The following is a 121,953-nucleotide window of genomic DNA, read 5'->3' as shown; positions in this document are numbered from 1 at the left end:
AGAAGGCATCCGGCATGCTTGCCTTCATTGGTCGGGGCATAGAGTATAAAAATTGGCAAGTCATGCTGCAGCTATACAGAACTTTCGTTAGGCCACACTTAGAATATTGCGTGCAATTCTGGTCGCCACACTACCAGAAGGACGTGGAGGCTTTGGAGAGGGTACAGAGGAGGTTTACCAGGATGTTGCCTGGTCTGGAGGGCATTAGCTATGAGGAGAGGTTGGGTAAACTCGGATTGTTTTCACTGGAACGACGGAGGTGGAGGGGTGACATGATAGAGGTTTACAAAGTTATGAGCGGCATGGACAGAGTGGATAGTCAGAAGCTTTTTCTCAGGGTGTAAGAGTCAGTTACTAGGGGACATAGGTTTAAGGTGCAAGGGGCAAAGTTTAGAGGGGTTGTGCGGGGTAAGTATTTTACACAGAGGAAGGTGAGTGCCTGGAACTTGCTGCTGGGGGAGGTGGTGGAAGCAGGTACGATAATGACGTTTAAGAGGCGTCTTGACAAATACATGAATAGGATGGGAATAGAGGGATACGGTCCCCGGAAGTGCAGAAGGTTTTAGTTTAGGCAGGCATTGAGATCGGCGCAGGCTTGGAGGGCCGAATGGCCTGTTCCTGTGCTGTACTGTTCTTTGTTCTTTGTTCTTGTACATTAGTAAGGGAGGATCTCAGGCTGGAAGAACAAAATTTGGAATCTGTTTGGGTGGAGCTACGAAACAGCAAGGGGCAGCAAACATTGGTAGGAGTTGTTTATAGGCCACCAAACAGTCGTGGTAGTGTGGGGCATGGTATTAATCAGGAGATTAAAGAAGCATGTAGCATGGGCAATGCAGTAATCATAGGTGAATTCAATCTGCATATAGACTGGGTAAACCTAATGAGCACTAATGCTGTGAAGGATGAGTTTCTGTAGTGTGTTAGGGATGGTTTTCTAGAGCAGCATGTTGAGGAACTGACTAGAAAACAGGCTATTTTAGATCTAGTTTTATGTAATGAGAAAGGGATAATTAATAATATTGTTGTAAAAGAACCTTTAGGGATGAGTGACCATAATATGATAGAATTTTACATTATGTTTGAAAGTGAGGTAGTTCAATCTGAAGCCAGGGTGTTAAATGTGAACAAAGGAAATTATGAAGGTATGAGGGGCAAATTGGCTGAGGTCAATTGGGAAAATGCATTAAAAGGTATGATAGCAATAGACAATGGATCGTCTTTAAAGAAATGTTTCATGGTTTACAGCAACTATACATTCCTTCAAGGCACAAAAACCTCAAAAGTAAAGTCTCTCAACAGGGGACAACAAAGGAAATTAAGGATTGTATAAGATTAAAAGAAAAAGTGAATGAAGTTGCCAGAAATTGTAGTGAAACCTGAGGATTGGAAGGATTTTAGAATACAGCAAAGGAGGACGAAGAAACTGATAAAGAAAGGGAGAATAGAATATGAATGTAAGCTAGCAAAAAATATAAAAACAGACTGTAAAAGCTTCTATAGGTATATAAAAAGGAAATGTTTGGCTAAGACAAATGTGAGTCCATTACAGGCAGAGTCAGAAGAATTTATAATGGGAAATAGAGAAATGGCAGAGAAGCTAATTGATTATTTTGTGTCTGTCTTCATTGAGGAAGGTACAAGAAATCTCCCAGAATTAGATATCCAAGGGATTGGGGGAATGAGGAATTGAAGGAAATTCATATTGGTAAGAAGGTTGTGTTGGAGAAATTAATGGGGCTGAAGGTTGATAAGTCCCCAGGACCTGATATTCTACTTCCCAGAGTGTTGAAAGAGGTAGCTATGGAGATAATGGATGCATTGGTGATCATCTTCCAAAATTCTATAGATTCTGTAGCGGTTCCTGAAGATTGGAAGGTAGCAAATGTTACCCCACTATTTAAGAAGGGAGGGAGAGAGAAAACAGGGAATTACAGACCTGTTAGCCTTACATCAGTCATTGGGAAAATGCTGGAATCGTTTCTAAAGGATGTGATAAATGGACACATGGATAATAATGATCTGATTGGGCATAGTCAACAGGGATTTATGAATGGGAAATCATGTTTGACAAACCTGTTGGAGTTTTTTGAGGATGTTACTAACAGAATTGATAAAGGGGAGTTGGTGGACGCGGTATACTTGGATTTTCAAAGGCCTTTGATAAAGTTCCCCACAGGAGGTTGGTTAGCAAAATTAAAGCACATGGGATAGGAGGTAATATACTGACATGCATTAAGGATTGGAGAATAGGAATAAACAGGTCATTCATTGACAGGCTGTGACTAGTGGGGTACCGCAGGGATCAGTGCTTGGGCCCCAGCTGTTCACAATATATATATCAATGATTTGGATTTGGGGATCAAATGTAATATTTCCAAGTTCGCAGATGACACAAAACTAGGTGGGAATGTGTGTTGTGAGGAAAATGCAAAGTGGCTTCAAGGGGCTTTGGAAAGACTTAGTGGGCTGAATTTTATTTGGGTGCCCTGCTCAGCGGCGGCGATCTTTAAACTCAACGTGGCGCCCACGTTCGGCAGCCGCCGAGGATTCCCCGCGATATTATGCATGGGGGCTCATTTAAATAATGGGGGCGGAATGGCCACGCCTGATGATGTAAAACTCAAGGTAATCGGGAATAGCACGGTTTTATGAAAGGGAAATCATGTTTAACCAATTTATTGGAGTTCTTTGAAGGAGTAACATGTGCTGTGGATAAAGGGGAGCCCATTGACGTACCGTACTTGGATTTCCAGAAGGCATTTGACAATGTGCCACATAAAAGGTCATTGTGCAAAGTAGGAGCTCATGCTGTAGGGGGTAACATATTAGCATGGATAGAGGATTGACTGGTTGGCAGTAAATAGAGAGAATGCTTAAATGGGTCCTTTTCTGAGTGGCAGGATGTGACGAGTGGAGTCCTGCAGGGGTCTGTGCTGGGGCCTCAACTTTTTGCAATTTATATCAATGACTTAGATGAGGGGAGCAATGGCATGGTAGCTAAATTTGCAGATGACACAAAGATAGGTAGGAAAGTACATGGTGAAGAGGACATAAGGAGACCGATATGGATAGGGTGAGTGAGTGAGCAAAAACCTGGCAGATAGGATATAATGTAGGAAAATGTGAAGTTGTTCATGTTGTCAGGAAGAATAAAAAAGCAGAGTATTACTTCAACGGAGAACGACTGCAGAATTCTGGGGTGCAGAGGGATCTAGGTGTTCTAGTGCATGAGTCACAAAAAGTTAGTATGCAGGTACAGCAAGTAATAAAGAAGGCTAATGGAATGCTATCCTTTCTTACGAGAGGAGTAGAAAATTGAAGTAAGAATGTTATGCTTCAGTTATACAGGGCACTGGTGAGACCACATCTCGAATACTGTGTGCTGTTTTGGTCTCCTTATTTAAGGAAGGATGTAAATGCATTGGAGGCGGTTCAGAGGAGGTTTACTAGATTGATACCTGGAATGAGTGGGTTGTCTTATGTGGAAAGGTTGGACAGACTGGGCTTGTTTTCACTGGAATTTAGAAGAGTGAGGGGAGACTTGATTGAAGTTTATAAGATCCTGAACGGTCTTGACAAGGTGGATGTGGAAAGGATGTTTCCTCTTGTGGGTGAATCCAATTAGGAGTCGCCCTTTTAGGACAGAGATGAGGAGAATTTTTTTTCTCTGAGGGTTGTGCAACTTTGGAAGTGAAGGATAGACCGAATAATTACAGACCAGTCAGTCTAACCTCAGTAGTGGACAAATTATTGGAATCTATTTTGGGAGACAGGATAAACTGTCACTTAGAAAGGCATAGATGAATATTTTTAAGGTGGAGGTAGATAGATTCTTGTTAGGCAAGGGAATCAAAGATTATCGGGGCTAGATGGGAGTGTGGAAGTCAAAACACAAATAGATCAGCCATGATCTTAGTGAATGATGGAGCAGGCTCGAGGGGCCGAATGGCCTATTTCTGCTCCTAATTTGTATGTTCGTATGCAACATTGCAGGTCCAGAGCTGCAATATAAATGAGGCAGAAGAGCATTATTTCCTTAAACTGCCTTGGTGGACCAGGAAGGTGGCAGTGGGCTAAGCGTGAGTATTTCCTAAGACTGAAGAATCTATGGGGGACTGACAATTCACTGTGCTTGGCCCTGCCAGGGGGTAGACCTGTGCCAAAAGTGCAAATGGGCCAGGTTACCCTGGACTGAGCAGTGATTTAGCGCAAGTGGACTGGAAACAGCTACTCGAAGGTAAATCAGTGTCAGAACAGTAGGAGGCATTCAAAGGGGAGATTCAAGGGGTTCAGGGTAAACATGTTCCCACTAAGAAAAAGGGTGAGGCAGCCAAATCTAGAGCCCCATGGATGTCAAGGAGATAACAGGGTAAGATAAGGCAGAAAAGGAAAGCTTATGTCCGAAACCAAGAACTCAATACTACAGGGCGGCACAGTGGCGCAGTGTTTAGCACCGCAGCCTCACAGCTCCAGCGACCCGGGTTCAATTCCGGGTACTGCCTGTGTGGAGTTTGCAAGTTCTCCCTATGTCTGCGTGGGTTTCCTCCGGGTGCTCCGGTTTCCTCCCACATGCCAAAAGACTTGCAGGTTGATAGGTAAATTTGCCATTAGAAATTGCTCCTAGTATAGGTAGGTGGTAGGGAAATATAGGGATAGGTGGGGATGTGGTAGGAATATGGGATTAGTGTAGGATTAGTATAAATGGGTGGTTGATGGTCGGCACAGACACGGTGGGCCGAAGGGCCTGTTTCAGTGCTGTATCTCTAAAACTAAAACTAAAGAAAGCAGAGAGGAGTACAGAAAGTGGAGGGGTGACATCAAAAAGGAAATTTGGAAAACAAAGAGAGGGCATGAAACAATATTGGCAAGCAAAATCAAGGTGAACCGAAAGATGTTTTATCAATACATTAAGAGTAAGAGGATAACTAAGGAGAGAGTAGGGCCCATAAAAGACCAAAAAGGTAACCTATGTGTAGGAGCGGAGTATATTGGTATGGTTCAGAATGAACATTTTGTGCCTGTCTTCACAAAAGAAGGGGGGGGTGGGTGCGATGCAGATATTACAGTTAAGGAGGAAGAGTGTGAAGTATTGGATGTGATAAACATAGGAAGGGAGTATTAATGGGATTAGCATCCTTGAAAGTTGATAAATCAACAGGGCCGGAGGAAATATATCCTAGGCTGTTAAAAGAAGCAAGAGAGGAAATAGCAGAGGGCCTGACCATAATTTTCCAGTCCTCACTGGATACAGGTGTGGTGCAGGAGGATTGGAGAATTGCTAATGTTGTACCTCTGTTTAAAAAGGGAGTGAAGGATAGACTGAATAATTACAAGCCAGTCAGTCTAACCTCAGTAGTGTGCAAATTATTGGAATCTATTCTGAGAGACAGGATAAACTGTCACTTAGAAAGGCACAGGTTAATCAAGGATAGTCAGCATGGATTTGTTAAGGGAAGATCTTGTTTGACCAACTTGATCAAATTTTTTGAAGAAGTAACAGAAAGATAGATGAGGGTAGTGCAGTTGATGTTGTCTACATGGATTTTAGCAAGGCTTTTGACAAGGTCCCACATGGCAGACTGGTTAAAAAAATAAAATCCCATGGGATCCAGGGAAATGCAGTGAGGTGGCTACAAAATTGGCTCAATGACAGGAAACAAAGGGTAATTGTTGATGGATGTTTTAGCGACTGGAGGGCCGTTTCCAGTGGCATTCCACAGAGCTCAGTACTGGGTCCCCTGCTTTTTGTGGTGTATATTAACGATTTAGATGTAAATGTAGGGGGCATGATCAAGAAGTTTGCAGACGACACAAAGATTGGCTGGTACATAGCGAGGAGGATAGCTGTAGGCTGCAGGAAGTTATTGATGGTCTGGTCAAATGGGCAGAAAAGTGGCAAATGGAATTCAACTTGGAGAAATGTGAGGTGATGCATTTGGGGAGGTCAAACAAGGCAAAGGAATAAACGATTAATGGGAAAATACAGAGAAGTGTAGAAGAAGTAGGGGACCTTGGAGTGAATGTCCACAGATCTCTGAAGGTAGCAGGACAGGTCGATAAGGTGGTTAAGAAAGCAGATGGAATCCTTTCCTTTATTAGCCGAGGTATAGAATACAAGAGCAGGGAGGTTATGCTGGAGCTGTATAACTCATTGGTTAGGCCACAACTTGTGTATTGTGTGCAGTTCTGGTCACCTCATTACAGAAAGGATGTAATTGCACTAGAGAGGGTACAGAGGAGATTTACAAGGATGTTGCCAGGACTGGAAAAATGCAGCTATGAGAAAAGATTGGATAGGCTGGGGTTGTTCTCCTTGGAACAGAGAAGGCTGAGGGGAGATCTGATTGAAATGTACAAAATTTTGAGGGGCCTGGATAGATTAGAGGGGAAGGGTCTATTCACCTTTGCAGAGAGGTCAGTGATGAGGGGGCATAGATTTAAAGTGATTGGTAGAAAGATTAGAGGAGAGGGGAGATGAGGAAAAACTTTCTCACCCAGAGGGTGGTGATGGTCTGGAACTCACTGCCTGAAAGGGTAGTTGAGGCAGAGACCCTCAATTCATTCAAAAGGAGTCTGGACATGCACCTCAAATGCCGTAATCTGCAGGGCTACAGACCAAATGCTGGAAGGTGGGATTAGAACAGGTGGATCGTTTTTCGGCCGGCACAGACACAATGGGCCAAGTGGCTTCTTTCAGTACCTTAGACTTTCTATGATTCTATGGACAGGTGGAGCAATCTTTCAATGCTGTCTGCTGTGCTGTGCCGTGCCCATCTAATGAGTAAGGGGAATGACTAGGACACAATCTTTTTTGCCAGGAAAACATTTTCATGATCACGAGATGTGTGAAGGATTGATCTTCATCTGTAGCTGTAATATTTCTGCCTCTATATTCTGACATTGTCCTAAAGTCTCTAACCTTGCACATACTTATTGGGCCAGTAGTTCGTTCTGTATGCTGCCACCGTATTGGGTCTAGCTAGAGAGGTTCTTAAACTGTGGTATTTAAACATTAATCTTTATTCCATAACATTCCACACTAGCCTATGTGACCCCTTCAAAAGCTATGCTGTATCTGTTCTCGAGTCTTTCCTATATGATCTCTTACATCATCATGATGGGCGGTATTCTTTACACTTTCTCAACATTAACCCTTTCAGAGCCTTATACTACAGTGGGTGTGGTGGCATAAATTGGACTTTTATGCTCACCATTGACATTGCATTATATTTGAGCTGAGAATTGCTGGAACATTGATCAGATAATGGTGCAGTGATATCAACCTCAGTCGCAGCTGGGACCCTGGATGAATGCCCTGCTTAACTCCTTGGAAATTTGTATTTGAATTAGTGACCCTCTTCTGAGTGTTGAAATGGCTTTGTGTTTGAAAATGATTGCCTTCTGACACTAACAGGAGTCTGGATGGGAAGACTGGGACTAAAAGACCGCCAAGATTGACAAATTATTTTTTAAAAGCCTGAGGAACAACTCACTAATTGCTGGAGAGAAACTTCACAGCTTTGCTGTTTCCTTTCTAGGCCTCCAATTTCAGTGTCATGTGAGGATCATAAATCACATAATTAACAGGATCCTCTGTGACATTAATTAGCAGGCCAAAATGGCTGCAACAGGAATAATTTGCAATAACACAGTCCATCCAGCAATTTCATGATCAATATTAACTTCAATGGGGAGCCTCAGGCAGAAAGGAACTTGCATCAGCTTTGGCTAGGCTATCAGTAGAACAGCACAAGTCGTCCAGCAATTTGCGAAGAACTAATGGCATCTCTCTTTTGCTCTGCACATTCCTGAATATTTCATGAATTTATATGTCATTATAATGGCATAACTTTCCAGCAATTTCTAGCCAATTGTTTTCTTTTGGAATATGATTAAATTCCAATTTATGTCTATTCTCTAGATTTAAGTCCCATTCCAGGCCTTGAGTACAAATATCAAAGCTGACACTCCAGTGCAGTACTGAGGGTGTGCTGTACTGTCTGAGCTGCTGTCTTTTGGATGAGATGTTAAATGGAGGCCCCATCTGCCTGCTTTGATGGGTGTAAAAGATTCCATGGCACTATTTCAAAGAAGGGCAGGGGAGTTATTCCCAGTATCCTGGCCAATATTTGTCTCTCAAAACAGATTATCTGATCATTGTCACATTGCTGTGTGCAAAATTGGCTGCCGCATTTCCTGCTTTACAACAGTGACTACAGTTCGGATGTACTTCATTGGCTGCAAAGTGCTTGGAGATGTCTAGTGATTGTTGAAAGTGCTATATAAATGTAAGTCTTTCTTTTCTTTTAAAAGTTTATAAATATGCTGGGTAGTAGCTCAAAATAGGCAATAGCAAAGCAGCAGCCTGTTTTGCATGCTGGCTAATTTTCTTTTCCATTAACTTCAACCAGTAGTTCCCCTGCAAATGGTCTAAATGGATGTCTTCAGCAATTTCCTCTGGTTCCATAGGGATTCTGTCAGAGTTACAGGTGGGAAGATTAGTAGAATTGAGTCCATATTTGTATGTCTTTTGTGTTCTATTTGTTTGGAAAATAGCCTGTCTTATTCTACAAGTTCTCCAACATTTAGTGATCTCTGTTGAGCCTTTTTTATATTAGAAGAGGTGCTTCTGTGTACTGACTACTATCAATCAGTGCACAGCCACTGTTAGTGTTTATATAACAAGAATATTGTACACAGTTATGAAATAGTCTTGGTTTAAATGTCACAATAGGATTAGTTTTAATTTATGTTGTGCTTTACTGAGTCAAATACAGGAACAGTATCATAAAGTATTCTAATTTTTGTCTAAATTACTGTGTTCAGAAAATATACTTTCATTTAAAGTTAGTAATTGTTTGAAATGTTCTGTGTACACCTAAAGATTACTGAGGGAAAATGTTTCAATACTTTTACTGTAGCTGAAACTTCATATAAATAAGCTACAATTCGTTGTGCACTGCGCTTGCAGATAAGAGATTATCACTTGCTGTACATAATTCTGGTTAATATTTTTATATCTAATATGTATTAAAACTAAATATATACTTTTCTATTTTTGAAAAATTATGAAATCAATTGATTTTTGAGTGAATAGAATAACCCTGTGAGTAACAACAGACTATTTTTTAAAGTTGAACAAAATCTGCAGTTCACCAAACAGCAGGTTCCAGGTTTTATTAGATAGATCAGTTACCCTGAACTGTTTCTTTTCATCACAACCTGGTGACCAATTACAGACAACCTAAGTACAGGAACAGGAATAGCTTCCCACCTCACTACTGGGAAAAGCTGTATTATGCACAGGAAACCATGGAAAGATAGGGAAAAGTAAGTTTAATATATTGAAAAGGTTTAGATAAAATGCACTGGAATACCACTTAATATATAGAGTGAAACATGTCTAACAGACACTTTTGATACTGCCTGATTTAATGATATATATATTTTGGTCTAAATCATTAAGCTTGGGACTATTTAGACAGTAATTCTTATGGCCACACAGTGTCTTGTTAATAAAATCGATCCATATCAGTAAACATTTGAGTTGAAATAAATAAGTACCCATAACAGATGTGGTAACAGGCCCAAAATAACAATCAGAGCTCAGCAATGCTTTCAGAGCTTTTGCATGAGCAAAAGTGGTTTCAAAGCAAATCACATTGAGATATAAAGTGTTTTAATTAGATTTATGTATTTTCACTGAGTTGCAGCATCAAGAACACCAACTCAGCTATTGCATTGGCTAGATTCAGAGTAAAGATCCTTCTGCTGTGCTCTAAAAAAAAATGTCTTAACCCTCAAGCTCAGATGAGTGCCCATTACTGCACAATTTCCCACAAGTATATTTATGGCCTCTATGGATGAGTGCCAATCTGTGATGAATTATCATAAAGCTTTGGGCCAGATTTTGCTCTATGGTGAGCCATTCATTATACTTGTGCATGCCCATAGACATTAATGGAGGTTTGCACTGGAATTGGAGAGCCATTTTGGCATTTACAAGCATCTGTGACCTACATCAACAAGACCAGCAACAGTGTGTCTCTTTAACCAGATTGAAGAATCATTAATAAGCAGCATAGAATATGAACCAGGAAGTTCCAGTTAGAATATTGAATACAATGCCAAATCAGTACGGAAAGTGAAATAAAGAGAGGGAAAGTATGGGTTAAGAAAATGAGTCAAAGAAAAAGTACACAAATATTAAATTTAAGTTCTTTAACAATCTCCAACAATAATTATAATCTGATGAAACAAGATCCCATCCTTGTAAAAGTTGATTTTCAGTGACAGAGGCTGTTTGGCATAATTACCATGCCATTTAAATAGTACTTGCACTAAAATGAACAAGCCCTAACTTTTTCTTCTGAGTTTCGTCCATATCTATGAGTTAAGTACAGCAACTTCACTGCTCAGTGCATTTAAGTCGGGATCTAGACAGCAATATGCCATTTTCAGGAAGTTTTTGAAAGGACGCTGCATTTCTAACAGCAATTTCCGGATTTCCACATTCAACTGTGAATATACAGTTGCCAGAAGTTGCTGTTCGATAAATAACCTCATTGTTATTTCAGCTGTCAAATCCGATAAACAGTTATGGAAATGTGTTCAGGAAGCAGTGAATTGAGACCAAAGATAAGACACATATTGTGAGGAACAAAAGTAAACATTTTATCCTCATTTTCTACAAAACCTGGTTGGACACCCCACAGATGTAAGTGTTGTGTAGATACATTCCAACATACAAATTAGGAGCAGGAGTAGGCCACTCGACCCCTCTAGCCTGCTCCGCCATTCAATAAGTTCATGGCTGAACTGATTACTCCACATTTCCACCTACCTCCGATAACCTTCCAACCCCTTGCTTATCTACCTCTGCCTTAAAAATATTCGAAGACTCTGCTTCCACTGCTTTTTGAGGAAGAAAATTTCAAAGACTCACAACCCTCTGAGAAAATATTTCTCCTCATCTCTGTCTTAAATGGGTGACCCCTTATTTTTAAACAGTGACCCCTAGTTCGAGATTCTCACACAAGGGGAAACATCCTTTCTACATTTAAAATAAAAGCAAAATACTGCGGATACTGGAAATCTGAAACAAAAACAAGAAATGCTGGAAATACTCAGCAGGTCTGGCAGCATCTGTGGAGAGAGAGAAGCAGAGTTAAGTTTCAGGTCAGTGACCCTTCTTCAGACCTTTCTACATCTATCCTGCCAAGACCCCTCAGGATCTTATATGTTTCAATCAAGTTGCCTCTTACTCTTCTAAATTCCAGCGGATACATGCCTACTTCACATCCTTCAGTTGACCAAAGGATCCTGCTCCCAGTAGGAGTGAACCCATTGTCTATTCCATTCCTTGCAGCTATGAATAAGTTTATATTGACGAGACTGGTTATCATCTGCAGATGTGACTTGCTGAACATTGAAATGATATAAGGCTGTCAACCAGTCAGCTTCATGGCCTACATATTTGAGGAGAGTAATAAGCAAATTTTCAGTCCAACTAAAGTGATAATTCCTGCTCAATATGAACTGGTGTTTAAAGTATTAAAAACCATTGACATTTGGTCTAGAAGCAACTTAATTATTAGCCCCAAAGACAGACTAATTGTTAGTCATACCAGGCTGATTATAATTATATGTACCTGACAATGACTGAAAGCTTTATTAACTTGTAATTCACTACACCTGTTACCGTAACAGCCGAGCACTTGACAGCCAAAACATTCGGAAATGTTTGATGATATATATTTTTTTTATTCTTTAGGATAAATTTTGAGAGGCCCATGTCACAGGTGGGGCCATGGCTGCAGTTAGCACATACTGGATAATTGCATAGGTGTTGCACACAATTACCCGATATACTCTATTGTCTTTCTTTTTGCCCTTTATTCCCGTTTTTAAAAAAAAAATCAGTGGTGGAATATAACCTAGTTTTAGTATTTCCTTGTACTAACCTACACTTGCTCTGTCTTTACTGTTCACATCCTGAAATACTGAACACATGATAAAGGAGTATTTGTAATCCGCGGTAAAGTCGTTTTCCATATCATAGCCCAGTAAGAATTGCAATTAAAGTCCTCTAGATTAAGTTGCATACATTGGGGTCACTACCAAAACATAGTATCCAGCATATTTAATATAAAACTACAAAATCTACAGTTCACTTCCATAGTGGCTCACAACATATAACTATACATTTTTATAATAAACATATCACATGTGGGGAACTCATTCCCATCAACTGGAACTATTCAAATACTCCTCCACTCATGTATCCTGTGGTCACTTCGCTCTCTCATCTCTCCACGCACGAGTTCGTACACCAAGGTGTTGTTCCAATGATCCAATCATCAGACGTTTTAAGACAATTGGGGTGAAATTGCTCTTCTGCAAAGCAAGAAAGGCAATGCGGACAAACAGTCTGCGCGGTGTAAAGCTGGCTGTCGACTTGCTGTTGTTTATTTCGCACCACTGGCAAAGTCCAGTGATTGTGTTGTGATGTGTTGTGTTGATATAATTGCATTTCACATTCTCAGTTGTGACTTGGAGAGAAGCGTGATTTTAATTAAGTGGGAAAAAAACGCAGAATAAGCTCTGCGGATATAAATTTAATTAGAACTCGTCCTTTCCTACTTGTGAAAGGGAAATGTATAATCAAGTGAATTACCCCCAAATGCTAACTGTTGTGGAGCAAGATATATATGCACTGTTGCAGGTTTCTCAGGTGTTGTGCTTTAGAACAGCATGTGAGATTGAGAGGTAACCTTTTAGGAGACAGTTGATTAAAAAAAAAACAGCACTGAATGTTCATATTAAGTTAAAAATGAATCAAAAGTGACATTGAAACATAAGATTGTTTCCATTATTACAGTTTGGGCTTTTTCAAACATCATTTTTGTACAAACAATTTGATATCGGTTCTGTAAACTGACCTGCGCCCTACAATCTAAGATCTGATTCTTTTACTTTTCAACCCTTGCAGAGATAATGTAGCATTAGGCCTGACAATTAACGCTGATCATGGTAGCTGATACACTGGAATTACTGTAGGGTTTTCCACTATGGCTTTAGTATTTCACGGCATAAAATCATAATCATAGAATTTTACAGCACAGAAGGACAACATTCGGTTTATCACACCTATACCAGCTGACTGAAAGAGCTATCCATTTACTATAGTACCCTTATTCATCCTTCTTAAATATTTTTCAAATATTTATCCACTTCCGTTTAAAAAGCGATTATGCTTTATTATTTCTGGCAGGTATTCCATGTCCTTAAAATTTTTTTGGCCAAAAGAAATGTTCCTAACTTCTTTTAGTGTTAATCTTAAAGTTATGCTTCTGGCTACTGATTCACCAGTCAATGGAAATAGTTTTCCATGGTGGCCTAACCAATGACTTGCTTTTGCGCTTTAAGACTCTAAAATTGGGATTTGCATATTTGAACCTTTGGCCTCTCTACTTGCCCTACACTTTTAAAATTTTATCTGATTTACTTTTATCAAAATCTTTCTTTCATAATTATGAATATTTGTATCAAGTCTCCTCTTAACCATCTAATGAAAACAGGCCTGGTTTGTTTTTCTTTATAAGCCTCTCATCTGCAGGATAATAATGAATCTCTTCTGCAACCTCTGCATAGTATTAACTTCTTTCCAAGAGTAAGATACCCAAAATTGGGCGCAGGTATATTCCCGTGTATTCTAAATGTTACCTAACTAAAGACTTTCACTGGGTTAGTATTTCCTCTTTGCTTTTGTACTCCGCACCCCATCAATAAAATTTGGAATTCCATATGCTTTACTTTTTAAAAAATAACAACTTATCAACTCATTATCTGACCGTCGAAGTTTTATACATTTGAACCCCGATGTCTCTCTGTTCTGCTACACATTAAAATTTTACCACTTAGTGTATATTACTTCTCCTTATTCTCCATCCGATATCTATTTGTCCAATCTGTATTCTCCTGTCTTCTTGAAGTCACAGATCTCTTCTCTCAAGTATCCAAGCTCCCTATTTTTTGTATTGTCTGCAACTTTTGATATAGTCACGTCATTTCAAATAAGAACATTGGTTCCACCACTGACCCCTAGGGACACAACTGATTACATCTCTCCAGTTCGGAAAACAACGCTTAGCCGCTACTTTTTTTCCTGGGAGTTTTAATAAAGTCGACATTCAATGTAGAAAATAAGTGTTTAAATGAGGTCAAGGAACAGAGGGATCTGAGGTACTAAAAGTAGTGACACGGGTTAATAAAACCATAAAAAGTAGCAAGCAAAACATTGCAGTTCATTTCTAGAGGGATATAATTGGAAATCAGAGACATGGGTCTTGATTGTCCTTCTGGAGTCAGGAAATGGACAACAGGACTGTATCCGGGTCCCAATCCTGCCTGGGAGGAAGAAGTCACAGGACCCCATTTTCAGGGGCAGGGGGCGGCCTGTTAATTGGCTGGAGGGCTGGTTCAGTGGCCAATTAGAGGCCGGGGGTGGAAGAGACAGAGGTGGGTCTGAAAGAGTGCAGGCCTGATTTGAACAGACCATAGTAGCCATTACTGTGGCTGCCATTTCATTGCGTCAATAGAGGTATTACTGCAGGAACCTGGGGCAGGCTTACCTTGCAGGGGAGAGACCATGATCAGTGGCCTTTGATCCTGTCCTGGGAATGCTTTGAGTAAAATGGCTATAACCAATCTTCGAGCTCCAGGCTAGGGAGTGCGTAACACCGTTCGGGTGGTGGTGAAGGACAAGGAAGGAGATGCACTTGTTGATCGTATCTTCTTCATCAAGAAAATTCTCATCGATTGCTGTGGATTCCAAGCTACGGACATCTTCTGCCTGCAGGACTTCCCCAGCAATGGATATTTCAACGTGACGTTCAAGAATGTGGAGGGATGCATCAACTTCCTGAAGGTGTTCAAGGAGAAGGGAAACCTGGGGCCGCTGTCGATCCTCACAGTGGAGCCGCTCTTCACGCTTCCGTCACAACGTGACCGGGTGGTGACTATTCACCCCCATGTTCCTGTCGTGGATGTACTCATGTTTCTCGCCAGGTACGTCGAGGTGGCCCATAGCAACACTGATGTCAAGTACCCATTTGGGATTTGGACCATCAAGCAGCAGGTCAAAGTGACCTTGAAGGTCGATGCCAATGGAGCCATCATCCACCCTCCCTCCAACTTCGTTATCATGGGGAAGTCGAGGCTTCTTGGTCTACGCTGGACAGCCCAGAGTTTGTCGCATCTGTGACAAATCTGGTTACATGGCAGCTAACTACAGCACAGTCGTCTGCAAGAACTGCAAGAAGGAAGGCCATCAGAGTAAGTGTTGCAACCTGTGGGATGAGGCAGGCCACCTCTACAAAACCTGCCCCAAACGCTGCCTCAGTTATGCTCAGGCGGCAAGGTCGAAGGAAAGGCTGGGAGAGGGAACGATGAATGTGTCTGTTGCTGGGAAGGAGCCAAGCAATCCTCTCCGCAGCGAGGAAAGTCTACCTGAGAAGGAGAAGAAAGGGGAGGCAGCTGAAACTAGCGACCCAGCACCTATCCTGTTCCTGGAAACAACTCCTCCACAAACAGAATCAATGGGGGACGAGGCAGCAGATGGACAAACAGGTCAGTGGCAAGTGGTAAAAAGGAAAACCACAAAGAAAAAACCTCCAAAAGCGGAACAGGCCACCACCCAAACCAGTGGCAAGAGGAGACTGCCGTCAGAGACTGTCTACAGCAGCTTCTCCTCACTGGATGAGGAAGTGCCAGAACGATGGCACCTGCAAAAGCAGCAGAACTCAAAGGAGCTGGAAGATAAAGCCCCCCAGCACCCGTGCACTGGAAGCTGTGATGGGCCCAGCGCGCCCCAAACCCAAAGCGCCGAACCTAGTGATATGCCTAGCGCATCCCAGCTCTGGGACGCCGAGAGCAACGACACGTCTGGCGCACTCCAGCTCTGGGAAGCCGGGAGCAGTGATGTTTTCGAGGAGGAACAGAGGGGAACAGCAAAGGGCAGCCCAATCTTTGCTGCCTACAAGACCCCCCCTCCCCCCCGATATCACCCCAGCAGAGCAAACCCTGCATGAGAAACCAGGAGGGGTTTCTAAGACCAACAAACGTGAAACAGCTTGTGTACCCTATGGGTATGCAGGAACATACCAAAGGACTGGGACTAGCAAGAACAAATGGTGTGGAAAGCAACAACTAACTTAAAAATGGGTATAAAGATTGCTTCAATAAACGTGCATAGCATTAAATCCACTACGCGGTGTTTCAACCTTGCTAAGGTCAAAGCTGACCTACTGTTTCTGCAGGAGTGTGGAATACCACACCTTAGCGCCTACAGGCAATGGTTGCGATGGTGGTCCCACAGGCCAACGATCTGGTCAGGGGGTAATGATTCCTGTCCCTCCGGCCTGGGTATTCTGCTGCAGGGAAGTAACTTCACCATCTCCGAAGCTAAGGTGGTGGTGGGCGGTCGCCTCCTCATAGCAAAAGTTATGCACAACAATGCTCCGCTCTGGTTGATCAATGTGTACAGCCCGGTTCGGTGCAGCGAGCGGCTGAACATCTTCCGGCAGCTCCCACTGCTGTTGGCGACATCCAGGCCGGTCATTCTAGGCGGTGACCTCAACTGCATCATTGATGCAGCTGGAGGATCCGACAGTGACGACAGCAAACTGGACGCTACGTCCAGATTCCTAATAGAAACAGTTAAAGATGCCAAGCCGAACGACGTCTTCAGCAAACCTGCAGACGGAGCGCAGCGTAGATACACCTGGTCAAGAACAGACGGGTCTGCCCGTTCCACAATTGACTTCCTCTTTGTGTCCTGCGCTGTCACGGTCAGATCCACTGACGTCAAGCCGGTGTTCTTCTCCAATCGTTGCCTCTTACTGGCCGACTGTCACTCACAGGATGACCAGCGGGTTGGCAGGGGGACATGGAAGCTCAATGCTACACTGCTAACCCCAGAGAACGTTGAGGAACTCAAAAGGGATTACAAAGGTTGGAGAACTGTGAAACCCCTCTTTGAGTCTCCAGTTCACTGGTGGGAGGCGATCAAGGAGAACATCAAGAGTTTCTTTATCTTCAAAGGTGTTCAGAGGGCGAGACAGAGAGAAATGTCCCGACTCCAGAGAAGTATGCAAAATCTGCTCCGGCTGCAGTTGATGGGGGTCGAGGTCAAGGAGGGCCTCCATGAGGTGAAGAGCCAGCAGGCCTCGCTCTTTGCCATGGAGGCCTCCAAGATCATGTTCCGGTCCAGAGCCCGCTCCATTGAGCAGGATGAGACGTGCTCATGTTACTTCTTCCAAAAGGTACACACCGAGAGCTCTGTGAGCAGCAGCTTGAAGGAAGAGGATGGCTCGGTAATGTCTTCACAGTCCGACATACTAAGGATCAGCAAATCCTTTTATGCTGGGCTGTACGACGTGAAGCCCACAGACAGCAGAGCATTCCAGTCTTTCCTGTCATCTATCACAGATGTCTTAGATGACAGCAGGAGGGAGAGACTGGACAAGCTGACAAAGGCCGTCAAATCCTTTGAGACGAGTAAAACTCCCAGAAGCCATGGCTTACCTGTTGAGTTGTATTCGGCCCTGTGGGACTGGGTCGGCCCAGTCCTGCTGGAAGTATACGAGAGTATATTCCTGGCCGGCAGTATGTCAGAATCCATGAGGAAAGGCATCATCACCCTCCATCTACAAGTGGAAGGGGGAAAGGGTAGAAATCAGAAATTGGCGGCCCATCTCCCTGCTTAATGTTGACTACAAGATTCTGTCCAAAGTCATCGCCAGTTGAGTCAAGTCTGCTCCGGAGTTGATGATTCACCCTGAACAGACCTGCACTGTACCCGGCAGGAAGATCTCTGATAGGCAATCGTATCCCTGAGTAGCACGAGACTATGTACAGGACAGGTGGGTGGACACCTGCCTCATCAGCCTAGACCAGGAGAAGGCTTTTGACAGGATATCGCACACCTCCATGATGGACGTGCTTTCCAAAATGGGGTTTGGGGAGGGAATCTGCAATTGGATCAAACTGCTCTGCACAAACATCAGTAGCGCAGTCTCAATCAATGGGTGGGAATCAGAAAGTTTCCCAATCCAATTTGGAGTCAGACAGGGCTGTCCTCTCTCCTCTGAATTGTTTGTTTGTTGTATTGAACCCTTTGCTGAGTCGATTAGGAAGGATGCGAGCATAAGAGTGGTGGCAATCCCAGGCAGTGGAGGCACTCAGGTTAAAACCTCCCTGTACATGGATGACGTCGACGTCTTCTACTCGGATCCGCTGTCTGTTCGTAGACTGATGAGCATCTGCGACCAGTTCGAACTGGCCTCGGGAGCCAAAGCAAACTATGGCAAGAGCGAGGCCATGTTTTTTGGGAACTGGGCTGACCGATCCTTTGTCCCCTTCACCGTGAGGTCAGATTACCTGAAGGTCCTGGCGATATGGTTTGGAAGGGCCGGGGCGTGCACAAAAACCTGGAATGAGCGAGTAGCCAGGGTAAACCATAAACTGAGCATGTGGGAGCAGCGATCTCTTTCCATTGTGGGTAAGAACCTAGTCATCAGGTGCGAGGAGCTCACGTTGTTGCTGCATGTGGCGCAGGTCTGGCCCATACCCCACTGCTGTGCCATGACGGTCACCCGAGCCATTTTCCGCTTCATCTGGAGATCCAAAATGGACCGGGCCCGGAAGCACATGATGTTCAAACCTCTAGATATGGGCAGGAAAAATGTACCCAACGTCGCCCTCATCCTGATGACCACCTTATTGTGCGGCTGCATCAAGCTGTGCATAGATCCCCAGTACGCAAACACCAAGTGTCACTACATGCTGAGGTTCTATCTGTCCACGATGTTACGAAGGATGGGCCTGGTTACATTGCCGCGGAATGCTCCATCCAGTTGGACCGAGCCGTACCACCTATCCTTCATGGGAAAGTTTCTGCGGAAAAACATCTTTGACCACCAATCCATCTGGCAGTGGTCTGCACGGAATGTCCCCAAGGCCTTATGGGAAAAGGAGATGGTGGATCCTGTTGAATGGTTCCCCAAGCAGACTGCCAAAGTGATTTGGCAGAATGCCTCGTCACAAGGACTTGCAAACAAGCACCAAGACGTAGCTTGGCTGGTGGTAGGAGCCTTCCCCGTCAGATGCTTCCTGCATGCCCGGAGTCTCACCCCTTCCACACAATGCCCTCGAGGTAGCTGTGGTGGGGAAGAGACAGTTGCCCACCTCCTTCTGGAATGTGTCTTTGCAAAGCAGGTGTGGAAAGAGATACAGTGGTTTTTGTCGAGGTTCATCCCAAGCAGCTCTATAACACAGGAGTCTGTTCTCTACGCACACCGAGATAAACATCAACTGCTGCTGGAGGATGATCAATTCGGTGAAAGATGCTCTTTGGTCTGCCCGAAACTTGCTGGTCTTCCAGTGCAAAGAGTTGTCCACGACCGCGTGTTGCAGACTGGCACATTCCAAGGTTCAGGACTATGTGTTGAGGGACGCACTAAAGCTTGGGGGAGCCGTGGCAAAGGCTCAATGGGGAAAAACCACTGTGTAAGGTCCCCCCCACCCCCCCCCCACCAAGGTGAACGGAGGGGCTGGATCCATGGAAAACCCCTCGGGTTGTATCCAGCAAATATGGGTTTGCTGCAAAATGTACATGGCATGTAAAATGGAAGGGTTGTGAGGCAACTCACTCCTGTATTGAAGTAAACTGATCTCCTTTGCACTCTTTGTATTGTTGCCTGGGTACTGTTTTGTAATGTTTTTTTTTTTTTTTACAGATTTTTATGAATAAAGTTTATTTTGGGGGGAAAAAAAGGAACCTGGGGCAGGCTGCACCTTGCTTTGGTGATGCTAACGTGGAGGTCTTCCTCAAAGCTGTGAGGGAGAGGAAGGAACTCCACTTTATGGAGGGTGGCAGGAGGAGGCCACCCTCCCAAACAAAGCTGGACTGGATCGAGGCAGCTGAGACCATCAGCAGGCAGAGTGTGGTCAGGAAGAAATGGGTGCAGTGCAGGAAAAAGTTCAATTACCTTTTTTGCTCTGACAAGGTGAGTGCAATGCCGGACCCTGATGACAGGCCTCTGGGTATTCAACCTCCAGCAGATGGTTATGACTGAGGTGGGAGGAGTGTACTGTTTTTCTAGTTCCACTTCTCCACAGGTCACAACATATATTTAAATTTTTTCTCAGTTACCGATACAGTCAATCATTTACTCTGTTTCTCCCAGAATAAAATACACTGTTTATTTCCTAAACAACAAAATTATCAGTTTATTATAAAACAAGTGTTAACCAGTAACAAAGCAAAGCATAAACACGCAGATTGAAATAAAAAAATTCCTTTATCTTACTTTTACTTTAGGCTCCCTCACACACACACATACACCGGTTAACTGAAAAAAAGGATTTACTCTTTTTTTGTAATAGAGTTCTAAAAACAGACAAAAAGAACACTTTTTCAAGAATTAGCAAGTATCTGGCCAAAGAAAAGATGGAAAGAGTCAGATGTCCTGTGTTTTGGTTTGGCATCCCAAATACAAATGGACAGCTGTCACTGGGATCTTGTCTGGGGACGCTGAAGATCAGTTTGGGCAGGCTTTCCAGGAAAAATGCAGCAACAGTTTCAGTCTGTTTATTACACTTGCTTCTCAGAACCTTTCATAGAGATGGAAAACAGGTAGGCTTTTCAAAGAGCTGGAACAAGCTCAGGTGGGGGTTTCTGCCTTGGCAAGTTTTCTCCAGATGCCTGCCCAAAGCAAAACCAAAAATATCTCAGGAGTCAAGCCTCCTGTCCCCTATAAATCTTGACCTGTTGCTTCTCTGTAAACATTTTCCCCAAGTCAAAAAGCCCCCTGATGGGTATTTATCTGAAAACAGGTGCCTTCCAGTAACTGTTTGTTTACAATCTCACTCCAAAAGACCCTCTGATGACCTCTTTTTAAAAAAAAAAAGACAAAGTTCCAGCATCTCTGGAATCGTTTTCCAATTTTCAAACCCAAGTCCTCAAAAAATTTTTTACAAAAAAATGGAAGCACTCATAACAAGACACACCAGCTGAGGAGCTTGAGGACACATACTACTCCTGAACATGTGAGGAATGAGAGTTCAGGGTGCTTACTGATCCCTCAGCAAGGCTCCGAGCCATCATGCTGTTGAGGACCTGCTAGTGCTGATACATGCAGGTTCTTATCTCAATGAGCCATTGGCATTGGCTATAGAGGCCTGCAGGGCCTTATCTCTCACCTTTTCCCTTGCAAGGGAAACAGGCACATAATGTCCATGATAGGGCACAGATGGGAGGAGGGGCGCCCATGCTAAACATGGTCATCTCGATGAATGAGGGAGCCATGGAGATCGTCAGGTTAACTGATCACGAGCAAGTCGGGAAGGCAAAATAGGCAATACTGGTGGAGAGAGTAAATAGAGACAGCAATGTGTTGATGGGGGAGGGGAAGGAGGGGGGGATACTAGCCTGCCGACAGCATGTCAAAGATTCAGCTGCATTGGGAAGCCTCAGCACTGCAGCATCTTCTGTTCTCCAAGGCTCGCTCTCATGATCACTTCGAGTCTCCCACAGGTTCAGAACTTTGAGGCGCAAAAACAAATTCCTGTCTGCACTGGGCCAAGCACTGCTGGAAGACACTAAAATAAAAGCAAAATACTGCTGATGCTGGAAATTGGAAATTAGAACCAGTGCTGGAATTACTCAGCAGGCCTGGCAGCATCTGTGGAGAATTCAGTTTCTCTCTCCACAGATGCTGCCAGACCTACTGAGTACAAAGAAAAAAGAACAGTACAGCACAGGAACAGGCCATTCGGCCCTCCAAGCCTGCGCCGATCTTGATGCCTGTCTAAACTAAAACCTTCTGCACTTCCGGGGACTGTATCCCTCTATTCCCATCCTATTAATGTATTTGTCAAGATGCCTCTTAAACGTCGCTATCGTACTTGCTTCCACCACCACCCCCGGCAGCAAGTTCCAGGCACTCACCACCCTCTGTGTAAAATACTTGCCTCGCTCATCCCCTCTAAACTTTGCCCCTCGCACCTTAAACCTATGTCCCCTAGTAACTGAATCTTCCACACTGGGAAAAAATTTCTGACCATCTACTCTGTCCATGCCACTCTTAACTTTGTAAACCTCTATCATGTCGCCCCTCCACCTCCGTCGTTCCAGTGAAAACCATCCGAGTTTATCCAACCTCTCCTCATAGCCAATGCCCTCCAGACCAGGCAACATCCTGGTAAACCTCTTCTGTACCCTCTCCAAAGCCTCCACGCCCTTCTGGTAGTGTGGCGACCAGAATTGCACACAATATTCCAAGTGTGGCCTAACTAAGGTTCTGTACAGCTGCAGCATGACTTGCCAATTTTTATACTCTATGCCCCGACCGATCAAGGCAAGCATGCCTTCTTGACTACCTTATCCACATGTTGCCACTTTCAGTGACCTGTGGACCTGTACGCCCAGATCTCTCTGCCTGTCAATACTCCTAAGGGTTCTGCCGTTTACTGTATACTTCCCACCTGTATTAGATCTTCCAAAATGCATTACCTCAGATTTATTTATTTATTTTAGAGATACAGCACTGAAACAGGCCCTTCAGCCCACCGAGTCTGTGCCAACCATCAACCACCCATTTATACTAATCCTATATTAATCCCATATTCCTACCACATCCCCACAATTCCCCTACCTATATTAGGGGCAATTTATAATGGCCAATTTTACCTATTAACCTGCAAGTTTTTGGCTGTGGGAGGAAAACGGAGCACCCGGCGAAAACCCACACAGTCACAAGGAGAACTTGCAAACGCCACACAGGCAGTACCCAGAATTGAACCCGGGTTGCTGGAGCTGTGAGGCTGCGGTGCTAACCACTGCGCCACTGTGCTGCCCATTTGTCCGGATTAAACTCCATCTGCCATTTCTCTGCCGAAGTCTCCAACCGATCTATATCCTGCTGTATCCTTGGACAATCCTCATGTGTCCGCAACTCCACCAACCTTTGTGTCGTTCGCAAACTTACTAATCAGACCAGCTACATTTTCCTCCAAATCATTTATATATACTACAAACAGCAAAGGTCCCAGCACTGATCCCTGCGGACCACCACTAGTCACAGCCCTCCATTCAGAAAAGCACCCTTCCACTGATACCCTCTGTCTTCTATGACAGAGCCAGTTCTGTATCCATCTTGCCAGCTCAGCTCTGATCCCGTGTGACTTCACCTTTTGTACCAGTCTGCCATGAGGGACCTTTTCAAAGGCTTTACTGAAGTCCATATAGACAATATCCACTGCCCGTCCTTCATCACTCATCTTCGTCACTTCCTCAAAAAACTCAATCAAGATTGTGAGACACGACCTCCCCTTCACAAAACCATGCTGCCTCTCGCTAATAAGTTCATTTGTTTCCAAATGGGAGTAAATCCTGTCCCGAAGAATCCTCTCTAATAATTTCCCTACCACTGACGTAAGGCTCACCGGCCTATAGTTTCCTGGAGTATTTCCAGCACTTTGTTTTTACTGCCAGAAGGCACTTCAGAACCAGTACCATCACTCCTTATAAGCATACCCTCCACCTGCTCAGATAGTCACCTCGATGGGTCCTCGCACATGTATAAATAGGGTGGCACTGGATGATGAGCACGTCACAAGTGAGTAGGTGGAGGTGCCAAAGGCAGAGGCAGCTCTGGGCAGTCCCCCTCAGAGGATGGAGAACAGACACAGTCCTGCTCAGCAGGGCACAGATGCAGGGCCGCGGAAGTCACAAGAACGGAGGCACTATGTAGATCAGCAACAAGAGATGTAGTCCCACATGTCAGAGTTCCCTAAGGTAGTGCACGGTCATGGGCTGAGAATCGAGTCCATTCAGCTCATGCACGCCACCATGGTTTAAGGCTTTGAGTGCATGAGTTACTCCATTGAGAGAGTGGCCAACCTCATGGAGAACCATATGCAGAAGCACCCCGAGTGCAAGCAGGAACTGCGCATTGACGGTTACAGAATGCATGTAGCCTTGACCGGCCAGTGGTGCTGATGGCACAAAGATGTTTGGAGGGGATGCCAGTTGTGCCCCAGCATGATGCTCCATTCCAGCCATCTGGAGTGTCAGCCAAACATTGAGGCAGTCATCGAGGAGGATGGGGGTGCCATCCCTCATGGGGCACCATTATCAACAACAGCCTCCTTAGCCCTTCTGACTGAGGGGTCATCTGTGCAGCAGGGGCCAGTGATAGAGGCTTCCCCTGCATTGACACCACTGCAGCAGCCTCTGGAGATGCCACCCCCCCCCCCCCACCCCCCTGCAAGTCCACAGTGAGGACGACCACCATGTGCATATCAACTGCAAGCCAAGACGAGTGAGCGGATTGTCTCCGCCTCCTCAGAGTCTACAACGGGAGCACTGCGTAGAAGTGTCTAAGAGGAGAGGCCAATCTGGCAGAGCACTAAGTGGGTCACTGAGGTTTGTTGTACCTGTAACTGAGCACTTTTCCTATTTTTCAACACAATGTAAATATTGACTCATAATGCCAGATGTGTGAACTTTGATTTTTTAATGACAGAACAAGAAAAGACAGATGAACTTGTAGGGAACAAGGGTCCTTGGACGGGCATAGTGAAACCACTGGACATATGTGCATCTTTCATTGGTGGTAAAAGAGGAGCTCTTCCGGGCTGCGACTTTAGTGGAAGTGTTCTCACAGGCAGCTCAAAGGGAGTTCCAGACCATGTCTTCCTCCTGGGTTGGAAGGGCTCAGCTGAAATCTGCCTGGATCAGATGATCCTTAATGTTGATGGCATCCTGATGAGACCTTGAGTCCCTTGCCGGGCCCGACTACCTCCCTGTGCAATTGGGGCAGCTGTGTTCTACATCTTCCTCTTTGTCCTCTTCCATGTCCTGCTCCTTTTCCTCTGAAGCCTCATTCTGGAGCCTCACCCTCTTCAAGGTCCACACGTCTCTGGAGGGACATGTTATGGAGAGCACAGCAGACCACCACCATGACAGAGACCCTTCAGGAATGTACTGCAGGGTGCCACCTGACCAATCCAGTCACCAAAAGCCTAAGGCCTGCTGGATGCTGGTCCTTGTGAAAAGATGCCTTCAGTTGTAGCACCTCTGTGTATCTGTCTTGGGGTGAGTAGCCATCTTGAAGGGATATCCCTTGTCCTCTAGTATCCAAATGTGAAAGGAAGGGATAGAATGAAGAACTGTGGCAGCCTGCACTGCTGGAGGATGAAGGAGTCATAGCAGCTGCCAGGATAGTGAGCGTGCATATGCAGAAAGCTCTTGTTCTGGTCACAGACCAATTTATATGTGGAACCCTCTTCCTATTTATGAATCTCACTGGCCGGTCACTGGGTGACTTGATGGCCACATGGGTGCAATCAATTATGCTCTGAACCAGGTGGAATCCAGCGCTCAAGGCAAAACCCACTGCCCCCTGTGCCTGCAAGGCCAAATCTCTCTTGAGTTGAATGTACTGTCCAGCTCTGGCAAATAGGGAATCAGTAACCTGTAACAGGCTTCAGCACAGATATCCTCCTTACCCAATTTTCCTCAGTGATCTGCCAAATGAACCTTTACACTCAAGTACAAGGGAAAAATGTGTCCCACAGTCTCTTACAGGTTGGAAATTTTCTGTATTTCTCCCTCTACAAGTTTTCCACTCATACACTTAGGCTGTTACTACTTGGTCAGCAGGTTCTGCATCTGCCTGCACCTTGAACTGAAAAGATATTGGATCTGTGTAGAGATTGTTTTAACAATTAACAACTTGTATTTCTATAGTACCTTTGAAGAATAAAACACCCCAAGGTGCTTCACAGAGGCATTGTAAAACTAAATACGACACAGCCACAGAAGGAGATATTAGGGCAGATGGCCAAAGCTTGATCAAAGAGTTGGGTTTCAGGAGTGCCTTAAAAGGAGGAAAGTGAAGTAGAGAGGCAAAGAGGTTTAGGGAAGGAATTCCAGACCTTAGGGACTAGGCAGCTGAAGGCACAGTCAATGCTGATTATGATCGGGGATGTTCAAGAGGCCAGAATTGGAGGAGCACAGGTATCTTGGAGGGTTGTGGGACTGGAGGAGATTATAGAGATCGGGAGGGGCCAGGCCATGGAGTGATTTGGAAACAAGAATGATAATTTTAAAATTGAGGCATTGCTTAATGGGGAGCCAGTGTAGGTCAGCAAGCACATGGGTGATTGGTGCGAATTAGGACACAGCAGCAGAGTTTTGGATCACCTCAAGTTTCCAGAATGTGGGAGGCCGGCCAGCAATGTGTTGAAATAGTCAAGTCTACAGGTAACAAAAGCATAGATGCGGGTTCCAGCAGATCAGCTGAGGTAGGGAAAAAGTCAGGCAATGTTACGGAGGTGGAAATAAAGCTCATCTTGAGGTCAAATATGACACCGAGGTTGTGAAGTCTGGTTCAGCCTCAGACAATTGCCAGGGAGACGGATGGAATTGGTGGCAAGGGAGCAGATTTTGTATTGGGGAGCAAAGACAATGGTTTCAGTCGTCTTAATATTTATTTGGAGGAAATATCTGTGCAACCAGTACTGGAGGTCAGACAAGCAGCCTGACAATTTAGAGACAGTGGAGGGGTTGAGAGAGGTGATTGGTGAAGTAGAGTCTGGTGTCATCAGCATACACGTGGAAACGAAAGTTGTGTTTTCAGTTGATGGCACCGAAGGACAGCATGTAGAGAAAAATAGGAGGAGGAGTGCAAGGATAGATCTCTGGGCGGACATCAGAATTAAATACTTAACACATTACTGTTCTAACACAAGATGCTAGATATGCATAAAAGTATTAAATGTAATTTGACAATTTTTATATGTAAACAGTGGTTTATGTATAATTAATAAGATAGTAACTCAGCAAGAGGCAAGATCCCTTTAAGAATTAGCAGGAGAGCTTCCCGTTTTCTATAACAAAATAATTGTAGACACAAATGGATGTAAATTCCAAATGAAACATGCATTTTATTACTGACTGGTTAAAATGTATAAAAAATAATGTACAACATAATGATAGAATAAAATGGTTATAAACATTAAAACAAATTAAAATACATTCAGTATGTTTAATTTGAAAATACCACATTTTTGATGTTCCCATTACAATGAAATATATTTGCTATGAAATTGGCTTGGTTTAAAATATTTAAATGGTGTAATGTTAATGGGACGCAGTTGAAGGTTACAAATTAAACACTAATAAACACATTTAATCTCCATTCAGCAAAATTCTTACAAGAATAAAATGTGCATGGCTATTAAAAAAAAAATCAAATCACTGAGAAAAGTTGTTTAAGGAAAGGGGGTGAAAATATGTTTAAGATAGCAACACATGTTTCCTATACACTGTCTTTATTATAAGGCTCTCAATTAAAACTTCATTAGAAAGCTTCTGTGATTCCTGGCTTCTAATTTTCATTTTATGCTAGGTTATGGAACTCTCATTTTAGCTTAAACCTCAATACAACAAATTCTATTCTCTTACAGGCTACTTTACAATGAGAAAATACATCACATTAGAACAAATCTGACCCACAAAATACAGATACATACACATCACACACTTTAGTTTACGGCAAACAATGTACTAGTTAATATACATAGCATAACTATTTAAAAAAAAACCCTTTGAGGTGTGCAGCAACATTTGAGACTAAATGTATGTTTTACTGCAAAACAACAAGGATGACACACAGCTTATTCACCAAATACATACTTGAATGTTTATTTATTCTGATTAGTTGCTTTTGTACAAAATTGGCAAGTGCCAAAATACTAATGAGTCCACACAGGCAATGAAGCAATGGTAATGAGCAATCATTGTAATATGCAATATCTCAACGATAGAATGCCCAAGGTGCAAAAAACATAGAAAGCAGTCACTTATTAAATCCAAATGTTATATGGGCTTCTGTGCATTTCTCTACTATATATTATAAAGTGTTTGTGGGATGCAAAATAATGCCAAACATTTTGTAAAATATAACTGCCCCAATCTTCCTATAATTCCCCTCAACAGAACTGGCTTGGGAGAGCTGCCATTTGGAGTCAAGCCTGCTTTAAAAAGTAATGTTTTTATATTTATATTAAAATTCTTACTGTTGACATTTTAAAACAGTTAACATTTCCAGAATTAGCTAGTATACTTACCAATTAGGTAGGAGAGGGAAAACTGTGCCCATTAGCTGATGGTACAAGGACTAGGGGACACAGATTTAAGGTTTTAGGTAAGAGATGCAGGGGGGATGTGAGGAAGAACTTTTTTTACACTGCGCTTTGGAACTTGCTGCCTTACAGGGTGGTGGAAGCAGAAGCGATGATTGATTTCAAAAGGAAATTGGATGGGCACTTGAAGGAAATAAACTTGCAGAACTACGGGGATAGAGGAGGGGAATGGGACTAAAAACTGAAAGGTGATGGAAATACTCAGGTCGGGCAGCATTTGTGGAGAGAGAAGCAGAGTTAACTTTTCAGGTCTTTGACCTTTCATCAGAATGGATCTTCATCATGGGAATGGGACTGACTGGCTTGCTCTAGGGAGAGCCGGCATAGACTCGATGGGCTAAATGGCCTCTTTCTGTGCTCTGATTCTGACTCAGTTAATGACTCTGACAATGACTCTGACTCTGTTTCCTTCAGCACCAGTAGGTGACACTAATACGAGTTCCCAAATTAATTTTAAGACTACTGTAACATCTGCATGTAACAGTATCACATGATGCTGTGGGATCTTCTGCCAAAATTTCTGTACAGCTCTATCAGCTACGTGGATTTGAGCATTTCTATATCTTAAATGCAAATTGTGTTTTCAAGATTTGTTTTGAGGTGCTGCTACGACTGGGCTTGAATTTTCTGTTAGTCTCTCAACTACTGGCTTCTTAACAGGAAAACGTCTGTTTTTATACGGTGTCTGTAAGTGGCCGACTGGATCTTGTGTTTTAATAGTTTCCTTCTACAATAGCCTTGCTCCTTTTAATCTCTGTACTCACTCATCCCACTCCCTTCAACACTGGCTCTGTTTAAGCTCCACAGCCTGTGCATTTACACTCTCCACAATTTTTTTTTATTCTTTGAGTGCCCAACGTCCTCGTGCCACTAATTCTGCCTCTGCCTAGTCTTTTCTGACGAGCTCTGTTACGCTCTTTCCTTCATCTCACATGGCAGCTTTGTGCCACTTACAGTTCTGTTCCACCAACTCTTTCATTGAAGAAGTTTCAGCATTCCATTCTTTAAATTTAAACTTAAATTACTTTAAAGTACTTTTTATTTGCACAGCCTTTTTGCTTTTAGTTTTCTCTGTTATAAAAAAAAAGTTAAATCAGTAGCATTGATCATCATGAATCCCTAATGTTTTGTGATAATTAATTCAGACTCTTTTTAAATATATAATTAAGGTTGTCAGAGAAAAATCTTTAATTAGAAATAGCTGCAAAGTGAGGCAGTCTGGCATACTGGACAAGAACCTTTAGCTGCTCACTCTAAAGGGCCCTGTACAAAATGGGTTTAGTTTGATTATCTACTGCTCTTCTGATGTTAAAATAGAAAATGCCTTATCTTGTATTTAATTCTTTAATACCTGATCTGGTAACATACTACTATTGACTATCAAGTGCCTACAAATACATTGTTTTAAGATATACATGAACTATACATGTTTAAAGAAAAAAAGTGCTTGCTGGTCAAAGAACTGCAGATTACATCACAGAAACAGGCTATTCCACCCAGCAGGTTTGCATCAGTGTTTTTCATTAATCAGCTAGTCTCCTGTTCTCCCCCATATCCTTTAATATTTCTCCTTTTTCAAGCAATCTTTCATTCCCTTTTAAAAGAATTTATAGACTATTCAAGAGTGGTTTGTGGCAGAAAATTTCAGATTCCACACCACTGTTTAAATAACTTTTTCACACTGTTGTGATTACCCTAAATTTGCATCCTGATCATCTTGCTAACACTTGGGGGCAATCTATTGCTGCTTAATCATAATCCTTTAATAATTTTAAAGACTTCCATCAGGTCACTCCTTAAGCTTTTCAACTGTAGTGATAAATCCCAAATTTCTCAAGCTTTTCTTCATAATCCTCATTCCTGGTTACATCCTAGTGAAGCTATGTTGCATCTTTCCTATTGCTTTTACACCCCATATAATGGAATGATCAAAAATTTTATGCAACTGCAGCATATGGTCTTGTACAACCTGAACATTATTTTTGTACTCTGTGCCTCCAAATACAAAAGGATTCCATGTGCTTTTTACTGTCCATCTCATTGCGCTGCTACTATTAACGACCTGTGTACCTGCATACCAAGGGCTCCTTGCTCCTCTATTCATTTTTAAATGTTAGTGTATTTCATTCTCTTATTACTACTTCCAACATGTATATTCACATTTCCTACAACAAGCTGCAATTACCTATCTGTCCATTATACTGGCCTACCTTGTCCTGCGATAACAATTTGCACCACCCTGTCCATTATTGGAAAACAGTATTCTGCTCAAATACATGAAGAGTTACATTTTTGCACATAAATAATGCCAAGTTTTGGCACTCGGGGAACTGATGTGCAAAGTAGGGTTTCAACCAAGCAGGAGAAGCATGATTACTGAAAAAGTCTTGGTGGAGTTGAGTTACATTGGTAGTCAGATGAGAGTTGGCGTAATAAAAATCAGGAATACAATAATATTTGGCCAGTCCTACAGCTGGTAAAATAAGGTGATGCAACAGCATGAGCAACCAAAACAATAAATAAGTGAGAAGGTATACTGACATTTGGCAGGGTTATGAATTGGTAATGAAGATGAAAAACAATTATCTAAAAACAAACATTTTTGATGAAAGATGAGACAGCTCCAAGAAAACTACATTGGTGGTAAAATGAGTTTAATAGACAAAATATGGGCCTAACTTACAGAAATTCCAATCAAGCTCAAGAATGAAGTTTGAGGGCATTTATATGTGGGAAATAGTAACAATTGCATTTCTCCTACCACTTGTAGGTTATGCCAGTGATTATATTCATTACGTTGCTCATTATCGTACAGTTTCTATTTATTTGGGAATATGACCATACGAATTAGGTGAAATAGGCCATTCGGCCCATCGAGCCTGTTCCGCCATTCAATAAGATCATGGCTGATCTGTCTGTCTCGAATTCCACACTCCCATCTGCCCCCGACAATCTCAGATTCCCTTGCCTGACAAGAATCTATCTACCTCCGCCTTAAAAATACTCAATGACCCCACCTCCACCACCTTCTGTGACAGAGAATTCCAAAGTCGTACAACCCTCAGAGAAAAAAATTTCTCCTCATCTCTCCTAAAAGGGCGACTCCTAATTTTGAAACAGTGTCTTTTGTTCTGGACTCACCCACAAGAGGAAAATCCTTTCCATATCCACCTTGTCAAGACCTTACATACTTCAATCAAGTCTCCCCTCACTCTTCTTAACTCCAGTGAAAACAAGCCCAGTCTGTCCAACCTTCCCATTCCAGATATCAATAGAGTAAACCTCTTCTGAACCGCCTCCAATGCATTTATATCCTTCCTTAGATAAGGAGACCGAGTGGTTAGCACCGCAGCCTCACAGCTCCCGCGACCCGAGTTTGATTCTGGGTACTGCCTGTGTGCAATTTGCAAGTTCTCCGTGACCGCATGGGTTTTCACCGGGTGCTCCGGTTTCCTCCCACAGCCAAAGACTTGAAGGTTGATAGATAAATTGGCCGTTATAAATTGCCCCTAGTATAGGTAGGTGGTAGGGGAATTGAGGGAAGGTGGAGATGTGGTAGGAATATGGGATTAATATAAATGGGTGGTTGATGGTCGGCACAGACTCGGTGGACCGAAGGGCCTGTTTCAGTGCTGTATCTCTAAATAAAAATAAAACTGCACACGTTATTCGAGATGTGGTCTCACCAATGCCCTGTACAACCGAAGCACATCAGCCTTACTTTTATTTTCAATTCCTCGCGTAATAAAGGATAGCATTCCATTAGCCTTCTTTATTACTTGCTGTACCTGCATACTAATTTTGTGACTCATGCACTCGAACACCTCGATCCCTCTGCACCTCAGAATTCTGCAGTCGTTCTCCATTTAAGAAATACTCCTTTTTTCATTCTGCCTGCTAAAGTGAACAACTTCACATTTTCCCCATTATACTCCATCTGCCAGATTTTCGCCCACTCACTCACCCTATCTATATCGGTCTGCAACCTCCTTATGTCCTCTTCACAACATATTTTCCTATCTATCTTTGTGTCATCTGCAAATTTAGTTACCATGCCATGGCTCCCCTCATCTAAGTCACTGATATAAATTGTAAAATATTGAGGCCCCAGCACAGACCCCTGCAGGACTCCACTCATCACATCCTGCCAATCAGAAAAGGACCCATTTATGCATACCCGGTTTTCTGCCAGCCAGCCAATTGTCTATCCATGCTAATATGTTACCCCCTATAGCATAAGCTCCTACTTTAAGCAATAATCATTTATATGGCACCTTTACGTCACATAAGTGCCGGACAAAGACCATCTCCAACAAGAGAGAATCTAACCATCTCCCCTTGACATTCAATGGCATTACCATCGCTGAATCCCCCACGATCAACATCCTAGGGGCTACCATTTACCAGAAACTGAAATGGAATAACCATATAAATACCATGGCTACAAGAGCAGGTCAGAGGCTAGGAATCCTGTGGCGACTAACTCACCTCCTGGCTCCCCAAAGCCTGTCCACCATCTACAAGGCACAAGTCAGGAGTGTGATGTAATACTCTCCACTTGCCTGGATGGGTGCAGGTCCAACAACACTCAAGAAGCTCAATGCCATCCAGGACAAAGCAGCCCGCTTGATTGGCACCCCATCCACAAACATTCACTCCCTCCACCACCGACTTACAGGATCAACAAGATGCACTGCAGCAACGCACCAAGGCTCCTTAGACAGCAACTTCCAAACCCACGACCTCTACCAACTAGAAGGACAAGGACAGCAAATGCATGGGAACACCACCACCTGCAAGTTCCCCTCCATGTCACACATCATCCTGTCGCTGGGCCAAAATCCTGGAACTCCCTTCCTAACAGCACTGTGGGTGTACCTACCTCCCATGGACTGCAGCGATTCAAGAAGGCAGCTCACCACCACCTTCTCAAGGGCAGTCAGGGATGGGCAATAAATGCTGGACTGGCTAGCGATGCCCACACCCCATGAATGAATTAAAAAACCCTGTCAAATGCCGTCTGGAAATCCAAGTACAGTACGTCAATGGGCTCCCCTTTATCCACAGTGCATATTACTCCTTCAAAAATCTCCAATAAATTGGTTAAACATGATTTCCCTTTCACAAAACCACGCTGACTATTCCAGATTACCTTGGTTTTTTTTTTTAAGTGCCCAGCTATAGCCTCCTTAATGATCGATTCTAACACCTTCCCCACGACAGATGTCAAGCTAACTGGCCGATAGTTACCTGTTTTCTGCCTCCCCCATTTCCTGAATAGAGGGGTTATATTTGCTACTTACCAGTCTGATGGAACCTTTCCAGAATCTAGCAAATTTTGAAAAATTAACACCATCGTATCTACTACCTCATTAGCCACCTCTTTTAAGACCCTAGGATGAAGCCATCAGGACCTGGGGACTTGTCGTCCCGCAGCTCCATCAGTTTGCTCAGTACTGCTGCCTTGGTGATTATAATTTCAGCCAGTTCCTCTCTTCCTTCCACTTCCTGATTTACAGCTGTTACTGGAATGTTTTTAGTATCCTCTATAGTGAAGACAGAAGCAAAATATTTGTTCATTTCATCTGCCATTTCCTTATCTATTAACTCCCCATTCTCACTCTCCAGAGGACCAACACTCACTTTACTTACTTTTTTCCTATTTAAATACCTGTAGAAACTCTTGCTATCCGTTTTTCCATTTCGAGCTAGCTTCCTCTCATACTCTAATTTCTTTCTCCTAATTAACCTTTTAGCCATTCTGCCATTCTTGACATTCTGACCAATCAACTGACCTGCCATTCATCTTTGTGCAATTACACACTTTTTCCTTAACTTCTTAAGTTAACCACGGATGGTGGGTCCTCCCCTTAGATTTTTTCTTTATAGTAGGAATATACTTATTCTGATATATGCCCTTAAAATGCCTGCCACTGCTTCTCTATTGATCTATCTCCTAGCTTAATAACACAGTTTACTTCAGCTAGCTCAGCTTTCATGCCCACATAGTTGCCCTTATTTAAGTTTAAAATACTAGTCTTAGACCCACTCCTCCCTCTTTCAAACTGGATGTAAAATTCAATCATATTGTGATCGCTGCTACCTAGAGGTGCCTTTACTCTGAATGCTTGACTGTACTTTTGATAAGTAAACATGCAAAAGTTCTAGAGATCTTAATACATTATTTATTTACTCTGAAGCTACATAGTGCACATTCTTAACACTTCCAAGTAGTAAAATAAATTGAGCTCAAAGTACACAGCTTTTCAAATGAATGGTTTAAAAAATATCCCTAATGACTATTACAATGTAGGTTTATGAGACATATACAGTACTAAAGCACATTAAAGACATATTCTTACTGGATTAACCAATCCCAGTTCCATTTTGAGACTCAAATGGTTCTGGGCTCTTAAAAAAGGATGAATTAAAATCAGTCCTCAGTTACTACAACTCAAGCAAATTTAAACTCAAACCTTACCCAATTTTTTGTCCAGTTATATTTTGCATTTGCCAATTTCAGAGTTAATTTTTATATCAATTTTAGAGTTAAAATAAATTTAGGCACAAATATTTGTTAACTAAAAGAACATAATGTTCCTAATGTGTTTCAAGAAAAATGTGCAAAGAACAAAGAAAGTTACCTCACATTCAAAACAAACATTTCACCTATGTAAATTTTTTACCAAATGTAAGCAGGGAAGGTAACCAGTTATTCCTAAGGATTATTAGGCTTCTGTGTCAGATTCCCTATTTTCCTTGATAAATCTGTAATTATTGCATTCCAACAGACAATTCAATAAGCTGTTAACTTCTAAATAATAAATACCAGATGCCAAAATGCCAGCTATCAGCATGGAGACTTCCTCTGGAATTGTATTACCTTTAAATTATCTGGTGGAGGCTAGCCACTTCCAGCATTTTCAGCTAATGGCAACATTTTGAGATGAGTGTTTTCCCTGCCTCTGCTCAAATTGAGGACTTGAATAGGAATTTTGAGGCTGGGAAAGGGAAAATAAAGTAGGAGATGCACAACAGATTCAAGTATCAGCTTTCCAGCAATCACAAGATGTGTCTCATTTTAAAAAAGGAGCACCATTCTTTAACTTGGGCCCAAGTTAAGTGTTTCAGGATGAAGAAATACTTTTAAAAAAGAAACATTATGTTCACAGATTTATTATTGTGGGGTTGCATTTAGATTTCTTGATTTAAAGAAAATGAGAAATGATTCAGTAACAACACTACAGAATGTTATAGCTGAAAGCTCTGCCCAACCTTCTGTCTGAAATTAGAAGTCTCTTGCTCTCATCTTCTCTGAAAACCAGAAACAATGTTGAACTTCTCTGTGAAAGAACTTTAGGGATGGCTAGTGTGGATTTGTGTAGATTGTGGGAAAATCTAAAGAATTTTACTGCAGTAAAATTATATATAAACAATACTGCATGGAATAGATATTCAGTATATGCATCTTGATTAATGCAATGCTGCCCTTACAGCATGAAAATTAGTTCATCAGTCCACACTGAAAATAGGTAATGAACATCAGCTCCAAAGTACTCATATTCTTTTCATTTTTGGGAGATTGGTGGGGTGGTTTGGCAGGGGGGGGGTGGGGAGAAAGAAAAAAAAAGAGAAATTAAATACATTTCTATTTTAGGTGGTGTGGTGGTAATGTCACTGAGCTAGTAATCCAAAGTTCCAGGCTAATGCCCTGGGCATGGGTTCAAATCCCACCATGGCAGCTGGTTGAATTTAAATTCAATTAAATAATACATTCAATGAATAAATTAAAAAATATGGAATTGAAAAGCTAGTCATGGCGCCATGAAACTATTGATCATAAAAACCCATCTGATTCATTAATGTTGTTTCGGGAAGGAAATCTGCCACACTTTCCTGGTCTGGTCGACACATGACTCCAGACCTACAGCAATGTGGTTGACTCTTAACTGTCCTCTGAAATGGCCTAGCAAGTCATTCAGTTGTGAAGGGCAATTAGGGATGGGCAACATATGCTGGCCTTGCCAGTGATAACCACATCCCACGAAGGAATAAAAAAGTGGTTCAACCATTCCAATTTAAAAATCACTGGTCATTTACATTCGACAGTTTACGGGTTATATACGAAGTGCAGGGCCAGAAAACACACTGCAGTTTTTCTGATTAGTACCAGAAACTAATACTGTCAGATGGCCACTCCCTCAAATATTTATCCAACCGTACTTCTTTCAACCTTACCTCTTCCTCACTGTCTGCTTCTACAGCCTCCTTGGCAGCCCATTCAATTGCTCATTACCATCTGTGTAAACTATTTAAATCTAAATCTAAAATATCAATGTACATTCCCTCTTCTTGAGCTTGAGCACATAGGACCAAGTCCTAGTTTGTGGCAATCTCAAACATGTGACTAGGGTGAGATTGATTTACTTTCTCAAGGGTCTTCAACAACATGACAAGGAATGATAGAAGTACTGAATAATTACTTTGCCTCAGTTTTTACTAAAGATAACAAAATAGAGACACTTCATTAGAGGATGAGCTGAAAAAAGATCAACACAGTTGGGATAGAAAGAGGGAAAGAATTGACAAAAGAGCAATATATATATATATATTCTTCTTTCTTTCTTTTGGGCCTCCTTATCTCGAGAGACAATGGATACGCGCCTGGAGGTGGTCAGTGGTTTGTGAAGCAGCGCCTGGAGTGGCTATAAAGGCCAATTCTGGAGTGACAGGCTCTTCCACAGGTGCTGCAGAGAAATTTGTTTGTTGGGGCTGTTGCACAGTTGGCTCTCCCCTTGCGCCTCTGTCTTTTTTCCTGCCAACTACTAAGTCTCTTCGACTCGCCACAATTTAGCCCTGTCTTTATGGCTGCCCGCCAGCTCTGGCGAATGCTGGCAACTGACTCCCACGACTTGTGATCAATGTCACACGATTTCATGTCGCGTTTGCAGACGTCTTTATAACGGAGACATGGACGGCCGGTGGGTCTGATACCAGTGGCGAGCTCGCTGTACAATGTGTCTTTGGGGATCCTGCCCTATATAGATAGATAGATAGGAGGTGGAGGGGTGTCTGTTCCCTGTGGGTGAGGGAACGGAACAAGGAGGGGTGGCATTCTTGCTGCTCCTGGTTCACAAGAAGTGCAGTAAAGGCACTTAGCTCCTCCTTGAAGCTTTCCTCATCTCCCTTCAACTGCCAGGTTTTCCCGCAGCCTAGAAAACACAGCTGGTCACCGTTAAACCTGCAAAGCTGGTTAAATCAGAGTCAGCCAGCTTCATTGACATGTTAAAATCGCCAATCTGCCTCCTGGGAGCGGGTTAGCTGGTTTCAGACTCTTAAAATTTTAATCTCTCACCTGAACTCAACTCACCCGTTTTTTTGGGTGTTAATAACCAGCCCATTAATTCATCCTGGAATTTGTCACACGATCCCTCTATTTCCTTTATCTTTTTACGGTCAGGTATCTTCCCAGTATGTGGGTAAAATAGCTGATAAAGCAGTATGCTAGGGATTTAAAACCCATTCTCATTTTGACCTGCTTTTTAAGAAAAATGCAAGTACTGTTCAAATTAAAAAACTAAGGTGGAAAGAGCACAATGTCAATTAACGGATAATAACAAGCAATTTACAACTGTTTTTAGATATATTCTACATTCAGTAACTGCACATCAGAGCTTTTATTTTCCCCTAACAATTGAGAGTCTGTAAAGATGTTTTTGTATAAATAGCTTTTATGTCTCAAATTCTGCCCTTTGCTTAACAGAGGCCTTGAGATTACTCCATGTGATTCTAAAATATGCACAAACTCTTCCCTCTGCTTTTTAAAAATTGATCTTAACCCATTTAAAATAAAGGAAGGAATTTCATGAAATACATTAAGCATTCTTATACTATTACTTCATTGTGCAATTTCTAGGCCATTATTTAATGCACTTACTGACAGAACGGTGTTGGTTTTTACCATGTGTTATATTAATGAGTTATTTTCACAATCTTTCCACCCAAATAATTTCACATTAAAGACTGAAAGAACTTGTATTTCTATAGCACTTCCCACAATCTTCGGATGTGCTCACAGACAATGAAGTACTTTTCAAATGTAGTGTAACATGGGATACAGCAAGATCCCATTAACAGCAATGAGATAAATGACCAGATAATTCTTTTAAACAAACGATTTTCGATGAGGGATAAAATTTGGCCAGGATATCAGGCAAACTCCCCTGCTCTTTTTCAAATAGTGGCATGGGATCTTTCAATTTTACCTGAGGGGGCAAATAGGTCCTTGATTTCATGTCTCATGCAAAAGATGGCACAGCAGCTCTTACAGTGGAGCACTCCCTCAGAACTGCAATGACTTGTCAGCCTAGATTACATGCTTAAATCTTGGGAGTGATGTGTGATCCCACAACGTTCTGATTCAGAGGTGAGACTGCTACCACAGAGTCACGTCTGGCACCTTAATACACAAATGTGAGATCAACTATACCTTCCTTTTGAGCAGAACGATTGTGATTTTGGGGTAACAAATCAATGAATAAGCATGCAAATCCTGAATGGGAAACATTTATACTGGCTTCCTTCTATGTGGGAAAAGTTAACAAAGTTTGAGAATTTCAGAAAAAAGGTCTTACCTTTTATTTTATTCAAGAAATCCACGGATTTGAATGCTTGAACATAATATATTATTCGGTTTACTTTGCTCATTAGAAACAACAGATAATTCACATGAAGCATACTTTACCCATGTGAAATAAACACAGGGGCATAAATACTAACAGACCAATGAAGTATAACTCCAAAGCATCACATAAGATTACAAGGTGAAAGAATTGTAATTCAACATCATTAAGTTAGTAGATACCAGTTTTTCAGCACTGTATAACCTCTCAGTACTGCATTGTCACAATAATCTGCAAAATAATGGCAATACGTACTTTCAATAATAGTATACCGCCTAAACGCTTAATTATTTCAGATTATTACAGGAACAGTCAGCAGTTTTGATACACTCTGCAAAGTGACAAAATATTTGTTTACCAACCCTTAGGGCCGGTTGGAGACACTTGCCAAAATAAATTGGCTTTATACTGACATCTTCCACACACACATCAAACCCCAGTCATTTTGTGCTTCCGTAATTTGTTGCAGCCACAGGTTTTTTTTAATCATTTCCTATGATAGTCACATGTTTGCACACTAGATTTAAATGAATGAATAGATACAAGGCAAAATTAATGCTTTCAACTTGAATTGATTTCAAACATCATTTGTGAGGAAGCTCATTTAACTCAATTTACTCTTTGGTTATGTTCATGGTATATTCAGTTTTAATTTTTTTATTGGCCAACATAATATTTCCATTTGGTTTACCAAATTTATTTCATACTCAATGAACAGCAGGTTTGAAGTTATAATAGGATGAAAGTTCAGTGCCGAGCCACAACATAAAAACTAGGGAAAAAATTTTCCCAAGTAAAATGTTGAATTTTGCTTTTACCTGGCCACAAGTGGAATTTATGTGGACACTCATTCATTACAACTGGGCATCCATGAGGCACTGTGGGCCATCAGCAGCAGAATTGTAATCAACCACAATCTGTAACCTCATGGCCCGGCATATCCTCCACTCTACGATTACCATCAAGCCAGAAGACCAACTCTGGTTCAATGAAGAGTGCAGGAGAGCATGCCAGAAGCAAAACAAGGATACATTAAAAATGAGGTGTCAGCCTGGTGAAGCTACAAAACAGGACTACTTGCATGCCTAACAGCAGAAGCAGCATGCAAGAGACTGGGCTAAGCGATCCCACAACCAACGGATTAGATTTAAGTTCTGCAGTCCTGTCACATCCAGTCATAAATGGGGTTGGACAATTAAACAATTAACAGGAGGAGGTGGCTCCACAAACATCCCCAACCTCAATGATAGGGGAGCCCAGCATATCAATGCACAAGACAAGGCTGGAACATTTGCACCCGTCTTCAGCCAGGAATGCCGAGTGATGATCCAACTCGGCCTCCTCCTGAGGTCCCCAGCATCACAAATGCCAGTCTTCAGCTAATCCGATTCACTCTACATGATAATCAAGAAACGGCTGAAGGCACTGGATATTGCAAAGACTATGGGCCTTGACAACATTCCGGCAATAGGATGAATGACTTGTGCTCCAGAACTAGCCTCGCCCCCTAGCCAAGCTGTTCCAGTACAGCTACAACACTGGCATCTACCCGGCAATTTGGAAAATTGCCCGGTATGTCCTGTGCAGAAAAAGCAAGACAAATCCAACCTAGCCATTACCGTCCTTTCAGTCTACTCCCGATCATCATCAAAGTGATGGAAGGTGTCATCGACAGTGCTATCAAGTGGCACTTGCTCAGCGATAACCTGCTCACTGATGCTCAGTTCGGGTTCCACCAGGGCCCCGCAGCTCCTGACCTCATTACAGCCTTGGTTCAAACATGGACAAAAGAGCTCAACTCCAGAGACGAGGCGAGAGTGACTGCACTTGACATCAAGGATCCCTAGCAAAACTGGAGTCAATGGGAATCGGGAAAAATCTCTCCGCTGTTTGGAATCATACCTAGCGCAAATGAAGATGGTTGTGGTTGTTGGAGGTCAATCATCTCAGCTCCAGGACATCACTACAGGACTTCCTCAGGGCAGTATCGTAGGCCCAACCATCTTCAGCTGCATCATCGATGGCGTTCCCTCCATAAGGTCAGAAATGGGGATGTTCGCTGATAACTGCACAATGTTCAGCACCATTCATGACTCCTCAGATACTGAAGCAGCCTGTGTCCTTATGCAGCAAGACCTGGACAACAGGTCTGGATTGATAAGTGGCAAGTTACATTCGCACCACACGAGTGGCGGGCAATGACCATCTCAAACAAGAGAGAATCTAACCATCTCCCCATTGCCATTCAATGGCATTACCATCGCTGAATCCCCCACGATCAACATCCTGGGAGGGGGGGGGGTTCACCATTGACCAGAAACTGAACTGACCACCCACATAAATGCTGTGGCTACATGAGCAGGTCAGAAGTTGGGAATTCTGCGGCAAGTAACTCACCTCCTGACTCCCCAATACCTGTCCACCATCTACAAGGCACAAGTCAGGAGTGTGAACGAATACTCCCCATTTGCCTGGATGGGTGCAGCTCCAATACTCAAGAAGCTTGACATTATCCAGGACAAAACAGCCTGCTTGATTGGCACCCCATCCACCACCTTCAACATTCACTGCCTTCACCAGAGATACACAGTGGAAGCAGTGGGTACCATCTACAGAATGCACTGCAGCAACTCACCAAGGCTCCTTAGACAACACCTTCCAAACCCACAACCTCTACCACCTAGGAGGATGCATGGGAACAGCACCACCTGCAAGTTCCCCTCCAAGCCACACACCATCCTGACTTGGAACTATATTGCCATTCCTTCACTATCGCTGGGTCAAAATCCTGGAATACCCTTCCTAACAGCACTGTTGGAGTCCCAACACCCCATGGACTGCAGCAGTTCAAGAAGGCAGCTCACCACCATCTTCTCAAGGGCAATTAGGGATGGGCAATAAATGCTGGCATAGCTAGCAATGCCCACATCCCCCGAACGAATGAAAAAGACATGCTTTGCCTCTCCCACCTTACCAAGATTCATGATGAAGGCACCAGTCCAACTCTGCAATTTTAGTATTTTGCACTCAACTGAAAAGAAATCGATTAACTCTGCTATAATCGGATTGCCATTTGTAAACAATGCTGAAATGAAGGATTTGTAACAAAATTAATGTTCCTCGCTATTTCATGTTTGCTACATTGCACAACATAAAATTCAAAGATTAAAGTAGTAATTTTCCTTTACAAGATGCATTTAGTTTCTTGTGTAAATGTTCGTAACAGTTGCTTAATCTGCTAATGTAATATTGAGCAGTGCAATGCTTAAATGCAACGAGCTTTGAAAATTGCATTAGCATGTTTTCCTTGGATATATTTACACTGCACGATCAAAGGGTCACCCTTCTCACTCCACATTCACAACAGAACTTTGCGCACTCCACAGGATACTTGGTTCCACATTCATGACAAAATCTTGGCAGTTGTTGACCAGCTGAACTTCTAACATTGCCTTTTGTGATCCCATCATTGAAAGTCAGGGAATTATCCTTGGTGTCTAAACCAGATTTCACACTGTTCCTGGAAAAGAAAAGTGTTATATTTTATCAAGATTCTGAGGTAAGGTTACATCTTTAATCATTCACAATCCCCATAGGTATAATCACATTCCAATATCATGCAATCTTAATGGTAATACATACAACTTGTATTTGTCTAATGCCATTAACGTAATAAAACACCCCAAGATGCTTCACAGGAGCACAATAAAGCAAAACTTAACACTGAGCCACATAAGGAGATAATAAGGCAGATGACCAAAAGCTTAATCAAAGATGCAAGTTTTAAAGGAGCATCTTAAAAGGAAGAAAGAGAGGCAGAGAGGCAAAGAGGTTTAGGGAGGGAATTCCAGAGCTTAGGGTCTGGATAGCAAGAAGCTTTTTCCCCCCAGAGTGGGGGATTCAAATACTAGGGGTCACGAGTTCAAAGTGAGAGGGGAAAAGTTTAGGGGGGATGTGTGTGGAAATTTCTTTACGCAGAGGGTGGTGGGTGCCTGGAACGCGTTGCCAGCAGAGGTGGTAGATGCGAGCATGATAGTGTCTTTTAAGATGTATCTAGACAGATACATGAATGGGCAGGAAGCAAAGAGATACAGACCCTTAGAAAATAGGCGACATGTTTAGATAGAGGATCTGGATCGGCGCAGGCTTGGAGGGCCGAAGGGCCTGTTCCTGTGCTGTAATTTTCTTTGTTCTTTGGTCCAGGCAGCTGACGGCATTGCCACCAATGGTGGAGTGATTAAAATAGGGGATGCTTAAGATGCTGGAATTAGGAGTGCAGCTATCTTGCAGGATTGTGGGACTGGAGCAGATTACAGAGATAGGGAGGTACGAGACCATGGAGGGATTTGAAAACAAGGATGAGAATTTTAAAATCAAGACATTGCTTAACTGGGAGCCAATGTATGTCAACGAGCACCGGTGCGAGTTAGGACACAAGCAACAGAGTTTTGGATGACCGCAAGTTTACAGACAGTAAAACAGGGGAGGCCGGCCAGGAGTGCATTGGAATCGTTAAGGTCAGAGGCAAAGGCATGGATGAGGGTTTCAGCAACAGATGAGCTGATGCATGGACTGGGTTGGGCGAAGCTATGGAAACGGAAATAGACAATGCTAGCAAAGGCACGGGTATATGGAAGGAAGCTTGTCTCAGGTATAAAATTTAGTTCCTCAGTGCCTTCAGCAGTTTTCCTTTCTGTTTATAGTACCAATAACATACCTTTCTTTCTCTGCCCACACTGTATTGAAAATGTACTGGAATGTCCATATATCAACTTTTTCTCATAGAAACTTGCAAAGTGTCCCTCCCATAAACATTGTTTCAAACCTGAGGTGCACACTTCAAAACAGATTCATATCAATTCTTGAAATACTATACTTGAAAAAAGCAGCAAGAAGCAAGATCATAGGGACATCTCCAAGTCACATGCCATCCTTACTTGAACAAATAGTGCTGTTCTTTAATTGTTGCTTGCTACAAATGTTAGATTTCCCGACCCAACACCAATGCTGAAAATCATTGTGGTAGCACCATAGTACATGGGCAGTAGCAGTTCTGTAATGCACACCACCACCTTCTCAGGGTAATTTGGGATGAGCAATAAGTGCCAACCTTATCAGAGTTTTTCATATCTCAAATATCAACAAATAAAAAAAGAAAATCCTAGAAATTTTGAAATTATAGCATTTTTTGAAGTATACAAATTATAAAGACAAAGTATATACTGTATTCTCTTCACCTCTCCAAAATATTCAAAATTTCACAAATCAATTTCATGAAAAAGTGAAACATGGCAAACGCATTGAATTCCAAGTAAAAACCATCAGCTAAAAGTGAATTCTCACTGTATTTTATTCAGGGTATAAAATAAATTTAAATAAAATAGTTCCAATAGAACAGTTTCCTTCTTTTCAAGTTACAGAATACCACCTTATGTAATTCTCAGCATTGTACGTCTTTTTGTTCACTGAGATTGTTGCAGCAACATTCCTAGCTCCACTGGAAGGTGTTAGCGTTCGAGACCTGATGTTACTGGACAAACCTCTGAAAATAAAATACATTTGTCAAAAAACACAAGTTCATAATTATTTATGAATAAAAAGTGTAAAGCATAATAGACTTAATTTTATGATAGTGAGAAAAATGTAAGGACAATCGTTTGAGGAATGTAATTCTGTTGCAGTTTTTACATCAAACATCAACATGAAGCATTCCCTGGACAGGTTCTATATATAAATCCCTTTACAATGCTCCAGTATGCCAGCATCTTAGCTTCCATATAACAAGTTATATTTATATAGCGCCTTTAACGTTATAAAACGTCCCAAGGCGTTCTGGAGTTGGGACTGAAAAATAAAGGTGGCTCTGTATTGATGGTATGGCAAACAGAGTCCCAAATTCAACTTGCACTGTAAGACACTAATTAGAGAACATGGCTGTGAAAGACTTATTAAATTTCTTCTGATGTACTGATGAAAGGTCATTGACCTAAAACGTTAGCTCTGTTTCTCTCTCCACAAATGCTGCCTGACTTGCTGAATATTTCCAGCATTTTCTGGTTTTATTTGGATAGGCTCTGGTGTTCCAACTTGTACACCTAAAAGAACCACGAGTTATCCATCTACACATCTTATAGAAACATAGAAAATAGGAGCAAGAGTAGGTCACTCGGCCCTTCGAGCCTGCTCCGCCATTCATTATGATCATGGCTGATCATCCAGCTCAGTAATCTGTTCCCACTTTCCCGCCATATCCTTTGATCCCTTTTGCCCCAACAGCTATATCTAACTTCTTCTTGAAAACATACAATATGTTGGCCTCAACTGCTTTCTGCGGGAGCGAATTCCACAGGCTCACCACTCTCTGGGTGAAGAAATTTCTCCTCATCTCAGTCCTGAAAGGTTTATCCTGTATCCTTAGGCTATGACCCCTGGTTCTGGACTCCCCAACCATCGGGAACATCCTTCCTGCATCTACCCTGTCAAGTCTGTTACAATTTATAGGTTCCTATGAGATCCCCCCTCACTCTTCTGAACTCCAGCGAATATAATCCGAAACGACTCAATCTCTCATCATACATCAGTCCCGCCATCCCAGGAATCAGTCTGGTAAACTTTCGCTGCACTCCCTCTGTAGCAAGAGCATCCTTCCTCAGATAAGGAGACCAAAACTGCACACAATATTCCAGGTGTAGCTTCACCAATGCCCTGTATAATTGTAGCAAGACATCCCTGCTCCTGTACTCTAATCCTCTCACTATGAAGGCTAACATACCATTTGCCTTTTTTACTGCCTGTTGCACCTGCATGCTTACCTTCAGTGACTGGTGTACAAGAACACCCAGGTCTCGTTGCATATTCCTCTCAGTTTATAGCCGTTCAGATAATAATCTGCCTTCCTGTCTTTGCTACCAAAGTGGATAACCTCACATTTATCTACATCATACTGCATCTGCCATCCATTTGCCCACACACTCAACTTGTCCAAATCACCCTGAAGCCTCTCTGCATCCTCCTCACAACTCACCCTCCCACCCAGTTTTGTATCATCTGCAAATTTGGAGATATGACATTTAGTTCCCTCATCTAAATCATTAATATATATTGTAAATAGCTGGGGCCTTAGCACCGATCCCTGCGGTACCCCACTACTGCCTGCCATTCGGAAAATGACCCGTTTATTCCTACTCTGTTTCCTGTTTGCCAACCAATTTTCTATCCATCGCAATACACTACCCCCAATCCCATGCGCTTCAATTTTACACGTTAATCTCTTATGTGGGACTTTGTTGAAAGCCGTCCAAATAAACCACATCCACTGGCTCCCCCTCATCAACACTACTAGTTACATCCTTGAAGAATTCTAGTAAATTTGTCAAGCATGATTTCTCTTTCGTAAATCCATGCTGACTCTGTCCGATTCTACCACTGTTCTCCAACTGCTCTGCTATAAAATCTTTGATCATGGACTCTAGAATTTTCCCCACTACCGACGTCAGGCTGACTGGTCTATAATTCCCGGTTTTCTCTTTCCCTTCCTTTTTAAATAGTGGGGTTACATTAGCTACCCTCCAATCTGTAGGAACTATTCCAGAGTCTATAGAATCTTGGAAGATGACCACCAATGCATCCACTATTTCTAGGGCCACTTCCTTAAGTACTCTGGGATGTAGATTATCAGGCCCTGGGGATTTATCGGCTTTCAATCACATCAATTTCCCCAACACCATTTCTCTACTAATACTGATTTCCTTCAGTTCCTCCCTCTCACTAAACCCTGTATTCCCCAACATTTCTGGTACAATATTTGTGTCCTCCTTTGTGAGACAGAACCAAAGTATGTTCCGAAGAAGGGTCACTGACCCGAAACATTAACTCTGCTTCTCTTTCCACAGATGCTGCCAGACCTGCTGAGTGGTTCCAGCATTTCTTGTTTTTATTTATGCATTTAGTTGGTCAGCCATTTCTTTGTCCCCCATAATAAATTCCCGTTTCTGACTGTAAGACACCTACATTTGTCTTCACCAATCTTTTATTCTTCACATACCTATAGAAACTTTTACAGTCAATTTTTATGTTCCCCGCAAGCTTACTCTCGTACTCTATTTCCCCCTCCTTAATCAATCCCTTGGTCCTCCTTTGCTAAATTCTAAACTGCTCCCAATACTCAGGTCTGTTGCTTTTTCTGGTAAATTTGTATGCCTCTTCCTTGGATCTAATGCTATCTCTAATTTCCCTGGTAAGCCATGGTTTGGCTACATTTCCCGTTTTACTTTTGCCCAAGACAGGAATAAACAATTGTTGCAGTTCATCCATGCGCTCTTTAAATGTTTGCCATTGCCTCATCCCTTTAAGTAACGTTTCCCAATCCATCATACCAACTCACACCTCATACCTTCTTAGTTTCCTTTATTAAGTTTGAGGACCCTAGTCTCAGAATCAACTACATCACTCTCCATCTTGATGAAGAATTCTATCATATTATGGTCGCTCATCCCCAAGGGGTCTTGCACAACTAGACTGTCAATTATTCCCCTCTCATTACACAATACCCAGTCTAGGATGGCCTGTTCTCTAGTTGGTTCCTCAACGTATTGGTCCAGAAAACCATCCCGTATACCCTCCATGAATTTCTCCTCTACAGTATTGTGACTAATTTGATTTGCCCAATCTATATGCAGATTAAAGTCACCCATAATTACAGATGTTCCTTTATCGCATGCGTCTCTAATTTCCTGTTTAATGCCATTCCCAAAATCACCACTACAGTTTGGGGGTCTATATACAACCCCCACTAACGTTTTTTGCCCCTCAGTGTTTCTCAGCTCTACCCATACAGATTCCACATCATCAAAGCTAATATCCTTCCTCACTATTGCGTTAATTTCCTCTTTAACCAGCAACGCAACTCCACCGCCTTTTGCTTTTTGTCTGTCCTTCCTAAATACTAAATATCCCTGGATGTTCATTTCCCATCCCTGGTCGCCCTGCAGCCATGTCTCAGTGATCTGGACTATATCATATCCTTTTACATCTATTTGCGCGATTAATTCATCCACTTTATTGCGAATGCTCCGCACATTAAGGCACAATGCCTTAAGGCTTGTTGATCCCTTTTCTTGAGCTTCTATCAAATTCAAAATGTTTGCATAAAATGTAAGAATCCTATTCCAAATAGAATAGGGCTGAGACTGCCCAAACCTTAGGTAAATAACGTGGACCCAAAGCACCAGACTTGTGTCAATGTTTGTTACTCAATTGGCAATTTATGGAGCGTGCTAGCTATTTGAAGTAGTGTGTGGAAAATTGTACTGAAGAAAGTCTAGTAGTTATCAGGATTAATTCCAGATAAGAGCCTGGGTAAATTTTGGGGGCTAATATGCCCCCAGAGATAAGGAGGCTAAGCAGTTTAGGTGTTTAAAATAGTGAGATGAATTGATCGAGGCAGATAGGGAATAATTCTTCCCTCTGGTCGGGGAATTTTGATCAAGGTGACAATATAAAAATCAGCATTAATCAAGTTAAAACAAAATGGAGGGAAAAATAGTGTGGAATGCCATATATGTAGAAATAACAAGTATTTATAAGGTAAATGCACATTTAGCTCGGAAGTAGGGATATTGAAAGAAGCATGGAGAAGGGCTGGGAATGAATTTTAAAGATAGAGCTGCTACGGCCAACCATCTTCCTCGGAGAGACTATAAGAGTGGTATGTTGCTGGGCAAAGTCCACAGAGCTGTTTTTGGAGTGGTTCATGCTTACACTGGGTGCCTGGAATGGAAAAATTGTGCTTCATTCGCCAGTATTAACATCCTTTATCTTGCAGACAAAAAAGGCAACAGAAAATAATGCTTTTCTGAAATTTTTGATTAATGAACAATGATTTGCTGATTATAGATGCTTGGCACAAAGCTGCAAATGAAATAGAACTTTGCTAAATTTGAATTCACTATGATTCAGTAATATAAATTTCCCAAAGCTAAATAGTTGCATTTCATTTTTTTCCCCAAAGTAATGAGATTGAGAAAATTCAGTTTTTATTTAATCAAAACTCATACCGATACATCAAAAAGTTAAATACTTCTACGGATATCGTATTTTTGTGCTCAAAATATATGTTTGCATAATGTGCACAGCTCTATTACATGTACTTTGCAAATATGGTATCCATTAACCTATCTTCATAACCATCAATATTTAACTATGAATATGGATGGTTAATTTAGTTATAATACATTATGGGCTGAGTTTCTACCAGGATGTACTGTTTTTTTCAGTGCAAATCAACTTTCCATGATCTTTTGCACTAGTTTTAAAAAACTGGCCATAGCCCCAGATTGAATCAATCACCGTGGCAAGTTTCCTTCTTGAATGCCTCTGAGGAGGCTCTTATAAGCTTTATTTAAGCGAAGGGACATTAATAATCACCTTTTAAAAAACTTTTAAGTATTCAAAAATATGTAACCAATGAAACTAGTAAATGATTCTGTATAGTTTTTTTTTTTAAATGTCATTTGTGATCTCATAAGTGGTGGATTAGTCACAAAGACTGGAATTTTACACCGCCCCAGCAGGTCGGATGGTGGTGTGGGGGCGACATAAAATTGAGTGGCAGGCACGGGAGGCCTAACCGCCCCGATTCCGCCTCCGACCAAGTTTACGGAGGTCCGGCGAGGGGGGGGGTGGGGGGTTGGGAAGCGGCCTGCCCGCCCGAGGCCAATCAAGACCCTTAAGTGGCCACTTAACAGCCACTTAAGGGCCCTCACCCGCCTCCACGGGTACTTTACCCATTGCGAGCAGGTGTGCCGGGGACGCAATTGGGCACAAATCCCTCCCCCCAAACGACCACCCTAGCCTCACCGATTCCCCTGGTGAGGCAACCCAAACTGACCTTCAGTCCCGGCTCCTTGGTATCCTCCTCGGTCGGCTGGACTGCAGTCCCAGCAGTGGCCACCGCTCCCGGTGGTGCTGCTGAGACTAAGAGCTGCTGGCCCGCTGATTGGCCGGCAGCTCATTGAGGCGGGACCTCCTCCCTCAAATGGGTGGAAGTCCCGCCTCGGGCCAATTAAAGCCTGGGAATCCGTAAAATACAGGACGGATCCCCAGGCTGGGTGGAAGCGGGATCGACACCGACATTTACGTCGGAGTCCGGCTCCTGTCCGCCCACTGTTCCGGCCAAACACATTTTCAACTGTATCAACCGCTTGCACTGGTACCAAGTTACCAGTCTCAACTATAGACAATTTTTTTTTAATGCAAAAAAAATTACATTCTAAAATGCTGCCCAATTGCACTGGCTCATGGAAGATTTTAAGTTTGTGATTTTGCAGAAGAGTTTGAGTGGAAACTTGAACCATGAAACCAATTTGAAAAACTAGTGCAATTTGTGCCCTGATTGCACCCAAAGTGGAAACTCTACCCCTATAAGTCTTGAATAAAAATACATATTATGAAAAGCCATAAATTTTAGTAATCAAGAATCTAAAAGGCATATGCCTCAACCAGGAGATTGCTAGCCATATAATCACCAAAACTGCAATTCCACTAAAAACCTGCCAGTAAAAAAAACAAAATAGAGAAAACATTTTGTTCTTTATCATGTCAAATCTGTCTTTTGTATTTCTAATATGTATAATTTTGAATTGGGTAAAAGAAATGGCACTTTTGAAAAATGATTATACTCCTGGCTTATGATTGCCAGAGTAATAAAACCATAGATAATAAACATGGAGATTTGCAAACAATGAACAAAGTTTCAAATAATTTACACCAAAGTAAATAATTTGGGCTTTAAATTTGTTTTCCCAGACCTGCGCCAATTACTCATGAGTAAATGCATCATTTAGTTGAACAATGAGTCAGAAAAGAATTTGATTTCTGTCTGTACTGAGCCAACATGAGCGCAGTGGGGGAGTTGGGCAAAGAAAAAGATCTAGGGCTCATTCTCCTAACTGGATTTAAATGACTGCAGGGAAGTACATGTTTAGACTTTGGCAGAGAATAAATTTGCACTTAGCAGTGATTTTACTCACATTCAAATAGCCTGCAATGAATGAAGAATAGCCATGTGGACAAGATTGCAGAGAGCTCCCATCATGCACGGAACAATATTCCAGCAAGAAAAATTAAGGTAATTGGAAATAAATAAATTATTTTTTCTTGCATCCTCCTCTAATTTGTCCCTGATTTACAAAACAAAAAGAATTTTTAAGAATTATTTCCAGAGATTTTTTTAAATTGGGATTTGCCGATTGCTTAGTTGGTAAATGCATGGGCCCTACATACCAGCAGTATTCCAGTCTTGACTCATGATGTCTTGAACTTTCGCATCTCAGTAGGTAAAGCAATGGGCATTACACCTGGCACCAATGCTTCTGCACTGGAGAAGTTATCAAAAAGGCCCAACCTAACCATCTATAATATTTTCCCTTAGATAGCTCCTTGATTCCCTGAATACCCCAAAATTTATTGCTCACTGGCTTGAATATATTAATGAGCATCCATAGGAATTCCCTACCTCAGAGGGCTAAGGTTCACAACCCTTTGAGTGAAGAGATTTCTACTCATCAGTCTTAAATGATTGACCCCTTATTTTAAAATTGTGACCTAGTCTGAGGCCTCCCAGCCAAGGGAAGCATTCTCCCAGCATCTACCCTGTCAAACCCCTTAAGAATTTTATGTTTCAATCAGATCACCTCACATTCTTCTGAACTCAAGAATACAGGCCTGGCTTACTTAATTTCTCCTTGTAGCACAATCCCCTCATCCCAAGAATCAGTTTAATAAACCCACATTGCACTCCCTCAAAGGCGAGCATATCCTTCCTTAGGTAAGCAGATCAAAACAATACACAGTGCTCCAGATATGGTCTTACCGAAGTCCTTTATAATGGTAGTAAGACTTCTTTATACTTCTACTCTTAATTCTTTTGTAATAAAGGCCAACATACCATTTGCTTTCCTAATTGCTTGCTGTACCTGCATGTATACAAATTATAGAAAGTTAACAAGTACACCCAGGTCCCTCTGAATATCAACATTTCCTAGTCTCTCAGCATTTAAAAAAAATTGTTTTCTATTTTTCCAAACAAAGTGGATAACTTCACACTTCTCCACATTATATTCCATCAGTCACCTTCTCATCCAGTCATTTAACTTGTCTAAATCCTTTTGCAGCTTACTGGTATCCTCCTCCCACCTAACTTTGTATCAATTGTAGTAACACATTTACTCCAATCCCTTTGTAACAAAAGCCAACAGATCATTTAACCTCCTAATTGCTTGTTGTACCTTTTTAAAAATTCAACCATGGGATGTGAGCATCGCTGACAAGGCCAACATTTATTGCCCATCTCCTAGTTGCCCTTGAGAAGGTACATGTTAACTTTGTGATTCATATACAAGGATATCCAGGTCCCTCTGAATGCAAACATTTTCCAATCTCTCATCATTCAGAAATATTCTGCTTTTTCATTTTTCCTACCAAAGTGAATAACTTCACACTTCACCACATTATATTCCATCTGCCACGTTCTTGCCCACTTATCCAACCTGTCTTTATCCCTCTGCAGTTACTTTGCATCCTCACCACTTACTTTCCCACCTAACTTTGTACCGTCAGTAAATTTGGATACATAACACTCAGTCCCCTCATCTAAATCATTGATATAGATTGTAAATAGCTGCGGCCCAAGCACTAATCCTTGTGGCACCTCGCTAGCCTGCCAACCTGAAAATGTCCCGTTTATTCCTACTTCCATCTGTTAAGCAATCTACAATCCATGCTAATATATTAACCCCAATCCCATCCCTCCCATGTCATTTCCCCCCTCACCACTACCTCCGTCAGTTTAACACATTACTCTGTAGTAATTCTATAGCTTTTACATTCAGCAGGCCAGACAGTGCCCTCTGTAAGATTCTTAGCTACATTACAGAATGTAATAAAAAATTGCCATTAATCCCCTGTAGTTTGCACTGATACTGACTCTTCCTAAAGACAAAAAGATTTGCATCAATTCAGCATTCTCCGGTCTTTTGAATGTCCCAAAGTTCCTCGCATAGGATTAATTATCTGGTGCGGTTCTGTGGGATAAAGTGGCAACCGTTTTGTGCGCAGCAAGGTTCCACAAACTACAGTGAGGGGTTTTAAAAATTCCCCGAAACTACATTGACAAATTTAGATTTAAATACCACGACTCGCCTCCATCCCAATCCTGCAATTAAAGCCAAGCATAAATAGGTTTTTCCAAGTCTTGCACAGAAATGTACAAGTTATGCCCCTTCCTTATTTATTTTTGTACCTTGTATATAATTATTTCCTATCCATTTACTGCCATCACTAACTGCAAATCTTGTTCACTTTCAAATTTATACTCTACAGGTAAAGGATCAGAAGTAGGCCATTCAGCCCCTCAAGCCTGTGCTGCTTCAATGGAATTAGATCATGGCTGATCTGTACCTCAAATCCACCTACCCACCTTTGATCCATACTTAACGATACACTTAGCTAGTAAAAATCTGTCTACCTTGGTCTTGATTTCACTCCTAAATGGCCTAGCTTACATCCGCAAACCACCCCCCACCCCACCTCTGGATTCCCCCACAAGAGAAAATAGCATCTCTGCATCTATTCAATCACAATCTACTGAACAAGAGCACTGGCACAAGTTAAATTAAGTAAACTTTTACATGAAGTAGCCATATAACTTTCAAAAATAAAATATATTTCTGCTTAACTTACAACTTTAGGTAGATTTTTCCACGATGGCCATGCATGGGACTAGAAGATTATAAGAGCTCACCCTAACTGCCTGCACCTGACCCTGGAATGTTTACAGTGAGCTCTCAAGTCACAAGGATTTGTACATTTGGGAGCAGGTACAGTGCATGACATAAGCTATTTAAAAGAAAGTGACTTTTCTTGGAAACAACACTCTTCTTCTAAAATATTTACTCATTACAGAAAAGCATTGAGGACCCACGTTTCTGGCAGCTGTCCATCATGTGAGATGATGTTTTGCGCCTTGGTGGTCAATTGTGATAAACATCAACTGGTGTGGCTCAGGAGCCCCCATCAGGCATGGCAGCTTCTGCTGCACTTGCTGGAGATAAAGGTAGGGGGCTGAGAATATGAAGGATTCGCTGGCCTCGGTTTTCTCTGGGCCCTTTTCTTAGCCAGCTGAGCTTTCCGTTGCTCCTCACATCTTCTGATTCAGCTTCCAGAGGTCCTGGCCATCGACAGCTATCTCCCAGTTGCCTATGTCAATGTCCACCATCTTAATATCTTGCTTGCATGTGTCCTTGTGGAGGAGGTATCTAGCAGATTGTGACTCAGTGGCCAGTTCACCATACTGGGTATATGGCCATCAGCCATTTGATGAACATCTGCGATGGCTCAACCCATGTATTTGAGGTGCTTCTTGAAGAAGTGACAGAGAAATGTTGACTTATGACACTTCACAGCACCCACGCAGAGGAGAATGGCCAATAGTGCCAGGCATGAAGCAATGCAGCACATCTGATCTCAATCAACCAGAGATAGTGTCATCAAATTAAAGAGGTTTACAAACCTGAAGAAAATCAGGAAGACAACTTACCAATATCTTATTTCAAGTAGACTGGCAGACTATATATGCCACTAAGTGTTTCCTGACATCCTCTTGCACATTGATGGGTTTCCCATGCAAAGCACTCAGCCTGCATTGCTGTCCTTTGAATATTTGCCATGCATGCGGTAACTGCAGTAGGGCACAGATTTCCAGCTGTAGCTCATCACAAACTACTGGGACACTGCCAAATTAACAAGTTTCCTCTGATAAAACCTAACTGCATGATGCTATTTCACGTGAATTGCACTTCGGGGACTTGAGCGTCACTGTCTGAGCACTTTACGTTTCCAACACCTGAAAACAAAGTAGCGCTGAACAAAAGAGAGCAAGTAAGAACTACAGGAGTAAACACAACTATAAATATTCACAGAAATAGTAGGAATTGCAAGACAGAAAAAGAGCAAGACCCATCTAAATCACCATCTACCATCCTAGGTGTCACATGATAAAATAATAAACGCCATTATTGTATGAATGAAATCTAATTTGCTTTTGAATGAATCAATATAAATTGCTTTTGGCTGCACTTACTATCTCCTTTCTTATTTCATATTTACAAACAGAAACAATCAAAACCAACCACATCGAAAGCACCTATAAACAAACACTGCCGCTGAATTTTTTTTTTTTTTAAATCTGCTCCAATTTACAGCAAGTGCATTTACAACCACATCTCCCTCAGGAGACTATACCCTATAGGTTTAACCACTCATTAACTGAAATGTTTCCAAAATAGTTTTGAATTTAACCTCCTTTAAGCAGAGTGGGTCCTCTGGTTCTACATTTCTGGACAAGATGAAACAACTAGTCATTGTTTGTATGATATAGTCCAGTACTCAAGGAGAATGCTGTCTAAATCCATAGGATTGAGGGGAGGTTAAAGACAAATGCTTTTCACAAAGGCCGTGTCAGTACCATTACATAGAATTTACTGCACAACTGGTGATTTAGCACCACTGTCTAGGCTGACATTTATGTTCCACACAAGCTTATCCCAGCCCTCTTCACCTAACTCCATCAGCATATTCTTGTACACCTTTCATCCCTCATGTGCTTATCTAGTTTCCCCTTAAATGAACCTACGCTATTTGCCTCATCTACTCCTTGCAGTAGTGAGTTCCATATTCTTACCACTCTTTAGGTAAAGAAGTTTCTCCTGAATTCTCTATTCTATTTATTGGTAACTATCTCATATTTTCCCAAGTTTATGTCTCCCTACAAGTGAAATTATCTCCTCTATGTCTACTCTAACAAACCCCTTCGTAATTTTGAAGTTTAGGTCACTCCCTCAACTTTCTCCTTTTGAGAAGAGGCCCAGCCTGTTCAACCTTTTTCTGATACCACAAACTGTCTCAATTCTGGTAGCATTGTGAATCTCTTTTTACACACTCTCCAATGCCTCTGTATCCTTTGAATAATGTGGAGATCAGAACTGTGCACACTACTGTAAGTTTGGTCTAACCAAGGTTCAACACAAGTTTAATAAAAACAGAAAATGCTGGAAATACTCAGGTCAGGCAGCATCTGTGTAGATAGAAACAGTTAATGTTTCACGTTTTTGAGCTCTCATCATAATTGTGTGAGAGACATAAAGGAACAAATAACAGCCAACTTTTATAGAGTTGATTTTGCATATTTAAGGCTCTAATTCTGATCTGTTTGCAGTCAGATAAGGAGGAAAATAAACTAATGTGTCCTAAATTAAATTGAGAAAATATTTAAGGCAGAAACCCATGGAACATTCAGGAACTATTTAGTCAGAGTATTAAATCAATTAAGTCCAATGAATAACTAAAGCTAACCCTGCAAGATGAAATGAAGGTGCCTAAGCACAACATTCCATGACAGAAACCCAAGATCACACATTCAGATTCAGACGGAGCAGATCTTTTAAAATTCTGTGACATACACACACAAAAATGGATCTGGGCTTCAACCCTTGGTCAGACAAATGAGATCAATAACACATGACATGGAGTTAGCCAACTGAACTGTTCCCATTTGGCAAGAGAATCTTCAACAGCAGAGATGTTTGACCAACATATTATGTCAACAACAAAAAAGGGTAAGTTTGAATCCAACAACCATCCCTCTCAAAAATCAAACATCATTATAACCTCCCTGGATCTGGGTATAAGATGTAGCCTGAGAGTTGGGAAGGAACCTCTACAGTAGGCATTGTTCAATACAATGATATCAGAGCCGCAATTTGTATGGCAAGTTAACGATAATTTTCACTCATTCTGCTGAGACTTTGTAAAGCACTTGGGGATAAAGAACAAAGATAATTACAGCACAGGAACAGGCCCTTCAGCCCTCCAAGCCTGCGCCGATCCAGATCCTCTCTCTAAACATGTCGCCTATTTTCTAAGGTTCTGTATCTCTTTTCTTCCTGCCCATTCATGTATCTGTCTAGATACATCTTAAAAGACTCCATCGTGCCCGCATCTACCACCTCCGCTGGCAATGCGTTCCAGGTGCCCACCACCCTCTGCGTAAAGAACTTTCCACGCATATCCCCCCTAAACTTTTCCCCTTTCACTTTGAACTCGTGTCCTCTAGTAATTGAAACCCCCACTCTGGGAAAAAGCCTCTTGCTATCCACCCTGTCTATACCTCTCATGATTTTGTACACCTCAATCAGGTCCCCCCTCAACCTCCGTCTTTCTAATGAAAATAATCCTAATCTGCTCAACCTCTCTTCATAGCTAGCGCCCTCCATACCAGGCAACATCCTGGTGAACCTCCTCTGCACCCTCTCCAAAGCATCCACATCCTTTTGATAATGTGGCGACCAGAACTGTACGCAGTATTCCAAATGTGGCCGAACCAAAGTCCTATACAACTGTAACATGACCTGCCAACTCTTGTACTCAATGCCCCGTCCGATGAAGGAAAGCATGCCGTATGCCTTCTTGACCACTATTTACCTGCGTTGCCACCTTCAGGGAACAGTGGACCTGAACACCCAAATCTCTCTGGACATCAATTTTCCCCAGGACTTTTCCATTTACTGTATAGTTCACTCTTGAATTGGATCTTCCAAAATGCATCACCTCGCATTTGCCCTGATTGAACTCCATCTGCCATTTCTCTGCCCAACTCTCCAATCTATCTATATTCTGCTGTATTCTCTGACAGTCCCCTTCACTATCTGCTACTCCACCAATCTTAGTGCCGTCTGCAAATTTGCTAATCAGTCCACCTATACTTTCCTCCAAATCATTAATGTATATCACAAACAACAGTGGTCCCAGCACGGATCCCTGTGGAACACCACTGGTCACACGTCTCCATTTTGAGAAACTCCCTTCTACTGCTACTCTCTGTCTCCTGTTGCCCAGCCAGTTCTTTATCCATCTAGCTAGTACACCTTGGACCCCAAGCGCCTTCACTTTCTCCATCAGCCTGCCATGGGGAACCTTATCAAACGCCTTACTGAAGTCCATGTATATGACATCGACAGCCCTTCCCTCATCAATCAACTTTGTCACTTCCTCAAAGAATTCTATTAAGTTGGTAAGACATGACCTTCCCTGCACAAAACCATGTTGCCTATCACTGATGAGCCCATTTTCTTCCAAATGGGAATAGATCCTATCCCTCAGTATCTTCTCCAGCAGCTTCCCTACCACTGACGTCAGGCTCACCGGTCTATAATTACCTGGATTATCCCTGCTACCCTTCTTAAACAAGGGGACAACATTAGCAATTCTCCAGTCCTCCGGGACCTCACCCGTGTTTAAGGATGCTGCAAAGATATCTGTTAAGGCCCCAGCTATTTCCTCTCTCGCTTCCCTCAGTAACCTGGGATAGATCCCATCCGGACCTGGGGACTTGTCCACCTTAATGCCCTTTAGAATACCCAACACTTCCTCCCTCCTTATGCCGACTTGACCTAGAGTAATCAAACATCTGTTCCTAACCTCAACATCCGTCATGTCCCTCTCCTCGGTGAATACCGATGCAAAGTACTCGTTTAGAATCTCACCCATTTTCTCTGAGTCCAAGCATAACATTCCTCCTTTGTCCTTTAGTGGGCCAATCCTTTCTCTAGTTACCCTCTTTCTCCTTATATATGAATAAAAGGCTTTGGGATTTTCCTTAACCCTGTTTGCTAAAGATATTTCATGACCCCTTTTAGCCCTCTTAATTCCTCGTTTCAGATTGGTCCTACATTCCCGATATTCTTTCAAAGCTTCGTCTTTCATCAGCCGCCTAGACCTTATGTATGCTTCCTTTTTCCTCTTAGCTAGTCTCACAATTTCACCTGTCATCCATGGTTCCCTAATCTTGCCATTTCTATCCCTCATTTTCACAGGAACATGTCTCTCCTGCACGCTAATCAACCTCTCTTTAAAAGCCTCCCACATATCACATGTGGATTTACCTTCAAACAGCTGCTCCCAATCTACATTTCCCAGCTCCTGCCGAATTTTGATATAGTTGGCCTTCCCCCAATTTAGCACTCTTCCTTGAGGACCACTCTCGTCTTTCTCCATGAGTATTTTAAAGCTTACGGAATTGTGATCACTATTCCCAAAGTAGTCCCCTACTGAAACTTCAACAACCTGGCCGGGCTCATTCCCCAACACCAGGTCCAGTATGGCCCCTTCCAGAGTTGGACTATTTACATACTGCTCTAGAAAACCCTCCTGGATGCTCCTTACAAATTCTGCTCCATCTGGACCTCTAACACTAAGTGAATCCCAGTCAATGTTGGGAAAATTAAAATCTCCTATCACCACCACCCTGTTGCTCCTACATCTTTCCATAATCTGTTTACATATTTGTACCTCTATCTCACACTCGCTGTTGGGAGGCCTGTAGTACAGCCCCAACATTGTTACCGCACCCTTCCTATTTCTGAGTTCTGTCCATATTGCCTCACTGCTCGAGTCCTCCATAGTGCCCTCCTTCAGCACAGCTGTGATATCCTCTTTGACCAGTAATGCAACTCCTCCACCCCTTTTACCTCCCTCTCTATCCCGCCTGAAGCATCGATATCCTGGGATATTTAGTTGCCATTCATGCCCTTCCCTCAACCAAGTCTCAGTAATAGCATTAACATCATACTCCCAGGTACTAATCCAAGCCCTAAGTTCATCTGCCTTACCAACTACACTTCTTGCATTGAAACAAATGCACCTCAGACCACCAGTCCCTTTATATTCATCATCTGCTCCCTGCCTGCTCTTCCCCTTAGTCACACTGACTTCATTATCTAGTTCCTTACAGGCTTTTGTTACTACCTCTATACTGTCAACTGACCTCAATTGGTTCCCATCCCCCTGCCACATTAGTTTAAACCCTCCCCAACAGCGTTAGCAAAAGCACCTCCAAGGACATTGGTTCCAGTCCGGCCCAGGTGTAGACCGTCCAATTTGTAATAGTCCCACCTCCCCCAGAACCGGTCCCAATGTCCCAAAAATCTGAACCCCTCCTTCCTGCACCATCTCTCAAAGGGGTAAAATTTTAGAAACATGTACAAAAAACTGTATATCCAAGGAGATGCCATTCAACCTCTAAGCCAACATGCCCATTTGAGCAGAAACATGATAGTTGGCAAAATAGTTAGAAAGGGCACCAATTTAAGATAATCACAAAAAGAATTAAAGAGAAGATTGGGGGTGGGGGAAAAGGTGGTAGAATGTAAAATTCTCTGTCGCAACTATTGTTAAAGCAAAATCTAAAGGCATGTTTGAAAGTGAACTGTATAGTTGCTTGAAAAAAAAAAGAGGACTATTAACGGATATGTGGGGAACAAGTGGAGTGGGATTAAACCACTTGGCTCCTGTGGAGAGAAACACCAGCAGAGACAACATATATATCTGTCATGACTAGCACCAATGATAAATGGACTAGTGCACTTTGTAAAATTGCAGACCAATGGCAAAAGGTCATGCTTGACCAACTTTAGAAAATTATTTGAAGAAACAAAAATGATAAAGGAAATGCAGTGGATACGACTAATATGGACTTCCAAAAAAAAACTTTAAATAAGATACTACACAAGACTCGGGGCAATATTCATGGTAAATGTAATTCAGATAAAATTTAACTACAATTAGCAATTAGCTGAGTCTTTAAATATCAATTTTTATCCAATGAAAATAATTAAATAGATTTTAAAAATTTCCATTTACTTCTCGTGGGTCCAGCAAATTTGTATGGGTTCTGCAAACTTGCACCTTCAATTCTGGTGGAAAAAGACTACAATTTTCTTCCAAAACTTATGGAAAATTTGAGCAATTGCACAAATATGGAACTGATTAGGATTCACAGACAAATGCTTAGAAACGGTGTAAATAAACAGTTATTGTACAATAGCAATTAGCCTGATAGAGCTCTAGGAAAAGACTGAAGCAACTTCCCAGAGCAAAGCATGAGGCAAATTATCATTTTATGCTCATCAAGGAGAGCAATGTGCATGTTTTCTTTGATCAGTATCAACATAAAATACTCCAAGGTCAGGTATGTTAAGGATTAGATAGATAGCACTAAACTGTCTTGCTGGGTTCCAACCTCATTTACTGCACCAGTGTGGCATTTCCATTCCACTGGAAACGGGACTGTAGCTGTCCAAACTCACTTAAGAACCTTACATTTGGTAGAGAGAGATAGCTTTCGTCTCATTAAGCCCTGCCCAATTCAAACCTACAATCCAGGGGTAAAAGGGCAGTGTTGTAGCCCAATGTTCTAACCATTTGATTTCAATTTCTGGAATATTTAAATACCCAGGTCTGCTATCAATTTAAAATAAATTGGCAAACTCAAAATAGAGGCTATTTTATACCCATACATAAATCTCTATTCATCCTCACCCAGTTGGTTGAATTAATGCTCCAGTCATATTACCAACTCCAGATGAACTCCGTTTTACTGGTGACCCATCTCGAACTTTATTTTCATTGGTTGTTGATAGGTTACTTTTGGTGGCAGAAAATCCTGTCAACAAAACACTGAATATTTTTTTTTGGTTAAATTATTACAGTTTCAATCAAGTCAAGTGCTTCTGATGAATGGCTTACACTGATGTACCACAATGATTTTCCCATCCGTAGCACAGGATTTAGACTGATGACATAATCCACGTCAAGATGTCCATTAAGAGACTGATAATAACTTTCAATCTTTGACATGAAACTTAATATATATTTTCGCTGAAAAGGATACAATCGGTCCCAAAATTGCAGCACTTTTAAATAGAAACTAACCGCACAAGTGAAACTTCTTTTTCCAGAACGTGTACCAGATGACCGGTTGTTTGTAGATTGTAAACACACAGCTAAATCACAGCAATACCATTTTTATAGTTAGTACATAACAATGACACATTAGTCCACGTACAATTACAATATTTCCTATAAATGCTCATTATTTGGTGAGTATGACGATTTGTTAACTGAATTCAAAGAACACCATCCATTTCTAAATGGGTACCTCCATTTTGGTACATGTGCTAGAATGCAGAGCCGGCATGATCTGCTTGAAGAGGACAGCTAATAGAGCAAACATAATTATCAATGACTATTAAACAAAGAAGGTATATATAAAACAATAGATGATTCAATGCCAATGGGAATTTGACACTACATGGACTTCAGAAGCAAAACGAATGCTCAAGCTACAGAATTCAAGAAACATTATTGATATATTAAACACAAGTGATTTACAAAGATGCTATGTGTAGAAAAAATATTCATTTAAAAATTACAGTAAATGACGAAGTGATTATGATTTCCGCAGTGCGCTGGTGTAATTTCCAAACTTAAAAAAGTCGCATTCTGTGAAAGCAAAAGCACGCTTTCAACCAGAGACTTTTAGGACTTGATTTTTCTTTCACAATTAGCCTAACTGGTTGAAACAAGAAAAAGGTCCCATATAGGATACCATCTGTGCCAAGTTACTTCACTTCAATCATGTTATTCACATAGGAAGAGTTTCTGCATGTCCCATGTCAAAACACCTCCCATACCCAAGTCCAGAGACCTTAGGCATAAATTGGCAACAGCTAAGGTTTATGGACCACTAGCACACCACCCACTTCAGTATCATTTAAAGTGCTGGATCTCCTTACCCTGCACTAAAATAAAACAGAAGCATCTGTTTGAATAAAACTAAATACATAAGAAAAAAAATCCACATACCAGCTACACTTTTCCCACCAACAGAAGGCTGGGGAATCCGTGTCGATGCACCAGACATTGACACTGGTGAGTTAATCTTCTTAAGCACTGGAGACTTGTACTATATATTGATAAAGACATATTAAAGTTATTAACACATCATAGAATAATATAGCACAGAAGGAGGTCATTTAGCCCATTAAACTCTGTGCCAGCTCTTCGAAAAAGCAATTCAATTTGTCCCACACCCATGTTTTCCACAACCAACCCCCCCCCCCGTAGTCCAACAAATTTAGACTTTGTGTTATTATTGAATCTGCTTCCACTATACTTTCAGGTAATGCATTCTAGACCATAACAACTTGCTGCGCAAAATTGATTTCATCATGTTGCCTTAGGTTCTTTTACCAATTACCTTAAATCTGGATCCTCTGGTTCTTCTGCCACTGGAACCACTTTTTCCTTACTCTATCAAATGCCTTCAAAGATTTTGAATACCTCTAACAAATCTTCCCTTAACCTTCTCTGCTTCAAGGAAGAACCACCCCAGCTACTCTGGTCTCTCCATATACCTGAAGTCTTTCATCCAGATATGATTCTAGCAAATCGCCTCTGCACCCTAAGGCCTTGATATCCTTCCTAAAGTGTAGTGCCCAGAATTGACCCTAATACACGACCAGCTGGGGCCTAACCAATGTTTTATAAAGTTTTAGCAAAGCTTCCGTCCTATTGTACTCTAATGATAAAGAGGATCCCAAATGCCTTTTTAGCAGTCTCCTCAATTTGTCCTCATTCTTCCTACCAAAATGAATCCCTTCACACTTCTCCGCATTAAACTGGTTGTTTTTGTGCAGGTCAACCATCTCAGCTCCAGGACGCTGCTGCAGGAGTTCCTCAGGGTAGTGTCCTAGGTCCAACCATCTTCAGCTGCTTCATCAATGACCCTCCCTCCATCATAAGGCTAAAAGTAGGGATGTTCGATGATTGTATAATGTTCAGTACCATTCGCAACTCCTCAGATACTGAGGTAGTCTGTGTCCATATGCAGCAAGACCTGGACAACATTCAGGCTTAGGTTGAGATGTGGCAAGTTACATTCATGCCACACAAGTGCCAAGCAATGACCATCTCCAATAAGAGAATCTAACTATCTCCACTTGACATTCAACAGCATTACCATCGCTGAATCCCCCACAATCATCCTGGAGGTTTCCATTGAACAGAAACTGAACTGGACCAGCCACATAAATAGTGCAGCTACAAGAGTAGGTCAGAGGCTGGGAATTCTGTGGCTAGCAATCCACCTCCTGACTCCCCAAAGCCTGTCCACCTTCTACAAGGCACAAGGCAGGAACATGATGGAATACCCTCCACTTGCCTGGGTGACTGCAGCTCCAAATACACACAGGAAGCTCGACACCATCCAGGACAAAGCAGCCCGCTTGATTGGCAGCCCATCCACTACCGATGCTTTGCGGCAGCAGTGTATACCATCTACAAGCTGCACTACAGCAACTCTCCCTGCCTCCTTCGACAGCACCTTCCAAACCCGCAACCTCTTCTACCCAGTAGGACATGGGTAGGAGACGCTTCGGAACACCACAACAGCATCTTTCCCTCCAAGCCATACATCATCCTGACTTGGAAATAAACTGCCTCTCCTTCACGGTCACTGGATCAAAATCCTGGAACTCCTTCCCTAACAGCACTGTGGCTGTAGCAGTACCAGATAGATTGCAGCAGTTCAAGAACGTAGCTCATCACCATCTTCAAGGGCAATTAGGGATGGGCAACAAATGCTGGCCTTGCCAGGGATGCCCACATCCCATGAAATGAATAAATAGAAAATTAAAATGTCATCTGCCATGTGTCCACCTATTTTACCAGTTTATGTCCTCCTACCCCAACACTGACCCTTGGGGGACACCACTGTACACTTCCCTCCAGTCTGTAAAACAATCATCTACCACTACACTTTGCTTTCTGTCCCTTAGCCAGTTTTGTATCCACGCAGCCACTGCCCCTTTAATCCCATGGGTATCAATTTTGTTAACAAGGCTATTATGTGGTGCTTTATCAAATGCCTTTTGAAAGTCCATATATTCATCAACCGTACTACCCTCATCCATTACTTCATCAAAGAACTCAACCACGCTAGTCAAACACCATTTACCTTCAACAAATCAGTGCTTGCTTTCGTTTATTAACCGATACTTTTCCTCGTGCCAATTCATTTTATCCAGATTAATGTCTCTAAGAGTTTCCCCACCACTGACATTCGGCTGATTGGCCTCTAGTTGCCAGATTTATCACTCTCCCCTTTTTTGAACAGACATGTAACATTTTCAGTTCTCCCGTCCTCTGGCACCACTCCCTTATCCAAGAAAGACTGGAAAATTGTGGCCAGAACTTCTGCAATTTCTACCCCTACTTCCCTCAGCAATCTGGTATGTGATTTTTCTACTTATGGAGCACTGGCAACATTTTAAGTACTGTTACGACTAGGTGAGAAAGATGTCGAGGGGGTCCCTCTCAGCCTTCACCTGGCCTAACCCTAACAGGGTTTCATTTTAAACACACTGTTTTTAGCTCCCCCTTGCTGAATCCTGTTAACCGCTTTCCAATTATATGGCAAAGAAACCAGCACAAACAGGTTCTCTTAGGTTTAAAGAAGAAAAGTTGAAATTTATTAAACTTAAACTCTAATTCGGTTGCCGCCTTCGGATACACGATGCGCCCACGCTAGCATGCATACGCGATACACATATGCAAACAGTGACAGAAAAGAGAAAAATAAATTTGAGGCAATATCTGAAGAGTTGTTATGGTTCTTCAAGCTCGCTGTAGAGTCCTTGATTGTAGGTAGATCTTGCTTTTCGTTGGGGCCCAGTATTCTTCTTAAACCTTGTTCTCTGCAGCAGACTTTTCTCTCTTGGGATTCATGCATCTTCAGTGGATTCAGAGGCTTGAGAGAAAGAGATGGGAGCAAACAGGAGATATATTCTCAGTCCAAGAGCAAACAGACTTTCTCTGCGTTCAAACGGTTTGTACAATTCCGAAAATCCCAGGTTGCCAAGCAGGTTAGTCATGCGACTAACTGGTCTGACTACATCTTGGAATGCATCACCTTCGCAGTCTCTGGAATGCTCCTCTTACACACAATACCTGGTGATCAAGGTCCACTGTAGGTTGAAAGTGTCAGGATATGGCCCTTTGTCCTTCCAGCCATTGTCTGTTAATAGGCAAATGTCTTTTCCAGCCACGGCTGACCTGTTTAACAAGTCCTTTCTTCACTCCAGCAATAGTTTAAGATTAATGTGCATGATAAAATTAACGTGCATCATTCTTGGCAGGTGGGGGCCTAGCATGACAGTACCCATTCTTTATTTTTATCCTATCCAGTTTCTCTACTACTGCCTCTTTTACTGTGACATTTGTAGCCATCCCTTCTGACTCCATAAGATTTCCTTTTAGGTTCCATCCTTCCTTTGACTACCCTTTACTATCTGTGTTTATAAAAGATTTTTGGGTTCCTTTCATGTTCCCTGATAATCTATTCTCATGCATTCTTTTTGCCCCCAATTTCTTTTCAATTCTCCCTTGTACTTTTCATATTCAGCTTGCTTCTCGACCGAATTAGGAACCTGACAACTATTAAAAATGCAATTTTCTGCAAATTCAAATATTCTTCCTCTAAAAAGTAAGAGAATAGTAATGTCATTTTGGCCATTGCTCCTTCGATACAGTCACAGCATGTCAGTAACAAAAAGAAAATGCATTTTTATAAAGAAGGATTTTTCTCTGAAATGCATATTTTATTTACATTTCAATGATAAGATAGTTTCTATAATAAACTAGAGAAGTGAGCAATGGTCACAAATGTCCTGCATTAAGAAAACCTTGGACAGATGAAGGCTGTGTGTTTATTTCTATTGTTCAGATGGTCAGCTGTGGCTCAGTTGGCAGCACTCTCACCTGAGTCACAAGGTTCCAGGTCCAAGTCCCACTCTAAGGCTTGAGCACAGAAATCAAGGCTGACATTCCAGTGCAATACTCAGGCAGCCCTGCACTGTCACAGGTGCTGTCTTTCAGATGAGATGTTAAACTGAGGTCCCATCTGCTTGCTCGGGTGGATGTAAAAAGATAAAATGGCACAATTTCAAAGAACAGCAGGGAAGTTATGTGCAGTGTCCTGGCCAATATTTACCCCTCAATCAACATCACAAAATCATCTGGCCATTGTCACAATGCTGTTTGCAGCAGTTTGCTGTGCGCATACAGGCTGCTGTGTTTCCTGTCTTCCTAGAGTGACTGCACTTCAAAAGTACTTCATTGGCTGTGAAGCAGTTTGAGACGTCCGGTGGTCGTAATGGGCGCTATAAATGAACATACAAATTAGGAGGATTAGTAGGCCACTTGGCCCTTCGAGCCTGCTTTGCCATTCTATAATTTTATGGCTGAACTGATTACTTCACATTTCCACCTACCCCCGATAACCTTTCACCCCCTTACCTATCAAGATTCTATCTACCTCTGCCTTAAAAAATATTCAAAGACTCTGCTTCCACCGCCTTTTGAGGAACAGAATTCCAAAGACTCACGACCATCAGAAAAAATTACTCCTCATCTCTGTCTTAAATGGGTGACCCCTTATTTTTAAATAGTGACCCCTAGTTCTAGATTCTCCCACTATAGGAAACATCATTTCCACATCCATCTTGTCTAGACCCCTCAGGATCTTATATGTTTCAATAAAGTCGCCTCTTACTCTTCCAAATTCCAGCAGATACATGCCTAGCCTGTCCAATCTTTCCTCGTAAGACAGTCCGCCCATTCTAGGTATTAGTCTAGTAAACATTCGCTGTACTGCCTCAAACGTATTTACATCCTTCCTTAATTAAGGAGACCAGTACTATACACAGTACTCCAAATGTGGTCTCACCAATGCCCTGTAAAGCTGAAGCTTACCCTCCCTCCTTTTGTATTCCATTCCCCTCGCGATAAACTATAACATTCTATTAGATTTCCTAATTATGTGCTGTACCTGCATACTAACCTTTCGCGATTCATGCACTAGGACACCCAGATCCCTCTAATTCTCAGAGCTCCACAATCTCTCACTATTTAGATAATATGCTTCTTTTTTATTCTTCCTGCCAAAGTGGACCATTTCACACTTTCTCACATTATACTCCATTGGTCAGGTTTTTGCCCACTCACTTAACCTATCTATATCTCTTTGTAGCCTCCTTATGTCCTCTTCACAAGTTCCTACCTATCTTTGTGTCAAGAGAAAATTTAGCAACCATACCTTCGGTCCCTTTATCTAAGTCATTTATATAAATTGTAAAAAGTTGAGGCCCCAGCACAGATTCCTGTTGCACTCGTTACATCTTGCCAACCAGAAAACTTGATGTTTCCTGTTAACTAGCCAATCTTCTATCCATGCCAATATGTTACCCCCTGCATCATGAGCTTTTATTTTCCGCAACAACCTTTGATGTGGCACCTTATCAAATGCCTTCTGGAAATCTAAGTACAATACATCCACCAGTTCCTCTTTATCCATAGCACATGTAACTCTCTCAAAGAACTCCAATAATTTGGTTAAACATGATTTCCCTTTCACAAAACTATGTTGACGCCACCGGATTACCTTGAATTTTTCTAAATGCCCTGCCATAACATAATAGCTAACATTTTCCCGAAGACAGATGTTAAGCTAACTGGTCTGCAGTTTCCTGCTTTCTGAACAAAGGAGTTACAATTTGCTATTTTCCAATCTAACAGAACTTCCCCGAATCTAGGGAATTTTGGCAAACTAAAACTAATGCATCAAGCCACTTCTTTTAACACACTAGGATGAAGTCCATCAGGACCCGGGGACTTGTCAGCTCGCAGCTCCAACAATTTATTCAGTACCACTTCCCTGGTGATTGTAATTTTCTGGAGTTCCTCCCTCCCATTTCCTCATTTACAGCTAATACTGGGATGTTACTTGCATCCTCAATAGTGAAGACTGATGCAAAATATCTGTTCAATTCACCTGCCATCTCAATATCCAGTATTAATTCCCCAGACTCACTTTCTTTAGGACCAACGCTCACTTTGTTAACTCTCTTTTTTAAAATAGTTATAGAAACTCTTACTATCTGTCTTTATATTTCTAGCTAGCTAGCTTTCTCTTGTACTCTAATTTTACCTTTCTCAATCTTTTGAGTCATTCTTTGCTGGTTTTTTTTTTTAATATTCTGTCCAATCTTCTGACCTGCCTCCCATCTTTGCTCAATTATAGGCTTTTTCTTTAGGTTTGATACTATTGTTAACTGTTAGTTAACCACGGATGCCGGGTTCAACCCTTGGAATTTTTCTTTCTTGTCGAAATGTATATTCTGCGTATTCTGAAATATCCCCTTAAATGTCTGCCCCTGCATCTCTATTGACCTATCCCTTAACCTGATTTGCCACTTCACTTTAGCTAGTTCTGCTTTCATGCCCTCATAATTGCCCTTATTTAAGTTTAAAATACTTGGACCCACTCTCCTGCCTCAAACCGAATGTAAAATTCAGTCATATCATGACAGCTGCTACCTAGGGGTGCCTTAACTATGAGGTCATTAATTAATCCTATCTCCAGAACGCACTGTTCCAAGAAATTATCCTGAAAACATTCTATGTACTCCTCATCTAGGCTACCTCTGCCCATCTGACTTTTTCAGTCTATATGTAGGTTAAAATCCCCCATAATTATCGCTGCACCTGTCTGACATGCTGCCATTATTTCTTCCTTTACAGTGTGGTTAATGTGGCCTGTACACCACTTCCTCAATGCAAGTCTTTTTCTTTTGGTGCCCCAATTCCTATCAGATTTTTCTGAATAATTCCAGGACCGAGACAAAATATTCTGTAATTCATAGGGCAGACAATGTTAAAATGATGCCTTTTATAAAATGACAAGCGTTTTTGTTTTCAAGCCCAACTTGTACATTAATTCATTCAACTTGCAACCCGACAATCTCGTTACAATGGCCCTGCACATGCTGACTTGCTAAGTTCAAGAAATTCTGCAATTTAAATTATATGCAGTAAAGGGTAACATACTGCTCCAGAACGGTTTTTATAATGACACAAAAAAAATCCACTTGGCCCATTAAACCCACACTACTCAAAAGTCCATGCATGCTTATTCTATTGTTGGCTTCCCTCCCAAATGCCCTGTTAATCCCTTATTTTCAGGAACCTTCAAGTTCTTTCCCCTACCTCCTCTGAAAAGATCAAGTAGTTCTGAGTTGTACTGATAGCTCCACATTGGCATATATCACAAAATAAATGCACAGACGTGGGAAGTTATTTAACCCATTTCAGCTTATCCATGCAGAAGACAAAAAGCATTCTCTTCCCCATGACATCTCTCGATTTTACCTGAACTTGTTCGCATGGTAAACCATTCCAAATATTCATTATCCTTTGTAAACAAAAATGACTTGCATTTATATAGCGCCTTTCACAACCACAAGACTTCCCAAATGCTTCACAGCCAAAGTACTTTTGAAGTGTCGTCACTTATGTAATGTAGGAAATGCGGCAGCCAATTTGTGTACAGCAAGTTCCCACAAACAGCAATTAATGACCAGATATCCTGTTTTTGTGATATTGATTGAGAGGGAAATATTGGCCACGGAATCGGTGATAACTCCCCTGCTCTTCTTTGAAATAGTGCCATGGGACCTTTTATATCCACCCAAGAGGTCAGGCGGGGCCTCGGTTTAATGTCTCATCTGAAAGACAGCACCTCCAATAGTGCAGCACTCCCTCAATACTGTACTGGACTGCCGGGCTTGATATTTGTGCTCAAGTCCTGGAGTGGGACTTGAACCCACAACCATTTGATTTGGAGACAAGAATGCTCCAAGCACTCGGAGCCACAGCTAACACTGAATGAAGTGAAATTGCATTAAGCGCTTTCTGACATTGGTCCTACAACTTCTCATGAATTTTAATCGTGTCCCCATGATCCAAGATTCTGGCATTCCTGGAAGTACAGTTCTTGATTCACTTCATCTGGGCTATTTACTATCTTGTATATTTCTATAAATGCCTCCTGAAGCCACTCCTTTCATAGGTAAAGAGGTTTAGTTTATTCCATCTTTCCCTGTGTACTTGACATTTTGACACTAGGGCAGTCTCATGGCATTTCTCTGTACCCCTATAAGGCTTAAACATTTCCTTTATATCTCAGTGACCAAAACAGGCAAGTAAAATGATGAAGTGACATGTCACATTTTCTATTATGCGAGACAGCAATCAGACCTGTAGAAGCAACCAAGCTAAAGATATTCTAACTTAAAAGGTCTTCTAAAATGTTTATATATGATTCATCTTCCTTCTGGCTTTGTTTTTCTCACTGCAGAGAACTGCTTCAACATCTATTTTTGTGCCTTCTCATGCAATGCCTTCAGTTATGGTGTTCTTCATCTTTCTGAACAGGTCACAGTGGGTTTTCTATTGGAAACAGCGCTAGATTTATATTTTTATAAAGGAAGAGGAGGAAAAACAGAGGCCAGGTTAGTCAGGCACCATAAGAGGCATGTGGTACTCACTAGAATTTACAGACCAAGGTGCTTCTACCTTCAGCTGATCCATTAACAAAGCTTGTGGAGGTTGCTCTTCACAAGGGAAGTAATCAATGAGTTATGTCTCATCCTCCAATCCTGCATGACCAGCACCATACAAACAAGTGTTTTCTTTACTGATAAGTGCTACAATGCCTTCATTTTAAGGCAGTCTACTGCGCTATATATTTTGACCCAGAAAGGCAAACATCTCACTGCCTCCTGGCAAGTCAAGGATATCCACTCCAGACATGCCAAATGGCCACTGAATACTTTTGGAGACCACCAGTTGAGCACCAATATAACAAGGTCCATCCTGCCATGACAGTAATCACAAAGCTCATTACTGGAAAGCATTAAATACCTGGATCAGAATGGGGTGCTTTGCAACATAGTACAGCTAGAGTTTCAAAAATAGAGGTGAGAAGCTGTCTGTTGCACAAAACCGTGCCTTACATAGAAACCTCTTCACAGAGTCCACAGAGGAGAAAAGCTTCCAAGAGTAACAGGAGGACTCAGGCAGATGAGCAGCAGAAGTATGAAGAGGAAGAGCACACTTGTGATAGATTTCCTGTAGCAGACTAAGAACCACTTCTGCACATTGAACAGCTGTCTAGATCTTTCTCGCTTCCCACAGCCACTTTAGGATTTTCAATCACCCATTGGTGTTAGTTTGGGTGCACAGGCCTGGAAAACCGTGCACTCGAAAGGTGTCACTGGTGCCCAACACCTCTGACGTGATTAAATTTCAAAAGGGAGAGCAGGACGGGGGAGCCACACGCCTCCAATTAATTGCTTGTTGAGCTCATTAGGAGTAATGGGAGCAAGGGTTAGCAATTTTCAAATGGCAAGCACAGGGAACACAGAGGGTTTGGAACATGTTTGAGCGTAGCTGTTGGGAATACAGCGGGGAGCCATTGGTGCTAATGACTGCAGTGTGAAAAGGTTGTATGAAAGGGGAGATTTAAACTGAGTTGCTCAGGCAGTGGCACAGAGTTGCCATCACTAGAGCGGAGAGGCTTGATTTTGTGAAGAGTGTGTGTTTGAACTCAAGAGGAACGCGAGGCTGCTGACATCCATGGTCACCTCTAGCCACGTCTGCATGGTCGGGCTTGCTGGATCTCTTCTTCCAAATGAAGGGAAGAGTACAGCTCTCCTGTTCTCCACAGCCTCAATCAGGGCCTCAAAGGAGGCATCAGAAAAACATGGGGCTTCCCAGGGATGACTGTCATTTGCCTTTTAAATTATCCCTCTGTGCTTAGCTCCTGCCCAACGCCCCTAATTGGGCACCGAACTTGGCTTCGGGCCAATTAGTGGCTGACACTTTGAAAGCCACGTTGCATCACTACACTGACATGGTGCGGGGTCGGAACCCAGAAATGTTCTGAGCGTCGGTTTCCCAACCCCAGAATGACAATTCGGCCCATTATGTGCATAAATTCAAATGTATCCCATCAGTGCCACATCATCAAAACCACATCCAAACCTTGTATAATGACTTCAGTGCAACCAAAATTTCAATCAAAACCCATTGTGTGTGTGCCTACTGTTTCTTTCCACAATCCTTCCCATGCATGATGCATGACCTCTTAGCTTAGCCTAGGTACTACTCGAGTGGTTGGAATGCATAAGGTGCCTGGTGGCTGAGTTTTTCAAGAGCCTTTTTAAAACAGAGGTGGCCCACGTCTATGGCAGCCAAGTCCTGAGACAGACCTGCTGAGTATGGACATGATACCAGCACATAGTTGCTCTTCCACCATCCCCTTCAGATGCCTGCACCTGCAGTAATAAGGAGACAGGGTCAGGAAGTCTGTCAGAAGCTAAGCCTATCCCTATAGCCTCTGTAATGAGGCCTTAACTGAAGATCAGCCTGTAAATATCACATTGACCAACCTGATTGTAGTACTGCATACCTATTCATCAGGGTGCTATGCATTCAAATACCCTTCCAAGTGCCCTGCCATCTGCTGCAAATTCTAGGAGACCATCCTCAGTGCCTTTATGTGATAATCTAAAAGCATCCCTTTTTATATAAAGGAAGTACTGTGAAATCTATGCCTTGAGACTCTTCAGCTGTGGATTGACTTCTGCTGACAAGCAGCATTCACATTGATCTTCAGCAGAAGTTATATGAGGTTTCGATAACAGGCTATAACAGGTTCAATCGGAAGAGAAAGAGAAGCAGAAAGTCATGAAGATGTTGCTGCTGGCACCTGTCTCCAACTCCTTCTCCTGCCTACCTCGCCATGAGGTCCAAGGCTGCTTCTTCTTAGGAGATGAAGGGCTAGAGACCGATAGGGGTCCACCCCTTTTTAGTTTAGAGATACAGCACTGAAACAGGCCCTTCAGCCCACAGAGTCTGTGCTGACCATCAACCACACATTTATACTAATCCTGCACTAATCCCATATTCCTACCACATCCCCACCTGTCCCTATACATGTCCCTACCACCTACCTATACTAAGGACAATTTATAATGGCCAATTAACCTATCAACCTGCAAGTCTTTGGCATGTGGGAGGAAACCGGAGCACCCGGAGGAAACCCACGCAGACACAGGGAGAACTTGCAAACTCCGCACAGGCAGTACCCAGAATCGAACCTGGGTCCCTAGAGCTGTGAGGCTGCAGTGCTAACCACTGCGCCACTGTGCCGCCCCTTGTGGACAGTATTACTGTTCTAGGTTACCTTTACCCTGATGAGATGCCATGAGACGGCATCCAACTGCTGCAAGAAGCAAGTTCTGTATGCAATTACTGGATACCATCTGAGTAATATAGTAGGACGATTGCATGCAAGACTGCGAAGGAAAGAAATTGGGAATTCACGCCCAAAGCACGCTAGAAATCACGCTGGTTAGGTTACAGTTTAGGTTTCTGTTAAAATTAATCTGCAAAATCCCAAGCGTAAAATCATGAATCAGCAAAGTCAGGCAGCGTAATAGATCATTTCTTTTGTCCGTTATTCTTGATGGGCTGGATTTTGTGGTGCCAGTCACAGTGACGTGTTCAGCAATCTGAGAGGCCCAGCAACTGCCACAGTGAACGCACTGTAGTGCGCTAATCTGAATGTTGCAGTGGGTCAACCAATGCAACTCCTGAGGGGTTGCTACTTCAAACTGCAAGTATGGAACCAGAACAAAGTTGGACTAACTGCCCATTAATTTGGACTTAATTACACTTTAGAATTTTACACCTGTAGTTCCAGGCGAATACATTAAAATGGATTGATTTAGCATGAAACCTTTTAAAAGTCAGATTTTACTTCCTAACAAGATTACTTTTAGCATGATTTATCCAAACTTTTTAATTACTCTAAAATCTGATCAAAATTATTGTACTGAAATTCTTAATTTAAAATAGTCTACAAAAATTGTGACTTTCCATTGCCTTTTTACTACAGCAGCCTGCTTTGTACAGTTTTCAAGGTGCAGTGACTGTAAGCCACGTCCATAACTGCACTGTTGGGCCTTGCTGCAGCCCAAGCCAGGAGGGAATCCTCCCTCAAGGCAGCCAATATTCTTGCTAATGAGATCACAGTAGGTCCGTGCGGAGATTTATTCGATGTCTGTGGCGAATGGTCAAAATTCAGGCCGATGTATTTAAGAATAATAATCGGTGCAATTTTATTAATACGGTTGGAAGTGGGTCTATCAGCAAAAATAATTACTTTTAATAAGACGGCAGCCCTCCACCTGGGAGTAACTTAATTCAAAATGTCAGTGAAAATGGCAAAATACACTATATAGAACCTTGGTTTCATTTGTGTACTAGTTTCTTAGTAAAGTATATATTCTTTTGATCAGAAATGTGTCCACTAGCGTCTCTGCGCCTAAGAAAACGAATACAATTTGAAGAGCCTTCCTGAACTAGCACAATCTCGCAGTTTTGACCTGGGGACTGGACAATTTTGTGGGTGAGTCCAGAACTGTTTGAATTGAATCATAAAACAATGTGAAAGATCATGGAAAACATGGACATAACGCACATTTAAAATTCCTTAGCTGTTCGAGCTGGTTTGGCCAATTCTTTCCGGATTCTGCTGATATTACGAGCAGAAACTCTACTCCCTTATCTTTAACACATGGCAGAAATATGGTAAAGCAATACTATACTGCTGTCTATTTTATGTATTTTTAGATTCAAAGTATACTGTACAAACATATGTTTACCTTGCTGGTGATTGTTTACCCATTGTAATTCCACAGTATATGCACAAAATAACTGAAAAAAATAAATTCGCCCAAAAGAACTGAATCGTTGCCATTATGTATAGCAGGGTTAGAAAGCTATTCACCTAGTCACAAGGCTCAACTAACCCCTGCAGCGTGCATTCCAAAAGCAGTCATCAATTGCCACAGCCTGTTAAAAGTCTGACTAGCGCCTCAGTTTGTTTTAGGTAATACAGAATTTGGAAGCTCCCAAACTAAAATAGAAGTTCTTATTCAATCTTTTAAGACTGGCTTTGCTTAAATAATTCTTAGTCAGTGGACCAGATTTCACCATTTCCCTTTTCTTTTGAAATAACACTAATGAGCTATACAAAAGGACCCCTTGAAGAATATCAGCAAAATAAAAACATGCAATTGAAAATAAGGATGTGGAGCATGTAGGTAGTATACACTTCACATTGCTAATGTCTCACCCTATTACCTAATCCTTCAAAAAGCTTAAAGTGTGCAAAAGATTTCTAATGGAAAAAAAATTTCCACGTAGAACAGAATTGGCATAAGTGTAACACTTGAGAACTTTCAAAACAGACTTCCAATTCATGACCAGCTCATATTTTCAGAATTCAAGGAGGGTAGTTAGCATAATTCGGTTTTCAAATAGTTGTCTCGTAGTACAGAACTTGAGTATTGCTGAAAATAGAGACATGTTGTCGAAGCTTTTCATCTTGCACACATCAGGACAACCGCAAGAATAACCAATGAAAGGGAAAACAACAAACTGCATGAGACGAGAGTGCTGATTGCTTGCTAACCAGTGAACTCTGATTGGTAGAGGTGTTGCCATGGTGAATACACCAATGCATTCACCATAGCAACATCTCCACCAGAGTTCACTTGCCAACCAATCAGCACTCTGTTCATGCAGTTTCAGCTGTTGTTTTCTCTTACATCGGTTATTCTTGCGATCGTCCTGATGAGTGCAAGACGAAAAGCTTCGACAACATGTCTCTATGTTCAGCAATTCTCAAATTCACTTTTCAACAAAAAATTCTAATCGAGCACAAACAACATGAAGGCCGAGACATATTATAAACACTGATATGATTCACAATTCCTACCAATTGAAACTCGAGTCAAGAATAAAATTAACAAAACGGAGTCCAACTTTACATTATACAAATGCCCAGATTTTGCGCCAATAACAGTGAGACCATCAGAATTCACCGTTATTCAGGAGTAAACAGGACAGCAACTTCTGGCGCTCACACGTGCAAATTAACCGCAGAAATCAGGAAGTTGCTGCCACATTTGCTCTGCATCTCCATAAGCTTCACTACACTGGTACCTCTCCAAGAGACTCAGCATTCAGACAAGTGAAGGGCATGAGGTTATGGTATTTACTCACACGATACCCACTAAACATGCCAGAAAAAGTTGTGGCTTGTCCATTCAAGTGAAAGTGAATTTTTAACGGCATGGTAAGTTTTAATTACTGACAACTTCTCTGCCATTTAAAATTAACTATTACAAGTATGGATTCATCAGATTTTAATGACTGTTGGAGATTTATTTAAAAATTTAAAATTAAAAGGAAAATATTTCTTGTACTTTGTCTCTTATCTCTTAATCCCATCTTTCTTTCCCTCGATTTTGCTTTCAGCACATGATCTTACATTGAATTAAATATTCTAACTGACGCTACCTGGTTTAGACTCACTGCCTCAGTAAGGATTCTTCAATCTGACTGGTTGAAGAGATACTCTCTTGCTCGCCTTGTTCACAGGTTCCAGATTTCCTGTAGACAGTGCTGCACTGCTTTGATTGTCTGGCAACAGCAAATTGCAGTATAAAAGCCCACAGAAATTCTGTGGGTAAGTGTAATGAACAGTGAACGCTGACTGCAAAATACGGACCATTGGCAACTGTGTCTGCGCCATCCAAATAAACATTTTCCATATTCCTAAAATCTACTAAGACGAATTGCATCAGCAATAAATACATCATTTGTGTGCTTTACCTGTGTTGGAGTGCTTTGTTTCCCTTTGATACCAGCATGTTTGGACTTGGCAATACGAGCAGCTTGCTCTTTGCAGAAAGAAATGTGTCTGTCTGCAGCATTCTCACTAAATCTTCTCTGGCAATATGGGCACTGGACATAATCTTAAAAAATGAAATTTGATAAATGTATTGAGAATTGAGATTCTTAACTGTCAATACAGAATTATATTTCTATAAACTTTTCAGGTATGACAAAGCTAATGATGTTTCTGCATGAAAAGTATGTATTGTTAAAAGATAAGGTGGCGCAGTGGGTGGCACAGTGGTTAGCATCGCAGCCTCACAGCTCCAGGGACCTGGGTTCGATTATGGGTACTGCCTGTGCGGAGTTTGCAAGTTCTCCTTGTGACCGCGTGGGTATTCGCTGGGTGCTCCGGTTTCCTCCCACAGCCAAAGACTTGCAGGTTGATAGGTAAATTGGCCATTGTAAATTGCCCCCTAGTGTAGGTAGGTGGTAGGGAATATGGGATTACTGCAGGGTTAGTATAAATGGGTGGTTGTTGGTCAGTACAGACTCGGTGGGCCAAAGGGCCTGTTTCAGTGATGTATCTCTAAATAAAAAAAATAAATAAATAAATTTGCTTAGCAAACTAAAATAACACATTGCTTACATACATTTTTCCTAGACAAAAATGACTGAATATGACTTAAAAATATAGCAGGCTGCTTGTATAGATGTATAAGTTTCAGTCATCATTACTGCATTCATACGGTGAAGACCCAAGAATAATGACAAAGTTGAAACACAATTAATGAATGATCAAATGAAATGGCATCTTGACAAAATGTTGTACCAGAACAAACTGATTGACAGCAAATATGCAGAGATGCTTTGAAAAGTTATTATTTTTCTCTAAACAGTGGAAGAAAACAATGCAGGACAGAGGAGGATAGAGCTGCAGTACATCCAGTAAATCATTAGGATGGTGATAAGGAAGCATTTCCAAAAGTATCCAAGGAAACACTCTGGAAACAGCAGTATGGATTAAATGCAATGGGGGACTACATAAAAGATTTTAACAATGTTATCTGGAAGAATTAAGTCAGCTTTCACACTTCTGCTAATAACACCAAAATTTATCTCACCATCTCCTCCAATAACCAGTATCACCAACTATATATTTGACATTAAATTTGGATGAGCCAAGAATCCCCAAAAGTTAATGTCTGCAAAACTGAAGCCATCCTCTTTGGTTCTTGCAAAAGCTCTGTGCCTCTGGTCTTGACTTCATCTTCCTTCCCAACTTCCATCTCAGGTTTAGCCTAGCAATATGGAATCTAAGAATAATGCTCAACTCCCAATTTCTGTTCCCTCCTCATATCCGATGCATCGTCAAATGCCACTTACTTTCACTTCTGAAACATCACTCACCTCCTTCCCATCCTCCCTACTTCTAACATCCATAAACTACAAGTCACCTAGAAGATCACTGCAGAATCTAATGCCCTCACCGACAACTAAAGGCCTGCTACCCGACCTGAACCAGATGGGACCCGACGACATGCGCCAGGTCGGGTCGCTATTCCGGGTCTGGCTTTCAGGCTTGGCTTGGGTCCAGGTCGGACACACATAGTAAGTATTGCATTTTGCTCTGCTGGTAAGTGTCAAAAGTTGAAAAGCCTACCTGAGCTAGGAGTCTGGGACGTCAAGGAGGGAAGCTCTGAGTGTGCTCAGTAAGCGTCTCTATGATGTCATCACGCTCATGCTGCAGCTTCGGAGTCGGAAGGTAGGTAATGGGAACATTCTGGTGGTTGGGTCAGGCGTGGGGAAAAATGGAGGGACTCAGGCTGGGTCGGGTTATTTTTTCCTGACCTGAGCAGGCCTTTACCGACAACTCCATCATCCCTTGACAAGCACTACTGGCTTCCTGTGCCGTCGTCAATTGATTAGATTCTTATTCACACTTTCAACTGTTGCAGGAATTTAATCCTCCAAGACCACCCCATTTCTTGCTTCCTTCTCCATCACTGATGGCATTCCTTCAGCCACAATGTCGACTCCATCTGGAACACCCTCCCTCAATACCCTCCATTCCTGCTTTCAAAAGCCTCCTTAATATCTTTATTAAAAAGCTTTTGTGTCCTCCTGACCCTCTACCCCTTCAATCCCAACAGCCACTCGTGATCCACTGCTCTGTAAAACACTGACACCTTTGCAAAGGGAGTAGTATAGAAATGCAAGTTAACTTAAAATATTAGTGTAATGAAAACAGAAAATGCTGGGAATACTCAGCAGATCTGGGTAGAGAAAGAGTGAATGTTTCAGGTCAATGACGCTTCATCAGAATATTAAGATATTTGCAAGAAAAATCAAACATTAAAACTGGTTTCAGTTATAAGGATATACTGCAACAAAAGAATTTCATAAGACTTAATATAAAATGGCACTGTAAAATTTAGGATATGGTTTCTCCAGCATGAAGTCTGCTATTTTGGTAAGAATAGACTTGAACAAATTATTTCAACATAGGTAATTGCGAAATATTACATTTTAGTAAGAAAAATAAGGAGGTCACACATTACTTGGAAAGTTAGAAACTAAAAGCTGTAAAAGGAGCAAAGGACCTCCGAGTACAAAGACACAAATCACAAAGGAGCAATGCAGGTTAATAAGGCCATGAAAAAAGCAATATAGGTACTATGGTTTATTCCTGGAGGAATAGAATTCAAAAGTAGCGATTTTAATGCTAAACCTGTATCAAACGTTGGTTAGACAAGACTTGGGAATACTGCATATGGTTCTGGTTGTCATAAGAGGGTGTAGACGCACTGGAGAGGATGTAAAAAGATGTACAAGGACGATACCAGAAATGCAAAATTATACCCATCAGGAAATGACAAACAGGCTGGATCGCTGCCTTGAGGCGGCTGCAGTGGGGATGTGACCGTGGCCCACCTCCTTCTGGAATGTGCCTTCGCAAAGCGCGTCTGGAAAGAGAAGCAGTGGTTTTTGTTGAGTTTCATCTTGAGCAGTTCCATAACGCAGGACTCAGTGCTCTACAGGCTGTTCCCAGGGATGCACACCAAGATAAACATCAACTGCTAATGGAGGACCATCAACTTGGTTGAAGACGCTCTTTGGTCTGCCAGTGTAAAGAGCTGCCGATGACAGAGCGTTGCAGACTGGCACATTCCAAGGTCCAAGACTATGTGCTGAGGAACTCACGAAAGTTTGGGGCAACCGCCACTAAGGCTCAATGGGGAAAGGCCATTGTATAAGACCCTCCCCGCCATAGTATATCGAGGAGCTGGAAAGGCTGTAAAATCCCTCAGACTATACGCAGAGAATGTCTGACATGAAATATAAATATACACTGTAAATATAACTTGTAATGGCAAGTGCAGTGAAGCATCTCATGTACTGTATTGAAAGAAACTGATTTGTATTGCACTTTATAGAATGTCAAATTTGAACTGCATTGTAATGTACTTTTAGAAATTTTATGAATAAATTATATTTTTGGAAAAAATAGCAAATATAAATTTGAAAAAGAATTCTGATGGAAGGTCTTCGATCTGAAACATTAACTCTATCTTTCTCTCCACAGATGCTGGCTGACATGCTCAGTATTTCCAGCATTTTCTGTTTTTGTTTCAGATTTCCAGCATCTGCAGTATTTTGCTTTTGTTTTTCAAGTGTCATTGGTATTGCACGGAATAAAGTTACAGTTAAATTGATTGTTAAGCGAAGCACAGGAAAACAAAGTTATAGTAAATTGTGCTACATAAACAATACTGAATAATTTTAGTTAATTGTTAAATTGGACAAGCTAACACAATGTATAAAAGGTATAGCTAATAGTTAAATGGGACTTTTTAACCAATACACAGGGAATTTACAAATTTGGCTTGGTCACCAATACACAGAGGTACTGTTACATTTAATTGTTAAATTGGGCTCGATAACCAAACACACAGGGGAACAAGATTATAGTTACTGGTTAAATTGCACTTGGAATAGTGTGTGCAGTATCAGTCTCCACATTTAAGAAAGGATATACTTGCACTGGAGGCGGTGCAGTGAAGATTTACTAAATTGGTCCTTGGGATGAGGGGGTTGTCCTATGAGGAGAGGCTGAGTAAATTGGGCCTGTATTCTCTGGAGTTTAGAAGAATGCGAGACGATTTAATTGAGACATACAAGATTCTGAAAGGGCTTGATAGGGTAGAAGCTGAAAGTTTGTTTCCACTGGCCAAGGAATCTAGAACATGGGGACACAGCTTCAGGATAAGGGGTCAATCATTCAGGACTGAGATGAGGAGAAATTACTGCACTCAAAAGGGTTGTGAATCTTTGGAATTCTCTACCCCAGAGAGTTATAGATGCTCCATCGTTGAATACATTTAAGGCTGGTATAGATAGACTTTTGGTCTCTCAGGGAATCGACGGATATGGGGCATGGGTAGGAACGTGGAATTGAAGCCCATAATTATACTGAATGGCAGAGCAGGCTCGCTGGGCCATATAGTCTACTTTTGCTCCTATTTCTTGTGCTCTTGTTGTAACCAATACACAGCAGAATAAACCTACATGTAAATGTTCAATTGGTGCTGATAACCAATGCACACAGAGGGTAATTTGAGATAATTGTTAAATTTGGCATTCTAACCAATACACATGGAAAAAGTTACATTAAATTGTTTAAATTAGGCTGGTTAAATTAGACTTGCTAAATTGGACTTAATAAGCAATTCATAGGGGAAGGTTACAATTAATTGTTAAATTGGGTGGGATAACAAATACACAGCATGTTGCAGTTATGTTTTTAATTGGACTTGATAATACACAGGAGAACATTAGTTAATAGTTAATTTGGACCTATTAGCATTACACAAGGGATGAGGTTACTGCTAATTTTTAAACTGAATTAAATACACTGGCAAGTTAATTGTTAAATTGCTCATGATACATATTGCACAGGTACAAAGCTACACTTAAATTGGACTTGATAACCAATGCACAGAGGGGCAAGGTTACAGTTAATTGTGAAATTGGGCTTGAAACCAATACACAAGGGATGGTTAAATTTTTAAACTGGTACTAATACTCAGGCTATAAAGTTACATTTAATTGTTAAATTGGACTTGATAACCAACTCTCAGGGGAACAGGGTTGGTAGCCAATACACAGATAATGAATAACATTACAGTTAATTGTTAAATTTATCTTGATAACCAATACACAGAGAACTAAAGTTAGTTGATTGTTAAATTGGGGTTGGTAAGCAATACACAGGGGAATAAACTAACACTTAAATGTTAATTTGGATTGCTAACCTTGCTCCCCTGTGCATTGTTTACATCTAGACCAGATGTTTTTGAGTTGGAGTTAAGTAGAGAATGTTTTATGGTCAAATAAAACATGAAGAAAGTTAAATCCGGATAAATATATACTAAAGTTTCCATCCTTAGGCGACCCAAAGAACGTGAAGCTAGTCACTTTGCAGCAATGCTTCACATACTAATCTTCCTAATGCGCATTCTCGTGCAGCTGGTTTTTGTAATATTTTCTGAGGGGTAAAAATGGGGAACGTTGTCCTTTAACTTGGGAGGCGAAAAAAGATTAAAAGTATTCTGGCTGCCAAAACACTGGCTCTTGTGAAGGCAGTAGATATGGGATTCTATTTGCCAAATATTTTAAGTGAAATTCAGTATAATAGGCATACTGAAGATACTATGTCCATTGAATGTTATGTAGTTAATGCACGCTGTACGAGAAGAGTGAGTGAGAACAGGTTACAGATTGACCTGAGATGGCTTGAAACAAATGGAGAGAAAGGAAATGTCAAATTAAATGGGTGGATGGAAGTCATCAACTGTCTGTTTTACAAAAAGAAATGCAAGTACAAACAAATTATATGGGGTCCTAGAGATGTCTTGCAAAGTAATGCTTTGTGCAGAATATGGAGGCCTTTAATTTTTGAAATTTTGCTTGTACATATAAATGAATTTTTATTTAAAGACAAGGGGATCTGTATTAATGGTATTTAATTGTATGCAGGTGGTAGGCATTAACTGGGGATTTACTTGTGCTCATAAATAGGAACAGACAGACAATCTGTGGTTGTTGGGTTAGGAGGTACATTGTATGTAATGTGTATCTCTGTAAATACTTGTGATCAATGTCACAGGATTTCATGTCGTGTTTGCAGACGTCTTTAAAGCGGAGACATGGACGGCCGGTGGGTCTGATACCAATGGCGAGCTCACTGTACAATGTGTCTTTGGGGATCCTGCCATCTTTCATGCGGCTCACATGGCCAAGCCATCTCAAGCGCCGCTGACTCAGTAGTGTGTATAAGCTGGGGATGTTCGCCGCCTCGAGGACTTCTGTGTTGGAGATACGGTCCTGCCACCTGATGCCAAGTATTCTCCGGAGGCAGCGAAGATGGAATGAATTGAGACTTCGCTCTTGGCTGACATACGTTGTCCAGGCCTCACTGCCGTAGAGCAAGGTACTGAGGACACAGGCCTGATACACTCGGACTTTTGTGTTCCGTGTCAGTACGCCATTTTCCCACACTCACTTGGCCAGTCTGGACATAGCGGTGGAAGCCTTTCCCATGCGCTTGTTGATTTCTGCATCGAGAGACAGGTTACTGGTGATAGTTGAGCCTAGGTAGGTGAACTCTTGAACCACTTCCAGAGCGTGGTCGCCAATATTGATGGATGGAGCATTTCGGACATCCTGCCCCATGATGTTCGTTTTCTTGAGGCTGATGGTTAGGCCAAATTCATTGCAGGCAGCCGCAAACCTGTTAATGAGACTCTGCAGGCACTCTTCAGTGTGAGATGTCATTAGCAGCATCCCCAACACCGAACACCTATTCCTGCTGGGGGACTTTAATGCCAGGGTTGGGGCTGACCATGACTCATGACCCCCCCTGCCTTGGGTGCTATGGCGTTGGAAGGATGAATGAGAATGGGCAGGGACTGCTTGAGTTGTGTACCTATCATAACCTCTGCATCACCAACTCGTTCTTTCACACTAAACCCTGTCACCAGGTTTCATGGAGGCGCCCAAGATCGCGTCGTTGGCACCAGCTAGACCTCATTGTCACAAGGCGAGCCGCCTTAAACAGTGTTCAAATCACACGCAGCTTCCACAGATTAGATTAGATTAGAGATACAGCACTGAAACAGGCCCTTCGGCCCACCGAGTCTGTGCCGAACATCAGCCACCCATTTATACTAATCCTACACGAATCCCATATTCCGACCAAACATCCCCACCTGTCCCTATATTTCCCTACCACCTACCTATACTAGTGACAATTTATAATGGCCAATTTACCCATCAACCTGCAAGTCTTTTGGCTTGCGGACTGCGACACCGACCACTCCCTGGTGTGCAGCAAGGTTAGACTCAGACCAAAGAAGTTGCATCATTCCAAGCAGAAGGGCCACCCGCGCATCAACACGAGCAGAATTTCTCACCCACAGCTGTTACAAAAATTTCTAAATTCACTTGTAACAGCCCTTCAAAACACTCCCACAGGGGATGCTGAGACCAAGTGGGCCCACATCAGAGACGCCATCTATTAAACATTGTCATTTAAATGGTGGAACAAAAGTAAAAGTATTGCAGATGCTGGAAATCTGAAATAAAAATAGAAAAGACTGAAAACAGCATCACTGGCAGCATCTGTGGAAGGGAAAAACATTTTTTTTTTAAAGTATCAACATTCTACCATTTGGATTTACCCACTTATCAGAATTCGAACAGGCACCAATGTTTAGCATTGCTGACCAATTAAAAATCAAGTTATTTAAAAAAAAAATTCATATCAAGTCTTCTTCAAACTAAAGTGAAAATCCTACTTGTGCATACCATACCTGGATCGTATAAAGGTGGAGGCGGTGGTGGGAGGGCACCGCCTTCCTTCATCGTTTGACTAATCTTTTTTGCCGCTCTGATGGTAGCAATAAAATTTTCATGTTTTCTTCTCCAGTTTGAAGCTTTTTTGGGAGGCTCGGGCTAAAAAAAAAAAGAATCAGCAAATTGAAATAACATGGTAATTATTATACATGCCACACATATCCTGCATACAGCATCCTTACTTCCCGTGTCATGCTTTGTAATAAAAAATTTGCATGTGAATAATGTCTCAATAGAAATGTCAACATTTCATAATGAGAAACCGTTACAATTGTCATGAATTGCTGATAAAAAAACCATTTTCAAATTGGTTTTTGGAAAAAAAAACTTTCCTGCCATTTTCCCCTCAGTAACTGACACTTCGAATGTCAAGGTTTTAAAGAAATTAAAAAAAAAAACTAAATTCCAATCTCACATTCAGAATTAAATTTATTCACAATTTCTCTCATGTATTTTAATACCTTCAAAGTTTTAGTGAAAGGCATCAGCTTCTCCCAAAAGCCTCAGGTTGGACTTCATATTTTTGCCCAGAAAGAGGGACTCTTAAGTGAAGGTAGGTCTTGCAGACAGAGGATTGTGCAAAATTTCAAAGATGCATCAGTAGCATTTAAGTTAGCTGGATAATAAATGCTTTTTCCTCAGTCTCTTAAAATTTATTTGTTTTTAAAAATTCTATTTGAAGTAAAGTTAACCCAATAGTGCAGTTGTTCAGAGTGGGCAGTAATACAGTAACAATTGTCATTGCAAAAGAACAGGAGTGGCAAAGCAGCAGGACAGAAAGAGATGAAGTAAGTGGACAACAACAGAACTAAGGCAGACAAGGGCAATTTCAGTGCTTACCAGCCCAGTTAAAAATATTAAATATAAAAAAATGGAAATAGTGTATCATAATTTAAATTGTACAAAACACTTAAAAATATAACTCTTTAAAATCAAGTTCAGCTTTCACTTGTAGGGAAAATAGCTCAGGAAGAAAGTGGCCAAGCTGGCAGATATCTCAGGCAGTCATGACTGTGCAGTGTGACAAATTTACACAGGATAATCCCATATTAAATTTTGGGTACAAAATATTATAAAAAGTATGGCCTAAACACAACAGGAAGCCAACTACTGCTAAGAGGAAGTATATGCAGATACAAGTTTTTAATATTGGCAGACATCCACTCATCTGGTTTTCAGAATGGAAGGAATTTGATCCCAAATTAATAGGAAAAATCTCAATACCATTTAATAAAAATGGAATTTGACTTCGAATTAATGGCCCTAATGATATTTTCAACATGCAAGGAAAATGCCCTGTAAATTGTGCTTTCAAAATTAAATTTCAGTAAAGTGGCCATATAATAGTCAGTGGTTAAACTGAATACTGAGAAATAGTAGGAAATTCTAAACTAATCAAAACTGTGTAGATATTTATTGAAATAAATGCTTATGATTAATGATAAGACAGCCAACACTGAGGACAGAGCTAAGTAATAGCTCATTAGAAGGGCATAAACATGGCATACCTTATCGGGTTCTTTGCTAAAGATTGAAAAAAAGTTAGGGGAACACAAAGTATGAGTAGGTATCTGTCCTTCTGTTACAGCCACGTGGTGAGGGGTGTAGGTGGTTCCCACTGTTCCACTGCCACCTAACTGCAGCAAGTGTTTATTTATTAGGGTTTAATCCCTTTATGTATTGTGAAATGAACAGACACAAGTTTTCTTAGTCAGAGTTATACAGCACAGAAACAGGCCCTTCGGCCCATCGTGTCTGTGCCGGCTATTAAGTACCTATCTATTCTAATCCCATTTTCTGGCACTTGGCCCGCAGCCTTGTAGGCTTTGGCTTTTCAAGTGCTCATCTAAATACTTCTTAAATGTTGTGAGGGTTCCTGTCTCTACCACCCCTTCAGGCAGTGTGTTCCAGATTCCAACCACCCTCTGGGTGAAAACTTTTTTTCCTCAAATTCCCTCCTAACTTCATGCCCCTTACCTTAAATCTATGCCCCCTGATGCATTATGGACACCTCCGCTAAGGGAAAAAGTTTCTTCCTATCTATGCCCCTCATAATTTTGTATAACTTATATTCTTGTAGGTTTAAAACAGAAGATCAATTACTTATTGAGCAATATGCCTTATCCCAAGATTGTTGCAACAGCATTCAGTCACACACGCGTGCACACACGCATACGCGAAGAGACAAATAAATTGGAAAAGGGAAAAGTGGTTTTCGGGGTTCAATGTAAAGCTGTTGCATTCTTTCATAAGTCAAGTTCTCATTGGTTTGCAGACTTCTCTCTTCGTTGAAAGTTCAGTTTGAAGACAGAGGATCACTTCCAATTTCACTACTGCATAAGTTAAAAATGTAAGACTTTCAGCAGGGCGCCTCCCTTATGGTTTACTGGATTTTCTCCCAGCCCTTAGCTGGACAAGATGCTTGGTGATGCTTTTTTACCCCAGGAGTGTCTCTCTCCCTCCCAATTTTTCAGGGGCTATTTTTTAAGTCAAAATGGTCTTACATCTTGCCGCTGTTGGGAGATGTATATCGCCCTCTATGTGGTGGCCCACAATAGCCCAGGATATGGCCACTTCGTACCTTCTTGGTTTCAGAAGAACCCATTCAATTCAGGAATGCTTCAGGATGAGTGTAATTAACACCTATCAACTTGGTTAGGTATCCTTTGTTCTAAACAGTGTGGCAATGTTCGAAGATACATGCGGCCTCTTTTGCAGCATTGTTCTTTTTTTAAAAAAAAAAGTCCAGTTTTGTAACTCTTCAGTTTGAGTTCTTTTAGTTTCAATCGCTGCACTGTGAGTGTCACGGCTTCGTTAACTTTGACATCTTCCAGAACCCTTATGTGACCATTTGAAGTGACCAACACCAAAAGAGGTGAATCCAAATTGATCACTTGAATGGAATGGGGTTCTCCTTTGAATTTAAGGAATATAAAGTTGTTTTTATACTTCTCAACAGTCTCCCACTGTGTTTGTTAATTCTCTTAGCTAGAAGTCAGTTAGTTAGAAGAATACCTTCTCCTGTGACCATCTTCTGTAGTAACCTTCAACTATTAGGTACTTTTACAAATATCAAGTACATTCAGGACAGAGAGTAAGCAGTTATAGAAGTCAAATTGTACAGCAGCACCAGCCAGCTATGAGCACAGATAACTGTGTTACTTACCTGTATAAGTTATGAGATCAAGGAAAATGAGTTATGCCAGCTCAGATAATACTTGTGCACAAGGTGGATTTTAAAAAATTCTTTCATGGGATGTGGCCGTCGCTGACATTTGTTGCCCATCCCTAATTGCCCTTGAACGGAGTGATTTGCGAGACCATTTCAGAGAGCATTTAAGAGTCAACCACATTGCTGTGGGTCTGCAGTCACATGTAGGCCAGACCAGGTAAGGACAGCAGATTTCCTTCCCTAAAGTACATTAGTGAATCAGATGGTTTTTTTTTCCCAACAATCAATGAGAGTTTCATGGCACCATTACTGAGACTAGCTTTCAATTACAAAATGTTATTAATTAATTGAATTTAAATTCCACCAGCTGCAGTGTCCCCAGATTAGTCTGGGCCTCTGGATGACTAATCCAGTGACCTTACCACTACACGACCATCTCTCCCAGAAAGAATAATCAGCCAGAATGGAGAATCAGAGTGGAACAGGCGGTCTCACCACCAAAGTGGCGGACACAACAATTTCATAATGAGCAAACCAGTTAATGTGGAATTACAGCAATGCACAGATATGCCTGAATTATTATGTTAGTCAAACTGTTAGATAACCTAGTCTATAACTATTTGTTTCTATAATCGATCTTTAATTTGTGATAATTTCAGTCAATAAGTAGCATATGATTGGTTATAGAATCATAGAATGATACAGCACAGGTGGTGATTCTGGCTGATTCTGCCTGTGTCTCTGCCAGCTCTTTAGTATCAAATTAATCCAACAACCCTGCTCTTTCCCCACAGCCCTGTAGCTTTTCTTTCTTCAAAATATTCATACTGTTGAGACTTACTTTGATGATTTGGCAAAAAAGGGTTAATTTACTCAGTAGCTTGTGGGTATCCAAATTGATAACTGAATATGAATTTGTGTTACCAATCTAAACTGCAAGTTAGGGTGGCAGCCAAACATGGGCATCATTCCCTCCTAAGTTGGTCAGTAAAGCCCAGACAGTTCCTTAGTAAGTAAATAAGATAGAGGGTTAAGGGCTACGGACTAAATGCTGGAAGGTGGGATTAGACTGGGTAGATCATTTTTCAGCCAGCACAGTGGCCTCTTTCTGTGCTGTAAACTTTCTATGATTCGAAGAATGTGTCTTTTCTTTTTGCTCAGGAGTCCAAACCCACTGTTCTTACAGCATAAACAGCTCGATTACTATAAAACAGATCCTCCGACTTACTGCAAACATTAAAGGCCAAATTATCAATTGCACATACCTCTTGTCCACAACCCTTATTTCCTGTTGTCATGATCTTTGAGTGAAGCTTTTTTAAATTAACCGATATAATGGAAGAGCCCTATGTAAACATTTATGATATAAATTGCCAGTGCCAGTTAACATGTCAACATTACAATATAACTATTTGAAAGAAAGAAAAAAAACAAAGGATTAATCATTAATTTGAGAACAGCCCCAGCAATTGCAACTCTGGATCACCCTTTCCCCCTCCTCCTGCCACTTGCAATAGTCTTCTTTTTTGCCCTCCATTAAATTGCAAATAGCCTGTGTAATTGCAGCTCAACACCTCATTCCTCTCACCACTTGTTCAGTGGATCTCTTCAATCTTCCAACCCACACAACTGGTAACTGGCTGGAAGTACTGTCAAACAAGCCGGAAAACAAGCACAGAACTGGCAGCAAGACACAGGAATAAGTCAGCTTGCAGAGAATGGACCACTAAGCAGCAACAGCTGACAACCAGATGGAGATGATCAATGCCAATCCAAAATGGGCAAGAGCAAATGGGAACCTGCAAGCTTAAGGAACAAGGGAAGAATCTAACTGTGCTCAGGAGCAGGAACCTTGCTAGTCCCAGTAGATAAGTGCTACATGAACTGACAGAGTAGAAAAAGAAAAGTATATAGATAAAAATATAATAAAAAATGAAGTCAATAATAACTCGGTCACTAACCAAAACATGACAGAGATAAGTTTGAGAAACCAAGATATAGCTTCAAAGAACATCCAGTGCAGTGCAATTGTAGAGGTCAATGATCGTCAGACAGCTAGTCTAATGATGGCCATGAAACTATTGTTGATTGTTGTAAAAACCCATCTGGCTCACTAATGTCCTTTAGGAAAGGAAATCTGCTGTCCTTACCTGGTCTGGCCTACATGTGACTCCAGCAATGTGGTTGACTGTTAAATGCCCTCTGAAGTGGCCGAGCAAGCCACTCAGTTGTATCTAACCGCTACGAAGTGAATAAAAAGGAATAAAACTGGACCGACCACCCAGCATCGACCTAGGCACCGGAAACGACAACGGGAAACCCAGTCCGGTCAACCCTACAAAGTCCTCCTTACTAACATCCGGGGGCTTGTGCCAAAGTTGGGAGAGCTGACCCACAGACTAGTCAAGCAACAGCCTGACAGTCATACTCACGGAATCATAGCTTACAGACAATGTCCCAGACACTGCCATCACCATCCCTGGGTATGTCCTGTCCCACCAGCAGGACAGACCCAGTAGAGGTGGTGGCACAGTGGTATACATTAGGGAGGGAGTTGCCCTGGGAGTCCTCAACACCGACTCTGGACCCCATGAAGTCTCATGGCATCAGATCAAACATGGACAAGGAAAGCTCCTGCTGATTACCACCTACCGCACTCCCTCAGCTGATGACTCAGTACTCCATGTTGAACAGCACTTGGAGGAAGCACGGAGGGTGGCAAGGACACAGAATGTACTCTGGGTGGGGGACTTCAATGTCCATCACCAAGAGCGGCTCGGTAGCACCACTACTGACCGAGCTGGCAGAGTCCTAAAGGACATATCTGCTAGATTGGGTATGCGGCAGGTGGTGAGGGAACCAACAAGAGGGGAAAACATACTTGACCTCGTCCTCACCAATTTACCTGCTGCCGATGCATCTGTCCATGACAGTATTGGTAGCAGTGACCACTGCACAGTCCTTGTGGAGACAAAGTCCCGTCTTCACATTGAGGATACCCTCCTTCGTGTTGTGTGGCACTACAACTGTGCTAAATAGGATAGATTTCAAACAGATCTAGCAATGCAAAACTGGGCATCCGCTGTGAGCCATCAGCAGCAGCAGAATCGTACTCAACCACAATCTAACCTCATGGCCCAGCATATCCCCCACTCTACCATTACCATCAAGCCAGCAGATCAACCCTGGTTCAATGAAGAGTGCAGGGTGGCATGCCAGGAGCAGCACCAGGCATACCTCAAAATGAGGTGTCAATCTGGTGAAGGTACAACACAGGACTATCTGCATGCCAAACTGCGTAAGCAGCATGTGAAAGACAGAGCTAAGCGATCCCATAACCAACGGATCAGATCTAAGCTCTGCAGTCCTGCCACATCCAGCCATGAATGGTGGTGGACAATTAAATAACTAACTGGAGGAGCTGGCTCCACAAATATCCCCATCCTCAATGATGGGGGAGCCCAGCACATCAGTGCGAAAGATAAGGCTGAAGCATTTGCAACAATCTTCAGCCAAAAGTGCAGAGTTGATGATCCATCTTGGCCTCCTCCTGATGTCCCCAGCATCACAGATGCCAGACTTCAGCCAATTCGATTCAAGATTTCAAGAAGGCATACGGCATGCTTTCCTTCATCGGACGGGCATTGAGTACAAGAGTTGGCAGGTCATGTTACAGTTGTATAGGACTTTGGTTCGGCCACATTTGGAATACTGCGTGCAGTTCTGGTCGCCACATTATCAAAAGGATGTGGATGCTTTGGAGAGGGTGCAGAGGAGGTTCACCAGGATGTTGCCTGGTATGGAGGGTGCTAGCTATGAAGAGAGGTTGAGCAGATTAGGATTATTTTCATTAGAAAGACAGAGGTTGAGGGGGGACCTGATTGAGGTGTACAAAATCATGAGAGGTATAGACAGGGTGGATAGCAAGAGGCTATTTCCCAGAGTGGGGGTTTCAATTACTAGAGGACACGAGTTCAAAGTGAAAGGGGAAAAGTTTAGGGGGGATATGCGTGGAAAGTTCTTTACGCAGAGGGTGGTGGGCACCTGGAACGCATTGCCAGCGGAGGTGGTAGATGCAGGCACGATGGAGTCATTTAAGATGTATCTAGACAGATACATGAATGGGCAGGAAGAAAAGAGATACAGAACCTTAGAAAATAGGCGACATGTTTAGAGAGAGGATCTGGATCGGCGCAGGCTTGGAGGGCCGAAGGGCCTGTTCCTGTGCTGTAATTATCTTTGTTCTTTGATTCACTCCACGAGATATCAAGAAACAACTGAAGGCACAGGATACTGCAAAGACTACGGGCCCTGACAATATTCCGGCAACAGTACTGAAGACCTGTGCTCCAGAACTTGCCACGCCCCTAGCCAAGCTGTTCCAGTACAGCTACAACACTGGCATCTACCCTGCAATGTGGAAAATTGTCCAGGTATGTCCTGTACACAAAAAGCAGGACAAGTCCAACCCGGCCAATTACTGCCCCATCAGCCGAAGCTCAATCATCAGTAAAGTGATGGAAGGTCAGTGTCATAGAGATACAGGCCCTTCAGCCCACCGAGTCTATGCCAACCAACAACCACCCATTTATACTAATCCTACGTTAATCCCATATTCCCTACCACATCCCCACCATTCTCCTACCACCTACCTAAACTAGGGGCAATTTACAATGGCCAATTTACTTATCAACCATCAAGCTGCACTTGCTTAACAATAACCTGCTCAATGATGCTCAGTTTGGGTTCTGCCAGGGCCAGTCAGCTCCTGATCTCATTACAGTCTTGGTTCAAACATGGACAAAAGAGCTGAACACAAGAGGTGAGGCGAGAATGACTGCCCTTGACATCAAGGCAGCATTTGACCGAGCATGGCATCGAAGAGCCCTAGCAAAACTGCGGTCAATGGGAATCAGGGGGAAAACCTGCGGCTGGCTGAAGTCATACCTAGCGCAAAGGAAGATGGTTATGGTTGTTGGAGGTCAATCATCTGAGCTCCAGGACATCACTGCAAGAGCTCCTCAGGGTAGTGTCCTAGGCCCAACCATCTACAGCTGCTTCATCAATGACCTTCCTTCAATCATAAGGTCAGAAGTGGGGATGTCTGCTGATGATTGCACAATGTTTAGCACCATTCAGATACTGAAGCAGTCCGTGTAGAAATGCAGCAAGACCTAGACAATATCCAGGCTTGGGCTGATAAGTGGCAAATAACATTCGCGCCACACAAGTGCCAGGCAATGAACATCTCCAACGAGAGAATCTAACCATCTCCCCTTGACATTCAATGGCATGACCATTGCTGAATCCCCCACTATCAACTTCCTAGGGGCTATTATTGACCAGAAACTGAACTGGAGTAGCCATATAAATACCGTGACTACAAGAGCAGGTCAGAGGCTGGGAATCCTGCAGTGAGGAACTCCCCTCCTGACTCCCCAAAGCCTGTCCACCATCTACAAGGCGCAAGTCAGGAGTGTGATGGAATACCCACCACTTGCCTGGATGGGTGCAGCTCCAACACTACTCAAGAAGCTCGACACCATCCAGGACAAAGCAGCCCGCTTGAATGGCACCCCATCTACAAACATTCACTCCCTCCACCACTGATGCACAGTGGCAGCAGTGTGTACCATCTACAAGATGCACTGCAGAAATGCACCAAGGCTCCTTAGGTAGCACCTTCCAAACCCACGACCTCTACCAACTAGAAGGTCAAGAGCAGCAAATGCATGGGAACACCACCTGCAAGTTCCCCTCCAAGTCTCACACCATCCTAACTTGGAACTAGATCACTGTTCCTTCACTGTCGCTGGGTCAAAATCCTGGAACTCCCTTGCTAACAGCACTGTGGGTCTCCCTACCCCACATGGACTGCAGCGGTTCAAGAAGGCAGCTCACCACCACCTTCTCAAGGGCAATTAGGGATGGGCAATAAATGCTGGCCCCCACATCCCATGAATGAATTTTTAAAAAAAGCTACACTGCCAGTGTTACTTATTTTTTTTTTTGATTAGAGATACAGCACTGAAACAGGCCCTTCGGCCCACCGAGTCTGTGCCGAACATCAACCACCCATTTATACTAATCCTACACTAATTCCATATTCCTACCACATCCCCACCTGTCCCTATATTTCCCTACCACCTACCTATACTAGTGACAATTTATAATGGCCAATTTACCTATCAACCTGCAAGTCTTTTGGCTTGTGGGAGGAAACCGGAGCACCCGGAAGAAACCCACGCAGACACAGGGAGAACTTGCAAACTCCACACAGGCAGTACCCGGAATCGAACCCGGGTCCCTGGAGCTGTGAGGCTGCGGTGCTAACCACTGCGCCACTGTGTGGCATCATAAAAAGGTTACAAAGGATCTTTCAATATACTGTAGGAGAACAGACTGAATTTAACAACTATCTGATCTCATGGTGTAATTGCAGGCCTTCCATGAGTCAGCTGAATGGTTTAAAAACAAAATGACTGGCAAGCCTTTCAAAATGTACCCCGACTTAAGTTTTTATTTTCATATTTTAAATTTCACATTTTGGAATTTTGAGATTTCAAATTATACAATTTACTTGCTGTTCTCCAAATTCCACATGCATCCAGTGTTGCTTTTCTTTGCAACCTAGGCCCATTACAGTGCCCAGCATGGTCCAACCTTCCTGCTCTTGGCTCTAACTTTACTTATAAAGTGCTCATTGCTCACATGCCCTGTAGTTCCTTCCGTCACCCTCCCCAACAGATTTCCAGTACACGTATTTCTGTAACTTCATGCCTCCTATACATGTTGTCACTCTAGCCCCAGTTTGATTTTTCCCTTGTTGACCTTCTTGCAGTTTTCAGCATTCCCAATGCCCACCTCCTTGCAGGTCATCCTTGGCCCTGACTCAATTATTCATGGGATGCTGCCCTGGGTATGCCCAGTCTTGATTCAATTAGTCTTCTGCGGACCTCTTTCATTCATCAGGCCCAACGTAGCCCCCAGTATTTGTACATTTTTCTTTGGCCTTTGATGTGATCAGGCTTGTCAGACAAGGAAAGGAAATGTGAGCCACAGGCTGAAGGCCACAAGGAAAATATAACCTCAGCAGATAAAGTAAAAGGGGCTTAGGAGTCAGGTGACAGAAGAGGATGGGGGAAAAGAGATGATGAAATGTTACAGTAAATTTGAAGTAACCATAGATGAGAATGCCTTCCACCAAGTGATTGCTGGCTATGTGGAAAGACACCTCATACTTTGCAAATAAATCAATGGTACAATTGTTTTTAGATCAGTTACAACAGCACCACTGATTTCTCTGGAAAAACAAAGCAAATTTCACATAGCCAAAGCTTTAGATTTCCACAAGAATAAATCTTCCCACAGAAATGAGGGGGTTATCGAACTTAAAATAATGAAGCTTGCTCTACACAAATGAAATACACAGATCAATACTTACTTGCAATTTTTTCCCTGTATCAGGAAAAAAAAACACTTATGGTTTCAGTAGGTTGCAGACCTCAGTTTAAAAAAAAAATTAAAATGTTGATTGAATAAAGCAGATATTCGGGGGTATATGTTAGTCAGGGAAATCCCTGCAGCGCATCCCTTAAACAGAACAAGGATCTTCCTCATTTTCTCTGAAACTAAAACATTTTATTTAAACAGATCATATGGAGGAACTCTAAGTATTTTTCTTTGATGATACATCTCTTCCATCCTTAATGGTTTTAAACAAACATGGCATATGCATTCACCACCAGCAGCTGTCAGTTTTCCCTGAAGCTTTTCAAGAGGAGCCAATTGGAAGAGTAAATGTAAATTAGAGTATGTTTTTTTTTTTTAACCATTTTCTACTTTTCTAATGATTATTTGTGAATAAGTCTAGACAATAGCACAGCTTGTATAAAAGGAGCCCAGTGTTGCAAATATTTGAACTGATAAGAGGGCAGAGAACATCCCTGCATGTTCTCCAATGAGCGATACAATTTGGTTGAGAGTCATATTTTAAACCTGAGCTAACTCATTATGACAGAGTAAAATATGAAGTTTGATCTCTTTATGGAAATTGCTGTTCATTCAAGAAAAAAAAACACTTTAAAAAGCCTGACTACAATAATAAAGCTAGTTTACATGTACTCATTCTCGCTCTTTACTCCCAATTCCACTTCAGTTTTGCACTTTCCTAAACATTTGTTTGGCTTCTTGCAGATATTTACATTTATCTTTTCACATCTGTGTACTCTTACTGTTCTCCCACTCCAGTCATCACGTACTTTCCTTTCTCCCAAAACCTCAGGACACCCAGTAAACTATTGTTTACTCAACCAAACATACAATTGGGCCAAGAATAATGTCATAAGAAAAAATAAAGCTGAGAAAAAGCCAAAGCTCATCCCGGCATTACTTTAAATTTTCCATTATACTGTCCAGCTGCATTTTCAACATCGCTTGTTATTGCTGCAACTCTCTTCCCTAATAAATTATTTCAAATAATTCTCCGAGTTCTTTACAATATCCATTTTAAATTAACATTTCACTTTCAATTACATTCCCCTTCTTTTAAATGGTAGACCTTTGCAACTTTCCTCATACACCTCTCAATTCCACATGCCCTGCTCTGTTTGTGTATGTTTTATTTTGATCATGTAACATAAAACAAAGAACTTCAAGTGTAGCTTGACCACTGCATTGTAAGAGACCAGTATCCCTCTAGAAAATTATACATAAAATTGCTTTGGCTTTATACCCCAGGAATGCATTTGTTATCTAATTGGTCTGCCACCTTATTCACACATTGAAATGAGAAACAAAAAAGGAGGCCGAGGGGTGACTTGACAGAGGTGTACAAAATTATGAGGGGCCTAGATACAGCGGACAGGAAGAACCTGTTTCCCCTGGCAGGGAGGTCAGTTACCAGGGGGCACAGATTTAAGGTGATTGATAGAAGGATTAGAGGAGACATGAGTGGACATGTGGGTGTCTGGAATTCACTGCCAGGAACGGTGGTGGAGGCAGACACACAATTCTTTTAAAAAAGGTATCTGGACATGTTCTTGAGGTGCTGTAACCTGCAGGGCTATGGATGTGGTGCTAGAAGGTAGGATTAGTTTGGATGGATTGTTTATTTGGCCAGCGCAGACACGATGGGGTAAATGGCCTCCTTCTGTGCTGTACTTTTTCTTTGGGCCTATGGTTCTATGAAATTGCTAAGTCTAACCATCAATCCTAGGTCTCTTTTTCAGTCTTCGTCTGTGTCCTATTTATTGTATGTTTTGATGCACATTTTATGATCAATGTAAATCCTTTAAATTTACATTAGTATGTAAAAAACAAACATTGTCAATTGTTTACCTCATTGTATTGACCAAAAATTTTTTTTCTGCATTTTCTGTCTTCTTGCAGTTTCTTTTTATTAGGGAAATACAGCCAATTTCTGCTGACACAACAGCAGTACGGCCATTCTGGATGGTACCAAATTTGGCACCCTTCTTCGGAGGCTCCCTGGCCATAGTTTCTGCGTTAACCTAGAAAGTTTGGCCGTTAAACCTTCTGCTGTTAGGAGGCATCTTGCATCCTGTTCTTACTTTTGAAAACTGCATTAGATTCTAATGCAAATTACATTCTCCATCACCCACAGGTATTTATCTGCTGTCCATTGAACATATGCCATTTACCATGCCATCCCAACCCAATTGAAAATCACAGTATTAGTTTCTCTTCGTTCGATTGGTTGCTTCTGCTTACTGAACATTCTTTTTATTTCCTGCCCAATGGACCATTTATGTATATTCTTTTACACCTTGGTCACTTTTTTTTCAAACTCACATTCACAGATTTGTTACTATTTCTGGTCTAATTTGTCTCACTTATTACTATTTTTTCTACCATTCTTTCTTTTGACTTTTGAAGTTCCCATCAGCTCTCCAACAGAATTTCAATTGCCCGGCCAACTATCTTTCAACCAAGACCTGCCGAAAATAAATAACTTTTCAAATTAGCAAAGATTTCTTCCCCGCAACTACTTCATTTTTTATTAAGTTCCAATCCAACCTGCATGAAAACTTAATGCCTAAAGATTGCACACACAATATTCAAGGCTGAACATTTCAATAAACCTGCTCATGCAGACTTCAAGCATTTAGGCAGCTGTTCTTTAGGCATATTCCGACCTAAGTGTATCATTGAAACCTCACAGCTAGAAATAAACAGCAAGATTAACTATAAAATTAATATTTGAATGTTACATTTTTGAGATCTAATAATGCAGAAGCTGAAATAGCAGAATACCACCATTAAAATAGAATTCCCAACAATGCCTGTACATGCCAGAAAGTAACTGCACAAAAACACCTACAATTCACAAAGGTCAAACTGTGATTGTCAAAGTTAAATCTGTGATTCATTAATCTTCTACATGTGTAACCGATCAAAACTTTCAGCCAAAATGATAAAATGTTAAAGGATGAGATGTGGGGGCAGTGGTCAGGGGTGGGAAGAGAAAAGAGATAAGATGGCACAGCCAGTGCTTCTATCTCTATTTTGCCATCAGCAATTGGAGCAGGCTATGGCAACTTTATTACTCCTGGATGCTGGTTCCTGCAGTCAAATGGAGTTAAGAGTTTTATATCAATTAAGACCAAAACCTGAGACTACTGACAAATAAGCCATCAAAGCATTTTTGCTTCTCATGGTCAACCACAAAATATTAAGATTTCACATGGCTACTTCCAATCACATGTGTCCTCTTTACCCCAGCTTGATTTCCTCCTTAGTGATATTCAGATACAACACTCTAGAACAAGCAATAAACCTGTAACTTTTAAATCTAATAACCTTCTTTATTTCATGAAATAATGCAGTACCGGTTTGGCTGCAAAGATGCACTGCATTTGCATGTAACAATGATTTCTTCAAAGAATAGTATTTACAATACTTGCAACACTGCTCTACCCCAGGTGCTGGAGGCACCTCAGTAAGAGAGCCTTGTTCGCTTTGTTTACTGCTTTTTAAAGGACCCGATTTGGGATTTTGTAGTAAAAACTTCTTTCACTGATTGAAAGAGCCTACACCAAAACTGGTGCGGCCAGTATGTGACCGACGCGCCCAGGGACATGAAAGGCAGCCCGAGTGCCCATGAGGCGGTCGTCGAGGCTCAGGGCCTCAATCCAGCCTCGGTCATCCTTCCACCGTCACAGCTGGGAGCCGGGAAAGAAGCTCCACCGTGAGCTGGATGGCGACCATGAGTGCAGCATCAGCCTGGAGGAGGCCGACATTGAGGAGGCCGTGGCAGGCTGTGGGCTAGCCCGCTCGCCAGGGTCGCGAACCCCACCAGACGCCTTCCCCTTTCCCCCCCACACCATCTTCCCCCTAGCGCCCCCTTCCCAGCTCTCCCCTTTCCCCACTCGTACCCACTTACCCCATCCCCTCTCACACCCACTTCCCAGCTCCCCCCTCACACCATCGTCCCCTCACACCCCCCCCTTCCTAGCTCCCCCTCGCACCCCTTCCCTCTCCCTCCATGAAATTATACAGCTTACTTGTTAGGGCCCCTGCTCAGGGATAGGAGCTAACAACCCCACTGCCTTGTGGGCGTCTCGGGAGAGGCCAAGGCTAAGGGAGTAAACCCGAACAGAAAATCTGGAGCGGAATTCCGAAGGCAGTCATGTGTCACCTTTGGCATGTTTCCGACAGTTCCTGCAGCCATACCGGTGCCATACGTCGTGCTCTGCACTCCTTTGGACCCCACCGGGAAGGCCGACAGGGAGGTTTTGACGCTTGGGCAACTCACAACCTCCATACATCCGCCAGGCATGCGCCATGGAGGGGTCACTCCATAGTCACCACAGTGACCAAAACAACACGGAAGGCAGCAGTTGCGGGTTAGAAGTCCAGCACAATTGGTGTAGAGATTGGGCGCCACAGGTTGCCTTTGTCGGTGGGAGAGGTCATTGCATCTCACTGGATAGCTACCGCCCGCCTCAAACCGGACAGCCCCCGGTCAGTAAGTTTCTGTCCCGCCACAGTCCACCTGCTTCAAAGGGTGCTTGGAGCTCAGGGTCATTGCCTGACAAGCGGACTGTAACACCGCACCAAACAGCACAACAAACAAAAAAAGGTACCAGCCCTTCGTTTTGCAAGGTGGAACATCAGAAGTGTGTGTCCTGGCCTGTCGGAAGCCCTTACACAAATCAAAGATTCTTGGAAGACCGCCATCATTAACAACGAGCTCAGTCGACTCAATGTGGACATTGCAGCACTTCAGGAGACACGCCTCCCTGCGAGAGGATCTCTAAGAGAGCAAGACTACACCTTCTTCTGGCAGGGTAGGGATCCTGAGGAAACAATACAGCATAGAGTGGGCTTTGCCATCAGAAACTCTTTGTTCAGCATGATAGAGCCAACTTCAAATGGCTTGGAACGCATACTGTCCATCTGACTGCTCACCACCTCTGGTCCAGTACACCTATTCAGCATCTATGCTCCAACACTCTGCTCCCCACATGAAGTTAAAGACCAGTTCTACGAGGAACTAAATAATGGTTAGCACCGCAGTCTCAACTCCAGCAACCCGGGTTCAGTTCTGGGTACTGCCTGTGCAGAGTTTGCAAGTTCTCCCTGTGACTGCGTGGGTTTCCGCCGGGTGCTCTGGTTACTCCCACAGCCAAAGACTTGCAGGTTGATAGGTAAATTGGCCATTGTAAATTGCCCCAAGTGTAGGTAGGTGGTAGGAGAATTGAGGGAAGGTGGGGATGTGGTAGGGAATATGGGATTAATGTAGAATTAGCATAAATGGGTGGTTGATGGTCAGCACAGACTCAGTGGGCCAAAGGGCCTGTTTCAGTACTGTATCTCTCGACATCATTAGTAGCATTCCCAATACTGAACATCTGTTCCTGCTGGGGGACTTAAACACCAGAGTTGGGGCCGACCATGACTCATGGCCCTCCTGCCTTGGGCACTATGGCATTGGAAGGATGAATGAGAATGGACAGAGACTGCTTGAGTTGTGTACCTATCACAACCTCTGCAACTCGTTCTTTCATACGAAACCCTGTCACCAGGTTTCATGGAGACACCCAAGATCACGTCGTTGGCACCAGCTGGACCTCATCACCACAAGGCGAGCCTCTTTAAACAGCGTTCAAATCACACGCAGCTTCCACAGTGCAGACTGTGACATCGACCACTCCCTGGTGTGCAGCAAGGTTACATTCAAACCAAAGAAGCTGCATCACTCCAAGCAGAAGGGCCGCCCGCGCATCAACACGAACAGAATTTCTTATCCAGAGCTGTTACATAAATTTCTAAATTCACTTGAAAAAGCCTTTCAAAACACTCCCACAGGGGATGCTGAGACCAAGTGGGCCCACATCAGAGACGCCATCTTTGACTCAATGACCACCTATGGCAAACGAGAAGCGGAATGCAGACTGGTTTCAATCTCACTTTGAAGAGCTGGAACCTGTCATAGCCGCTAAGCGCATTGCACTGCTGAACTACAAGAAAGCCCCCAGCGAGTTAACATCCGTAGCACTTAAAGCAGCCAGAAGCACTGCACAAATAACAGCCAGGCGCTGCGCAAATGACTACTGGCAACACCCATGTAGTCGTATTTAGTTGGCGTCCGACACCGGAAACATCAGAGGAATGTATGATGGAATTGAGAGCGCTTTTGGGCCAACCATCAGGAAGATCACCCCCCTCAAGTCTAAATCAGGGGACATAATCACTGACCAATGCAAGCAAATGGACCACTGGGTGGAACACTACCTAGAACTGTACTCCAGGGAAAATGTTGTCACTGAGACCGCCCTCAATGCAACCCAGTCTCTGCCAGTCATGGATCAGCTGGACGAACAGCCAACAAAATCGGAACTCAGTAATGTCATTGATTCTCTAGTCAGTGGAAAAGCCCCTGGGAAGGACAGCATTACCCCTGAAATAATCAAGAGTGCCAAGCCAGCTATACTCTCAGCACTACATGAACTGCTTTGCCTGTGCTGGGACAAGAGAGCAGTACCACAGGACATGCATGATGCCAATATCATCACCCTCTATAAGAACAAGGGTGACCGCGGTGACTGCAACAACTACTGTGGAATCTCCCTGCTCAGCATAGTGGGGAAAGTCTTCGCTCGAGTCGCTTTAAACAGGCTCCAGAAGCTAGCGGAGCTTGTCTACCCTGAGGCACAGTGTGGCTTTCGAGCAGAGAGATCCACCATTGACATGCTGTTCTCCCTTTGCCAGCTACAGGAGAAATGCCGCGAACAACAGATGCTCCTCTACGTTGCTTTCATTGATCTCACCAAAGCCTATGACCTCGTCAGCAGACACGGTCTCTTCAGACTACTAGCAAAGATCGGATGTCCATCAAAGCTACTAAGTATCATCACCTCATTCCATGACAAGATGAAAGGCACAATTCAGCATAGCGGCGCCTCATCAGACCCCTTTCCTATCCTGAGTGGTGTGAAACAGGGCTGTGTTCTTGCACCTACACTGTTTGGGATCTTCTTCTCCCTGCTGCTCTCACACATTCAAGTCTTCAGAAGAAGTAATTTTCTTCCACACAAGATCAGATGGCAGGCTGTTCAATTTTGCCCGTCTTATAGCGAAGACCAAAGTATGGAAAGACCTCATCAGGGAACTCCTCTTTGCTGACGATGATGCAGTAACATCCCACACAGAAGAGTGTCTGCAGAGTCTCATCGACAGGATTGCGGCTGCCTGCAACGAATTTAGCCTAACCATCAGCCTCAAGAAAATGAACATCATGGGGCAGGACGTCAGAAATGCTCCATCCATCAATATTGGCGACCACGCTCTGGAAGTGGTTCAAGAGTTCACCTACCTAGGCTCAACTATCACCAGTAACCTGTCTCTCGATGCAGAAATCAACAAGCGCATGGGAAAAGTGTCCGCTGCTATGTCCAGACTGGCCAAGAGAGCGTGGGAAAATCGCGCATTGACACGGAACACAAAAGTCCGAGTGTATCAAGCCTGTATCCTCAGTACCTTGCTCTACAACAGCGAGGCCTGGACAACGTATGTCAGCCAAGAGCGAAGTCTCAATTCATTCCATCTTCGCTGCCTCTGGAGAATCCTTGGCATCAGGTGGCAGGACTGTATCTCCAACACAGAAGTCCTCGAGGCGGCCAACATCCACATCATATACACCCTACTGAGTCAGCGGCGCTTGAGATGGCTTGGCCATGTGAGCCACATGAAAGATGGCAGGTTCCCCAAGGACACATTGTACAGCACTGTACTGGTATCAGACCCACCGGCCGTCCATGGCTCCGCTTTAAAGAAGTCTGCAAACGCGACATAAAGTCCTGTGACATTGATCACAAGTCGTGGGAGTCAGTTGCCAGTGATCGCCAGAGCTGGCGGACAGCCATAAAGGCGGGGCTAAAGAGTGGTGAGTCAAAGAGACTTAGCTGTTGGCAGGAAAAAAGACAGAAGCGCAAGGGGAGAGCCAACTGTGTAACAGCCCCGACAACCAATTTTATTTGCAGCACCTATGGAAGAGTTTGTCACTCTAGAATTGGCCTTAATAGCCACTCCAGGTGCTGCTTCACAAACCACTGACCACCTCCAGGCACTTACCCATTGTCTTTTGAGACAAGGAGGTCAAAGAAGGAGAAGATACTGCAAATTGTCATTTAAGAAATACAGAATTATAAACAGCAATGAATAAATAAATAATAGCACATAATCTAATCAGATATTTTCAAATTATTTGCAAATATGCAGATGTGATGCCCAGATTTCAATGCACAACGAAGATGCCCCAGCTGCTTAAACTCCATTAGAATATCATTTTTACTTATCTAAAAATCACACTGGTATTTTTTTGCGAGGATCACATTAGAATTGCCATTTTCAACTTGCTTTTTGTCCCGATACAAACACTGCTTTAAAATGGATATCTTCTACATTTATAATTGTAGCAAAAATAGATCAAAACAAATAGAAAATGAACTTCTCTAGGACTCACCTCAAAAGGTTTCTGTGACCCACATAAAAGTATTAATGAGGTCTAAGAGAAAATAATTTCACATAAGGTTTATTACATATTGTTAGTCCTGAAGCAATAAATAAAATAAAACAGGAGAGTCCATAATCTTTCCAATTCGACTTACCAAATGACCGTGTTCTTTTTCTAAACTGAATTCAACTGGCATGGTGGGATTTGAACTCTCTGAATTACCAGTCTAGTAACATAACCCTTACACTATTGTATCCATACTAGTGAGTTAGTAATATGTAAAGGCAGATGAAGAATTTACACCCACTTCATTTTCTGAATTACGCCAAACCTATTCGGAACACAGGAACAGGAGCAGGGCTTTAAACTAAAAGTTGGGGGGTGGTGAAAAAGATCAAGTGAAGGAAGATTTAGAAATCTGAAGGAAAAAGTCAAGACAATAGAAGGGTGTAGCGATTTGGGTAAAGACACGCAGGGTTGGACAGATAGGGACAAAGAGATTAATGGTAATAGTGCATCAGAGAATAAAGGTGCATGCAAAGAATAGTAACAAAATAGAATTAAAGGCTCGTTATCTGAATACAGGAAGCATTCACAATAAGATAGATAACTAGTAGTACAAATAGAAATAAATTTAATCACCATTACAGAGGCATGGTTACCAGGTGACCAAGGTTGGGAAATAAATATATAAATAGCACCCAACATTTTGAAAAGTCAGACAGAATGGGAAAGGAATAGGCTTTTTTTTTTTTTTTTTTTAATTCTTACATGGGATGTGGGTGTCGCTGGCAAGGCCAGCATTTGTTACCCATCCCTAATTGCGCTTGACAACAGAGTGGCTTACTTGGCCATTTCAGAGTTAAGAATCAACCACATTGCTTTAGGTCTGGAATCACATAGGCCAGACCAGATAAGGATGATAGATTTCCTTCCCTAAAGGACATTAATGAACCAGATGGGTTTTTACAACAATCAATGATAATTTTATGGCACCATTACTGAGACTAGCTTTCAATTCCAGATATTTTTATTAATTAATTGAATTTTTATTAACTGAATTAATTTCTATTAATTTTAATTCCACCAGCTGCCCTGGTAGGATTTGAACCCATATTGCCAGGATATTAGCCTGGGCATTTAGATTACTAGTCCAGTGACATTACCACTATGCCACGACCTCCCGTTGTAAATGTTGATGCTCAGAGACTTAGATGTACTTTTACAAGGAACACAAAGTTAGCATGGTAGGTACAGCAAGCAATTATGAAGACATATGGCATGTTGGCCTTTATTGTGCGGGGATTGGAGTATAAGAATAAAGAGGTCTTGCTACAATTGTACAGGGGTTTGTTGCCATATCTAAGAAAGGATGAAGGATATACTTGCATTGGAGGCAGTACAACAAAAGGTTCACTAGACTGGTTCTTGGGATGAGAGGCTGAGTAAATTGGGCCTATACTCTCTGGAAGTTTAAAAGAATGAGAGGTGATTTCATTGAAACAAAGATTCTGAAGGAGCTTGACAAGGTCGACACGGAGAGGTTGTTTTCCCTGGCTGGGAAAACTAGAACATGGGGGCACAGTCTCAGGATAAGGGGCCAATCATTTAGGGGAGATGAGGAGAAATTTCTTCACAAAGGGCTGGGAATCTTTGGAATTCTCTACCCCAGAGGGCTGGGATGCTCCAGCAATGAATATATTTAAGGCTGAGATTGATAGAATTTTGGTCACTCAGGGAATCGAGGGATATGGAGAGCAGGTGGGAAAATGGAGTTGAGAGAGGCCAGTCATGATCATATTGAAAGACAGGAGCAGGCTCAAGGGGCCATATGGTCTACGCCAGCTATTTCTTATGTAGGCCATTCAGCCCCTTGAGCCTGTTCTGCCATTCAATGAGATCACAGCTAATCTGTATCTCAACTCCAACCACCCACCTTTGTTCAATATCTCTTCAATACCTTTGATTAGCAAAATTCTATTGCACAGGTTTAAAATGATTATTTGAGCTAGCATCTACTGTTTTTTTGTGGGGCATTCCATTTCTGTGAAAAGTGTTCCCTAGCTTCGCTCCTGAATGGCCTGGCTCTGATTTTAATATTGTTCCCCAGTCCTAGACTCCTCCACCAGCACAGGATCAAACATTTAAGGTCTTTTTTTCTCTCCAGCTAACAGATTTTAAGACATTACTGTGCTATTTGGATAGCTAAGATCTTAACTTCACAAAAATAGCTAATAATTTCACTAAAAACCACAAGTGTTGAAACCTAGTTATGAAAAGGCAACTTGCATAAATTATACAGCACAGGAGGCTGCCATTCTGCCAACCACGCCTTTGCCAGATCCCTGAAGAGCCATCCAATTAGTCCCATTCCCCTGTTCTTTCCTCATGGCCCTGCAATTATTTTTCCATCAAGCATTAACTTAATTCCCTTCTGAAAGTTATGATTGAATCTGCTTCCACCACCCTTTTAGACAGTGCATTCCAGATCACAACTCGCTAAGGATTTTTTTCCCCCCCTCATCTCCCCTCTTATGCTTTTGTACCTTAAATCTGTGATCAGTATGAGAGGCATAGATAGAGTGGATAGTCAGAGACTTTTTCCCAGGGTGGAAAGGGCTATCACCAGGGGGCATAATTTTAAGGTGATTGGAGGAAGGTTTTGGGGAGATGTCAGAGGTAGGTTCATTACACAGAGAGTGGTGGGTGCGTGGAATGTGCTGCCAGCGGTGGTAGTAGAAGCAGATACGTTAGGGGCATTTAAGCGACTCTTGGATAGGTACATGGATGATAGTAGAATGAAAGGTCGGTAGTTAGTTTGATCTGAGAGTAGGTTAAAGGTTCGGCACAACATCGTGGGCCGAAGGGCCTGTATTGTGCAGTACTGTTCTATAAATATCAAATATAATACATAATTCAAACTTAACAGTCAAAATGCCCAACATGGATAATATAGACTTTGAGCAAAGAACTGAGTTTGCTCATAGTATTCAATGTAAAATAAAAAATACCATATATAGCTTGTGCATAAGGCAAACCACAATTCCCTATTTTCTAGCTGAACACCCACCCACACCCCCAAAAAAAAAAATCTATGACTACTATTACAAATCTAGTCACTACTATTCCATAAAAGGTGGAAATTTGATTATGACATGCCACCCATTCCACATGCTGCCCCACCAGTCGGGAGCTTGCAGCGATATGCTCGAGGCTCTGGATAGTCAGGAATGCAGAATTGAGCCAGAAGTGCACTTCCTAGAATGAGCTGCAGTATCATTCCAATGAAAGGTATAAACAAAATCTCAAATTTCAACCCCAATCATGACTCTCATTTCTAGTCACATACAGCATATTAGAACCTTATTCTTACAAGTATTAAAAATACAGTGAAATCTGTATAGACGAACACCTGAAATAGGCACAATCCCAGGTGAGGGCGAATAAAAGAAGAAATGCTGCCTGAGATACAACCAACCCCAGGATATCTGGCTCATCCAGTTTACTGTACAATGACTATTTTGAAAATAAAGCCACCAAAAGTACTTGTAAAATTTTATTTACCTACCCTGGGCTTCAGAGGTTTTAATGTCGGAATATCAGTTCCTTCAGCTCTCTGCCTACTGGAGTCAAAGGTCTTCCTTTTCTTATTAGCCTGTTTTTGGCAGATGGGCTCATGCTTTAACTGCAAACAAAATTTTTAAATGCCATGTTAATGCTGTGTTAGAATGCAGAGCAATATCTGACTTGAAATTACAGTTCATCTACAAAGAAACCCCACAAAGCATTACACTGATTAAAGTAATTCAGGTTCAAGAAATTTCCCCGCCGGTGGAAAATCAGATGGGTGGAATCACCCAGTAATACGGGGGAATACAAGAGATCCTAACTAGTCCCCATCATCAGATTTCTATCCATCTGCAAGCAGATTTCTGCATTTGTTGATATACTCGCACTATTGTATCCATACACAAAATCTTAAAAGCATGGTATCCGTGGTGTTGATTTTAAAGCTCGTTGTGATGGAATACAAATAAAACTACTCTAATTTAGTTCATTTTCTAGGTAGAGAAAGAAAAAAACCCCTACAAATTCTGAAAATGCTGGAAATGTACAACAGCACAGTCAGTATCTCTAAACAAAAAACAGACTAACAAGAGTTAGACACCTAAATGTTAATATATACAACTTTTCCGATTTTGATAGACATGCTGTGTAATTCAAGCAATTTCTACTTTTATTTTATAGTTTCTGGATACTGTGAATGCGTTCAACAAGCTCCATATTGGATCTAATCATGTTGAACAGTGAGAACATAGCATCTGTTAAGCTCGTTGGCATCATTGTCTAAATCACCTATTGAGACTTATTTTGGCGAATTGTGTGCGCTCATGATGAAAAATGGTAATGCTGATAGTGGAACGGATTTCCTATTTTGTCACCCAGTGTGAACAGCAAGCATGGACAGATATAGAACTAAAATTCTACTCTTTCCCAATAATATACCTTAATCTCAACCTCAGAAAAGTATCTGCTGCTGCATCAGTGAATTTTTTCCACTACCTACACCAGACATTCCTAGGTCTCCTCAATGAAAATAGCAATTCAATACTAAACTGAATTGAATAAAGGATAGTTGTGCACTGGGATTGGATTGACTCTGCCCAAACCCATTTGTGCAGGACCGCTTGCAGAATTCATCCCATTAGCCTGGGCTGGAGCCAAATCCAGCTGATGAGACAGAGTGCTAACCCTATCAGAAGCATCCAAAACTGCAGGCTAATTTATATGGGACTTCGGAGAGTGAAGCCTTTAGGAGATCCATTTTTAAAAAAAGCTAGATTGTCTAAATTTTTATTCAGGTTCATTGTTTACTAGCAATATTTTACAGCTGAGTAATGCTAGGCTGCTCCCATGTGGCATTCTAGGCTCGGTATTCAGAAATTGCTAATGTAAATTTGTATCCTAAATCTAGACGGATTGAGCAAAAAAAAAAAAAGAGGATTTAATACTATACATAAAAACCCACACACACCAAAATAAACATTGGGCTGAAATAGCTACATGAGGTACATGCAGTAAAAACCCAGTTTGCATTACCTCCAAAATTACTTGAGCACGATATTCATTCTATTTGCAAGCTTGCCTGAAGCCAGGACCAGCTTAGTCCCCGAAACTCCAGAGCTGTTGCTGCCAATTAAAGCTGATTTTAAGCAGATCATTGCAATTTATATAGGCATATTACAGACAAACTGCCAGTTTCTTTTTCTTTCATTGCATTCCCTGATAAACTGAAGACTTATACAGTGGTAATAAAGGCATTTCCTGCTTGAAGGTTCTGTTCAGTACTGAAGGATAATGCAGTTATGTAATGGAACACTGACTGCATGAATTTTTCCACTCGATTGTTTTGTAATCGAGCAATTTCCAGTTTAGTTTAAACATAAAATTTTAACCTGTTGGAAATACTTCCCCCAAAATAGGTTTAAATTATGCATCATGTGGTCCTGATTCAGTTCAAGATTTGAATGCCTCCCTACTATTAATGGTGGCATCCATTTCTTAATCCTGAATAAAATAATACAGTTCAACCATCTCTAGCCAATATAACTGTGGTGGGCGGATGAAAAGAGGAGACAGAATTCATCTGATACAATACACTTACCCGTACTGCTGACAAAAAAGTTCTTCCACAAATTCTGCAAGGTGTCAGATTACCTTCAGCTGCTACACCTTCACAAACAGAATGCCAACATGAAAATACATTTTAATGATTACTCATTTACAGAGGTATACTACAGAATCTTCCATTAATCTTCAATGTATTTGATCTCTGTTGTCAAGAATTTCCTCCAAAAAAATGTCTATGATTTACAAGATATCAATACAAACTTAAAAGTTTGTAACTTTATTATCTTTAAATCAGAAAGCGAAGTGAGCCATTGATCAACATTTGCTTTTGAAAAGATTTACAACTGAACTGAAGTGAACTTAATGAAGGAACTAGAGATTGCTGTCTGTACTTTAACAGATAAATCTGTTTGTGGTCAATTGCAGTGCCATATTCTGGTAATCAGATACCCTCCTTCACTACGCTCAGAATTAGCAAATAATGTAATGTTTTGAGTTTTTAAAAAAAACATTGTTTTACTTTCTATTTTAGACTTATTTTTGACTATACCTGCTTGAGAAATTTTTTCATGCAGCGCTTGTTGAACTGCACAAGTAATTTCCAATCCCCTTACCAGCCCAATATGCATATGCTTACCTATGTTAATAATATCTTACTACAGTACAGCACAAAGACCTACTTGCATTTTATGAGCACTTAATTATTCACATGAAAAGATTCCTAGTTTTTATATATATTTTAAAATTGCTACTGAACCTTTGAAGCATGAATACTTGATACTTCCAATATCCGTGTTGATTCAGTCGCTGTGAGGCAACTATGGAGTGACCTCTCCATGGCGCATGCCTGGGCGAATGTATGGAGGTTGAGAGTTGCCCAGCCGTCAAAACCCCCCTCTCGGCCTTTCTGGTGGGGTCCAAAGGAGTGCAGAGCACGATGTTTGGCACCGGTATGGCTGCAGGAACTGCCGGAAACATGCCAAAGGTGACACATGAGCACCTACGGGGTTCAGGTCTGGATTTTCTGTTAGGGTTTACTCCCTTAGCCTTGGTCTCTCCCGAGACGCCCACAAGGCAGTGGGGTTGTTAGGGCCCCTACATAGGGGTAGGATGATGCCGGTGGGAGGAGGGGGTGCGAGGGGGAGGGGTGGAGGGAAGGGGGTTCGGGGGCCACATTTGATATTTTAGCTTTTACATTAATCCCACGTCTATGTCCCTATGTTTATTTTGCTTTCTGCAAAATGATTAAAAAGGTGAATTATAATCCCTGCTTTTAACTTCCAGGTTTGCTGTCTGTGAATTTTGTAATGTGATTGGCTGCTCAGCCTGCTTGATGACCTTCACTGTTGCTGTATACCACAAATCCCCTATAGATGGTGCCAGATTGAAAGTCATAGTATAGGGGAAATCGATGGTGAGCAATGACAGTCACTCCATTTCTATTGACCACAAAATCCAAACCATAGATTGAGATACACTGAAATGTTTTTGCTAAAAAGTCTTTCCAGACAGCAATTTTGAGGAATATTTATTTTGGGCTGGATTTCTGACCATTCATACCAAACAACCAGAAAATCTCATCCTACATGCTCTTTCTTCAAAGCTCATGGTATTTCACATCTTCTTTAAACGAAAGGAGAATCTAAAACAAAATGTAACTTTTCAAACTAACTCTAATCTTCCAACAAGACTTCTCCCTATGGTTTAAGTACATTAATTATAGTTAGTTTGCATTTCCCTCAAATTTAATTTTTGCAGTTGAGCATTATACAATTAATTGGTCCACCAATAAGGTTGCGTCCAATAGGGCAGCTGTGCTGCAATTTGATATTACTGCAAATGGTTTTAGTTATACAGCAATACAAAATCTACACTATGACAACCAGCTCACCAGCATCCATTTGGAATTTGATTCTGAGGTTGTAGCATAACTGCACCCAGTACAAACCCAACATCCTAAAACTTTAAAAAAGTCCAAGAAGGCAGGTTGATGGACTTTTAAAGTTAATAATACTAGTAGCCTTTTTAACTTCCATTCCATCAATATCCAACTTGTATGCAACCACAAGAGGCTAATACAAGTTATGTGGCATATTTTTATTTTCTTGGATCTGGACAATCAACTAAAATGTTATATATTACATATAACTGTGCAACAGTATCAATTCTCACAATAACAATGACATATGGATTATTGGTGGAATAACTACAAATGAGGAGTCTTTTAACTCAACGACAACAGTTGAGTTAACTAAACCTGTTTACTGGAATTTGACTCAGACGATTTATAACAGCTTTGAGAATTACGGACATACATATTTAAAGACTTATTTTTTGCTTACACACGGGTAAATTTATCATTTGTTTTCATAAAGCGGGCATCAAATCAAATGATCCATGAAAATGTCATCAAATGAATCGATGCAGCAAGAAAGGGCGGGGAATATCATCGCAGTTAACAATTGCAAAAATGGAATTCATGTTTGTGGGCATCAGAAAACACTGTCGGAAAATGAACTCCAGCAGCAGTCGGAATGTGGACACCGAATACGGATGTGAATGAGCCATTGCCAAACAGTAGAGCGGGGAGACAGAAGATCAGCCTGAGCCCCCAGGAGCTGGGAGATGCGGATCCTGGCCGCCCCTCAATCGCACTCTTTACGGCGACATTAAGGCTGGGGGACGGGAGAAGCACAAAGGCCGCCAGCAGAATAGGGAGGTTTCGGGCAGCCCCGAGTTCCCAACCCAGTCTGTGTCCCCGGCCGCTCCTCACTCACCTTTCTCCACCGGCACCGCCTCCATCTTCGTCTCATTAGCAACACAAACTGCATCCACACACGGAAACATCGAGCAATCCGATTGGCTGACGGCTCAACCCAGCCCCTGCGCTGGCATCGAGAGCCTGAGTGGGCATGCGCACCGATTTTTAAAGCTGCATTTGTTAGGTTTAATCTATCACTGTTTAGCGTTGCTTCTATTTTATGTTGACAGTAAGGCGATCGGTCCCGCCCCCCTGGAACGTACAATTAGCCCCTGATTGTGACTCCAGCCACTGGAGATTCTGCAGGGTTCCTGGCAATTCCCCCTATCTCTTTCCAACTAACAGGTGGCATTTAAAGAGTGGCAGAAAGCTTGAGGGTCATTAATTCTTTGACGATTAGGAGGACTTGGCACAATTGTTGAAATGAAATTATTACTGCGACAAATTACAAAAGGACATTAGCAAACTTGCAGAATCGGCAAATAATTGGCAATTAAAGTTCAACACAGTTAAATGTACATTTTGGTAGGAAGAATAGGAAGGCCACTTATTACTTGGAAGGTGCAAGTCTAGATGGGGTAGAGGAACTATGGGATCTCGGAATACAAATACACCAATCACTAAAAGTTGAACTATAGGTTAGCAAGGCCATTACAAAGCAAACCAAGCTCTAGCCTTTATTTCTAGAGGGCTACAATTGAACAGTAGGGAAGATAAGCTATACCTATATCGAACCTTTGTTAGACCTCACTTAAGAGTACTGCGTGCAGTTCTGGTTGTCATATTATAGAGTATTATTGACTCCTGGTTGACAAGATATATCTTTTGAAGAGATGTCAAGGAGAAATGTATATATGGGGTTCCCCAAGGATCGGTACTAGGACTACTGTTTTTCTTGATATATATTGATGACCTAGACTTGGGTATACAGGGCACAATTTCAAAATTTGCAGATGGCACAAAACTTGGAAGTATTTTCAATTGTAAGGAGGATGGTGATAGACTTCAAGATGATATAGACCGACTGATTGAATGGGCGGCCACATGGCAGATGAAATTTAATGCAGAGAAGTGTGAAGGGATGCATTTTGGTAGGAAGAATGAGAAGAGGCAATATAAAATAGAGGGTGGAATTCTATAGGAGATGCAGGAAATAAGAGAGACATAGGAACATAGGAGCTGGAGTAGGTCATTCAGTCGGTCGAGCCTGCTCTGCCATTCAATTAGATCATGGCTGATCATCTACCTCAATGCCACTTTCCTATGCTATCCTCATATCCCTCGATGTCAATGGTATCTATCAATTTCTGTCTTGAACCATGCTCAATGATTAAGCGTCCACAGCCCTCTGGGGTAGAGAATTCCAAAGATTCACCACCTTCTGAGTGAAGAAATTCCTCCTCATCTCAGTCTTAAATGGCCTGCCTCTTATTCTGAGATTATGTCTCCTGGTTCTAGACTCACCAGCCAGGGGAAACATTCTATCTACATTCACCCTGTCATGCCCTGTAAGAATTTTGTGAGGTTCAATGAGATCACCTTTCATTTTTCGAAGCTCTAGAGAATACAGGCCTAGTTTCCTCAATCTCTCCTCATAAGACAATCCTGCCGTTCCAGGGTGGACCTCCATTGCACTCCCTATATTTCCTTAGATGAGGAGATCACAACTGTACGCAATACTCCAGGTGTGGTCTCACCAAAACTCTATACAATATCTATACAAGATATCTTTACTTCTGTACTCAAAACCCCTTGCGATGAAGGCCAACATGCCATCTGCCTTCCTAATTGCTTGCTGCACCTGCATGCTAGCTTTTAGTGACTCATGAACAACCTGGGGGTATATGAGCAAAAATCATCAAAGGTGGCAGGGAGGGTTGAGACAGCAGTTAAAAAGACATTTGGATCCTGGATTTTAGAAATAGAGGCAGAGAGTACAAAATAAAAGAAGTTATGATGAACCTTTATAAGACACTGGTTCGACCTCAACTGGCATATTGTGTACGTCTGGGCACCACACTTTAGGAAGGATATGAAGGCTTTAGAGAGGGTGCAGAAAAGCTTTACAAGAATGGTTCCAGGGATGAGGGAGCTCAGTTATGTGGACAGATTGGAGAAGTTGGAGTTGTTCTTAGAGAAGAGAAGGTTGAGAGAAGATCTGATGGAGGTGTACAAAATCATGATGGGTCTAGACAGATTAGATAGAAATTGTTCCCATTGGTGAACAGGCCAAGAACCAGAGGACACCAAATGAAGATAAATGGTAAAAGTGCCAAAGGTGACAGGAGGAAAATCTCTTTACACAGTCAATGATTGGGATCTGGAATGCACTGCCTGAAAGTGTGACGGAGGCAGATTCAATGCTGGCTTTCAAAAGGGAATTAGATAAGTACCCAAAGAGAAAAAAATTGCAGGTCTATGGGGAAAGGGCTGGGGAGTGGGACTAGCTGATTTGTTCTTGCAGAGAGCCGGCATGGATACGACAGGCTGAATAGCTTCCTTCTGTGCTGTAACCATTCTGTGATTCTATATAATAAAAGCAAAATACTGCGGATGCTGGAAATCTGAAACAAAAACAAGAAATGCTGGATTCACTCAGCAGGTCTGGCAGCATCTGTGGAAAGAGAAGCAGAGTTAACGTTTCGGGTCAGTGACCCTTCTTCGGAACTGACAAATATTAGAAAAGTCACAGATTATAAACAAGTGAGGTGGGGGTTGGGCAAGAGATAACAAAGGAGAAGGTGCAGATTGGACCAGGCCACATAGCTGACCAAAAGGTCACAGAGCAAAGGCAAACAATATGTTAATGGTGTTTTGAAAGACAAAGCATTAGTACAGATTAGGTGTGAATATACTGAATATAGAACATCAGCAAGTGCAAACCTGAAGAAAAACAACCTGAAAAAAACAGTGGGTAAGCAAACTGAACAAACTAAGATGAAATGAAATAAATGCAAAAAATGTAAAAAGGAATGCAAAAAAAAAGGAAGAAAAAATAACTAAAAATGACTAAAAATGAAAGTAAAGTGGGGGGCTGTCATGCTCTGAAATTATTGAACTCAATGTTCAGTCCGGCAGGCTGTAGTGTGCCTAATCGGTAGATGAGATGCTGTTCCTCGAGCTTGCGTTGATGTTCACTGGAACACTGCAGCAATCCCAGGACAGAGATGTGAGCATGAGAGCAGGGGGGAGTGTTGAAATGGCAAGCAACCGGAAGCTCAGGGTCCTGCTTGTGGACTGAGCGGAGATGTTCCGCAAAGCGGTCACCCAGTCTGCGCTTGGTCTCCCCAATGTAGAGGAGACCACACTGTGAGCAGCGAATACAGTATACTACATTGAAAGAAGTACAAGTAAATCGCTGCTTCACCTGAAAGGAGTGTTTGGGGCCACCCTTCTCTCACCTTTACATGGTCCATCTCTGACACTTCCCTTCCCTTCCTCGACTTCTCTGTCTCCATCTCTGGGGATAGGTTGTCTACCAATATCCATTATAAGCCCACTGACTCCCACAGCTACCTCGACTACACTTCTTCACACCCTACCTCCTGTAAGGACTCCATTCCATTCTCCCAGTTTCTCCGTCTCCGACGCATCTGCTCTGATGATGCTACCTTCCATGACGGTGCTTCTGATATGACCTCCTTTTTCCTCAACCGAGGATTTCCCCCCACTGTGGTTGACAGGGCCCTCAACCGTGTCCGACCCATTCCCCGCACCTCTACCCTCACCCCTTCCCCTCCCTCCCAGAACCGTGACAGGGTTCCCCTTGTCCTCACTTTTCATCCCACCAGCCTCCATATCCAAAGGATCATCCTCCGCCATTTTCGCCACCTCCAGCGTGATGCCACTACCAGTCGCATCTTCCCCTCCCTTCCCCTGTCAGCATTCCGAAGGGATCGTTCCCTCCGCGACACCCTGGTCCACTCCTCCATTACCCCCACCACCTCGTCCCCGTCCCAGGGCACCTTCCCTTGCAATCGCAGGAGGTGTAATACCTGCCCATTTACCTCCTCTCTCCTCACTATCCCAGGCCCCAAACACTCCTTTCAGGTGAAGCAGCGATTTACTTGTACTTCTTTCAATGTAGTATACTGTATTCGCTGCTCACAGTGTGGTCTCCTCTACATTGGGGAGACCAAGCGCAGACTGGGTGACCGCTTTGCGGAACATCTCCGCTCAGTCCGCAAGCAGGACCCTGAGCTTCCGGTTGCTTGCCATTTCAACACTCCCCCCTGCTCTCATGCTCACATCTCTGTCCTGGGATTGCTGCAGTGTTCCAGTGAACATCAACGCAAGCTCGAGGAACAGCATCTCATCTACCGATTAGGCACACTACAGCCTGCCGGACTGAACATTGAGTTCAATAATTTCAGAGCATGACAGCCCCCCACTTTACTTTCATTTTTAGTCATTTTTAGTTATTTTTTCTTCCTTTTTTTTTGCATTCCTTTTTACATTTTTTGCATTTATTTCATTTCATCTTAGTTTGTTCAGTTTGCTTACCCACTGTTTTTTTCAGGTTGTTTTTCTTCAGGTTTGCACTTGCTGATGTTCTATATTCAGTATATTCACACCTAATCTGTACTAATGCTTTGTCTTTCAAAACACCATTAACATATTGTTTGCCTTTGCTCTGTGACCTTTTGGTCAGCTATGTGGCCTGGTCCAATCTGCACCTTCTCCTTTGTTATCTCTTGCCCAACCCCCACCTCACTTGTTTATAATCTGTGACTTTTCTAATATTTGTCAGTTCCGAAGAAGGGTCACTGACCCGAAACGTTAACTCTGCTTCTCTTTCCACAGATGCTGCCAGACCTGCTGAGTGAATCCAGCATTTCTTGCTGTGATTCTATATGGCTGCTGACACCTGTGCGCAACCCACAACAGAGGCACAAGAGAGATACAACCTCTGCCATCTCACCACAAGGGCCACTACCCTGCTGAAGATGCAGTTCCAGTGCCCCTACAAGGGCATTATGCATTGTGATGGTCTGTTGTGCTCTGCCCAACATAGCCTTGCAGAGAGAGGTGGAACTGGAGGAGGATCATGTGGAAGGGCGCTCTTCCTCATCGTCAGAGGAGGATGTTGTTGAGGATCAGCAGACTGCACTGCAAGGCCATCAGAGGTCATGTGGAGGGGGCAACCAGGATGGTAAGGAAACCCAAGACACCCTGATTCAAGGATGCTTTTCCTGAGACTGGCAGATCCTAGAGTGGACTCTTCCCATGTGGACATCTCTCTCAGCATTTTCATCTGCTATCAATAGTCCAATGTCAAATACACATCCCCTGGATTCCAGTAGTCATCAAGCAATATGTCTCCAATGGCCACAAAGTGGCCCTACACAATCACAGTTGTCTCACACAGGCACCACCTTATGCTGCTTTTGAAATGTCCCAATAATGACATGACACATGTAAGAGTCCAAAGACTACCCATTCCATTCCAGTTACATTCATGCAATTGACAAAAGTGTTATGAGCTGCACCCTAGTGAGCCCCAAATGGATGCTACCATCACTTCTGACCTCTTACAAGTGCATCTAATGGGTACTCCCCCTGTGATTGAACTAGATAGGAGGTAGGCTGCTTGAGTGTGTGTTCTGGTGGCTGAGATGCCCTCTAAGGCCACCCTTGCAGTCATGGTGCCCACAAGTTGCATCAGTTGCATCTGTGTAGGGGCAGCATCAGTCATGGGGGCTTGAGGCATCATGTGTGTCTCAGTCTGAGGGGCAAAGGGGGTGGCATCAGAAGATGGGGCTACTTCAGGAGTGACACCATGTACATCATCCCTGTCTCCCTCAGCCCTTTCATGGCCCATCTGCACGTCCGCATTGATTAGGAATGGCAGAGCAGATGGCTGCCCGTTCATACACGTATGTGCCATGGCTGCAACAAAGCAGTCATTGCTGCAGAATGTATCATACATTCGGTTCATGCCATTCTGATGCTCCAGCATCCATTTGGTCGACTGCTGCATATGACTCTTCATGACTTTAACCAATCTTTCAATGGAGGAGCTCATGTGCTCATATGCCTGAGACATTGCAGTGCTCATGTCATGAATAGACTCCTCCATTCTCTGCCCAAGGATGTGCAAATTTGTTGTGTACAGGTGGTAAATGGCGTGGCTGGTTTCCCATGGTCACCTCTCAACTGACCACAGACAGTGTTTTTGTTTAAGTTAGTGTTTAAGCCCCTGTGTTTTCTTAGCCAAATAAACAGACAGTGACAGAGACCATTCCCTGCACTATAATTGGCAAACATGCCTGAAATGATCCCAGCAGTTATCATATCTGTTGATGCCTTCCAGTACAGAATCCACTGGAGTATGTGACATCAGCATGAGGGTAATTCACTTGTGTGGAGCTACAATGCCCCTGTCATCACTGTTGGACATCTGCCAGTCCCATACTGCCAGAAACTGCAGTGCCCTCCTGCCATACAGTGGTGTGTGATCAAGTCACATCCCTTGGAAAAACGTTTCCTCTGCCCCCTACCCACAGGGCTAATGGACTTTTTGTTTTAAATGTCCTAAACTTTGGGGGCCCAGATCACTTCCCTGGCCTGGTTCCACCTATTGAAGTCCATTTGTGGGCTTCTGGAGGACTGTACACCTAATCAAACTTGACATATCAACCCATACAAAGTCGAATTTGAAATCCCGGTTAGGTTGCGATGAGGTATCCATGTTCCAGCCTATTTTCAAGCAATTGTCTCAGATTCCCGCTGGAGATACAAAATCTATCAGAATGGCCAGGAAAATTCCACTCAGTGGAACTTAGTACCTGAGCACAGCACGGATTTTCAATAGAGACAGACTTTTGTCCATGCCATTCCTACAGCACATTTTAAGACTTGATAACAGTGTGGAAAAATAATGTCAAGGATTAATTGAAAAAAAATGTATTAATTTAGTGATCTTGTTCAGTTTTTTGCTTTTTGTATTGGATATAAAATTAATATACTGCTTTCTGTTGAAAATATTAAAGGAAGATTTACTGCCTCATTTACTACTGATCTCCAATCTCCCTTGTCTCTTGAAGATCCTGGAACATATTATGACCTCCCAGCTCTGTGCCCATGATCCCATAGCTGCTTGTTTTTGAACTCTTTAGTCCAGCATCCATTCCTTCACAGCATTGAAATGACCCTAACTAAAGTTCTGAATGGCATCCTCAGTGGCTTTCGCCAAGGGCATTATTTCTCTTCATCTTTCTTGACCTCTCCAGAGTATTCAATGCAATCAACTATGCCAACCTGCTCCGAGGTTTCTCCTCATCATCCAGCTTCACGCGAATGCCCTCACATGGTCCCATTCCAACCTATCCTAACATAGGTTTCTCTTCTGTCCGCTGCATCATCACCTCTAGAGTTCCTGAAAGATCTATCCTTAACCTACCTCCTCTTCATCATCTGTACACTGTGCCTCGGTAATATCATCTGTAAGTATGGAGTCAGCTTCCACATGTACACCAATGACATCCATTGGCTGACAGTCTCCCAGACTACCAATCTAACATCCTGTCTTGGATAAGTCACAACATCTTCCACTTTAACATTGGGAAGAACAAAGGCACCATCTTCAGCCCCCCATCATGATCTCCACTCCTTTGCCTTTGATCCCTTCCCTGTCCTCAACCACAGTGTCAGGCTCAACCAGGCTGTTTGCAACTTTGGAGTCCTGTTTGAAAGTAGGTTTAGTTTCAAAACCCACATTTTTTTCAATACAAAGACCAATAATTTTCACCTCCACAGCACTGCCTACCTCCATAGCTTCACCACTGAAGCTGAAGACTACTGCAACGTGGTCATTGTTCGCCTCTCTTCCTTCACCCTTGATAAACTCCAAGTTGTGCTAAACTCTGTTGTACACATCCAGTCCTATTTTAAGTCCTGTTTGATCATCATTCCTATCCTCACTGAGATATACTGACTCCTCATCCCACAACATATCAAACTAACATCCTTAGCTTCATTTTAAGCCATGACTTCCCTCACTCCTTCTTGCCAATCTCCTCCAGCACTATATCAATGCTCTGCTTCTCTGAAATAAAAACAGAAAGTTCTGGAAATACACAACAGGTCTGGCAGTATCTGTGGCGAGAGAAACAGAGTTAATATTTCAGGTCTGTAACCTTTCATCGGAACCATTTCTCTGACACTGGCCTTTTGAGCTTTGTCCTCTCCCTTTGTCCCCACAATTGGCCACAGATCCTTCAGCTGTCTCAGTAATCCTCTCCATCTATCTGCCTCGTTGTTAAAATAATCTTTTAAAAATTCCTCTCTTTGGCCAAGCCTTTGCTTACCTCATCTAGGCCTGGATTATCATCTGTTTTTCTTGCATCCATCTTGAAGTACCTTAGGTCATTCATTACATTAAAAACATATATAAATGCAAGTTGTTCAGAAATATTAACATTTAGATTTTTGCAAATGAAATTGCTAATTAGATTGCTAACAAATTAATAATACATGCCAAATTAGTTCTTATTTAAAGTTTACATATTAACATTCTCAGTTCCAGAATACATAGGGTGACCCCAGGAAAAGTGTTGAACCATATAACTTTAGTTTGCAATTCCAGAACATCGAGAACACAACTGTTACAAGGAAAAACTTCAGGGCTTTATAATATGTTTATAAAGATTAAGTACACATTATAGGACTTACCCGAGGGTTTAGCGGGTTTATCCAGTGTACCTGAGCCCTCCAAACAAGGACATTTCTTGGTATGTTCCACTGTCTATTTTGAATTAGCTGATCTCAGCCAGAGTTATGCTAAAATTGTCCTCAGTACTTTGGTTGGAGCAGGGAGATTTGGTCATGGTACCAGCTTCTGCTTACTATGCAGCATTCCTGCTGCAAGTTCACATTTATGCATATGAGTGAGGACAGGACTGGGCTCAGCTCTGATGCTGCACTTTGACTACTCTTCTATCAATATTTAAATAAGAATAATTGTATGTTGGGTGAGGCACCAGAGGAACTGACA

General features: G+C 42.2%; 1 protein-coding gene across 1 annotated transcript; it reads right to left on the bottom strand.

Moving 5' to 3' along the window:
* Positions 1-37,247: 37,247 nt before the first annotated feature.
* Positions 37,248-113,044, bottom strand: zc2hc1a (zinc finger, C2HC-type containing 1A). The gene is made up of 9 exons (XM_068032091.1): positions 112,975-113,044; positions 110,232-110,299; positions 108,135-108,251; positions 85,373-85,514; positions 77,496-77,638; positions 62,715-62,814; positions 61,389-61,512; positions 44,386-44,499; positions 37,248-42,477 (listed from the first exon to the last, which is right to left on the bottom strand). Exons 1-9 carry the CDS (start codon positions 113,042-113,044, stop codon positions 42,288-42,290), a joined length of 1,068 nt encoding a protein of 355 aa, XP_067888192.1. The 3' UTR covers positions 37,248-42,287.
* Positions 113,045-121,953: the final 8,909 nt, after the last annotated feature.

This window comes from Heterodontus francisci, chromosome 5 (assembly GCF_036365525.1).
Source record: "Heterodontus francisci isolate sHetFra1 chromosome 5, sHetFra1.hap1, whole genome shotgun sequence".
Lineage (NCBI taxonomy): Eukaryota > Metazoa > Chordata > Chondrichthyes > Heterodontiformes > Heterodontidae > Heterodontus > Heterodontus francisci.
The sequence above is the reverse complement of the archived record's forward strand: the minus strand, read 5'-3'. Positions and strand labels throughout refer to the sequence as shown.

Coding starts and splice junctions, on each gene's coding strand:
- zc2hc1a (XM_068032091.1), bottom strand. CDS start 113,044: ATGTTTCCGTGTGTGGATGCAGTTTGTGTTGCTAATGAGACGAAGATG. Junction 108,252..110,231: donor CTTTTTTGTCAGCAGTACGG/GTAAGTGTATTG, acceptor TTTTGTTTGCAG/TTAAAGCATGAGCCCATCTG. Junction 62,815..77,495: donor AACAAAGCACTCCAACACAG/GTAAAGCACACA, acceptor ATCAATATATAG/TACAAGTCTCCAGTGCTTAA.